Source organism: Oncorhynchus tshawytscha, linkage group LG01 (genome assembly GCF_018296145.1).
Source record: "Oncorhynchus tshawytscha isolate Ot180627B linkage group LG01, Otsh_v2.0, whole genome shotgun sequence".
Classification (NCBI taxonomy): Eukaryota; Metazoa; Chordata; class Actinopteri; order Salmoniformes; family Salmonidae; genus Oncorhynchus; species Oncorhynchus tshawytscha.
In genome coordinates this window covers 70,778,927-70,914,514 of record NC_056429.1, presented here as the reverse complement: position 1 = coordinate 70,914,514, position 135,588 = coordinate 70,778,927, and the positions used below count along the sequence as shown (strand labels likewise).

General features: G+C 42.9%; 1 protein-coding gene across 2 annotated transcripts; it reads left to right on the top strand.

Annotated features, from left to right (window-relative positions):
- The first annotated feature begins 39,154 nt into the window (after positions 1-39,154).
- Positions 39,155-116,769, top strand: spock2 (SPARC (osteonectin), cwcv and kazal like domains proteoglycan 2). 2 transcript variants are annotated; one of them, XM_024428890.2, is made up of 11 exons: positions 39,155-39,476; positions 73,047-73,055; positions 73,983-74,031; positions 99,991-100,105; positions 100,713-100,818; positions 101,292-101,403; positions 101,504-101,641; positions 102,094-102,312; positions 103,929-103,991; positions 113,624-113,761; positions 116,536-116,769. In XM_024428890.2, the coding sequence occupies exons 1-11, from the start codon at positions 39,288-39,290 to the stop codon at positions 116,661-116,663; spliced, it is 1,266 nt and encodes a 421-aa protein (XP_024284658.1). In that variant the 5' UTR covers positions 39,155-39,287; the 3' UTR covers positions 116,664-116,769. The 2 variants fall into 2 exon arrangements, with proteins under 2 accessions (XP_024284658.1, XP_024284667.1); XM_024428899.2 differs by lacking the exon at positions 73,047-73,055.
- The last annotated feature ends 18,819 nt before the right edge of the window (positions 116,770-135,588 follow it).

Below are 135,588 nucleotides of genomic sequence, written 5' to 3'. Positions count from 1 at the left end.
AAAAATAACAAAGCAGACATTGAATATCCCTTTGAGGATGGTGAGGTTATTAATTACACTTTGGATGGTGTATCAATACACCCAGTCACTACAAAGATACAGGTGACCTTCCTAACTCAGTTGCCGGAGAGGAAGGAAACTGCTCAGGGATTTCACCATGAAGCCAATGGTGACTTTAAAACAGTTACAGAGATTAATGGCTGTTTGCAACAAGGCACTAAAGTTATACTTAAAGAAATGTGGCAAAGCAATTAACTTTTTGTCCTGAATACAAAGTATTGTGTTTGGGGCAAATCCAATACAACACATTACTGAGTACGTAGAGGATAACCTAATTCAGTCTGCTTTCCATCAGCCACGGGGAGGTGAATTCACCTTTCTTAAGGACAATTACCTAAAACACAAGGCCAAATCTACACTGGAGTTTCTAGCCAAAAAGTCAGTTAATGTTCAAGTGGCCAAGTTTACAATTTTGGCCATAAATCTGTTTGAAAATCTATGGCAAGATGTGGAAATGGTTGTCTGACAATGATCAACAAACAATTTGACTGAGCTTGATGAATTTGAAACAATGATTCATGTGCAAATATTGTGCAATGGTGTGTAAAGCTCTTTAGAGACTTACCCAGAAAGACTCACAGCTGTAATCGCTGCCAAAGGTGATTCTAACATGTATTGCCTCAGGTGTGTGAACACTAGATTTCTATATTTAATTTTCAATAAATGTGCAAACATTTCTAAAAACATGTTTTCACTTTCATTATGGGTTACTGTGTGTAGATGGATGAGAAAATGTTTTTATTTAATCCATTTTGAATTCAGGTTGTAACACAAAATGTGGAACAAGTCAAGGGGTATGCATAGTTTCTGAAGGCACCGTATACTGTTAAAGCTGCTAAAATAAAGCTTCTTTCTTTTCCCTGTTATGTTTCATAAATATTTTGAAGAACCAACTCAAGGCCTTCTGTTATAGACATTTAAACCAATAATTCTTTATATATATAGTTCATACTTGTATATACTATACATCGTAATTTTTAACAACACAGTGTAGATGGCGTTAAGAAGCTAATGTCATTTACTATATCATTTAATGTACCCTGTGGATTTGCTTGTCTGTTGGATTATGGAGATGACTATTGAAAATGATTGCACAAATGAAAATCTGTATTTATTAAAATTAAACACAAATCGGCCTCTTCCTTTTATAGTCACAATTATGACAATGTGGTGCCACTGAAATATTACAGAGACAAATATTTGGTCCATTGACAAAGTACTTCATGTGGATATTTAATTTGAAAAATAATTTATTTTTAAAGTTCTTGAAGGAAAGTACAGAAAGCAGTACAGGTTAACAGGTGAATATTTGCGTATCAAAGAAATATGTCTAATCAAATGCATGGTTTAAAAACAGCAGTTTTGCATTGTAATGCCCATATCTTACATTTGATTGTCCCTACATGTCAATTGATGTGGAAAAGCTGCCATTAACAACATACAGTATGTTCCCTTAAACATTCAAATGTTTGGTTTATGAATAAAAAATAAACTACATTTGATGCATAGTAAACATTGTTGCACAATATTTTCTTGCCCCACCATGGGAATAAAAAGAGTATCCACTTCAGGGTTTGGCTATACAATGTCCTTCAACATCCTCAAAAGTGGAGTGAGTTCTCTTTCGGTACATTGGTGATCACATTGGTACAGTATTTCTGCTATCACACAGAGGAATACAAGGCTTATCTCACTGTAGTTGAGTCCTCAGTCCAGAGCTATAGCCAATACATATCAGACCAGAGTCAATCTATTGAGGTGTGCTTGATTTGCACTTTTTTTCACCATTACATCAGTTCCATTGTACCAGGCAAACCAAACAAAGCACAGCATATTAAGTATATCAACATATTATTAGACCCAAGTCTGATATATCTACTACACCTATAGCTCTGGCCATGTCAGCACTCTGATGAACTACACAGCTTTCTTTTGATAGCTCTGAGCCTGAGTGTGTGTGGGTGTCTCCCATTCTGCCTCTGGGGGGACCCAGGCCCTAAAGACCCTCTGCAACTTGGGCCACAACCCCCCACCACTACCTCTGGCTGTAACACCAGGGGGAGTTGGAAGGTAGAAACCAGGTTAGGGTCAACGATTTTCTTCTCCACACTGCACAGTCGTCCCCTGAATTCCCTTTGTTGGTCCCCCTGCTCCACACACAGGTCAATGAGCGCCCTCTTCAGGCCGCAAGGCTCATTAGCCACTAGATGGGGCAGCTCCTGGCTGATGTTGGGCAGGAGAAGATCTGGTAAGAACAGTGCAGGACAGCGTCTGTGGCATCAGAGAGACTCTCAACAATGGGCTGTAGAAGAGACTACTGTCAGATTCTGATATCACAGAGATGTCTGTGACTGATCCTGGAACAGAGAAGAAAACAATAGGGTTACTTTTAATTCATTGTGCAGTGCTGTTACAATCAAACTTGGGATCAATTTCAAAATTAGATTTCATATGAAGCCTGTGGATAAGCAACTGTTGGAAAACTACATGCAAATATTTTTGGCAAAAGTGTTATGCTTTTTAGATCTATTTTGAATCAATATTGGACTGACTATTGCTGCATAGCTTTTGTGTGATACAATATTTTGTAACTTCGTAGCAACCCTCCTAAATAAAGCAAAGACCGTACTCCTCACTCAGTGAGACAAAGGGCTGCAGCGCTACACACCAATTTCACTGTTGCTACCGCAATAATGGGGCCGGAGGAGATGGCTGCCATTTTACGGTCCCCTAACAAATTGTGCTATTGTGTGTGTTTTTTCATGTTATTTGTAACTTATTTTGGACATAATGTTTCTGCCACCGTCTCTTATGACCAAAAAGAGCTTCTAGATATCAGGACAGTGATTACTCACCCCGTACAGGAAGATTTATTTCTTTAACAAGTCAGACGCGAAGGATGTACTTCAGACGCCCGACAAGGCCCTGATCCTCGTAGGTCTGGGTGCCTTGTAAGGATCCGACGGCAAGTAGGTAATCTGCCTTTACCATCAGTCCTATTAGCCAACGTACAATCATTGGATAATAAAATAGATGAGCTACGAGCACGTATATCCTAACAACAGGACATTAAAAACTGTAATGTCTTATGTTTCACCGAGTCGTGGCTGAACAACGACATGAATAACATAGAGCTGGTGGGTTTTACGCTTTTTCGGCAGGACAGAACAGATGCCTCTTGTAAGACAAGGGGTGGCGGTCTGTGTATATTGGCAAACAACAGTTGGTGCACAAAATCTAAGGAAGTCTGAGGGTTTTGCTCCCCTGTGGTAGAGTATCTCATGATAGGCTGTAGACCACACTAATTACCAAGAGAGTTTTCATCTATATTTTTCGTAGCTGTCTATTTACCACCACAAACTGATGCTGGCACTAGGAGTGCACTCAATGAGCTGTATACGGCCATAAGCAAACAGGAAAATGCTCATCCAGATGCGGCGCTCCTAGTGGCCGGGGTCTTTAATGCAGGGAAACTTAAATCCGCTTGACCTCATTTCTACCAGCATGTTACATGGGAAAAAAGTCCAGACCACTTTTACTCCGCACACAGAGACGCGTACAAAGCTCTCCCTCGTCCTCCATTTGGTAAATCTGACCATAATTCTATCCTCTTGATTCCTGCTTACAAGCAAAAACTAAAGCAGGAAGCGCCAATGACTCGGTCAATAAAAACGTGGTCAGATGAAGCACATAATAAGCTACAGGAATGTTTTGCTAGCACAGACTGGAATATGTTCTGGGATTCTTCCGATGGCATTGAGGAGTACACCATATCAGTCACTGGCTTCATCAATAAGTGCATCAATGACGTTGTCCCCACAGTGACTGTATGGATTACAGGTGGTAGAGCTTCCGCTTTCAAGGTGCGGGACTCTAACCCGGAAGCTTATAAGAAATTCTGGTATGCCCTCCGACGAACCATCAAAGAGGCAAAGCGTCAATACGGGACTAAGATCACATTGTACGACACTGGCTCCGACGCTCGTCGGATGTGGCAGGGCTTGCAAACTATTACAGACGACAAAGGGAAGCACAGCCGCGAGCTGCCCAGTGACACAAGCCTGCCAGACGAGCTAAATAACTTCTATGCTCGCTTCGTGACAAGTAACACTGAAACATGCATGTGAGCATCAGCTGTTCCGGACGACTTTGTGATCACTCTCCACAGCCGATGTGAGTAAAACCTTTAAACAGGTCAACATTCATAAGGCCGCAGGGCCAGGCGGATTACCAGGACGTGTACTCCGAGCATGCCCTGACCAACTGGCAAGTGTCTTCACTGGCATTTTCAACCTCTCCCTGTCTGATTCTGTAATACCAACATATTTCAAGCAGACCACCATAGTCCCTGTGCCCAAGAACACTAAGGTAACCTGCCTAAATGACTACCGACCCGTAGCACTCACGTCTGTAGCCATGAAATGCTTTGAAAGGCTGGTCATGGCTCACATCAACACCATTATCCCAGAAACCCTAGACCCACTCCAATTTGCATACTGCATCAACAGATCCACAGATGATGCAATCTCTATTGCACTCCACACTGCCCTTTCCCACCTGGGCAAAAGGAACACCTACGTGAGAATGCTATTCATTGACTACAGCTCAGCTCACCACGCTCAACACCAAAGCTCATCACTAAGCTAAGGACCCTGGGACAAAACACCTCCCTCTGCAACTGGATCCTGGACTTCCTGACGGGCCACCCCCAGGTGGTAAGGGTAGGTAACAACACATCCGCCACACTGATCCTCAACACGGGGGACCCTCAGGGGTGTGTGCTCACTTCCCTCCTGTACTCCCTGTTCACTCATGACTGCACAGCCAGGCGTGACTCCAACACCATCAATAGGTTTGCAGATGACACAACAGTGATAGGCCTGATCACTGACGATAATGAGACAGCCTATAGGGAGGAGGTCTGAGACCTGACCGTATAGTGTAAGGACAAAGGAGATGATTGTGAACTAAAGGAAAAGGAGGACCGAGCACGCCCCCATTCTCATTGATGGGGCTGTAGTGGAGCAGGTTGAGAGCTTCATCATCTTGGTGTCCACACCATCAATAAAGTAACATGGTCCAAGCACACCAAGACAGTCGTGAAGAGGGCAAGACAAAACCTATTCCCCCTCAGGAGACTAAAAAGATTTGGCATGGGTCCTCAGATTCTCAAAAGGTTTAACAGCTGCACCATCGAGAGCATCCTGACGAGTTGCATCGCTGCCTGATATGGCAACTGCTCGGCCTCCGATCGCAAGGCACTAAAGAGGGTAGTGAGTACGGCACAGAACATCAACGGGACCAAGCTTCCTGCCATCCAGGACCTCTATACCAGGCAGTGTCAGAGGAAGGACCTAAAAATGGTCAAAGACTCCAGCCACCCTAGTCATAGACTGTTCTCTCTGCTACCACATGGCAAGCGGTGCAGGGCTCCAAGTCTAGATCCAAGAGGTTTCTAAACAGCTACTACCCCCCAAGCCATAAGACTCCTGAACATCTAATCAAATGGCTACCCAGACTATTGCATTGCACCCTCCCCTTCTACACTGCTGCTACTCTCTGTTAATATCTATAGTCACTTTAATAACTCTACCTACATGTGGCTGGGCTGGTACATATTACCTCAATTACCTCGACACCAGTGCCCAACACATTGCCTCTGTACCGATGCCCTTACTTTTTGTTGTTGTTGTTAAAACTGCTTTGTTGGTTAAGGGCTTGTCATGACAACAAGGGCAACAATGTGTTCTATGTTAAGTTGTAACCTCATGGGAGTCACAGATCATCTGACAAAAGAAGTAAGATCATTACATTTAATGACTGTTTCTGAAAATGATTTGGTTTGGGGAAAGTGTATAGGCTACAGTTTTTAAAAGAAGTTCTATTCACATATTCTCCTTCATTTGGTCCAGAGGGTCTTTGAATGGGGGATGTGTGTCCCTTCTATAGCACCAATGGTCTTTTGGTATAATCTGTGTTATGAATTAGGATATTTTTCATTTGTATTATGTTCCCTAGGTTTATTCATGTGAGATTAGTAAAGCATCGCTGACCGCAGTCAACTGACCGCAGCCTACCGTAGCTGCAATTCTGTAAAAGTCCTCCTTGATTATATGGACAGCATTATGACCAGGGAATGCAAAAAAATATCTGCAATACCAGACAGACTTATTATGTCTCTACACACAGTTGCCTTGTGCTTTCCTACCGCTCAACTATACACTGCTCCATGCTCACAGGGGAAAAAAACTGCTGCCCCAATTCGCTCCATTAATTAAAATCGCAATTTAACCAACACCCATCTAGTTTTGTGACTACCTGGACCTACCAATTGTTTTTTAAGTATTTAAACCAAACCATATGGATTTAAATGAAACGTATTTGAAAGAACATGAAAATGTGAATGTAAGAAGCGAACATCATTTCAAATAGGATATAAGTCATATTAAACAGCATATAAACACTCTAAATAGGTCAGGAGCCAAACAGGGAGCCTAGGAGGAACGACAATTAATTATTTAGGCTATATTATTTAAATGATTTCAAGGCTATAACCTACAAAGAAATACATTGTGAAGCATTTGCCAGTGCAACACAATAGGCTGGTAGGGACATAAAGTGCTCAGCGGTTAAACTACATTTTGTTGTATTAAATCATTAGTCTATAAATTGCGCATATAGGCCGTGACTTACTTATAATTAATTTACAAATTAAACGAAAAATGACTTATTAGTGCATTTGAATTCAATTTAGAATTCATTTTTAGAAACAAGATTTTGGCCAGCCTTGTGATGGTGCCTGGAGAGCCAGCCGGCAGCAGAGAATATCCTCTGCACACCTATAAAGCCACTGGGGATGCTAAACACCCCTTTGGCCACTCTTGCCAGGCTGGGCAGAGATGCAGAGTTGTTTATTTTTCTATAGGTAGGCATAAAGTGTTTTAGGCTAAATAACCCAATCAAAACGTACAGCTCCTTAAACGTGGGAATATGCCAGGCCTATTGGGCCAAAATGAATTATGTTCTATTCTATAGATAACAGAATGAAAATGAACAAAACCTTAAGAGATCAGATTTTTGGGTTTATAAATACTTTGCTACAATGACACAGTTTTCTACCCACCTCGTTCCTTTCTTTTAGCATGTGCACGTAGCATGCTTTTGGGATACATGGCTTTTCAGATTCCACAATGATTATTTATTTGTGAACACTACATCATCTTTGTAAATCGCCTTGATTTAGCACCTGTGTGTTTTATCAGTTTATTTATGAACATACTTCGTGACAGTAGCTAAAGCAAGGGGCTATCGCAGCACACAAGTAAATGCATGCTGGGGCGGGCATTCCCTGTGTCGGTGAAGTGAGCGCTACTGGAGCGAAATTGGAGCGGGCGAGAAGCCTTTGGGAATCTCCCTTCACGCTGCAGTCAGATCGGGAACCTTCCACTTCTCGCTCCGCTCTAGCACAGCTCTGCTCACATACTCTGGTTGGGTTACATTTCCTACTGTAGCTAGGTGGGACAACCACACCACAGTCATAGTAAGTCAATATTTTCTCAAAATAGCCATCAGCAAAGTCAGAACTAGTAAGCGCTGAAAAAAGTCAAGTGTGAGTGTTAGTTGACAAAAAATATTTTTATTGGGAGGGGTGAGGAGGAGAGGGTGGGTGCTGTGGGATTATTAATGATTTTATTTGAAGAGGTAGTGTTTCAGATGTTTTCAGGAAGAAGGGGCTGCTCTCATAGCTTCAGGGGGAAGCTGGTTCCACCATTAGGGTGCCAGGACAGAGAAGAGCTTGGACTGGGCTGAGCGGGAGCTGCCCTCTCATAGGGGTTAGAGGGAGACCAGAGGTGGCAGAGCGTAGTGCTCGGATTGGGGTGTAGGGTTGGAGCAGAGCCTGAAGGTAGGAAGGGGTAGTTCCTCTTGCTGCTCCGTAGGCAAGTACTATGGTCTTGTAGTGGATGCTTGCTTCGACTGGAAGCCAGTGGAGTGTGCGGAGGAGCGGGGCAACATGGGAGAACTTTGGAAGGATGAACACCAGGTGGGCTGCAGCCTTCTGGATAATTTGCAGGGGTTTGATGGCACAAGCGCTGAGCCCAGCCAACAGCTCGTTGCAATAGTCCAGACGGGAGTGCCTGGAGTGCCTGGATTAGGACCTGCATCGCTTCCTCTGTGAGGCAGCGTCATACTCTATGGATGTTGTAGAGCATGAACCTGCAGGAGTGAGTCACTGCTTTGATGTTTGCAGAGAATGACAGGTTGTTGTCTAGGGTCACGCCAAGGTTCTTTACACTCTGGGAGGGGGACACTGTGGGGTTGTCACCTGTGATGGAGAGGTCTTGGAGCGGACAGGCCTTCCCCGGGAAGAAGAGCAGCTCCATCTTGTTGTGCTTGAGGTGGTGGGACAACATCCACGCTGAGATAATCTGCCAGGCACAGACATGATTGTCGCCACCTGGGTGTCAAATGGGGGAAGGAGAGTTCAGTTCACCTTTTCCATTGACGTGTAAGCTAACGTTACTACTGTATGTCTGAATACTGTCATTTCTACTCAATGCAGTATAAATTGCAGCTGAGGATGATTTCATCAAAAGTGCATTGCAGTGGATTGGAAATACAATAATATCTCTAAAGGAGGCAAATAATTAGTAGGGAAAAAAATTATTCATCATTTTAATGTTGCCAGAAAGACTTTAGATGCAGTATAACGTTCACTAGATAGCTAAGATTGCGGGGAGACCACCAGATCTTAGATAGCTAACGTGAGCATTGCTAGATATTTTTGACGCCATCTGTCTACAGTAAATTTGACGACATGATAATGATGACAAAGTTGTTTCCTTCTAAATATTTGCCTACTTTAGCAATGTTATCATATTTACAGGCCACTATTGTGTAATTTAGACAAAACAACCATTAGCCCCCGTTCAGAATGACTGGGTTTATTACGACTTTTGGGCACCACTATGGCAGAGGGCGGCTTGAAAGCATTCATAACAATGACTTGACCAAGTGGCGGAGGTGCAACCTATGAATATATTTCCATCTGTATTTATTTGGACAGCCAAGTTAAATGTTTGTTTTTGGCACTATACTCTAGCATTTTGGATTTCAGATCAAATGTTTCATATGAAGCGACAGTACAGAAGGTTACCGTTTTATTTGAGAGTATTTTCATACATATTTGTTTTACCATTTAGAAATGAAAGCGCTTCATCTTTCTAGTCCCCCCATTTGAAGAAGTCATAAGTATTTGGACAAATTCACTTATAATGTAATAAAGTAGTCAGGAGTTAAATTTACTCAGACAGAGTTAAATTAACACCCATTGGTGTAAAATAACCCTTGTGTTGGTGTTAATAACCATTGTTTGAGTGAAACAGAGTGAAACAATCCCATCAAAACCACACCCATCATTATCATATTTCCCAGCATGCTATGAAGGTATATATTTTTTTCATGATTGTTTTTAATATCTGTGTTTTTGAATGTACATTGATTGGTTGATTTAATCTTATGCTACACAAAGATTAATAAAACAATTCTAAACGAATCCAATCAGTTAGTTAGATTTATTGCACCCGTTACTGAAATGGTTGTTCCCATTAAAATAGTTTAAGTATTCTCCTGTACTAAGAGATCTTAACCCTGGATGTAATTCTGAATGCAGGTTGCGGTTGAATAAAAATGACAATGGTTGGATATCCTAACTCTTACAGGATTTCAAAAGGAATTACCCGTCACTTTGCCAGCCAGTATAATAAGAATTGCAGGCCTGGTGTAGCCTGTAATTTGTAAACCAAGATTTTCCAAACACCACTGTGTTAGGGTAAAATGAGGCCACCAAAGAAAGGCCTTATGATTAATTGTCATAAAGTCATGAAAACATTTCCTTTGGTACTCATTTGGTGAAAGCCACAGGCCTTTAAAGGCAAATAATTCAACAATCATGTGTCATGCCCTGACCTTAGAGAGCCTTTAAATGTCTCTATTTGGTTTGGTTAGGGTGTGATTTGGGGTGGGCATTCTATGTTTTGTTATCTTTGAGTTTGTATTTCTATGTTTTGGCCAGGACAGCTATCTATCGTTGTCTCTGATTGGTAACCTGTTAACTTCACAGTTTGTTTGTAGTGTTTATTGTTTTTGTCATCTTAAATAAAGAATATGTAAACTCACCACGCTGCACCTTTATCCTCCTCCTTCAACAGCCGTGACATGTCTCTCTCACTAACAAAATACAGTCATGGGTGGTATAACTTCACAATTCACTCAAAGGCACCATGGGAAATATGCAAATTAGGCTTTACACCATAGTGTTAAAACAACACTCAAAATCACTTACTGAAAGTGTTTTTGCATGATACTAATAGCGATTAACTCTGGATTAAAGGGATACTTCGGGATTTTGGTCACACATACACAAATCTATGTATTTATCAAAGTTAGTCCACACAACACACTGCTTTTATTTTTATTTTGACTCCAGTGGGACACAATGATCACAGAGAAACAATCACAAAATTGCAACCAGATGGCCACCAGATTAATGCCATTGCCCAGTTTTTGAAATGTTTTCATCAGAATGATCAGGATTCTGTAATTTTTTAGTTGTTGAAAATAATCTGATAGGATCATTCTGATCCAGATACCACAATATCAAAATTCCATGATACAGATTTTCAGTGCTTTGAACAAGGCCTACACCATGCTATTGTTACGAGACAGATTATGGTACTATTTCTACACAGTCATAGGGAAACAGAAATTAGCAAACTACATGAATAAAGGTAGATGTTTCGTATTGCGTCAGATAACAATATTGATGAATACGCTGATTCGGTGTGCGAGTTCATTAGAATGTGCGTTGAATATGTCGTTCCCATAGCAATGATTAAAACATTCCCTAACCAGAAACCGTGGATTGATGGCAGCATTCGCGTGAAACTGAAAGCGCGAACCACTGCTTTTAATCAGGGCAAGGTGTCTGGTAACATGACCGAATACAAACAGTGCAGCTATTCCCTCCGCAAGGCTATCAAACAAGCTAAGCGTCAGTACAGAGACAAAGTAGAATCTCAATTCAACGGCTCAGACACAAGAGGCATGTGGCAGGATCTACAGTCAATCACGGACTACAGGAAGAAATCCAGCCCAGTCACGGACCAGGATGTCTTGCTCCCAGGCAGACTAAATAACTTTTTGCCCGCTTTGAGGACAATACAGTGCCACTGACATGGCCTGCAACGAAAACATGCGGTCTCTCCTTCACTGCAGCCGAGGTGAGTAAGACATTTAAACGTGTCAACCCTCGCAAGGCTGCAGGCCCAGACGGCATCCCCAGCCGCGCCCTCAGAGCATGCGCAGACCAGCTGGCCGGTGTGTTTACGGACATATTCAATCAATCCCTATACCAGTCTGCTGTTCCCACATGCTTCAAGAGGGTCACCATTGTTCCTGTTCCCAAGAAAGCTAAGGTAACTGAGCTAAACGACTACCGCCCCGTAGCACTCACTTCCGTCATCATGAAGTGCTTTGAGAGACTAGTCAAGGACCATATCACCTCCACCCTACCTAACACCCTAGACCCACTCCAATTTGCTTACCGCCCAAATAGGTCCACAGACGATGCAATCTCAATCACACTGCCCTAACCCATCTGGACAAGAGGAATACCTATGTGAGAATGCTGTTCATCGACTACAGCTCTGCATTCAACACCATAGTACCCTCCAAGCTCGTCATCAAGCTCGAGACCCTGGGTCTCGACCCCGCCCTGTGCAACTGGGTACTGGACTTCCTGACGGGCCGCCCCCAGGTGGTCAGGGTAGGCAACAACATCTCCCCGCTGATCCTCAACCCTGGGGCCCCACAAGGGTGCGTTCTGAGCCCTCTCCTGTACTCCCTGTTCACCCACGACTGCGTGGCCACGCACGCCTCCAACTCAATCATCAAGTTTGCGGACGACACAACAGTGGTAGGCTTGATTACCAATAACGACGAGACGGCCTACAGGGAGGAGGTGAGGGCCCTCGGAGTGTGGTGTCAGGAAAATAACCTCACACTCAACGTCAACAAAACTAAGGAGATGATTGTGGACTTCAGGAAACAGCAGAGGGAACACCCCCCTATCCACATCGATGGAACAGTAGCGGAGAGGGTAGCAAGTTTTAAGTTCCTCGGCATACACATCACAGACAAACTGAATTGGTCCACTCACACAGACAGCATCGTGAAGAAGGCGCAGCAGCGCCTCTTCAACCTCAGGAGGCTGAAGAAATTCGGCTTATCACCAAAAGCACTCACAAACTTCTACAGATGCACAATCGAGAGCATCCTGGCGGGCTGTATCACTGCCTGGTACGGCAACTGCTCCGCTCTCAACCGTAAGGCTCTCCAGAGGGTAGTGAGGTCTGCACAACGCATCACCGGGGGCAAACTACCTGCCCTCCAGGACACCTACACCACCCGATGTTACAGGAAGGCCATAAAGATCATCAAGGACATCAACCACCCGAGCCACTGCCTGTTCACCCCGCTATCATCCAGAAGGTGAGGTCAGTACAGGTGCATCAAAGCTGGGACCGAGAGACTGAAAAACAGCTTCTATCTCAAGGCCATCAGACTGTTAAACAGCCACCACTAACATTGAGTGGCTGCTGCCAACACACTGACACTGACACTGACTCAACTCCAGCCACTTTAATAATGGGAATTAATGGGAAAATGTAAATATATCACTAGCCACTTTAAACAATGCTACCTTATATAATGTTACTTACCCTACATTATTCATCTCATATGCATACGTATATACTGTACTCTATATCATCGACTGCATCCTTATGTAATACATGTATCACTAGCCACTTTAACTATGCCACTTTGTTTACATACTCATCTCATATGTATATACTGTACTCGATACCATCTACTGTATCTTGCCTAAGCTGCTCTGTACCATCACTCATTCATATATCCTTATGTACATATTCTTTATCCCCTTACACTGTGTATAAGACAGTAGTTTTGGAATTGTTAGTGAGATTACTTGTTGGTTATTACTGCATTGTCGGAACTAGAAGCACAAGCATTTCGCTACACTCGCATTAACATCTGCTAACCATGTGTATGTGACAAATAAAATTTGATTTGAAGGTACCTAAGATTTAAAAAAAATAATAGAGCCTGCATGTACAGTTGAAGTCAGAAGTTTACACTTTTGCCAAATACATTTAAACTCAGTTCATGACAATTCCTGAAATTTAATCGAAGTAAAAATTCCCTGTCTAATGTCAGTTACGATCCCCACTTTATTTTAAGAATGTGAAATGTCAGAATAATAGTAGTGATTTATTTCAGCTTTTATTTCTTTCTTCACATTCCCAGTGGGTCAGAAGTTTACATACACTCAATTAGTATTTGGTGGCATTGACTTTAAATAGCTTAACTTGGGTCAAACGTTTCGGGTAGCCTTCCACAAGCTTCCCACAATAAATTGGGTGAACTTTGGCCCATTCCTCCTGACAGAGCTGGTGTAACTGAGTCAGGTTTGTAGTCTTCCTTGCTCACACACGCTTTTTTAGTACTGCCCACAAATTTTCTATAGGATTGAGGTCAGGGCTTTGTGATGGCCTCTCCAATACCTTGACTTTGTTGTCCTTAGGCCATTTTGCCACAACTTTGGAAGTATGCTTGGGGTTGTTGTCCATTTGGAAGACACATTTGTGACCAAGCTTTAACTTCCTGACTGATGTCTTGAGATGTTGCTTCAATATATCCACCTAATTTTCCTCCCTAATGATGACATCTATTTTGTGAAGTGCACCAGTCCCTCCTGCAGCAAAGCACCCCCACAACATGATGCTGCCACCCACGTGCTTCACGGTTGGGATGGTGGTCTTCAGCTTGCAAGACTCACCCTTTTTCCTCCAAACATAGCAATGGCCAAACAGCTCTATTTTTGTTTCATCAGACCAGAGGACATTTCTCCAAAAAGTGCAATCTTTGTCCCCATGTGCAGTTGCAAACCGTAGTCTGGCTTTTTTTATGGCGGTTTTGGAGCAGTGGCTTCTTCCTTGATGAGCGGCCTTTTAGGTTATGTCGATATAGGACTCGTTTTTACTGTGGATATAGATACTTTTGTACCGGTTTCCTCCAGTATCTTCACAAGGTCCTTTGCTTTTGTTCTGGGATTGATTTGCATTTTTCGCACTAAAGTACGTTAATCTCTAGGAGACAGAACGTGTCTCCTTCCTGAGCGGTATGTCGGCTGCGTGGTCCCATGGTGTTTATACTTGCGTACTATTGTTTGTACAGATGAACGTGGTACCTTCAGGCGTTTGGAAATTGCTCCCAAGGATGAACTAGACTTGTGGAGGTCTACATTTTTTTCAGAGGTCTTTGCTGATTTCTTTCGATTTTCCAATGATGTCAAGCAAAGAGGCACTGGGTTTGAAGGTAGGCCTTGAAATACATCCACAAGTACACCTCCAATTGACTCAAATTATGTAAATTAGCCTATCAGAAGCTTCTAAAGCCATGACATAATTTTCTGGAATTTTCCAAGCTGTTTAAAGGCACAGTCAACTTAGTGTATGTAAACCTTTGACCCACGGGAATTGTGATAGGGTGAATTATAAGTGAAATAATCTGTCTGTAAACAATTGTTGAAAAAAATGTACTTGTGTCATGCACAAAGTAGATGTCCTAACCGACTTGCCAAAACTAGTTTGTTAAAAAGACATTTGTGGAGTGGTTGAAAAACTAGTTTTAATGACTCCAACCTAAGTGTATGTACGCTTCCGACTTCAACTTTAGCTTAAGTACATAAAAACTGACCACATACCTATACTTCAATTAATTTACCATAATGAACCTTTGGTTTTCAGATGTAATAACTTTTTTTAAACCTTACCTTAGTTACATGGACATTTCTTGTTTGTAGTGCCTTTCACATTTTTGAATTCACCCTTGCAGTGAACAAGATTATCCAGATTTTCGGCAACAAAACTATCCTAATCACTACTTTTGAATGAAATAACAAAAACAACGCTAAAGGTCAGATTGGATTACCAAATACGAATCCCTATCCGGAACGATCAGAAACTAATTTTCCAGTCCAGTACCAGATCAATGTGCAGGGTATCCCTTGATAATGACTCTCAGTTTCATAGGGTTAGGGTTCCCACACGGCTGTATTTCCATGTTACAGCGCTAGTTTACAGAAAACGGACGGAAGAAAGACTGGACTACCTTTGGTAATTAGCTATCTGCGTCTCTGAACACTTGGGTGTACACGCAAATCGGACGCCACAAACATGTTGTCACTGCAAAATACTGCCAGCTGCAATTATGTTAAAACAGGTTGAAACAGTTTACAGTAAGTGTGTATTTTGCGTTTGAGAAATTATTTTGATGTGATATGAAAGTAGAGTGATTTATGCTTCTAGAAACGTACCGCAATTGAGAATCGATTCACATTTAGATGGAGTATTTGGCGGTTTTGGCTTCTAGAACCAATTCGCCTTTATCAAATCAAATCAAATCAAATCAAATCAAATTTTATTTGTCACATACACATGGTTAGCAGATGTTAATGCGAGTGTAGCGAAATGCTTGTGCTTCTAGTTCCGACAATGCAGTAATAACGAGCAAGTAATCTAACTAACAATTCCAAAAAAAAAACTACTGTCTTATACACAGTGTAAGGGGATAAAGAATATGTACATAAGGATATATGAATGAGTGATGGTACAGAGCAGCATAGGCAAGATACAGTAGATGATATCGAGTACAGTATATACATATGAGATAAGTATGTAAACCAAGTGGCATAGTTAAAGTGGCTAGTGATACATGTATTACATAAGGATGCAGTCGATGATATAGAGTACAGTATCAACGTATGCATATGAGATGAAACAGAACTTTTAAACAGAACATGTAAGGTTTTAAGGAGTAGGCTCATTTAGTCCAATATTGGGCTATGTGCAGGGGTATGAGGTATTTGAGGAAGATATGTACATAAAGGCAGGGCAAAGTGACTAGGATATATAATAAGAGTGAAGTAAGAACAGAGTTGCAGCAGCATAGGATGAGTGTGAAAGTGTGTGTGTGTGTGTGTGTGCGCGCGCCAATGTAGTACATGTGAATGTGTAGTTTGAGTGTCAGATCCATCATGTAGACTAGCCTAGCCGCACTGTATCTGCGAGCTGTTGGCTAGAGCAACAGTTTTTGTACGCTACTGGTAGGCAAATGCTGCGTATTTCTTTATGCAAATGTTAGAATAGTCACACAAATCTGTCGCCAATTGGATGGGAAACCTATCTGACATTTGGAAGGGAGCTATAATCCAGTTATAATAAAAATAAACTGTGTGTCGTTATTGTTCGAAATCAAGTTTGGCTGCACTACTTGCCGTACCCCGCTCCTCGTCGCACCGGTACATTTAGTTGAAAACGGCAGTATCACTGCCATGTGGACCGATTTGTAGTGAAAGATGGCTGATAAATTAAGAGTTCACTCAGGCCTTTTGCCTCTGAAAATAATTAAGTTCCTGTCAATTAAGAGGGTGGCGCTCCCATGGACACCAATGCGATAGCAGCTGTGTCTAGTCTACTTAGTTCATTGACTTCAATTGAAACAGAAAAGATAGCGTGTTGGATGTCTATTCTTTTGTAACTTTTTTGAGTAATGTTTACTGTTAATTTCTGATGGTTTATTTCACTTTTGTTTATTATCTATTCCACTTGCTTTGGCAATGTAAACATGTTTCCCATGCCAATAAAGCCTTCTGAATTGAATTGTTTCCCTTCCTCTTCCATCTCTTTTGTGACAACCTGGGACAACATCAGAGATTGATGTTGACTGTAGAAAAACAGGAATCTCTGAAGTTGTCCCAGCTGAGGCAGGCATGCAACGGAGGTGCAACTGCAAAGACGCAGTGAATTGTTTTAAGCAAAGGAACAAGGCATTATTCTTGTGGGTTTTTCGGTTGCAATCAAATTTGCTTTGCGTGTAAATCTCCCATTCGTAGGGTTTTAAGAAATTCAAGCAGTAATGGCAAAGATGGTGGATAATGAAGATGTCGCATAAAGGTTGTTTACCATTGAGAAAATTGGTCAATGGTCTTGTCTGTAAGTGGGCGTTCCTTCTCTCGCATGAGCATGTGTTCAAACATCCCCAGAGGTGGTCACGCGAGAGAGGGAATACCCAGAGACAATGGGAAACTGTCCAATAACAGCTGGCGCTGCTCTTATTATTCCGTCTCTGGTAATGGCTATGTTCGATGGCATCAAATTTCTGATGCATTTTGGCTGAATAGTGACTGACTGAACGATCTACAAATAATAATGAGTCGTTATGATGCAAGGTGATTTGTAGAATAGTCCGCCTGCACTGTCGGCTGGAATGTCGAACAAGCCCATTGCATAGCACAGAGCTACATTGGTTGCACTTGGCCACTTACAGTATAGTATGTTCTACTTGGAAAGTCGACCATTTGCAGGTTTGCATGCCCCATGTAATACTGGATCTGTCCAGAGGATGGCCTCAGTTTATCACTGAACCACCTTTGCATTCAACCCAACTTAAACATCCTTACCTGGTTGGACTCTGCAGTTTCCAATGCCTTGATCCAGGACTAACTGTCAGTTTGTCAAATCCATTGAGATTCAACACTGATCAGTAATAAGGGCCAAATGTATTTCCCCTATGCTTGTCTTCACCTATTTTTGTTGCTATAGGCTACAACAACAATCCCATGTATAAATTAATCAGGGAAAAGAATGTATTTTGAAGCAGAAAGGGAATCAATCCTGGTCTAGTTCCTATCATTTGCCAGTGTGATGGTCTGCAGCTGACCCTGTGCCTCTCAACCCCTGTGTGTGTCTAGAAGTGTATTGATAAAGGCATAAGACTAAGAATTTCTGCTCTAACCAAATGGATGATGATTTTATTGTATATTATTCTATTGCATCCTATTCTATTCGGGTGTAGAGAGCCAGCAGTGTGGTAGTGGTTTGTACTGTTGGCGTATAGTGCCTGGGGTAGAGAGTTAACTGTAATGTTACGAAGGAGAGGAAATCAAGTGTGACAAGGCTTGTGTTGTTCTTACAGTCTGCTAGCAGGCCTGTGAGGGATGTTAGGCTGCTTTGAACTGCCCCAGGTTAGGCAAGCCATGAATAATACATGATTACACTGGCAAACAGATGGTTAAGTATGGAGAAGTAGTACTGAGAACTGTTCTACATCAAGGTACTGGGAGTGGTTAATTGTGGCACACTGACTTGAGCACTCCATGTGTACATTAATTACAATAGGCTATTCAGAACAGACATTGGCATTCAAACAATCTCTCTCACTCCGTCTCCTTTAGTTGATACAGTAACTGTTGAGCTCAGATGTACAGTATGTGCATTCATTTGCATCCCTGGTCTCCTAAAATCAAGACCTGTATTGATTTTATCAGCATCACAAGCAGGAAGTAGACTTATGGCCAATGATGTGCATAAACCCTGGATGACTGACCATATTTTAGCCTCCGCGAAGCTATGTTAATACTCCTTGTGAACAAATTTGTGCACAACATTTGAAAGAAATAAGCTTTTTGTGTGTATGGAAAATTTCAGGGATGTTTTATTTCAGCTCAGGACAAACACATTACATGTTGTGTTGATATTTTTGTTCAGTATAAAACTTTTTTTTGTAAGCTATAGAAATACATTTATTAATGTCTACATTCGATTTTGACACGTTTATTCTATTACAGAAACATTAATGCATACTTTTACATTATATGAGCTAAACACACATTTTTTTCCTTAAAGTATCTTTTTTAGAGTGCTAATGTTACTGTCCCCATTTCAACAAAAAATAATACTTAAATACATGTAATTTTGTCCTTGAATTGAAATACGGTAGAATTCCTTTCATTCCTATGGAGGACGGCTCATACTGGGAAGTGCCAATATGACTGACCGGTGGATTCAAAGCCCCTGATCTTCTTGGCCTTCCTGTGACATCGGGTTCTGTAGGTGTCCTGGAGGGCAGGTAGTTTGCCCCCAAGCGCCACATCTGGAGGAAACCTGGCACCATCCCTACAGTGAAGCAACATCATGCTGTGGGGATATTAATCAGCGGCAGGGACTGGGAGACTAGTCAGGATAGAGGCAAAGATGAACTGAGCAAAGTACAGAGAGATCCTTGATGAAAACCTGCTCCAGAGTGCTCAGGACCTCAGACTGGGGCGAAGGTTCACCTTCCAAAAGGACAGTGACCCTAAGCACACGGCCAAGACAACGCAGGAGTGGCTTCAGGACAAGTCTCTGAATGTCGTTGAGTGGCCCGGACTTGAACCCGATCGGACATTTCTGGAGAGACCTGACAATAGCTGTGCAGCAACACTCCCCATCCAACCTGACTGAGAAGAATGGGAGAAACTCCCCGAATACAGATGTGCCAAGCTTGTAGTATCATACCCAAGAAGACTCAATGCTGTAATCGCTGCCAAAGGTGCATCAACAAAGTACTAAGTAAAGGGTCTGAATACTTATGTAACTCTCATATTTCCATTTTTTTAGCAAACATTTCTAAAAACCTATTTTTGCTTTGTCAATATGGGCTATTGGTGTGTAGATTAGTGAGGGTTAAAAAAAAAAAAAATTCATCAATTTTAGGCTGTAACATATAACAAAATGTGGAAAAAGTCAAGGGGTCTGAATACTTTCCGAAGGCACTGTGCATCATTGTTTACAGCATGGTTGGCCATAACCATAGAAATGCCATACTTTTGTGGAGTGAGGGCCTCCAGGTAGGAGAAGGGCAATGGTTGGAAAATGATGACTGTGGATGTGTTTTAGAATTGGGGTGTGCCGTGTTGAATGGGAGTAATAAAATGTGTTGTTTTGTTTAAGCATGTTTTTAACAGAATCCCTCCTCCATTTGGACAGTGGCAGCAATACTTGTAAAGTCAGGGGTGTATTTAGCGTAGGCTGTCCCAATGCTGGCTAGCCTAACATTGCATAACGCTGCAGATAGAAACAGAGTTTACAGATTGGATATGGTTCTCTCCATGCTACTATATCTGTCTGTAGAACATTGCAGTGTTCAACCAATTAGTTTCCTCCCAAGTTCTCCTGAAAGAGTTTTCTCTTCACAGTAAAATACTTATGACAAAAGGATTATAACAGAACATGGATGCATTCCAAATGGCATCCTTAGGGCTCTGGTTAAAAGTAGCGCACTATATAGGGAATAGGGTGGTTTGAATTACACAGTATAAACGTATAAAATATTGCCATTGACTGCCCAGGGTTTCCCTTACGAAAATGTGGCGCTGGACAACGTGGCCGGCAAGATTTTAATTTACCAGACATTTGAGAAATTTACCGGTCATCCATACCCATTGGGTGCTTAACGCATTAGGGCGTCCACCTACGGTGCTGAAAATCACATTTAGATTATTCTAATTCATTTTAAAATAATAGAAATTAGCATGTAAAGTTGTAATAAAATAAAGTAGAACGATGTTCTTATATCAACATGAAAGGTTTTATTGAAAAGCAAAACATTGCCCGTTGCATCTTCATCATAAATTATAACTGAATATCATTTTTTACAAAAAATAAACATTTAGCCTAGAAGAACAAGTCACCTACACAGTAAAAAACACAACTTCAAAAATATAATATTTGTATAATATGATTTGCTGTTGGTATGGACATTTTGAATTAATAAGTAACAAAACACAACTGTTTTCTAGACATCTCTAATTGAATTTAGCCTAGGCATGGTCATTTTAATTAGTCCTAATAAATAACAAAACATGGCTGTCTACAAACACCAAAACCGGCCCGCCCCACTCCCCATTCCCGCTTTCGATTCAGCACCACAGCAGTGGAAAGAGGCCACTCTAGGCGGCCACAAAATGAAGAAATTGTAAAGGCTGGTGCATTGAGAGAGAGCTTATTTTACAATACTCCTGTGAAACGAGGCCCGCTCATGCATTTATGAAAGCACTTATTTCCAAAGCTCAAATTATTTATCACTCGTTGTACAGTTGTACTGGAAGATGTTAATAAATGTTCTGTTTATTGTAATTTGAACTATCGTGGGGTCGTGACTCGTGTCATGTGTGATATTAATAACTTATTGATAACTGGTTCCTGCAATAGGCAGTTGACTGCCTAGAGATTGCAACATTGTAACTCTCCAATGTGAATAGTTGGAAACGATGTTTCGTTTCCAAGTGCTACTGAATAAGCTCATCTGAAATGCACCAATTGCGCATGATTAACATCATTACTCTACTCTAGTTTATCAATCCATTCCTCCAAAATATGTTTTACTATATATAACACAGGCGGCATATGCTGATCTTGCCTAGGGCAGCAGCAGAACTGCTAGGACTGGGCCTGACGAACACAATGATTTGCCTCATATTTACTGCTCAAAGGGAGCCGCTGCTGTTGTGAAGTCTAAACTGTCCAACTCCTTGGAGCAACTTGTGACGCGCATCAGCCTCCTTTGTCTTCAAGAAGGTGTGATCTTTACACTGTTTTGGAGAAAGAATCCTCTCTCAGCAGGCACACTGGAAACGGGGATAATAAATACAATCATTGCCAATTTTGCCCAGTCGAGGACCTCGTAAAAATACAAACACTCGTTTCCAAGCAGCTTGAGGATGAAGTATATTTGCCTTTTAAGTTGGATAACATCGACTGATATCTCCATCAATCAATAAAAATCATTATTTTGTAATGGATTACATTTTTTCTGACAATTTAGCCTGCACAATTGTATTATAGACTTTTTTTTTAAATAAATAAATTCTGCCAGAAGCCTGCATTTACATGCTAAAGGAAACCCTGTAACTGCCATGCTTTCTTTACCAGATAAGATTGGTTTGATAAGTGTGGCAACAGTTCAAGATATTAACCCCTAAAACGAGTCCAGTCCAGAATGCCCAGATAGTCTCCAGTTACTATACATTGGGCTTAAAGCGCACCAAGGCTATATCTAAAGTTGCTGTGGGCAGTGTAACACAGTGTTGGTGTTGGGATAAAGAACAGTGGGTCTCAGCAAGATTCGCCAAACATCACAGTTTCTCCTGTCCCCCCAGGGAGAGCAAAGCAGATTTGTTTCTGCCTCCTCAAGCAATAAATCACACAACCCTAAATGGTGCATTGCCTCCACTCCAGTCGCAAAGGCAGAGTCAGACAGAGGCAGAGTCAGACAGAGGCAGACTAAGGCCGAAAGAGTGACTTTTGCTCTGCTCACAGCTACAATATTTTTAAATTGGGGATTGCCTCTGTTCCAAACTCCAGGTAATTCCAGAAGAAGAGACGGGGAGAAAGAGAGAAGCAGTGACAAAGACAGAGGCAGACAGAGATATTTTCATAGTATTACTACACAGACATCCCATGTCTGCATAATATATTCCCTTCAGAAGTTTTCTCCATACAATGTCTGTGTAATAATACCTGATCTGTCCCTTCAAGCCCTAGGCTTTATCTTATATAATTAGATGTCTCTTCAGTACTGAGTCATGCAACAGTAGCCCAGAGGATTGTCATGGACTGAATTGTCCTCATTATTAGACCTTGAGAGAGGGAGGCTTTGTCTGTTTGATCACATAACCACTGTCTCCTGCTTAGTTCCAGTTAATTTCGACCAGATATTTTTGACTATTTTCAGATCGAGGACTTTTCTATGGCCGTATATTCTTCATAGAAGCAGTAATACTGTATGTACAGTATGTGCTGAGAATGTAAATGTAAATTCAAGACAATTTGTAAAGGGTGTAATAGGTGCGAAGGGTGTGACAGTACCCTGTGTCTTGCATAGCTCCCATTCATAACGACAAGAAATGTATTTCAGACGTGGAACTTTTGAATTTAATAATACATTATATAAGCACATTTAATGACTAATGAGCTATGCATGTTTTATCATGTTTAATTTTTCTCATAATACATTTCTCACAAAATAAGTACGATGTGCCGACAAATACATGGGTATAAAATAGATCACTTCTGGACAACTTTCAGTGGAAATGGATCAAGACCTGGGTTCAAATACATGTGTATTGGCCTCTTGAGTGGAACGGTGGTCTAAGGCACTGCATTGCAGTGCTAGAGGCGTCACTACAGACCTGGGTTAATTCCCAGTCTGTGTCACAACTGGCTGTGATTGGGAGTCCCATAGGGCGGCGCACAATTGGTCCAGCATTGTCGCACTCTAGCGACTCCTTGTGGTGGGCTGGGCGCCTGCAGGCGTCAGTTGAATGGTGTTTCCTCTGACACATTGGTGTGGCTGGCTTCACGGTTATGCGGGCGGCTGTTAAGAAGAGTGGGTCATGTATCGGAGAACGCATGACTTGACCTTTGCCTCCCGAGCCTGTTGGGGAGTTGCAGTGTGTCTCATCACTCATTCATTAAATTGAAAAATGGGGTATATATATATATATATATATATATATATATATATATATATATATATATATATATATATATATATATATATATATATATATATATATATACTGCTCAAAAAAATAAAGGGAACACTAAAATAACACATCCTAGATCTGAATCTATGAAATATTCTTATATTCTTTTTCTTTACATAGTTGAATGTGCTGACAACAAAATCACACAAAAATTATCAATGGAAATCAAATTTATCAACCCATGGAGGTCTGGATTTGGAGTCACACTCAAAATTAAAGTGGAAAACCACACTACAGGCTGATCCAACTTTGATGTAATGTCCTTAAACAAGTCAAAATGAGGCTCAGTAGTGTGTGTGTGGCCTCCACGTGCCTGTGTGACCTCCCTACAACGGCTGGGCATGCTCCTGATGAGGTGGCGGATGGTCTCCTGAGGGATCTCCTCCCAGACCTGGACTAAAGCATCTGCCAACTCCTGGACAGTCTGTGGTGCAACGTGGCATTGGTGGATGGAGCGAGACATGATGTCCCAGATGTGCTCAATTGGATTCAGGTCTGGGGAACGGGCAGCTCGCATTGATGTGCCATCCTGGATGAGCTGCACTACCTGAGCCACTTGTGTGGGTTGTAGACTCTGTCTCATGCTACCACTAGAGTGAAAGCACCGCCAGCATTCAAAAGTGACCAAAACATCAGCCAGGAAGCATAGGAACTGAGAAGTGGTCTGTGGTCACCACCTGCAGAACCACTCCTTTATTGGGGGTGTCTTGCTAATTGCCTATAATTTCCACCTGTTGTCTATTCCATTTGCACAACAGCATGTGAAATGTATTGTCAATCAGTGTTGCTTCCTAAGTGGACAGTTTGATTTCACAGAAGTGTGATTGACTTGGAGTTACATTGTGTTGTTTAAGTGTTCCCTTTATTTTTTTTGAGCAGTATATATACACTGTACATGAGTATTTGTTATTTTAAATACACCATACTTTTATTTTAGTATTTTAATTGTTATTTGTAAAGAATAAAAATAAAATAGTCTTCGGAAGCATTTTCAAATGCTTTTCTCAAATACTATTTTCAAATATCTGGGTAAAATGTATGGGATTGTATTTGAGTCCTTTCAAATACTTTCCAAGTGTATTTCCAAGTACATTCTAATATTTAACTACTTGTTTTTTCAAATAAAGTTTATCTGAATACTTCGGAATGTATGTAAAAGTAATTTATTTTCACCATGGCTGAAAGGGATGTACAAGTATGTATTAGATCAAATCTTATCCTCGAGATAAGAAAATCAGACCATATCTGGTTGTGGCTGCCTGGCTCTCATTGATAAGAAGAACATTCCACATCCCAGAACCCTGTAATATCTGTGAAGTAAACAAACCAGTGGTGTGGTAGCCTAGTTATCAGATCAAGCACTGTAAAATTAATGTGTGGGAACTAGCTGGCAGGCTACTATACTCACTGCAGCATTTAACTGGTCTAGAAAAAAGTCACACGGAGGTCGGTTGGTGCAGTCCCTCAGAAGTGCTGAGAGTAGGGAAAAACACACACGCATGCACGCACACTGCCACGCACGACACACACAGCCCTTTCCCCCCTGCTTAGAAGAGAAGAGCTGTTAGGTTGGGTGAGTCATTGATATTGAATCAATGTCAGTAAAGAGGAAAAAGCTACTGTGGGTGTTAAGTGCGAGAGGGAGGAGGAGAGAGGAAGACACCCCACTGTACTGTAGCCTATGTAGCGAGCTCTGCTAGCAGCATGACATCAAGGCCAAGGACAGGAAGGAAAACGATGATCATCATAATTTATAAGCAGCTAGCCTTACCTTGACTTCTCTCTCGCTTCGAACAGCACAAGCTGTTCCATGAAGCCATCTCTCTATTCAGAACCACCTATACATTATTTAAAATATAGGATTGTCTCTATATTGCACTACTTTTGGATGCATTCATAATATATTCTCAGAGATAACTCAATCAATGCAAATGACTGCTGCTGTGACTGGCTGGGTGTCATGATGTAATCATTTTGTTATATAAGGTTATTCATCAGATGGACCCCATACCTTTACATTACTTTCTTTATGCTATTTTAGACCAGGAGGTGTAGTCATAGGTAGCAACCCCATAAATGTGTGTGTGTGTGTGTGTGTGCACTACCGTTCAAAAGTTTGGGGTCACTTAGAAATGTCCTTGTTTTGAAAGAAAAGTAAAGTTTTTTGTCCATTTAAAATGACATGAAATTGATCAGAAATACGGTGTAGAAACTGTTAATATTGTAAATGACTATTGTAGCTGGGAACAGATGATTTTTAATGGAATCTCTACATAGGTGTACAGAGGCCCATTATCAGCAACCTTCACTCTTGTGTTCCAATGGCATGTTGTATTAGCTAATCCAAGTTTATAATTTTAAAAGGCTAATTGATCATTAGAAAACAAGTCCTCAACTGGCAGCTTCATTAAATAGTACCCGCAAAACACCAGTCTCAATGTCAACAGTGAAGAGGCGACTCCGGGATGCTGGCCTTCTAGGTAGAGTTGCAAAGAAAAAGCCATATCTCAGACTGGCCAATACAAATAAAAGATTATGATGGCCAAAAGAACACCGACACTGGACAGAGGACCTCTGCCTAGAATGCCCACATCCCAGAGTCGCCTCTTTACTGTTGACGTTAAGACTGGTGTTTTGCAGGTACTATTTAATGAAGCTGCCAGTTGAGGACTTGTGAGGCATTTGTTTCTCAAAGTAGACACTCTAATGTACTTGTCCACTTGCTCATTTGTGCACCGGGACCTCCACCCCTCTTTCTATTCTGGTTAGGGCCAGTTTGCGCTGTTCTGTGAAGAGAGTAGTACACAGCGTTGTATGCGATCTTCAGTTTCTTAGCAATTTCTCGCATGGAATAGCTTTAATTTCTCAGAACATGTATATACTGATGTGTTTCAGAAGAAAGTCCTTTGTTTCTGGCCATTTTGAGCCTGTAATCGAACCCACAAATGCTGATGCTCCAAATACTCAACTAGTCTAAAGAAGGCCAGTTTTTATTGATTCTTTAATCAGACAACAGTTTTCAGCTGTGCTAACACAATAGCAAAAGGGTTTTCTAATGATCAATTACCCTTTTTAAAATTATAAACTTGGATTAGCTAACACAACGTGCCATTGGAACACAGGAGTGATGGTTGCTGATAATGGGAATCGGCACGCCTATGTAGATATTCCATCAAAATTACAATAGTAATTTACAACATTAACAATGTCTACACTGTATTTCGGATCAATTTGATGTTATTTTAATGGACAAAAATGTGCTTTTCTTTCAAAAACAAAGACATTTCTAAGTGACCCCAAACTGTGTGTGTATATGTGTATATATATATATATATATATATATATGTGTGTGTGTGTGTGTGTGTGTGTGTGTGTGTGTGTGTGTGTGTGTGTGTGTGTGTGTGTGTGTGTCGGAAGCATACATACACTTAGGTTGAAGTCATTAAAACTTGTTTTCAACCACTCCACAAATTTCTTGTTAACAAACTATAGTTTTGGCAAGTTGGTTAGGACATCTACTTTGTGCATGACAAAAGTAATTTTTCAAACAATTGTTTACAGACAGATTATTTCACTTATAATTCACTGTATCACAATTCCAGTGGGTCAGAAGTTACATACACTAAGTTGACTGTGCCTTTAAGCAGCTTGGAAAATTCCAGAAAATGATGTCATGGCTTTAGACTAATTGACATCATTTGAGTCAATTGGAGGTGTACTGGCTCATCCTTGGGAGCAATTTATAAATGCTTGAAGGTACCACGTTCATCTGTACAAATAATATGACGCAAGTACAAACACCATGGAACCACGCAGCCGTCATACAGCTCAGGAAGGAGATGCGTTCTGTCTCCTAGAGATGAATGTATTTTGGTGCGAAAAGTGCAAATCAATCCCAGAACAACAGTAAAGGACCTTGTGAAGATACTGGAGGAAACAGGTACAAAAGTATCTATATCCACAGTAAAACGAGTCCTATATGGACATAACCTGAAAGGCCGCTTAGCAAGGAAGAAGCCACTGCTCCAAAACCGCCATAAAAAAGCCAGACTACGGTTTGCAACTGCAGATGGGGACAAAGATCGTACTTTTTGGAGAAATGTCCTCTGCTCTGATGAAACAAAAATAGAACTGTTTGGCCATAATGACCATCATTATGTTTGGAGGAGAAAGGGGGATGCTTGCAAGCCAAAAAACACCATTCCAACTGTGAAGCAAAGGTGTCACGTTGTGGGGGTCCTTTGCTGCAGGAGGGACTGGTGCACTTCACAAAAAAGATGTCATCATGAGGAAGGAATATTATGTGGATATATTGAAGCAACAAGACATTAGTCAGGAAGTTAAAGTTTGGTCGCAAATGGGTCTTCCTAATGGAAAATGACCCCAAGCATACTTCTAAAGTTGTGGCAAAATGGCTTAAGGACAACAAAGTCAAGGTATTGGAGTGGCCATCACAAAGCCCGGACCTCAATCCTATAGAAAATATGAGGGCAGAACTGAATAAGCGTGTGCAAGCACAGAGGCCTACAAACCTGACTCAGTTACACCAGCTCTGTCAGGAGAAATGGGCCAAATTCACCCAACTTATTGTGGAAAGCTTGTGGAAGGCTACCTGAAACATTTGACCCAAGTTAAACAATTTAAAGGAAATGCTACAAAATACTAATTGAATGTATGTAAACTTCTGACCCACTGGGAATGTAATGAAAGAAATTAAAGCTGAAATAAATTATCTCTTCTATTACTCTGGCATTTCACATTCTTAAAATAAAGTGGTGATCCTAACTGATCTAAGACTGGGAATTTTTACTAAGATTAATTGTCGGGAATTGTGAAAAACTGAGTTTAAATGTATTTGGCTAAGGTGTATGTAAACCTCTGACTTCAACTGTATGTATATGTGTATATGTAGTACCAGTCAAAGGTTTGGACACACCTACACATTCAAGGATTTTTCTTAGTAAAAAAAATATATTTTCTACATTCTAGAACAATAATGAAGACATCAAAACTATGAAATAGCACATATGGAATCATGTAGTAACCGAAAAAGTGGTAAATAAATCCAAATTAATATTTTTATTTTAGATTCTTCAAAGTAGCCACCCTTTGCCTTGATGACAGTTTTTTGCACAATATTGGCATTCTCTCAACCAGCTTCATGAGGTAGTCACCTGGAATGCATTTCAATTAACAGGTTTGCCTTGTTAAAAGTGAATTTGAGGAATTTCTTTGTTGAGAGAATTGCCAAGAGTGTGTTCAACGCTGTCATCAAGGCAAAGGGTGGCTACTTTAAAGAATCTAAAATAAAAATATATATTTTTGATTTGTTTACCACTTTTTTGGTTACTAAATCAAAAATCAAATCAAATTTATTTATATAGCCCTTTGTACATCAGCTGATATCTCAAAGTGCTGTACAGAAACCCAGCCTAAAACCCCAAACAGCAAGCAATGCAGGTGTAGAAGCACGGTGGCTAGGAAAAACTCCCTAGAAAGGCCAAAACCTAGGAAGAAACCTAGAGAGGAACCAGGCTATGTGGGGTGGCCAGTCCTCTTCTGGCTGTGCCGGGTGGAGATTATAACAGAACATGGCCAAGATGTTCAAATGTTCATAAATGACCAGCATGGTCGAATAATAATAAGGCAGAACAGTTGAAACTGGAGCAGCAGCACGGTCAGGTGGACTGGGGACAGCAAGGAGTCATCATGTCAGGTAGTCCTGGGGCATGGTCCTAGGGCTCAGGTCCTCCGAGAGAGAGAAAGAAAGAGAGAAGGAGAGAATTAGAGAATGCACACTTAGATTCACACAGGACACCGAATAGGACAGGAGAAGTACTCCAGATATAACAAACTGTCCCTAGCCCCCCGACACATAAACTACTGCAGCATAAATACTGGAGGCTGAGACAGGAGGGGTCAGGAGACACTGTGGCCCCACCCCCGGACAGGGCCAAACAGGAAGGATATAACGTACTACATGATTCCATATGTGCTATTTCATAGTTTTGATGTCTTCACTATTATTCTACAATGTAGAAAATAGTCAAAACAAAGAAAAACCCTTGAATGAGTAGGTGTTCTAAAACTTTTGACCAGTAGTGTGTGTGTATATATGCATGTATGTGTGTGTGCGTGTGTGTATGTATGTATGTATATATATATATATTTATTACAGGATTCAAAAGTTGGAATTGTAAGAGTTGTTGCCCTGTCCCTTTCTCTGCGATTGTGATTCTAATGGAATCCAGAAAGAACAAAACCCTGTTCTCAAACATTTACATCAAAAGGTGCAAAGTTATTGACAAAAACACAAAACATACACATCAAAAAAATCTAATAACATGGAAAACAACCACTTTTTGTGCAGTATTAATTTCCAATCATTAAAAAGCACTTAATGTGCATTACTGTATTGTACATAGACTGGTCATCTAGGTTTGTAACTAGACTTTCCATCACCATGAAGAAAAACAATACACAATACAGTAATTGTCACGGTCGACGTAACAGACCTTCTAGCCATCGACGATCCACTTTTCATTTTCCATTGGTTTTGTCTTGTCTTCCATCACACCTGGTTCCAATTCCATCATTTACATGTTGTGTATTTAACCCTCTGTTCCTCCCAATGTCCTTGTCCGTAATTGTTTCTTGTAGTGCTTATGCACGGTATGCTGGTGATTACCGGATTTTGTTTGACCCATTTCATGTATTGTTCTGTTAACGGTGGTTTATGTTTATTAAACGACACCGTTGTAAATCCGTTTTCGCTCTCCTGGGCCTGACTTCTCTGCCGCCAGGACGCACCGCATTACAGTAATTGAGTACATTGAGACATCAAGTGTTATGTGATGATGTGGCTCAGTTGGTAGAGCATTGCGTTTGCAATGCTAGGGTTGTGGGTTCGATTACAAATAAGTACAGTACAAATAAGTATTAAAATATATCCACTCACTACTGTAAGTTGCTCTCTGGATAAGTGTGTCTACTGAAGAGGAATGATGTATAAACCATTTCAGTTTTCACATAGAAATAAGTATTTTTTTAAAACTGGAAAACGCATAGTATTTTTATATTCCACAAGTGTTATCAGATTAACTGTTTTGTACAGATAATTATCAGACTCAAGTTACAAATACTGGTAAACAATACAAATACATTTAGTTTAAATTGCTTCACAAAAGTAGTGCACTGGGCCTTTCCTAGTCTTGTATTAGCAGACTGATATACTGATATAGACTTCTTCAATGCAGGCAATAACTTTTTTTTTGCATTCCCTGTCTGCAAAAAAAAAAATCACAGCAACCCTACTTCCTGCAGCTATGGTAGAAGCTATAGAGTTAGAGATCACATCCTTACCTTTGGGGGAGCATTTAACCTACTTCAAGTACAGTCTGTTAACATAAAATGAGTTGTCTGTTAATGACTTTTTGAGGTCAACGTAACTGGGCCTAATGCATTAACTGTCTTACCTTACCTTTGGGACTGCTTCCTCTAATGGCTTACATGGTTCCTTTAACACACACACACACATTGCTAATTCACATGTATTCATTTGTTTATTTCTCAGAAACCAAGTGTATGTTCCAAATGGCAGCCTATTCCCGATATAGTGCCCTTGGGACCTGATCGAAAGTAGTGTACTACATAGGGAATAGAATGTCATTTAGGATAGCGGCATTGTAATGGGGACTCACTGAATATACCTAAATATACCTAAACTAATGAAAAACACAATGAAAGAACCACTTAAGTGTCAACAATCACTCTTTGAGAACTCTCTGCATTCATTTCTGATACTGATTCCATTGGTTGCCCATGGCTACAGTTTCAGTACCGACCATAACTCATATTTTCATAGGAGGCATGTTGAAGGTCTTGTTCATCATGAAGTACATCCAGGCATGTTTTTTTAATAAGCCTCATTGGATCTCCGGATTTTACATCTCTCGACCCTGGAGCCGAGCAGCATTCCAGTTATTCTCCCTCTCCTTGAGAAAGAATGGGACTCGAGGAAACTGGAATTGCAGGGATTGTCATCATGATCGCAGCCATTGAGAGACAATATTTAGTCCCATCTGCTGTAAGGAGGGTATACTTGATCTCCCATCTCCCCACCCTGGAGCCAAGCATTCCCCCGCCACCATCAGTTTCTCTATCTCTCCTTGAGAAAGAATGGGACCCAAGGAAACTGGGATCACACAATTGGCCATGTTTATTATTCACAGCTGATGTACTAAGGAGGGTACCTGAAACTGAAACCAGGATTACTCAGCCTTTTCTTCTGGCTGACTCCTCTATTAAATAAGAAGATCATTCCTGGCCTATCAGTCACCTAGGACATAGAAATATAATTACTAGAATAGACGATGGTGCCGGTCCACCCATCATGAATTGAATGGGGATATCCGTTCTAGTAATTAATTTCTATGGTATACGCCTCTTCTTCTGTTCCTACTTCCTATTCTCTCTGTCTGTGACACCTATCTCTAGGCCTCTGTCATATCCTCTACCTGTTGCATTTAATCAGTCCAGAGTCCTTGAATGCAGTACAGAGTGGTTACAGGAGGCTAAGCCTGTTTTCGAACCATGTGTGTTGGGTACAAGGACCATACAGCAGTGAGTAAGTAGGTGGTGGATGCAATTTAGAGAATTCTAATATTCTACATTGATGTATACTGAACAAAAATATAAACTCAACATACAGCCATTTTTAAGATTTTGCTTAGTTACAGTTCGTATAAGAAAATCAGTCAAATGAAATAACTAAATTAGGCCCTAATCTATGGATTTCACATTACTGGGCAGGAGTGCAGCCATAGGTGGGCCTGGGAGCGCACAGGCCCACCCACTTGGGAGCCAGGCCGACCCACTAGGGAGCCAGGCCCAGCTGATCAGAAAGAGTCCCCCCAGACGATCTCACAGGTGAAGAAGCCGGATGTGGAGGTCCTAGGCTGGCGTGGTTACACGTGGTGTGCGGTTCTGAGGCTGGTTGGATGTACTGCCAAATTCTCTAAAATGATGTTAGAGGTGGCTTATGGTAGAGAAATTAACATTCAATTCTCTGGCAACAGCTCTGGTGGATCGTCCTGCAGTCAGCATGCCAATTGCACACTCCCTCAAAACATGAGACATCTGTGGCATTTTGTTATGTGTGGCCTTTTATTGTCCCCAGCACAAGGTGCACCTGTGTAATTATCATGCTGTTTAATCAGCTTCTTGATATGCCACACCCATCAGGTGGATGGATTTTCTTGACAAAGGATAACATCCACACTAACAGGGATGTAAACACATTTGTGCACAAAATCTGAGAGAAATAAGCTTTTTGTGCATATAGTATGGAACATTTCTGGGATCTTTTATTTCAGCTTATGAAACATGGGACCAGCACTTTACACATGTTTAGTGTATTGCATTAGATGCTTCCTTAAAACCTAGAAGTACTGTAGCCCTAGATCCAGAAATGCCTTGCCTTTTTACACCTCACTCATTTTGTGACTTGTTGGTCTAGTATCCTTAAGTAGGCAACCTTATTACCAGTAGATGTATCCTTATCATTCTGTATATTTGAGGTACTGTTGCTAAGATTCAGTTACTTGTTTGATTGATGCATGGTGTTGATCACTCTATACCAGTAGCAGTGTGTGGGTAAAATCACTGTGGAAGCCAAGCCCCCCCAATAAGAAGACATAGTGGTAGAATAATTTCTACCACACCTTTTGTTATTATCACAAAACCGGATAGCAACCTCTGTCCAGTGGAGTCCACAAAGCTTATTGCATGTACAGTAAAATACAGTTACATGACCTACAGCATGGTCAAGCAAGGTAATGTTTATGACATTTTTGGACCACTTAACAACTATTGATTTAGAACCACCAAGGGTTACCGCAAGTCGCAAAGAAAACAGGATCTGCCATCACTATTCCAGCACAATTTCAACTTCAACATTTCAACATCCTCAATTCACCTAATTCATCTAATACAGTGACAACTAAAAGATCGCAAAAACAATTTTGTCCAATAAACGTAAGCTAAATATGATGTGGCAGTCCATTGGTCTGATTTCTTTGTGCGTGTGTGCGTGTGCTCGTGCAAGTAGAGAAACATGTTAACTCACCCTACTTGTAAAGAAACGTCAATGCCATCCTTTCTCTCTTTCATGTTTCCCGAAACGGTCTATCACTCTGTCATACAGTACAAGCTTTTATTTGTTGTTGTCCTAGGCTACCTGGCTAAAATGCTTGCTTGCTAGCCTAACTTCCATTCATGGGGAACCATTCAACGCTGGTCTGACCAATTGGAATCCACACTTCAAGATTGTTTTGATCACGCGGACTGGGAAATGTTCCGGGCAGCCTCAGAGAATAACATCGATTTATATGCTGATTCGGTGAGTGAGTTTATAAGGAAGTGCATTGGAGATGTGGTACCCACTGTGACTATTAAAACCTACGTTTAACCAGAATCTGTGGATAGATGGCAGAATTCACGCAAAATTGAAAGCGCGAACCACCGCATTTAACCATGGAAAGATGACTGAGAATATGGGGTGAATATAAACAGTGTAGTTATACCCTTCGCAAGGCAATCAAACAAGCGTAATGTCGGTTTGGGGACAAAGTAGCTCCGACACAAGACGTACTGTATGTGTCAGGGTCTACAGGCAATTACAGACTACAAAGAGAAAACCAGCCACGTCATGGACACTGACGTCTTGCTTCCAGACAAACTAAACACCTTCTTTGCCCTCTTCGAGGATAATAGAGTGCCACCGACACAGCCCACTACCAAGGACTGTGGGCCCCCCCATTGTAATGGGGACTCACTGAATATACCTAAATATACCTAAACTAATGAAAAACACAATGAAAGAACCACTTAAGTGTCAACAATCACTCTTTGAGAACTCTCTGCATTCATTTCTGATACTGATTCCATTGGTTGCCCATGGCTACAGTTTCAGTACCGACCATAACTCATATTTTCATAGGAGGCATGTTGAAGGTCTTGTTCATCATGAAGTACATCCAGGCATGTTTTTTTAATATGTCTTGCTTCCAGACAAACTAAACACCTTCTTTGCCCTCTTCGAGGATAATAGAGTGCCACCGACACAGCCCACTACCAAGGACTGTGGGCCCCCCCTCTCCTTCTCCGTGGCCGATGTGAGTAAGACATTTAAACGTGTTAACCCTCGCTTTGCTGCTGGCCACGACGGCATCCCTAGCCGCATCCTCAGAGCATGCGCAGACCAGCTGGCTGGTGTGTCTACAGACATTCAATCACTCCCTATCCCAGTTGGCTGTCCCCCACATGCTTCAAGATGGCCACCATTGATCCTGTACCCAAGAAGGCATAGATAACTGAACTAAATGACTATCTAGTGCTTTGAGAGACGAGTCAAGGATCATATCACCTCCACCTTACCTGCCACCCTAGACCCACTTCAGTTTGCATACCGCCCCAACAGGTTCACAGATGATACAATCGCCATCACACTGCCCTATCCCATCTGGACAAGAGGAATACCTATGTAAGAATGCCGTTAATTGACTACAGCTCAGCATTCAACACCATAGTACCCTCCAAGCTTATCATTAAGCTTGAGGCCCTGGGTCTCAACCCCACACTGTGCAATTGGGTCCTGGCGGGTTGCCACTTTCTGACGGGCCGGCCCCAGGTGGTAAAGGTAGGAAACAACATCTCCACTTCGCTGATCTTCAACACTGGGGCCCCACAAGGGTGCATGCTAAGCCCCCTCCTGTACTCACTGTTCACCCACGAGTGGGTGGCTATGCACGCCTCCAACTCAATCATCAAGTTTGCAGACGTCACAACAGCAGTGGGCTTGATTACCAACAACGAGACAGCCTACAGGGAGGAGGTGAGGGCCCTCTGAGTGTGGTGTCAGGAAATCAACCTCTCGCTTAACGTCAACAAAACAAAGGAGACGATTGTGGACTTCAGGAAACAGCAGAGGGAGCACTCCCCATCCACATCGATGGGACAGCAGTGGAGAAAGTGGAAAGTTGTAAGTTCCTCAGCGTACACATCACAGACAAACTGAAATGGTCCACCCACACAGACAGTGTGGTGAAGAAGATGTAGCAATACCTCTTCAACCTCAGTAGGCTGAAGAAATTCAGCTTGTCACCTAAAACCCTCACAAACCTTTACAGATGCACAATTGAGAGCATCCTGTGGGGCTATATCACCGCCTGGTACAGCAACTGCACCACCCTCAACCGCAAGGCTCTCCAGAGGGTGGTGCAGTCTGCACAACACATCACCGGGGGCAAACTACCTGCCCTCCAGGACACCTACAGCGCCTGATGTCACAAAATATCATCAAGGACAACAACCACCTGAGCCACTGCCTGTTCACCCCACTACCATCCAGAAGGCAAGGTCAGTACAGCTGCATCAAAGCTGGTACCGAGAGACTGAAAAACAACTTCTATCTCAATGCCATCAGACTGTTAAACAGCCATCACTAACACAGAGAGGTTGCTGCCTACATACAGACTCGATTCATTGGCCACTGTAATAAATGGATCACTAGTCACTTTAAATAATGCCACTTTAAGAGTGTTTACATATCTTACATTACTCATTGCATATGTATATACTGTATTTCATACCATCTATTGTATCTTGGCTATCCCGCTCGGTCATCGCTTATCCATATATTTACATGTACATTCTTATTCCATCCGTTTAGATCTGTGTGTATTAGGTAGTTGTTGTGGAATTGTTAGATATTACTGCATTGTCGGAACTAGAAACACAAGCATTTCGCGATACTCGCATTAACATCTGCTAACCATGTGTATGTGACCAATAAAATTTGATTTGATTTGATACCCCTTTTTTCCACCTTTTGTTACAGCCTTCATTTAAAATAGATACAATTGATATGTTTTTGTCATTGGCCTACTCACAATACCCAATAATGTGGAATTATGGTTTTTTTGTACAAATTCTATTCAAAATGAAAAGCTGAAATGTCTTGAGTCAATAAGTATTCAGTGTTTTTGTTATGGCAAGCCTACATACTGTAAATTCAGTAGTAAAGATTTGCTTAACAAGTCACATAAATTGAACATCCCTTTGAGCATGGTAAAGTTATTCATTATACTTTGGATGGTGTATCGATACACCCAATCACTACAAAGATACAGGTGTTCTTCCTAACTCAGTTGAGAGGAATGTTGTTGATCCATTCTCAGGGATTTCACCATGAGGCCAATGGTGACATTAAAACAGGTAGAGTTTAAAGCTACAATATTCACATAGAAAAGTGAGTTATAGATCTGTCATTCTCATTGAAAGCAAGTCTAAGAAGAGGTGGATATGTTCTATGTGCACTTTTTCTATGATTCCAGTTAAATTTAGTTTTTGCATCTTGTACTTTCGGTTTTGTACACCAGCTTAAAACGGCTGAAAATACGATGTTTTTGGATATGAAAAATATATTTTACAGCGGTTTAGATGGTACAATGATTCTCTACACTATACTTGCTTGTTTTGTCACATAAACTGAAATTAGGCGAAGTATTAGAATTTTAGCAGCCAGATGTTGGAGCAATTTCTGCATAGTGCACCTTTAATGGCTGTAATAGGAGAAAACTGAGGATGGATCAACAACATTGTAGTTGCTCTATAATACTAACCTAAATAACAGGGTGAAAAGAAGAAAGCTTGTACAGAATAAAATATTCCAGAATATGCATCCTGTTTGCAATGAGGAACCAAAGTAAAACTGCAAAGAAATTGACAAAGAACGTTTTGTCCGAAATACACAGCGTTATGTTTATGGCAAATCCAACACAACACATCACCGAGCACCACTCTTCATAATTTCAAGTATGGTGGTGGCTGCATCATGTTATGCATATGCTTGTCATTGGCAAGGACTAGGGAGTTTTTTAGGATAAAAATAAACGGAATATACCTAAGCACAGGCAAACTCCTAGAGGAAACCCTGGTTTAGTCTGCATTCCAACAGACACTGGGAGAACAAATTCACCTGTCAGCAGGACGATAACCTAAAACAAAAATATACACTGGAGTTGCTTACCAAGATGACATTGAATGTTCCTGAGTGGCCTAGTTCCAGTTTTGACTTAAACCGGCTTGAAATTCTATGGCAAGACTTGAAAATGACTGTCTAACAATGATCAACAACCAATTTGCCAGAGCTTGAAAAATGTGCAGATATTGTACAATCCAGGTGTGCAATTGTTTTTTAGAGACAACCCAGAAAGTCTCACAGCTGAGTTTAACATGTATTGACACAGGGGGTTGAACACTTATCTAATCAAGATATATTAGTGTTTTATTATTTTTATTTTTATTTTTAATTATTCTAATAATTTGAATTATTGTTATTTTTTACAGATGATAGAACTTTTCTTCCACTTTTTCCACATTGACAACACAAATTACAATTAAATCAATTTTAATCCCACTTTGTAACACAATAAAATGTGAAAAAAGTAAAGGGGTGTGAATACTTTCTGAAGGCACCTTAAGTACTTTCCCTCCACTTGCAGTTTGTGATGAACGTGAGACATGCAAAGTCTTAACAATAAAGAAAAACCCGCGATATGTAGGCCTACTAGACAGTCACAATTCCCATCTGAATTCAATTTAGCTCTGTGTACTCGTGTGTGCGTTTTCAATCTAAACGATTTTCACCCCCTCGCTCATTTGCTGGAAAACTGATTGCTTTCTGTGGAGAGATTAGATTATCCCCTTCGAATACTGGCTTTAGAGAGAGGAGCAATAAAATGGTATATTCAGTGAAGGAATAGTAAAGACGGCATCCGTTAATCCTGTATTATAATTACAGCGCGTCTACAACAGAACTCCCCTGGGGCTGGCTTGTCCCACCTAGCTCAGCGATATGCAGGTAGGAAAGTGATAGAGGAAATTAAATAGGCACGATAGTAATAGATAGGAGACTGATATAAAGTGATAGGCGATTCCCAGCTGTGAATTATTTGCACAGACTCATGATCTCTGTTACATCTGAACATGACCAAACGGGTATTGGGTTGTCCGTGTACCTCGAGAGTGACTGTGTTATCCCACTGAGCTAAAGCAAATGGCAGTGGCACCGACTTTGCTGATAACTTCTTTATTGAGGAAAAATGTACTTACTACGACTGTGATGTGGTTATCTTCAGATGAATGCACCAACTGTAAATCGCTCTGGATAAGAGCATCTGCTAAATAACTAAAATGTAAAAAGAGTGGTCACAAGAGGACGTTTTAACTGAATGATGTATTGCTTTCTTTAAGACAAGTGGTATATTCAGATCATAGGCTACAATTAGTTAGTTAAACGAGGTAAGATATGATTCCACCATCCACCATTTATCAATTGATGCATGTGTAATGTCCTTATATACGTCATATTCAATGGGAGCAATGAGAGGGAATGTCATAATAGTAGACACTATTGTACCTTTAATGCGTAACCTCGCCAGGTGCTATACATTTCGTAACACATGAGAGCGTCACCCCCCCCCCTCTCTCTCTTTCTCCCTCTACTTCTTTCTCTCTCCCCTCTCCTTTTCGCGGCAGCAGTAGTAGGAAGGCGCATCTCCGCAAACAGGTCACATTTCACTCTCGTCGCATCCTCGTCTTTTTCTCCAGAAGAGAAGCTATATCGAGTGCCGCGCGCCTTTTCTAAGCGCTTACCATGGTGATAATGACCGAATTGGGGGTCCTTCTCGTCCCGGTGATGATGCTGGTGGGATCCACCTTGCAGGCGGATATTAAGAACGGGAAAGAGGCAGAAAAAACAGGGAATTTCATGGAAGACGAGCATTGGCTGTCCACCATTTCACAGTACAGCCGCAAGATCAAGCACTGGAATCGCTTCAGAGACGTGAGTCGCTGTTTTGGTTGATTGAGAGATCCGCGGTAATGCGGTAGGCTGTGTTGATAGGGCAACGGATGCGAGCGGTAGGATTCCGCCCGAGGCACTTCTTTATAATAACCATGTAGCTATTAAAAATATCGCATAGTCAGACCATTATTACTGTTCCAGCTGGCTGATATGCTTTATTATAGGTAATGTTAAAGGGATTCATCGGGATTTTGGCAATGAGGCTTTTTATCTACTTCCTCAGAGTCAGATGAACTCGTGGATACCATTTTTTATGTATCTGTGTCCAGTATGAAGGAAGTTAGAGGTAGTTTCGCGAGCGAATGCTAACTAGCATTAGCGCAATGACTAGTTGATGGGTATCTGCTTACGTGCTTATTTGCAAACAGGGGACAGTTTCGTTGCACACAATACACACTGATTTGGCATTGGATAAATGATAAGATTAACACAGGCATATATCTCTTTCCATTCTTAGACTGTAATTTCAGTAATTTGTGTGGTATAAAAATATTCTGCTAGTAAAATTATGTAGAATTGCATGAAATTTTTAAAAAGGCAATTGTTTTCTCCGATAGGCAAATACGATGATAGATGCTATGATTTTTACTATAAAGGAGATCTATCCACGCCTACTCTTGTCCATGGTGGTCTGTGAACCCGCAACCTTCTGGCCCGTAGCCCTGTACGATATAAAAATTCCTGCGTTCACATGTAATGCTGACAGGACGAAGAACAATTTCTTAAACTGCATATCTAAGGCTTTAGTCTGTCCAGTAAATGGTAGACGTTCCCTGCTATCCACTTTTTTACATTATTATTTTGGTTATAGGGGAGCATCACTTGTTTTGTTTTTCAAGCGTTCAGGGAGGGTTTAGGATAACTATTTCCCTGAAGGGAGCGCCATCCATTTTCATTTTTGAGAGGTCAGATTTTCTCCAGGTAACCTTTTATTATAAATAACGTTCACTCCCCAACCTTGAATTAGCATACTTCTTCAATTCCCGACTTGGAAGACAACAGGTCTTCTAAACTTCCACACAGAATTCGGCACAGAATCTGCAATTCTCTTGTTGTGTGATATGTGCAACGACAAGTTTTGAGAACGGTGATTGGTCAGCAATACCCAACGACAGTTCAGGAATGGCCAATGAGAGCCAGTGAATAAAATAATAATAATGTCTATTTTTTGGGGAACTCAGTCAGAGTCTGAACATAAGTCAGAATAGTATTCTGAACTAAAATATAAACGCATGTTGCAACAATTTCAATAATGTGTCTGAGTTTTTATTTATTTAACCTTTATTTAACCAGGAAGGGCTCATTGAGATTAAAATCTCTTTTTCAAGAGCGCCCTGGCCAAAATAGGCAGCACCAAGTCATTACAAAAAAATTACAGACAGACAACATGAAAAACTACAAGTAATCTAGTAAAAACCATTGAATTCACAAGAGTATAAAACAGCAAATTAAAAACATTGACAGGTCAGGGAATCAGCCTCAAAATCCTTCATCAGTGATTTAAAAACACCAACCGGGACAAGTTCTTCCAGTTTAAAAGTATTTTGTAAGGTGTTCCAAGACGATGGCGCAGAGTACATAAAAGCCCTTTTACCAAATTCAGTTTGGACATTTGGAACAGTTAGCAGGATAAAGTCCAGCGAACGAAGAGAGTACCCACCACATTTCTGAACAATAAAAATGCACAAATAAAAAGGTAGTAAACCCAACATGGCTTTGTAAATAAAAGTATACCAGTGACTGAGCCTACGAGTGACTAGAGAAGGCCAGCCAACCCTGGTAAACAAAGTGCAGTGGTGCGTAAGGGTTTTGCAGTTTAAAATAAATCTCAAAGTGCCATGGTAAAGAGTGTCAATTGATCTCAAACACTGAGCGGAAGCATTCATATATAAAATATCTCCATAGTCTAGTAAAGGCATAAATATAGCTGATCCTTCTGGTTTCAAAAGAAAAACAGGCCTTATTCCTAAAATAAAATCCCAATTTCAGCTTCAATTTTTTTGTAAGTTGTTGAATATGCAATTTAAAAGAGAGGCCGTCATCAATTAAAATTCCAAGATATTTATATGAGGTTACAACCTCAATCTCCTTGCCCTGACAGGTAGTAATAGGTGAAAGGTTCAGAGGTCTATTTCTTGCATTAGAAAACACCATTAGTTTAGTTTTGTCAGTATTGAGGATAAGCATCAATTGACACAAGGTATGTTGAACAGTATAAAAAGCAGTTTGCAAGTTCTGGAAAGCTTTTCTAAGAGATGAGGCACAACAGTAAATAAAGTATCATCAGGATAAAAATAAAGTTGTGTATTTTGGACATTTTTGTCTAAATCATTTATATAAATAGTGAATAAGAGAGGACCAAGTACAGAGCCTTGGGGCACACCATTCAAGACAGACAATTTAACAGATATAAGCCCATCAAATTGAGTGCACTGAGTTTGATCAGACAGATAGTTAGCAAACCATGCAACTGCATGCTCCGAAAGACCTACACTCGACAATCTCTGCCTTAGTATAGCATGACCAACTGTATCAAAAGCCTTAGAGAGATCAATAAAAAGTGAGACACAGTGTTGTTTTTTGTCAATGGCTTCAGTGATATCATTTAAAACCTTCATGGCTGCTGTAATTGTGCTATGCTTCTTCGTGAAGCCCGATTGGTACATTGATAAAATAGAGTTAGTAAATAAAAACTATTTTAGCTGTTCACTTACAAGGGTTTCAAGTATTTTCACCAGGGGTGACAGCTTTGTGATTGGCCTATAATTATTTAAAAGAGTTGGATCTCCCCCTTTTAAAAGTGGTAGGACAAATGCTGATTTCCAGGTATTTGGAATTTCATTACATTCCAGGGTTAGATTGAACAGAGATATAAGTGGTTCAGCTATGAAATCAGCTGCCAGATTTAAAAAGCAGGGATCCAAAAGATCAGGAACTGCAGGCTTTCTCTGATCTAAGGATTTCAGGGCTTTATGTACCACCTGCACTGAGAATGGCAAAAAGCTAAAAGTTTGACCAGCTCTCACTGGTTCATCCACACAGGGTTGTACAGAGACAGAGGACACTGAATAAAACAGCCTACCAGATGATACAAAGTGCTCATTGAAACAATTCAGCATTTCAGTTTTGTCATATATAGCAACAGAGTCCTTCAAAACACAGTTCATGTAAGGAAATCAGTCAATTGAAATAAATGTATTAGGCCCTAATATATGGATTTCTCATGACTGGGAATACAGATATGCATCTGTTGGTCACATATAAAAAGGTAGGGACATGGGTCAGAAAAACAGGCAGTATCTGGTGTGACCACCATTAGCCTCATTCAGCGTGACACATCTCCTTCGCATAGAGTTGATCAAGCTGTTGATTGTGGCCTGTGGAATGATGTCCCACTCCTCTTCAATAGCTGTGTGAAGGTGCTGGATATTATCGAGAACTGGAACACGGTGTCGTACACGTCGTTCTAGAGCATCCCAAACATGCTCAATGGGTGACATGTCTGGTGAGTATGCAGGCCATGGAAGAACTGTGACATTTTCAACTTCCAGGAATTGTGTACAGATCCTTGCAACATGGGGCCGTGCATTATCATGCTGAAACTTGAGGTGATGGCGGCGGACAAATGGCACGACAATGGGCCTCAGGATCTCGGTGTCTCTGCATTCAAATTGCCATCGATAAAATGCAATTGTGTTCATTGTCCATAGCTTATGCCTGCCCATACCATAAACCGCCACCATGGGACACTCTGTTCACAACGTTGACATCAGCAAACCGCTCGCCCACACAACGCCATACATGCTGTCTGCCATCTGCCCGGTACAGTTGAAGTCGGGATTCATCCGTGAAGAGCACACTTCTCCAGCATGCCAGTGGCCATTGAAGATGAGAATTTGCCCATTGAAGTCAGTTACGACACCGAACTGCAGTCAGGTAAAGACCCTGGTGAGGACGACAAGCACACAGATGAGCTTCCCTGAGACAGGTTCTGTTGTCTGACAAAACTGCACATTTTAGAGTGGCCTTTTATTGTCCCCAGCACAAGATGCACCTGTGTAATGGAGAAATGCTCACTAACAGGGATGTAAACAAATTTGTGCACAACATATGAGAGAAATAAGCTTTTTGTGCGTATGAATAATGTCTGGGATCTTTTATTTCAGCTCATGAAACATGGGACCAACACTTTAGAAGTTGAGTTTATGTTTTTGTTCAGAGTAGAATACACCAGGTGCAATTTTGTAATGTGGTTGTGCAGCAGCAGTTTTTCTCTTGTTATGTCAGGTACTGATAGTCAGCTAACAATTTTTTTGATCGCAATTTGTTCTCCTTCAAAGCACTGCACCCACATTCACCCCTTATACGGTTTGCCACGTCCACTTTCTCACAATATGCATTCTGGCCTGCTGTCATCCTGCTATTGACTCAGCCAAGTGTTTGCAAATGACATGTTACAAACAGAATAGGCATAATGCAATTATAATACAAGTTCTGATCATTGATTACCAAGGTAATGCAGTTAGCTTCAAACTGAATCTGGCTTTTAGCCTAAATGGCATCTAGATATTGCTTTGTCATCGAATATTGTGTGTGTGTGTGTGTGTGTGTGTGAAATCCTGCCTCTATCCTGCCACAATATGATTACTAACGATCACAACATGACTTGGACAAGAGGCCTGTTGGATTATACAATGAGTGTAGAAAACATTATGAAACCCTGCTCTTTCCATAACATAGATTGACCAGGTGAATCCAGGTGAAAGCTACAGTGTGGTCAACTCAATATTATGAATGTGTTCTTAATGTTTTGTAAACTCATATTATTTTCAATAATTATATTCCTGTTGTTTTAATTGATCCCATATCTAGGTTGAGGGATTATGTCTTAATTGGAGCATACAACACAATACCAGCTTTTTTTTCCTCTGAGTTAATTATTGCAAGGAAATGTGTGGAAATAGTCCTTATTTCTGTATTGAGGTGATGGTTGGCCCCCTCCATGTCCAAAATAATTCAATAATGTGTCATTGTAAAGGGCAATTCGACATGAATGGAATTACGCTTTGACTCAGATGTTCCACTTTAAAATCTCTTAGATGTAAAGTCCCCTGTTTAGGGTACCTGCGTGGTTATGGTACCGATTCCGACTGACATTTTTGCTTATAAATCGACCTGTGGAAACCATAGATAAAAATGGCTTGGTTTGAGCGATGTCCGCGGGAACCAGGCCTATCAAAGAAAGCACCAGAACCACTGCAAAATCAATGTGATCTCGCATTTTGCACCACACGGTTGAAAAAAGCATGTGATCAAACAAAGTTTTGGACATCATTGATGACGACCTTCTGATAAGGTGATACAAGCATCGGCACACTGCTCCAAAGTTAGCTGCTTAGGCTTCGATCACACCGACAGCGTCCTTGTGCAAAATAGTATGCAGCATCATCTGGATATGCATGCAACAAAACTTCAAAATTCACCTTCTGCTACCATTTCTGTCAAGCAGTTTATGCATACAGTTTAACACATACGTTGGATAAATACAACGTATGCACCGAGCGCACTGCAACTGCCTCTGCATCGCAATGCTGCAAGGCAAATGCAGCGTTTCATTGGAAATGAATGTAATTCTGGTGTACCGAAATGCCATAACGATGTTGGTGTGATCGAAGCTTTAAATCAAATCAAATCAAATTTATTTATATAGCCCTTCGTACATCAGCTGATATCTCAAAGTGCTGTACAGAAACCCAGCCTAAAACCCCAAACAGCAAGCAATGCAGGTGTAGAAGCACGGTGGCTAGGAAAAACTCCCTAGAAAGGCCAAAACCTAGGAAGAAACCTAGAGAGGAACCAGGCTATGTGGGGTGGCCAGTCCTCTTCTGGCTGTGCCGGGTGGAGATTATAACAGAACATGGCCAAGATGTTCAAATGTTCATAAATGACCAGCATGGTCGAATAATAATAAGGCAGAACAGTCAGGTGGAAGTTGAAACTGGAGCAGCAGCATGGCCAGGTGGACTGGGGACAGCAAGGAGTCATCATGTCAGGTAGTCCTGGGGCATGGTCCTAGGGCTCAGGTCAGTTGAAACTGGAACAGCAGCATGGCCAGGTGGACTGGGGACAGCAAGGAGTCATCATGTCAGGTAGTCCTGGAGCTCAGGTCCTAGGGCTCAGGTCCTCCGAGAGAGAGAAAGAAAGAGAGGAGAGAATTAGAGAACGCACACTTAGATTCACACAGGACACCGAATAGGACAGGAGAAGTACTCCAGATATAACAAACTGACCCCAACCCCCCGACACATAAACTACTGCAGCATAAATACTGGAGGCTGAGACAGGAGGGGTCAGGAGACACTGTGGCCCCATCCGAGGTCACCCCCGGACAGGGCCAAACAGGAAGGATATAACCCCACCCACTTTGCCAAAGCACAGCCCCCACACCACTAGAGGGATATCTTCAACCACCAACTTACCATCCTGAGACAAGGCTGAGTATAGCCCACAAAGATCTCCGCCACGGCACAACCCAAGGGGGGCGCCAACCCAGACAGGATGACCACAACAGTGAATCAACCCACTCAGGTGACACACCCCCTCCAGGGACGGCATGAGAGAGCCCCAGTAAGCCAGTGACCCAGCCCCTGTAATAGGGTTAGAGGCAGAGAATCCCAGTGGAAAGAGGGGAACCGGCCAGGCAGAGACAGCAAGGGCGGTTCGTTGCTCCAGAGCCTTTCCGTTCACCTTCCCACTCCTGGGCCAGACTACACTCAATCATATGACCCACTGAAGAGATGAGTCTTCAGTAAAGACTTAAAGGTTGAGACCGAGTTTGCGTCTCTGACATGGGTAGGCAGACCGTTCCATAAAAATGGAGCTCTATAGGAGAAAGCCCTGCCTCCAGCTGTTTGCTTAGAAATTCTAGGGACAATTAGGAGGCCTGCGTCTTGTGACCGTAGCGTACGTGTAGGTATGTACGGCAGGACCAAATCAGAGAGATAGGTAGGAGCAAGCCCATGTAATGCTTTGTAGGTTAGCAGTAAAACCTTGAAATCAGCCCTTGCTTTGACAGGAAGCCAGTGTAGAGAGGCTAGCACTGGAGTAATATGATCAAATTTTTTGGTTCTAGTCAGGATTCTAGCAGCCGTATTTAGCACTAACTGAAGTTTATTTAGTGCTTTATCCGGGTAGCCGGAAAATAGAGCATTGCAGTAGTCTAACCTAGAAGTGACAAAAGCATGGATTAATTTTTCTGCATCATTTTTGGACAGAAAGTTTCTGATTTTTGCAATGTTACGTAGATGGAAAAAAGATGTCCTTGAAATGGTCTTGATATGTTCTTCAAAAGAGAGATCAGGGTCCAGAGTAACGCCGAGGTCCTTCACAGTTTTATTTGAGACGACTGTACAACCATTAAGATTAATTGTCAGATTCAACAGAAGATCTCTTTGTTTCTTGGCACCTAGAACAAGCATCTCTGTTTTGTCCGAGTTTAATAGTAGAAAGTTTGCAGCCATCCACTTCCTTATGCCTGAAACACATGCTTCTAGCGAGGGCAATTTTGGGGCTTCACCATGTTTCATTGAAATGTACAGCTGTGTGTCATCCGCATAGCAGTGAAAGTTTACATTATGTTTTCGAATAACATCCCCAAGAGGTAAAATATATAGTGAGAACAATAGTGGTCCTAAAACGGAACCTTGAGGAACACCGAAATTTACAGTTGATTTGTCAGAGGACAAACCATTCACAGAGACAAACTGATATCTTTCCGACAGATAAGATCTAAACCAGGCCAGAACTTGTCCGTGTAGGCCAATTTGGGTTTCCAATCTCTCCAAAAGAATGTGGTGATCGATGGTATCAAAAGCGGCACTAAGGTCTAGGAGCACGAGGACAGATGCAGAGCCTCGGTCCGATGCCATTAAAATGTCATTTACCACCTTCACAAGTGCCGTCTCAGTACTATGATGGGGTCTAAAACCAGACTGAAGCATTTCGTATACATTGTTTGTCTTCAGGAAGGCAGTGAGTTGCTGAGCAACAGCCTTCTCTAAAATTTTTGAGAGGAATGGAAGATTCGATATAGGCCGATAGTTTTTATATTTTCTGGGTCAAGGTTTGGCTTTTTCAAGAGGGGCTTTATTACTGCCACCTTTAGTGAGTTTGGTACACATCCAGTGGATAGAGAGCCGTTTATTATGTTCAACATAGGAGGGCCAAGCACAGGAAGCAGCTCTTTCAGTAGTTTAGTTGGAATAGGGTCCAGTATGCAGCTTGAAGGTTTAGAGGCCATGATTATTTTCATCATTGTGTCAAGAGATATAGTACTAAAACACTTGAGCGTCTCTCTTGATCCTAGGTCCTGGCAGAGTTGTGCAGACTCAGGACAACTGAGGTTTGGAGGAATACGCAGGTTTAAAGAAGAGTCCGTAATTTGCTTTCTAATAATCATAATCTTTTCCTCAAAGAAGTTCATGAATTTATCACTGCTAAAGTGAAAGTCATCCTCTCTTGGGGAATGCTGCTTTTTAGTTAGCTTTGCGACAGTATCAAAAAGGAATTTCGGATTGTTCTTATTTTCCTCAATTAAGTTAGAAAAATAGGATGATCGAGCAGCAGTAAGGGCTCTTCGGTACTGCACGGTACTGTCTTTCCAAGCTAGTCGGAAGACTTCCAGTTTGGTGTGGCGCCATTTCTGTTCCAATTTTCTGGAAGCTTGCTTCAGAGCTCGGGTATTTTCTGTGTACCAGGGAGCTAGTTTCTTATGAGAATTTCTTTTAGTTTTTAGGGGTGCAACTGCATCTAGGGTATTGCGCAAGGTTAAATTGAGATCCTCAGTTAGGTGGTTAACTGATTTTTGTCCTCTAGCGTCCTTGGGTAGGCAGAGGGAGTCTGGAAGGGCATCAAGGAATCTTTGTGATGTCTGTGAATTTATAGCACGACTTTTGATGTTCCTTGGTTGGGGTCTGAGCAGATTATTTGTTGCAATTGCAAACGTAATAAAATGGTGGTCCGATAGTCCAGGATTATGAGGAAAAACATTAAGATCCACCACATTTATTCCATGGGACAAAACTAGGTCCAGCGTATGACTGTGACAGTGAGTGGGTCCAGAGACATGTTGGACAAAACCCACTGAGTCGATGATGGCTCTGAAAGCCTTTTGGAGTGGGTCTGTGGACTTTTCCATGTGAATATTAAAGTCACCAAAGATTAGAATATTATCTGCTATGACTACAAGGTCCGATAGGAATTCAGGGAACTCAGTGAGAAACGCTGTATATGGCCCAGGAGGCCTGTAAACAGTAGCTATAAAAAGTGATTGAGTAGGCTGCATAGATTTCATGACTAGAAGCTCAAAAGACGAAAACGTCATTTTTTTTTTTTGTAAATTGAAATTTGCTATCGTAAATGTTAGCAACCCCTCTGCCTTTGCGGGATGCACGGGGATATGGTCACTAGTGTAGCCAGGAGGTGAGGCCTCATTTAAAACAGTAAATTCATCAGGCTTAAGCCATGTTTCAGTCAGGCCAATCACATCAAGATTATGATCAGTGATTAGTTCATTGACTATAATTGCCTTTGAAGTAAGGGATCTAACATTAAGTAGCCCTATTTTGAGATGTGAGGTATCATGATCTCTTTCAGTAATAACAGGAATGGAGGTGGTCTTTATCCTAGTGAGATTGCTAAGGCGAACACCGCCATGTTTAGTTTTGCCCAACCTAGGTCGAGGCACAGACACGGGCTTTAGTGATTTGATGCCTGCCTTGGAGCTCCGGTATCAAACGTAACATCACTAGCCAGCATCCCATATGCCTAATGTTTGAAGCTATCTCTGCCACGGGATAAGATAGTATCTTCCCCAGTTATATAAGTTGAAGTTATTGCCTTAAAGGTTGACTTAGTGAAATGACGTTGCCACGAGCAGCACCGCAGATGTTGAGATGAGCGAGATGCAAGACTTCGCTCTCACACATAAACACACTATCTGCGCTTGTGCACAAGTTCGCTTCAAGCTGTTCACAGTGTGTTAGCCAGGCCACTAAAACAGCAGAGAAGTTGAACCTTGCGCTTCAACACTTAGTTGTTGCTGAAATTGACCCACTATGACAGGGGTGTCAAACTCATTCCATGGCAAGGCCTAGTGTCTGCAGGTTTTTGGGTTTTCCTTTCAATTAAGACAGGCAACCAGGTGAGGGGAGTTCCTTACTAATTAGTGACCTTATTTCATCAAATCAAGTACAAGGGAGGAGCAACTAATGTGCAGATACTCGACCCTTTGTGGAAAGAGTTTGACACATGCATTATGCCGTTTACTTTCTGCATCTAGGTCATATCGCTGAGTATACCTTTAAAAGGGCCAGTAGTTGATTTGGAAGGTTACCCATGTTTCTTTGAGTAAAAACATCTTTTGTGACCTGAAGGTTCCCCTAGCTACCTGTCAAGCCTTTTGAGTTAAATAAATCCCCATTTGAGAACGGAATTGCCTTGTCTGACTCTTGGTTTTGCACTACCACACATGTGACAGTCCTCCACCTATGGAGTGGTGACACATCTTTGAACAGAAATAAATGGAAAATGCAAACAATTGGAAAATGAGTTAAACGGCAGTTTTTCAGGAAATGACTTGGTTATTCTATGAAGGATCACCCATGACATTGTTAAATAAGCCAAATTTACTCAAATTATCGCTGACGAAGTTTAATATTAATGCAACAATGGAAAACAATAATTATAAGCAGATCATAAGAACATGCACACAATTATGCTTCGCACACACAGTATATACACACACAACCACAAAAACATACATGAATATTAAATATGTATTCTATTTGAAAATGAAGACCGACGGTATGCAGAGCTTGCATTGGATTGTTTGAGGCCGATGGCTGTTTCGCTTTTGATAAAATCTCATCCCCCAACTCTAAATAGACTTGATTCTTGTTCTTTCTATATTCCTGGTATAGTCAGTATCTTCTGTACCCTAGCGTGATTCACGGTTGAGCCAACATGCTTTATCCCCTGGCCTCCTCTTCAAATGGCCATTGTGATGATCAAAGAGTCATTTTGCACTCAATTAGTAGTCCATGTTCAATATGAACTCTTAACACAAAGCAAATGGACACCGAAAGAGGCTGTTGATCCAGCAAAGGAAATTGTATTGGTCGCATACACATATTTTGCAGATGTAATCGCAGGTACAGCGAAACGCTTATGTTTCCTCTTTGTCTCAAACTCCATTAAAAGTCTCAAACTCTCCTTTTCCACCCAGGTTTCACAGTCACACAAACTGGTCAAAATGTTAATATGTTAATAAGATGTTCAATGAGACTCCATTATAGGGGTGATGAGCTATGATTGCTGATATTACTCTATCAACCTGGATCAAATTTAGATAGACTCATCCGATGAGTCCGGCTATGTCTTAAATTGCACCCTATTCCCCTATGTAGTGCACTACTTTTGACCAGGATATATAGCACTATATAGAAAATAGGGTACTATTTGGGATTCAGCCTCCATCATTGTGTAGCAGCTTACCAGTCAAGCCACCATCTTATCCATTCTTGTTATAAAAATAAATTAGATGACACTGCATTATTGAAATTGCAGTCACTCTGCACGTTATGCATAATTTATCAGATTTAGTCTCTCTGATTGCAGAAGCCAAATCAACAGTGAATACAATTTTATGCTCAACTAACTTTCCCCTATTAACGTCACATTGTGAAGTCATACTTTCGAATCAGTCTGATCAGCATTGGAGACAGTGGGCTTGTCCCAAATGGCACCCTATTTCCTACATAGAGCACTACTTTTGGTCAGAGCCCTATGGTGTTTTCTATCGTTGATGATGACACAGAATAGATCAGTTTAGAATGTTCATCAGACTGCTAATGAGACGCACCTGTGGGAGAGGATCACACACACTCCTTATTTTTAGGAGAGTGTGTAGTGGTGCTGAAACACAAATGCACTCACACAGTAGCACACTGTTGGAATAAAAACAAGCAGAGCTGACCTATCCTTAGGTCTCTCTCTCTCTCTCTCTCTCTTGCTCTCTCTCTCTCTTGCTCTCTCTCTCTCTCTCTCTCTCTTGCTCTCTCGCTCTCTCTCTCTCTCTTTCTCATCGAATCGGTTCAATCTGCATTCCCCCTCCAACAATTCTTCCCCCTTTCTCTTTTTATATCCTACTCCTCATCACCCCTCTCTCCCTCTCTCTCTGTGCTGGTTAGAAGTAGCAGTAGCACTAGAGAGCACAGCTCTCTTCCACAGCAGTGGGCCAGGGCTGTGCCACTAAGTCCCTGCCTGCACCTGTTCTTCTCCTCCACTTCATTTTTAATGAACAGAAAACGTTCTGTGCATTCACACAAACCTCAGTCCCCCATGCAGTCGATGCCAGTCAAATAAAAAATTCAGGATGGCTGGGCACGCAGGTAGGTGGGGGGGGTGTAGACAGTTTGGTTGTCGAAGCGAAGCTCATTATGAAGATTCAGTGATTCAGGCCCGGATGTGGTCATGATGGTGTTGGGTTCAGTGTGTGTCTGTTGTTTGCCAGCTTGATCATCAAATCATGTGGATGTAATTTTGCTTGTGTTTGTGAACCGTTAAAGCTAGAAAGCAATGCAAGCAGTTGGCTTGGTGGCTAAAGCAATATAACCTGCCACATGGAGCCTAGCGTTCACCTGGGCTCCGAGACAATGATCTTTATGTCAGGGTGGTTGCATTACATATATAGGTTGCTCCCAAATGGCACCCTATTCCATATATAGTGCACTACTTTTGACTAGAGCCCAAGTACGGAATAGGATGCAATTTGGGACTCTCTTGGACTTAGCTAAACACACACAAAACAAAGGTTGTTTGATAAACGCCAACCATGGCACCTGTTCCTCATCTTGTCTGATGTTGGCACAACAAACACCCGCCCCTTCAGTCCCCCAAACAGAAATTGTTAAGACCACACTGTAAAATGGAAACAGAACCCATTGGCCTTATTCAAATACTTCAGAAATGCATCCTTCCTTGAGGAAGATTGTGTTTGTCACCAATCCAACCAAATGAGGTCTGTGATTACTTCAAGGAAGGATGCATTTCTGAAGTATTTGAATAAGGCCAATGGGTTCTGTTTCCATTTTACAGTGTGGTCTTAACAATTTCTGTTTGGGGGACTGAAGGGGCGGGTGTTTGTTGGTGACAGTGCAGCCAAATACTCAATTTAAGATGATTCAGGAGATTACTGTGTGGGTGATGTCAGGGAATTATTACTGTAGTTTACTGTACCAGTCCTGGATATTGCCCTTGTTCAGAATGTGAAACTCTATGCATGCTTTCCCTTTAACAGCTGTTTATTTAATTATTATTTATTTAAAGTATGTTTATGTTTTTAGATTGAGATATTTCATGTACTTTCCTCATTTGGTTAGTATTTATAGCTTTGTCAAGAAAGATCCCCTCACCAACACTTTGTTGTCTTGTGAACATAGATCAGCAGGCATGGCGTAGTAGATAGTGTGCCTAGATCAGCAGCTATATAGCGCTGTTGGGTGTCTTGGCCCAGCTCCAGAAGATGTGGGCTCTTGGGAAGTCTGCGTAGATAGACTGTGCCTAGATCAGCAGGCATGGCGTAGATTGAGTGCACCTAGATCAGCACTGACAGAGAGAGGGGTTGAGAGCATCATGCTGCTCTGTGGGGTGTTTAGGCTCCGCATCAGAGGTTGAGAGCACAGTGCTACACTGTGGGGTGTCTTGGCCCAGCACGAGAGAGATGGGTGGGATGGAATTGAATGAGAACAAAACAAAATATCCTTTCATCATCCTCCACTATGCACTCCCAGACAGCATTCCAAATGACAACCTATTCCCTGTATAGTGCACTACTTTTGACCAAGGCCCATAGGGAAAGAAACAATAATTATTGTGAATTGCTGTAATTTCCTGGAAAGACACAATCATTCATAATAAGTGTCCTAGTCGGTCTCTGAAATGCCACTGAAGTTGTTGTGTTGTTTTGCCTTGAGGCACTTGGGCCCTGGTCAAAAGTAGTGCACTACATAGGGTACAGAGTACCACTTGGGAGACTGCCTGTGTTTCAGTGCAGGCTGTTGTGTTGTATGAAATGTAGACCTTTCTGTTCCTCTTCCTCCCACTGTGTGTGTTGTGGAAGACAACTGCGCTGTATGTGTGAAATAATTCAATAGTATTGAAATATTCGCAATACTCAATATTTCACAACTGGATCAAGTGTTCTTGTTTGTTCTACTTTAATCTCACTATACTACGCTCTGTCACTATTGTAGCATTAATGCAGTGACGGGTCATACACTCATGTGAAATGGTATCAGGCCTGATTAGATGTGAATCACTTTAATTCCCTTGCTGAGTCCAGAAAGGGTTCTAAATTCAGCTGTATTTAGGATGGCCTGCCGGCCGAGGCTGCAAGCAGCAGCAGCAAGACACGCAATCTATAATCAATTACAGCTGGATACTGTGACAGTACTGTGTGTGTGTGTTTGACATCACTAGGGGACATTAATAACACAGCATGGGGGGAAATGGAAACACTTAGAGGATTTAAAATGTTCAATCGCTTTCTGCACTTTTCTTTTTTTCTTGTTTTTCTCTGGTTCTCCTCTCTCTTGCTCTACCACTCTCTCTCATCCCTCTTTCTCTCTCTGCCCCTTTCTCTCTCACATGCTCCCTGTCACTCATTCACCCTCTTTCTCTCTTCATATCTCCTTTTCCCACTCTCCCTCTGTATTCTCTAAGTCCGACTCCCCCAGAGGTACTGAACACCTCTCACCTCGCCGCTCTGACAGCTCTCATATTGCCCTCCCTAGCCTCTACTCTCTACCTCCCTACCCTCCCTAGCCTCTACTCTCTACCTCCCTACCCTCCCTAGCCTCTACTCTCTACCTCCCTACCCTCCCTAGCCTCTACTCTCTACCTCCCTACCCTCCCTAGCCTCTACTCTCTACCTCCCTACCCTCCCGAGTCTCTACTCTCTACCTCCCTACCCTCCCAGCCATCCCTAGCCTATACTCTCTACCTCCCTACCCTCCCTAGCCTCTACTCTCTACCTCCCTACCCTCCCTAGCCTCTACTCTCTACCTCCCTAGCCTCTACTCTCTACCTCCCTACCCTCCCAGCCCTCCCTAGCCTCTACTCTCGACCTCCCTACCCTCCCAGCCCTCTAAGCGCTCCCATGATCAGCAGCTTCTGAGCTGGATCCCCCCACACAAGACCTGACCCTGCCTCCCTACAGCTCCCTACACTTCCCTACAGCCAGAGGGAGGTGTATAGATATATATATTCTTAATTCCATTCCTCTACTTAGATGTGTATATTGGATATATGTTGTGAAATTGTTAGATATTACTTGTTAGATATTACTATACTGTTGGAGCTAGAAGCACAAGCATTTCACTACACCCGCAATAACATCTGTTAAACACGTGTATGTGACCAATAACATTTGATTTTGATTTGATTTGAGGAGTGGGCTGGTGCTGCTGCTGCTGCTACTGCAGTGTGTGATCTGCCTCCATTCACTCCACACTTTTAATCTGGAAACCCCTGGTTGGAAACGAGGGAGACCCCTGTGTCCATATATACACACACCCATGCATATCGGCCAATTAGTAGGCTCTAGTGATCTTTTTTTATTAAAAAAAAAAATGTATTGGTTTTAGATCACAACAGAATCACAACAAAATATATATACATTTACATTTAGGCTCTAGGGAGCAAATCCGTGCTTCACAGCTCCAGTGAAGCAACACACTGCTGACATAGTATAACACTGCTGACATAGTATAACACTGCTGACATAGCAACACACTGCTGACATAGCGACACACTGCTGACATAGCAACACCCTGCTGACATAGCAACACCCTGCTGACATAGCAACACCCTGCTGACATAGCAACACCCTGCTGACATAGCAACACCCTGCTGACATAGAAACACACTGCTGACATAGCAACACACTGCTGACATAGCAACACACTGCTGACATAGCAACACACTGCTGACATAGCAACACCCTGCAGACATAGCAACACCCTGCTGACATAGCAACACACTGCTGACATAACAACACACTGCTGACATAGCAACACACTGCTGACATAGCAACACACTGCTGACATAGTATAACACTGCTGACATAGCGACACACTGCTGACATAGCGACACACTGCTGACATAGCGACACACTGCTGACATAGCAACACACTGCTGACATAGCAACACACTGCTGACATAGCAACACACTGCTGACATAGGAACACCCTGCTGACATAGCAACACACTGCTGACATAGCAACACCCTGCTGACATAGCAACACCCTGCAGACATAGCAACACACTGCTGACATAGAAACACACTGCTGACATAGCAACACACTGCTGACATAGCAACACACTGCTGACATAGCAACACACTGCTGACATAGCATAACACGTTGGAGGAGAGAAGAAAGTATACAATGTTCTGGAGTCCAGAGAGGATGTCCCATGTGTTCTCCTCTTAGACCATGACTGATTAGATCTACAATCAAAGGGAGGAGTCTGTGTCTGGTTCTCAGGAGACTAGAATATAAGAACATGATGTAGCACAAAGCCTGTACATATGTAGCAAAGCAGTACTGCAGTAGAGGCTCCTACGGATGGAACTGAAGGTTTGGTTCTAAACTTCGCTCTATTATTAAATCAAGCATTTATTGGTCCCATACACATGGTTAGCAGATGTTAATGCGAGTGTAGCGAAATGCTTGTGCTTTTAGTTCCGACTATGCAGTAATATCTAATAATTATTTGAACAAATTCACAACAACTACCTTGTTGTACACACAAATACACACAAATGTAAAGGGATGAATAGAATATGTACATATAAATATATGGATGAGCGATGGCGTGCGGCATAGGCAAGATGCAGTAGATTGTATAGAATACAGTATATACAGTTGAAGTCTGAAGTTTACATACACTTTAGCCAAATCAAATCAAATGTATTTATATAGCCCTTCGTACATCAGCTGATATCTCAAAGTGCTGTACAGAAACCCAGCCTACAACCCCAAGCAGCAAGCAATGCAGGTGTAGAAGCACGGTGGCTAGGAAAAACTCCCTAGAAAGGCCAAAACCTAGGGAGAAACCTAGGGAGGAACCAGACTATGAGGGGTGGCCAGTCCTCTTCTGGCTGTGCCGGGTGGAGATTATAACAGAACCAAGATGTTCAAATGTTCATAAATGACCAACATGGTCAAATAATAATAATTACAGTAGTTGTCGAGGGTGCAGCAAGTCAGCACCTCAGGAGTAAATGTCAGTTGGTTTTTCATAGCCGATCATTAGGAGTATCTCTACCGCTTCTGCTGTCTCTAGAGAGTTGAAAACAGCAGGTCTGGGACAGGTACCACGTCCGGTGAACAGGTCAGGGTTCCATAGCCGCAGGCAGAACAGTTGAAACTGGAGCAGGTGGACTGGGGACAGCAAGGAGTTATCATACAGGTCCTCAGGTCCTCCGAGAGAGAGAAAGAAAGAGAGAAAGAGAGAATTAGAGAGAGCACACTTAAATTCACACAGGACACTGGATAAGACAGGAGAAGAACTCCAGATATAACAGACTGACCCTAGCCCCCCGACACATAAACGACAGCAGCATAAATACTGGAGGCTGAGACAGGAGGGGTCAGGAGACACTGTGGCCCCATCCGATGATATCCCCGGACAGGGCCAAACAGGAAGGATATAACCCCACCCACTTTGCCAAAGCACAGCCCCCACACCACAAAGAGGGATATCTTCAACCACCAACTTACCATCCTGAGACAAGGCCGAGTATAGCCCACAAAGATCTCCGCCACGGATGCCAACCCAGACAGGAAGATCACGTCAGTGGACGTCAATACATTTAAACTTCAAAAATCACTTTCACAATTTCTGACATTTAATCCTAGTAACAATTCCCTCTCTCACCACTTTATTTTAAGAATGTGAAATGTCAGACTAATAGTAGAGAGGTTGATTTATTTATTTCAGATTTTATATCTTCCATCACATTCCCAGTGGGTCAGAAATGTACATGCACTCAATTAGTATTTGGTAGCATTGCCTTTAAATTGTTTAAGTTGGGTCAAACATTTCGGGTAGCCTTCCACAAGCTTCCCACAATAAGTTGGGTGAATTTTGGCCCATTCCTCCTGACAGAGCTGGTGTAACTGAGTCAGGTGGGTAGGCGTCCTTGCGCACACACGCTTTTTCAGTTCTGCCTACACATTTTCTATAGCATTGAGGTCAGGGCTTTGTGATGGCCACTCCAATACCTTGACTTTGTTGTCTTTAAGCCATTTTGCCACAATTTTGGAAGTATGCTTGGGGTCATTGTCGATTTGGAAGACCCATTTGTGATCAAGCTTTAACTTCCTGACTGATGTCTTGAGATGTTGCTTCAATATATCCACATAATATTCCTCCCTCAAGATGTCATCTATTCGGTGAAGTGCACCAGTCCCTCCTGCAGCAAAGCACCCCCACAACATGATGCTGCCACCCCTGTGCTTCAAGGTTGGGATGGTGTTCTTCGGCTTGCAAGCGTCTCCCTTTTTCCTCCAAACATAACGACGGTCATCATGGCCAAACAGTTCTATTTTTGTTTCATCAGACCAGAGGACATTTCTCCAAAAAGTGCATTCTTTGTCCCCATGTGCAGTTGCAAACCGTAGTCTGTCTTTTTTATGGCGGTTTTGGAGCAGTGGCTTCTTCCTTGCTGAGCGGCCTTTCAGGTTATGTCGTTATAGGACTCATTTTACTGTGGATATAGATACTTTTGTACCTGTTTCCTCCAGCATCGTCACAAGGTCCTTTGCTGTTGTTCTGGGTTTGATTTGCACTTTTCACACCAAAGTATGTTAATCTCTAGGAGACAGAACACGTCTCCTTCCTGAGTGATATGACAACTGCGTGGTCCCATGGAGTTCATATTTGCGTACTATTGTTTGTACAGATGAATGTGGTACCTTCAGGCGTATGAAAGTTGCTCCCAAGGATGAACCAGACTTGTGGAGGTCTACAATTTTGGAGGACTTGGCTGATTTCTTTTGATTTTCCCATGATGTCAAGCAAAGAGGCACTGAGTTTGAAGTTAGGCCTTGAAATACATCCACAGTTACACCTCCATTTGACTCAAATGATGTCAGTTAGCCTATCAGAAGCTTCTAACACCATGACATCATTTTCTGGAATTTTCCAAGCTGTTTAAAGGCACAGTCAGTTTAGTGTATGTAAACTTCTGACCCACTGGAATTGTGATACAGTGAATTATAAGTGAAATAATCTGTCTGCAAACAATTGTTGGAAAAAATACTTGTGTCATGCACAAAGTAGATGTCCTAACCAACTTGCCAAAACTATAGTTTGTTAACAAGAAATTTGTGGAGTGGTTGAAAAACAAGTTTTAATGACTCCAACCTAAGTGTATGTAAACTTCTGACTTCAACTGTACATATGAGATGAGTAATGTAAGATATGTAAACATTATTAAAGTGGCGTTATTTAAAATGACCAGTGATTCTTTTATTAAGTCCATTTATTTAAGTGGCCAGAGATTTGAGTCTGTATGTTTGCAGCAGCCTCTCTATTAGAGGTCGACCGATTAATCGGAATGGCTGATTAATTAGGGCCGATTTCAAGTTTTCATATCAATCGAAAATCGGTATTTTTTGGACACCGATTTGGCCAATTTAAAAAACAATTGTATTTATTTTTACACCTTTATTTATTTAGGCAAGTCAGTTAAGAACACATTCTTATTTTCAATGACGGCCTAGGAACGGTGGGTTAGCTGCCTTGTTCAGGGGAAGAACGACAGATTTTTACCTTGTCAGCTCGGGGATTCAATCTTGCAACCTTACAGTTAACTAGTCCAACGCTCTAACCACCTGCTTTACATTGCACTCCGCGAGGAGCCTGCCTGTTTCGCGAATGCAATAAGAAGCCAAGGTAAGTTGCTAGCTAGCATTAAACTTATCTAATAAAACAACAATCAATCATAATCACTAGTTAACTATACATGGTTAGGGCCTCCCGGGTGGCGCAGTGGCGCAGAGTCGTGGGGTGACGCACAATTGGCCTAGCGTCGTCCGGGTTAGGGAGAGATATCCTTGTCTCATCGCGCACCAGCGACTCCTGTGGAGGGCTGGGTGCAGTGCACGCTAACCAAGGTTGCCAGGTGCACAGTGTTTCCTCCGACACATTGGGTTGGATGCGCGCTGTGTTAAGAAGCAGTGCGGCTTGGTTGGGTTGTGTATCGGAGCACGCATGACTTTCAACCTTCGTCTCTCCCGAGCCCGTACGGGAGTTGTAGTGATGAGACAAGATCGTAGCTACTAACACTTCTCTTGCGTTCATTGCACGCAGAGTCAGGGTATATGCAGCAGTTTGGGCCGCCTGGCTCGTTGCGAACTATTTTGCCAGAATTTTACGTAATTATGACATAACATTGAAGGTTGTGCAATGTAACAGGAATATTTAGACTTATGGATGCCACCCATTAGATAAAATACAGAACGGTTCCGTATTCCACTGAAAGAATAAACGTTTTGTTTTCGAGATGATCATTTCCAGATTCGACCATATTAATGACCTAAGGCTCGTATTTCTGTGTGTTATTATGTTATAATTAAGTCTATGATTCGATAGAGCAGTCTGACTGAGCGACGGTAGGCAGCAGCAGGCTCGTAAGCATTCATTCAAACAGCACTTTTGTGCGTTTTGCCAGCAGCTCTTCGCAATGCTTCAAGCATTGAGCTGTTTATGACTTCAAGCCTATCAACTCCTGAGATTAGGCTGGTGTAACTGATGTGAAATGGCTAGCTAGTTAGCGTAGTGCGCGCTAATAGCGTTTAAAACATCACTCGCTCTGAGACTTGGAGTAGTTGTTCCCCTTGCTCTGCATGGGTAACGCTGCTTCGAGGGTGGCTGTTGTCGATGTGTTCCTGGTTCGAGCCCAGGTATGGGGTGAGGAGAGGGATGGAAGCTATACTGTTACACTGGCAATACTAAAGTGCCTATAAGAACATCCAATAGTCAAAGGTATATGAAATACAAATCGTATAGAGAGAAATAGTCCTATAATTCCTATAATAACTACAACCTAAAACTTCTTACCTGGGAATATTGAAGGCTCATGTTAAAAGGAACCACCAGCTTTCATATGTTCTCATGTTCTGAGCAAGGAACCTAAATGTTAGCTTTGTTACATGGCACATATTCCACTTTTACTTTCTTCTCCAACACTTTGTTTTTGCATTATTTAAACGAAATTGAACATGTTTCATTATTTATTTGAGGATACACTGATTTTATTGATGTATTATATTAAGTTAAAATAAGTGTTCAATTCAGTATTGTTGTAATTGTCATTATTACAAATAAATAAATAAAAATTGGCCGATTAATCGGCATCAGCTTTTTTTTTGGTCCTCCAATAATCTGTATCGGTATCGGCGCTGAAAAAAATCATAATCGGTCGACCTCTACTCTCTATGTTAGTGATGGCTGTTTAACAGTCTGATGGCCTTGAGATAGAATCTGTTTTTCAGTCTCTCGGTCCCAGCTTTGATGCACCTGTACTGACCTCGCCTTCTGGATGATTGCGGGGTGAACAGGCAGTGGCTCGGGTGGTTGTTGTCCTTGATGATCTTTTTGGCCTTCCTGTAACATCGGGTGCTGTAGGTGTCCTGGAGGGCAGGTAGTTTGCCCCCGGTGATGCGTTGTGCAGACCGCACTACTCTCCGGAAAGCCTTGTGGTTGAGGGTGGTGCAATTGCCGCAGCAGGCGGTGATACATATTTAAAAGTTTGTGTGTTTTTGGTGACAAGCCAAATTTCTTCAGCCTCCTAAGGTTGAAGAGGGGCTGTTGCACCTTCACCACGCTGTCTGTGCGGGTGAACCATTTCAGTTTGTCCGTGATGTGTACGCCAAGGAACTTAAAACTTTCCACCTTCTCCACTACTGTCCCCTTGATGTGGATGGGGGTGTGCTCCCTCTGCTGTTTCCTGTAGTCCACGATCATCTCCTTTGTTTAGTTGACATTGAGAGAGGTTATTTTTATGACACCACACCCCGAGGGCCCTCACCTCTTCCCTGTAGGCCATCTCGTCATTGTTGGTAATCAGGCCTACCGTTGTAGTGTCGTTTGCAAACTTGATGATTTGATTTGGAAGCGTGCATGGCCACGCAGTCGTGGGTGAACAGGGAGTGCAGGAAAGGGCTGAGAACGCACCCAGGGTCTCGAGCTTAATGACGAGTTTGGAGGGTACCATGGTGTTAAATGCTGAGCTGTAGTCAGTGAACAGCATTCTTACATAAGTATTCCTCTTGTCCAGATGGGATAGGGCAGTGTGATGGCGATTGCATCGTCAGTGGACCTATTGGGGCGGTAAACAAATTGGAGTGGGTCTAGGGTATCAGGTAGGGTGGATGTGATATGATCCTTGACTAGCCTCTCAAAGCACTTCATGATGACAGAAGTGAGTGCAATGGAAGCTGAACTAAGGGGTACGGTTACAACCTCTTACGGTTACAACCTCTACTCAACGGCTGGATCAGTGTTAAACTGGGACTGTATGTTGTCATCAGTGATAGAACATGAGAGAGGGAATGAAAGAGGGGAAGATTAGTTTGAGATGCAGAGGAAGGAAGATGGGAATTAAGAAAGAGGAGAGGGGGGTGGAAGAGAGGTGAAAGGGGATGAGATAAAAGAGAGTGAGAGAGAGAAACAGAAGGAAAGAGAAGACAGAGAGCATCACATATGGAGAATAAAACCGAGACGGTGAGAGGAATGGAAATGAGGAAAGTGCAGACTGCAGAGTCTTACATGGTCTAAAATCATTTTTGGGCCGGCGGTCGGGTGCCAGGCGAAATGAGAGCTGCCCAGCAGGTAGTGTGAAGCAGCAGGGTGGAACTGAATTTAGTCCGACGCAGAGAAGCAAAGCAGAACTCACTTTATTTTCCTCTCTCTGTCATCTCAAAGGGTAATAGCTTCTATAAAGAAAAAACCTCCATTTACCTCAATGATGAGCGGTTGTACACTCAGTTGGTAAGAGTGTGGTTCTGGCATCCCCATGGTTGTGGGTTCACTTCCTGCAGAGAATGAATACACATGCTCTGATACTGCAGTCCGTCATTGAGTAATGTTAGAAAGGAAGGTGTTGAGAAGGTCATTCCCTATGAGATTAGTGTTGCTAATTGCTCATGTTTTAAATGCCTCCTCTGATAAATTACTGATGTTTTCTCCTTCCTCGTCTAGACATGATGGAAGACCTTTTGGATCACCAATAGTGTATGGATAGTCATGCATACATAGATTATCAGCGGAGGTGCATGTCCCACTACCTTCTGTTTTGGTATTGTGATCCAACCCATCCTCAGTACTTTCTTTGGGACAACTGAACAGGATGTGACAGCTGACATCTACTTAGAAATACCTGTCATTCACAGACAAACATGTGCACGTGAGCACATCCACACACACACAGGCTGAGTCTCGCCCCAGTGATATGAGGGATTATAACCTGTCAATCAGGGTGAGGATACACAGCAAGGGGTGGAGCTGTCTGCCATGTCAGATACTGAGACATCCAAAGTTAAGTAGAAACCTGTCATATACATGTAGCTACCCCCCACACACGCACACACACACACAGACACACACACACAGAGAGAGAGTAGACATCACTGAGGGCTTCTTACATGACATCAGGTGTTCGGCCCATTCATTTAAAATGACTCAAACATGCTTGAATATGCATCCTTGAAGAATGGCAGGCATTTGCATACCAAAATTATTTGTGATATCGTGGTCCTCTTTCACCCTTTTTTATTTTATTTATTTTTATTTCACCTTTATTTAACCAGGTAGGCAAGTTAAGAACAAGTTCTCATTTACAATTGTGACCTGGCCAAGATAAAGCAAAGCAGTTCGACACATACAACGACACAGAGTTACACATGGAGTAAAACAAACATACAGTCAATAATAGAGTAGAAACAAGTCTATATACGATGTGAGCAAATGAGGTGAGATAAGGGAGGTAAAGGCAAAAAAAGGCCATGGTGGCAAAGTAAATACAATATAGCAAGTAAAACACTGGAATGGTAGATTTGCAGTGGAAAAATGTGCAAGTAGAAATAAAAATAATGGTGTGCAAAGGAGCAAAATAAATAAATTAAATACAGTAGGGAAAGAGGTAGTGGTTTGGGCTAAATTATAGGTGGGCTATGTACAGGTGCAGTAATCTGAGCTGCTCTGACAGTTGGTGCTTAAAGCTAGTGAGGGAGATAAGTGTTTCCAGTTTCAGAGATTTTTGTAGTTCGTTCCAGTCATTGGCAGCAGAGAACTGGAAGGAGAGGCGGCCAAAGAAAGAATTGGTTTTGAGGGTGACTGCTGCTGGAGTGCGTGCTACAGGTGAGTGATGCTATGGTGACCAGCGAGCTGAGATAAGGGGGGACTTTACCTAGCAGGGTCTTGTAGATGACATGGAGCCAGTGGGTTTGGCGACGAGAATGAAGCGAGGGCCAGCCAACGAGAGCGTACAGGTCGCAATGGTGGGTAGTATATGGGGCTTTGGTGACAAAAAGGATGGCACTGTGATAGACTGCATACAATTTGTTGAGTAGGGTATTGGAGGCTATTTTGTAAATGACATCGCCGAAGTCGAGGATTGGTAGGATGGTCAGTTTTACAAGGGTATGTTTGGCAGCATGAGTGAAGGATGCTTTGTTGCGAAATAGGAAGCCAATTCTTGATTTAACTTTGGATTGGAGATGTTTGATGTGGGTCTGGAAGGAGAGTTTACAGTCTAACCAGACACCTAGGTATTTGTAGTTGTCCACATATTCTAAGTCAGAGCCGTCCAGAGTAGTGATTTCCCCAAATGATAATGTCACCTTGCTACCGTGTGCACTTTAGCCACTATATGTGTTTCGCAGTCGATGTCCATGATACATCTACACAAAATAATACATTCTCCCTGAATAAATGTTTTGTAGCCTTCTCTGCATAAAAGCATTGATTTCCACTTCTTGACAGAAGGACACCTATTACACTGGGCCTGGCAGAATACCAAACACACACACACACACACACACTTTAAATAATGCACGAGCTGCAGCATCTATAACAATAACATCAGAGGTGTCCGATTTAATGGTTGGGTCATAAACTCTGTGACACACACAAGGCCCAGCTAATGTATGACTCCGTAAGGTTAAACTACGAGAGCCAAAAATTCACAGAGCCAAACAGCAAAGGTAGATTTAAAGGCAATGTACTGTCAAAATCAGGTTTTTCATGAAATTGGATGACATTTAGATGAAACCAGATCAAAGTATGATGACCAAAGTCAGAAAAATGACTATTGCTTCTACATTGATAAAGTTTGTTCATAAAGTTACTGGTCCGATCCCCCGTGTCAAACACTTGGATTCAGGAGGCGGGATTGTTAAGAGGATAGGATGAAATCACCTTAACGCTCTCATTTTAATACACCAATTGTAACATGCGTGTTTGCAAAGGGGTGTGGTTTAAATAGCTAGATACAGTGCATTCAGAAAGTATTCAGACCCTTTGACTTTTTCCACATTTTGTTACATTACAGCCTTATTAAAACATGTATTACATTGTTTTCCCCCCTCAATCTAAACACAATACCACATAATGACAAAGCAAAAACAGGTTTTTAGAAAAAAAAAAAAGATATCAAATCAAATTTTATTTGTCACATGCGCCAAATAGACCTTACACTGAAATGTTTAGTTACACGCCTTTAACCAACAATGCAGTTCAAGAAATAGAGCTAAGGAAATATTTACTAAATAAACTACAGTAAAACATTTTTGTAACACAATAAAATAACAATAATGGGGCTATATACAGGGGTACCGGTACCGAGTCAATGTACGGGGTACAGGTTAGTCGAGAGGGAGGGGGGGTGTCAATGAAAATAGTCTGGGTGGCCATTTGATTAATTTTGCAGCAGTCTTATGGCTTGAGGGTAGACGCTGTTAAGGAGCCCTTTTGGTTCTAGACTTGGCACTTCGGTACCGATGGCGTGCAGTAGCGGAGACAACAGTCAATGACTTGGGTGACTGGAGTATTTGACCATTTTCTTGGGCTTTCCTCTGACACCGCCTAGTATATAGGTCCTGGATGGCAGGAAGCTTGGCCCCAGTGATGTATTGGGCCATACGCACTACCCTCTGTAGCGCCTTATGGTCAGATGTCGAGCAGTTGCCATACCAGGCGGTGATGCAACCGGTCAGGATGCTCTCGATTGTGCAGCTGTAGAACTTTTTGAGGATCTGGGGACCCATGCCAAATCTTTTCAGTTTATTTTCATAAGTATTCAGACCCTTTACTCAGTAATTTGTTGAAGCACATTTGGCAGCGATTACAGCCTCGATTCTTCATGGGTATGATGCTACAAGCTTGGCACACCTTTGGGTAGTTTCTCCCATACTTCTCTGCAGATCCTCTCAAGCTCTGTCAGGTTGGATGGGGAGCGTCGCTGCACAGCTATTTTCAGGTCTCTCCAGAGATGTTCAGTCGGGTTCAAGTCCGGGCTGCGGCTGGGCCACTCAAGGACATTCTATCAGGCTTGAAGGTAAGACCCAGATGTAGACTGTGTCGGAGTAACAATGTGTATTACAGGCAGCAGGGCAGGCCAACGACAGGTCAAGGCAGGCAGGGGTCGATAACCAGAGTAGTGGGGTAAAGGTACAGGACGGCAGGCAGGCAGGCAGGCAGGCTCAGGGTCAGGTCAGGCAGAGGTCGGTAATCCAGAGGTGGGGAAAAGGTACAGGATGGTAGGCAGGCTCAGGGTCAGGGGCAGGCAGAGTGGTCAGGCAGGCAGGCTCAGAGACGGGACAGGCAAGGGACAAAACCAGGAGGTGCGAGCAAAAGAGAGACTGGGGAAAAGCTGGAGCTGAGACGAAAAGCGCTGGTTGACCTGACAAACAAGATGAACTGGCAATACCCCCCCCCCACCCCCCACCACCTGGCATCCTACCTGGGTGCATACCTGGTTGATCGGGGTGCCAGCAGTGGAAGTCGGCAATGAGGACCGGGTCCAGGATGTCTCTAGCGGGGACCCAACACCTCTCCTCCAGGCCATAACCCTCCCAGTCAACCAGGTACTTGAAAACCCCTACCCCACAGTCGCACAATCAGGAGGCGTCTCACAGTGTAAGCCTGTTGGCTGTTGATGAGACGGGGGAGAGGAGTGGGCCTGGAAACAGAAGACAAAGGGTTGTGAGGCATGGGTTTAACTCGGGACACATGAAAGGTGGGGTGTATACGAAGGGTACGGGGCAACAGAAGACGAACAGCAGAGGGACTAATCATTTTAGAGATGGGAAATGGCCAATAAACCGGGGGGAGAGTTTGCGGGATTTCACCCGGAGGGGCAGATCCTGGGTGGATAGCCATACCTTCTGCCCGAGACGATACCAGGGAGCCAGGGTCCGATGGCAATCCCGCTTGTCGTCGATACCTGGAGGTGGTCTTGAGGAGGGCCGACCGGGCTCTCCTCCAGGTACGACGACAGCGGTGGATAAACATCTGGGCAGAAGGTACACCGTACTCTTCCTTCTGCTGAGGGAAGAGCTGGGGCTGATACCCCAGGGAACATTCAAAGGGTGATAGGCCCGTGGCAGAGCAGGGAAGGGTGTTGCGTAAATATTCCACCCACACAAGCTGCTGGCTCCAGGTGGTGGGGTTGGCGGAGACCAGGCAGCACAGAGTTGTCTCAAGGTCCTGGTTGGCCCCCATTGGACTGGTGGTGGAACCCAGAGGACAGGCTGGCCGACGACCCAATGAGGGTGCAGAACGCCTTCCAGAACTGGGACGAGAACTGAGGACCCCAGTCGGAGACCATGTCCACGGTCGGTCCATGAATCTGGAAGACGTGCTGCACCATGAGCTGGGCCATCTCCTTGGCCAAGGGTAGTTTGGGGAGAGGAAAACCGGTCGACCACAGTCAAGACGGCAGTGTTGCCCTCAGACGGGGGGAGACCCGTGACGGAATTCAGGGATATGTGGGACCAGGGACGGTGAGGGACAGGCAGAGGTTGCAAAAGGCCAGCCGGAGCTTGCCGAGGAGTCTTGTTCTAAGCACACACTGCAATCGGTGACGAATGCGGAGACGTCAAGGACCATGGTGGGCCACCAAAAGTGTCGTTTCACAAATGCCAGGGTCCGGCGGGAACCCGGGTGGCAGGCCAGTCTGGAGGAGTGGGCCCGCTCCAGGACCGCGGAGCGGACTGTGTCAGGCATGAACATCCGGTTATCAGGACCCCCGTCCCCCGGGGGTATGGCTGGGAACACTGTGCCTCCCCGACCTGTTTCTCTATACCCCAGTTGAGTGCCCTTGCCAGGCACTCAACTGGGATGGTCTCGGGCTCCGGGGTAATAGCCGTGGGGGTATAACTGCTGTGATATTTAAATTAAAATGCCTTCACAAATATTTTGCAACCTTTATGGCGCCACTATCAACATTTTGGTGCTCAAGTAAAACGGATATATATTTTTTATTTACTACCTTTTTTTTGCCAAATTTGGTCTTTAATAAAGAGTAGACAAACAAGTTCCCTACCTTCTTCCACTTGCCTCCTCCATTTTTGCGGTAATGCTGCAATCATATATTTTGGTTAACTGTACATGTGACATTACTCCACCTTTCCTATTCATAATATACAAACAAAGAGTTTTTTAATTTTTTTATGTTCCCATAAATAATGTATTTTTTTCATCAATTAGTATATTTGAATTTAATATTTATTTTCTGAAGGATGAAACTGGAATTGCAACCAGCTTTGTATGACTTGTTTTACAAATGGCGATAATTAAAATATTTTCAGATAACTGAAAGTGAGAGGTTGTAATCTGGATAAAGAGAAAAATACTGTATTTGAACAAGGGGTGAGCCATTCTTACTAATCTACTGGAGAACCAGTTTGGGTTTAAGTATAACTTTGGTATGCTTTTAGTGAAAGGCTTAATGCTTTAATATTTAATCACTTTATCCCCACAAACTTATTATCAGTATATAAATAAGCATGTTTAATTTTGTCTTGCTTTCCATTCCAAGTTTTTTTTTTTTCAAATAATTTAAATTGATAAAAATCTGTCGTAGATAGGTAAACTGGGATATAAGTAATTAATCAGTGTGATTTTTCCATAAATAGACAAGTATTTACCTTTCCATGGTAGCAAGATCTTAACTATTAACTTCCTATTAAAATGAGTTGTAGTACACTGGTTTATTTCTTTAAGGATATGAATAACTGTGTCTGGTGTTAGCTAGTTACAGGCTAGATGGGTCTTCAGCCAGCATGGAACAAAAGGGGGGGAAGGGTCGTTCAAAACTCAGACACAGTTGTCAAGTCAACACATCCATCAGTGCTGCTGTGAACCGCATCACATTTTGTACATAATTAGCTAGGTTTCCATCCAATTGATGACAGATTTTCATGAGAAAATCTGCATAAAGAAAATATGTGCATTTTCCCACCCAACAAACTTGTTGTGGATAACAGTCAGTGCATGATGACTTGGTGCACACAAAATGTACCTTTTCTCTTAAGTTTTCATGTACCGAATACATTTTTTGAGTTCAATGTGTTTCCAGTGCATTTTCAACTCAACCTACAGTATTTTCACAAAACCTGTTGTATTAAATAGTCGTTTCCACCCCCATTTCTCGCATAATACATTTTACAGACACAAAAAGATCCCACCATGTAGAATTAACAAATGATCTGTCAGCATTTATAAAATTGTACCGAAACAACATGTTTTTTGTACAATTTTATTTACAATTTATATATTTTTTATACAAAACATCCACATACAAACTACAACATACAGACATACACAAACATTCACAACATCACCCCTGTCTAGATTCACCTGCTCACACCCCCATCTCCATCGCCCGTATCACTCTCTGCCACATGGCCTCAAACTGCGCCATGTTGTTTCTCTCCGTCGCGCTTGCACTTTCAACATTTAGATAATAAAACCTTGACCTTTCCATTGTGTTAACGGTGGAGGATTGGTTGATTTCCAGTTTTTAAATATACTTTTTATTTTTTAAAGTAAATTTACATCGTACTACTTCTGTCAGCCAACTTTCTAACTTTTGAACTTTCTAGCATTCCTAGAAGGCATGGCTTATTGAGTCAGTGAATTTTTTGTTTTATACGGTATGACTTTACTCACATATAAACTGTGGATGGAAACGTGGTTAGTGATGCAATTTCAATGTTGATTGAGTAGCTTTGTGTACCATCAAATTAGCTTGAGATGATTTTACTGCAACATTGCTCACTGCAATCCAAGTTACTTGGCATTTCAAAGATCTGTCAGTCAAGGGAAGCTCATGAATATAATCTCCCTGCCCACTCAGCCAGTCTTTTCAAACTTTCTGGTACTTAGCCATGAGAGAAAAATAAACATTTCTTAAATTTTGAGCACTTCTATCCAAAACAAATATTATTTATGTTTTAGTCACTCAAAAGGCTATTTTACATGTGCATCAGAATGACTGTTTTAAGACTTTTGAATTCAGTTCCTCTCCTTGTCAGAGACACCACCCAGTTTACTGTAAGTACTCTGGCTGGGACTGAGGAGGAGAGAGGGATGGGGACAGATAGGGGAAGTGGAGAGAAATGGGTTCAGGGAAATTAGCTCATTCCCAGAGAAGGGAGAGAGAACATCAGTGTTGTGGTCTGGGAGGTTCTAAATGGCAGAGTTGAGTCTCTGCCATGAGCTAGGTTAACAGATTTTCATACCAATATTCTCAAATCTGCATAAAATAATATATGAGCATTTTCCCACCAGAGATGTGATGCCATTCAATTGACTTGTTGCAGATAAAAGCCTGTGCGGGATGACGTAGTTCACATTACATTTGCGGTTAAATTCCCATGTACCAAAAAAAGAAACTTAAGCGGGTTTCCATCGCATTTTCAAATCTGCTGATGGTTTTGTTACAAAATGTTTTGCATTATATAGTGAAGGTTCCCACTCTGGTATTGACACGTGCGGTATAGCCAACAGCTGGCAGATACAGTGCGGCTAGGCTCTACAGGCAGTGTTGCCAACTTAGCGACTTAGTCGCTATATTTAGCGAGTATTCAGACCCCTCTAGCGACACATTTTCAAAAAATCAACTAGTGACAAATCTAGCGACCTTTTCTGGTGTTATTGGAGACTTTTGGAGACCCTGACATGAAAGCACGTTCGTTCTTACTCTTCTCAACGAGCAGCGGGTGCTGCGGTGCGTGGGCCTCACCCCCGTCCCAAAGCACTCACAGGCGGCTCAGTCCTCGCGCCCCACCGCATCCAGACTGCAAATGAATCGCACATGCGGGAAGCCCCCGCTGGCTGATCCAGGGCGGGATGTAAAATGTTCTTTGCCTAAAATCAATCACTGCACAAAAATCAATCACTGCATTTGACTCACACCGCCTCAGTCACTTACTGACCTTGTCCACTGTGTGTGTGCCTCTGTGACATAAGCTAAACATCTAGCTGGCTAGCTCATCATGTCTCAGTCTAAACTGTACACTCAAAAATACAGAAAGGAGTGGGAATCAAACCCTGAATTCAAAAGCTGGTTGAAGCCGTTTATTGGAGATGATACACTAGCATCCTGCCTGTATTGTAAGGCTGATTTCTACCCCATACTTAGTGATGTAAAAAAACACATGACAACTAAAAACATACTCAAAAGGCAAAGCTTTATAACAGTTCCACCCAAAACAAGCTGCCATTTATGGTTAAAAAATTGACTCTGCAAAAAAGGCTGAGGCCACCATGGCGTTAGCTATCGCTGAACACTGTTCCATGCTGACATGTGATCACATTGGAGAAGCATGTAGAGCTGCTTTCTCAGACTCCACTGCTGCTACCCACATTAAAGTGCACAGAAATGATTCATGGTGTTCTAGCACCATACTTTCTGAAAAAGTTGGTTGCAGATGTGGGTGACCAGCGTTTCAGCCTCCTCCTCGATGAGTCCACAGATGTGGGTGACCAGCGTTTCAGCCTCCTCCTCGATGAGTCCACAGATGTGGCTGACCAGCAGAGGGAGGAGATGCCAAATATTTTTTATTTTATTTTACTAGGCAAGTCAGTTAAGAACAAATTCTTATTTTCAATAGTTCTAAACATATTTAGTTTTTTACTCACTTTTTGTCTCTCCCAAGACATTATTCCTCTCTCCTACAGCGTCCATCACAGTTACATGCACATGGCCAATTATGCAAATTAGGTGATGATGTCATTTAGAGACTTCTAGAGACTTTTAGGACAGCCAATAGCTACTTTCCTTACTGATGAGTTGGCAACACTGTCTACAGGTAGGCTAGTCTACTTGATGAGATTATTATCGATAAGAGCTAAATACTTTTTTTGTCAAACGGCAACCAAGCATCGATCATCATGTCACCAGAATAAGACCCTTAATATTTATTGAAATCAGCATCAAGCTCATCACCCTGTGAAGTTCATCATAACTTATTTAATCTGTAGCCTAATAAACTGTGTGCTTTCCCGAATCGTCGTGGGAGGACCACACACCATATCATCGCGTGACTCCAATTTTACTTTGATATGATGGTTAATATATCAATATTTGTTCATAAAAGGAATTCCACTGCCATTTCTCACATATTTAATTTTACAGACACAAAAAGATCCCACTTTGTATAGCATATTTTGTTTTGCTGTTTCCATCAGACCTGTCCTGTCATTTGTTATCCGACATGTACTTTACTCTCATAAAAAGGTTGTATGGAAACCTGGTTATAGATGGAAAATATTTACCTCCATGAAAACAGCCCCAAGGAGCAGAGAGGGGAGACCCCAGTACGCCTTTATGAGGGTGTCACGCTTTATTGCTTCCATTGGGAGCTTTTTGGCACCTATTCTTCCGGTACAGTAAATGTTTATGGTGATGTATTTCCTACCGAGTATACCATCGCTAAGGAGGGAGACCGTATATTTCACCAAATGGCTGCTATTTACTGTTCTGAGGCCAAGAGATAGGCCTAAGCCAATATGCTTAATTTCTTTGCTGTTTGCTATAGAGCATATTCACAACCAAATAGATACAGGGAGGATATCACAATGTACATGTGTGTATATTTATTGATACCGAGGAAATATGCTTGTTCTTTATTTTACTTCTGTTGTGCATTCAGTTTAATGAGGATACAAATGCTTTGAACAATATTGTTTTTTCTCTGCCTGTTGCAGAAGCAATTATATGTGAATTCACTGCTAACAAAAGCTGGTTGTTATGTATTGTGTCTTTGTGGAAACCTTAGCAATAATCAAGAGACACTGTATACTGAAGATGGTGATGAATGTTGATTAATACACTTCGATATATTTGATGTTACACTTCTTATCCTCAAACTCTCCCTCTGTTTTCTTCTCTTTTGCATCTCGTTCTACCAGGAAGTAGAGGTCAGTTTCTTTTTAATCTATATTCTACTCTTCCCTTTTTCTTTTGTCTGATGTCTTTAAAAAAATACTTGTAACTCATTTTCATTGTGTCTCTGTCTCTCTCTTTATTGCAATTTCCTCACTCTCCCGCCCGCCCTAGACACTTTCTCTCTCCTTCAATTTGTCCATTTTAATGAGGATGGTTACTGTTGTAATGAAAGGAAAAATCACTCCACAACTATCTTTTGGCATTTTTTTCATTAGTCCACTGTTGATACAGTCCCAACATGTTTTGCATGTCAGCAATGACGTTTTCAAGATACAGGACTTTCAAAAAGCAAATGGTCATTTGCCGCATCATCATGATGATGCAAGTGACTTCATATGATGCAAAACGCATCACTATGATGATGTGGCAAATGATAATTTGTTTTTTGAAAGTCCTGTATCTTGAAAACGTCATTGCTGACATGCAAAACATGTTGGGACTGTATCAACAGTGGACTAATGAAAAAAATACCAAAAGATAGTTGTGGAGTGATTTTTCCTTTAAGTATAAAAAGTAAGGATTACAATTCAAAGCTCGCTTCCCCCTGAAGCCATATATTCCACAGCCATTGGATGCATACCAAATGCATCCAGACTCCATTCCCTATATTGTGCACTACTTTTGACTTTACACCAGAGCCCCATGGGATAAGTAGTGCGTTATATAGGGAATAGGGTGCCATTTGGGTCACACAGTGTGTGCAAGACTATTCTGGTGAATTACTACAGGCTGCCCTGCTGCTCCTTAAATCCCCATGCAGACCCATAGGGCTCTGGTCAAAAATAGTGCACTATATACCGAATAGGGTGCCATTTGGGAAGCAACCATTGACTCACTCACTCAGTTAATCATGATGCTTATTTTACTGTGGGTTAACTTGGAACTCTCTGTCTCTACAGGATGACTATGTGCGGACCTTGGATGAGAATCAGGGAGGCTCTAATGAAAGTATGTTTCACCTAAGTTCTTTCAAGTACCCTTTTATCTATTACAGTGCCTTCAGAAAATATTCACACCCAAAGTTTGTTGTGTTTCATGCTCAATTTAAATGGATTACACAATACCCCATAATGTCAAAGTGGAATTATTTTTGGGGAAATGTTACAAATGAATTAAAAATGAAAAGCTGAAATGTTTTGAGTCAATAAGTATTCAACCCCTTTGTTATGGCAAGCCTAAATAAGTTCAGGAGTAAACATTTGTTTAACAAGTCACATAATACTGTCATGACGTTGGCCTCTTTGGGTATAGCAACCCCATCCCCCTCTCCCTGCCTCCCCCTTGCCTCCTTCAACTAGGCTGCTGTGGTCAGAGGTCGTAAATTCCTGAGAAGACCCTGCCACATGGCCACATAGTAGTAGAGAGAGTAAATTTTCATAGAGCACAAGGGAAATTCTTCCACCTCACAGGACTTGAGGTACAAACAAATTTCATGTTCCGGAGAAAGTATAAAAGATCAGTGAAGAATCCAGCTACAAACTGGTCCGTTTGGTACAACTTGGGGAAGCTCATGGGAGATGGTGTGGCCACATTACCATAATGCTGTTTATATAATAGCCTCAGATATGAGGTTTACATCTAATTGTTGTATAAGATGAATGAGTGAGTATGATACTGTTTGTATAATTGTGTAATATGATTTTGGACTGTTTAATGACGAAAAATACAATTCCCTTTTGATTTGAACTAAATCAGAGGACCGCCCCTGAACCCAGTTAGGGTCAGACATCCTGGGACAGCCCTCTTCGGCCCTTCCGAATAAAACCCCCACTCGGGTTTTTGATCAGCAGACTGAGCTTGCCTCAATTATGAGATGGCTAAAGGTTGCAGACCATGTTTTCCTCCATTAGGAGGACAAAGGTTGTAGACCATTGCTGAATCTTTTAACCGTACCACGTGGTTAAACTCTTAGACCATCGATACCAACAGAATAAGAACAAGTCTTTTATATTAATTACTAGTCTGAAGCTAGGAATTCGGTATCATTGAACGCGAAGAACGACAACCGCCGAAACATCCATTCTATAACGAATGTCACCCTGAACAATCCCCTCTAACCACAACTGAGAGAGAGAGGGACAATTCTACAAAATAAATGTACTTTTCACCAGCGATCAAGACGACACACTGAGCGTAAATATATATGTTGATTGCAATTGTTCCTGAATGAGTGAGCGTTCATGTGCAAAGAATTAGCATTTAAATGGTTATAATTATCACTTTGTAGTGACTTCTCGACCCCCACTTCACCTTTTGTCTAACAAGCCACCATGCCGGTTTAGCCCACTAGGGCACATTCTCCTATTATTACTTTTACCTCGGTTGTTTGTTTGTTTATGCATTTCTGTGAATTACTTAGTTAGTAATAAATAAATGATTTAAGACAATTGATGTATGGATGACTCATAGTGAAGACTGGGTTCGTGCAGATAACCAACAATTTACGACGTTTGGAATGAGACTAACGTGAGGTAAAGTACTAATTGATCAGATAAAATATCTGAAAAGTTATTTTAGGAAATGATAACTTTGTAATCTGAATATTTTTCCTTGGTGCCCCGACTTCCTAGTTAATTAGTTACGTGATTAATCAGTTGATCACGTAGTAACTAATTACAGAGAATCTTTGATAAAAACTATCAGTTTTCAGTTAATGATAGTAAAGACACGACAATACGTTGCATGCGCTCACTCTGTGTGCAATAATAGTGCTTAACATGATTTTTGAATGACTACCTCATCTCTGTAGCCCACACATACAATTATCTGTACACAGATTCAACCACAAAGACCAGGGAGGTTTTCCAATGGCTCACCTATTGGTAGATGGGTAAAAATATAAAAGCAGACATTGAATATCCCTTTGAGCATCGTGGTTACTAATGTGCGGGAGCACAGCCAATGTGCGGGAGCACTGCGGGAGCACTGGTTGGTCGGACCAATTGAGGTAGTATGTACCTGTACATGAATGTAAAGTTAAAGTGACTATGCATATAAGATAAACAGAGAGTAGCAGCAGCGTAAAAGAGGGGTGGGGGCGCACACAATGCAAATTGTCCAGGTAACTATTTGTTTACCTGTTCAGGAGTCTTATGGCTTGGGTATAAAAACTGTTGAGAAGCCTTTTTGTCCTATACTTGGCACTCCGGCACCGCTTGCCATGCGGTAATAGAGTCTATGACTGGGGTGGCTGGGGTCTTTGACAATTTTTAGGGCCTTCCTCTGACACCGCCTGGTCTAGAGGTCCTGGATGGCAGGCAGCTTTGCCCCAGTGATGTACTGGGCCGTACACACTACCCTCTGAAGTGCCTCGCTGTCGGAGGCCTAGCAATTGCCGTACCAGGCAGTGATGCAACCAGTCAGGATGCTCTCGATGTTGCAGCTGTAGAACCTTTTGAGGATCTCAGGACCCATGCCAAATCTTTTTAGTTTCCTGAGGGGGAATAGGCTTTGTTGTGCCCTCTTCACGACTGTCTTGGTGTGTTTAGACCATTCTAGTTTGTTGTTGATGTGGACACCAAGGAATTTGAAGCTCTCAACCTGCTCCACTACAGCCCCATCGATGAGAATGGGGGCATGCTCGATCCTCCTTTTCCTGTAGTCCACAATCATCTCCTTAGTCTTGGTTACGTTGAGGGATAGGTTGTTATTCTGGCACCACCCGGCCAGGTCTCCTCCCTATAGGCTGTCTGATCATTGTCGATGATCAGGCCTACCACTGTTGTGTCGTCTGCAAACTTAATGATGGTGTTGGAGTCGTGCCTGACCATGCAGTCGTGGGTGATCAGGGAGCACAGGAGGGGACTGAGCATGAACCCCTGGAGAGCTCCAGCGTTGAGGATCAGATGTGTTGCTACCAACCCTCACCACCTGGGGGCGGCCTGTCAGGTTGTTCAGGATCCAGTTGCAGAGGGAGGTGTTTTGTCTCAGGATACTTAGCTTAGTGATGAGGTTTGAGGTTACTATGGTGTTGAACGCTGAGCTGTATTCAATGAATAGCATTCTCACGTAGGTGTTCCTTTTCTCCAGGTGCGAAAGGGCAGTGTGTGTGCAATAGAGATGGCATCATCTGTGGATCTGTTTGGGCGGTATGCAAATTGGAGTGGGTCTAGGGTGGTGTATCAATACACCCAGTCACTACAAAAATGCAGGCTTCCTTCCTAACTCAGTTGCCGGAGAAGAAGGAAACCGCTCAGGGATTTCACCTGAGACCAATGGTGACTTTAAATCAGTTACCGAGTTTGTCTGTGATAGGAGAAAGCTGAAGATGTATCAGCAACATTGTAGTTACTCCACAATACTAACCTAAATGACACTGAAAAGAAGGAAGCCTGTTTGCAATAAGACACTAAAGTAAAACTGCAATAAATGTGGCAAAGAAATTCACTTTATGTCCTGAATACAAAGCGTTATGTTTGGTGCAGATCTAACACAACACATCAATGAGTACTATTTTCAAGCAGGCTGGTGGCTGCATCATGTTATGGCTACACTTAGTCCATTGGCAAGGACTAGGGGATTTATTTAGGATAAAAATAAACAGAATGTAGCTAAACAGAGGCAAAATCGTAAAGAAAAACCTGGTTCAGTCTGATTTCCAACAGACACTGGGGGGAAAAAAATCACCTTTCAGCAGGACAATAACTTAACACCTATGGCTAAATTGACACTGGAGTTGCTTACCAAGACAACATTGCATGTTCAGGAGTGGTATAGTTACAGTTTTGGACTTAAATCAGCTTGAAAATCTATGGCAAGACTTGAAAATGGTTGTCTAGCAATGATCAACAACCAACTTGACAGAGCTTGAATAATTTTTTAAAGAATAATGTGCAAATATTGTACAATCCAGGTGTGCAAAGCTCTCAGAGACTTACCTAGAAAGACTCACAGCTGTAATCGCTGTGAATACTTATGTAAATGAGATATTTCTGTATTTCATTTTCAATCAATTTGAAAACATTACAAACAACATGTTTTCACTTTGTCATTAAGGGGTATTCTGTGAAGATTGGTGAAAAAAATCAAATGTAATCAGTTTTGAAATCAGGCTGTAACACAACATAATGTGAAATAAGTCAAGTGGTATGAATACTTTCTGAAGGCACTATATGTTTGTGTGCTGTCCATGTAATTTACTATGAACTTTATTTAGGATGATGCACCGTCCAATCAGGTTTTTTTTTCTGAATCAAAAAGGGTCTTCGGTGGTGGGCATGGCAGGGGGGGTCAGTGCAGTTACATTATTTAGAAAATGTTTGAATCCCCCATCTGGGCAGTGTAGAGACATTTTTGCATGTACAAGCCAGTTTCCTGTAATTCTATACATTTTGCCGTTTTAAAGCAAATTTCCTATGATTCTACATATTCTGCATATTCTGCCATTTAGCAGTTGTAAAGCTATTTTCCTGAAATCCGATGCATTGTACCATGGCTAATGCTGTGTTCTATTGATCAAACATAATAACATAATTTATACTGGTAAATGCATTTATTTTGTTATTTTCCCTGACTGCCTATCTTTTTATTTTGGTGGTTGTTTGTCCTCAAAGATTATATTACAAAAATATATATATAGGTCCATAATCTTTTCTACATCCATACATATCTGTTTTTAGTTGTTTAAGTTAACACTGAAAGCGTTTTCCATCCCCAAAAAGAATTTCAACCCCCCCCCAATAAATATATATAGTACATTCGGAAAGTATTCAGACCACTTGACTTTTTCATTCCATATTTTGTTACGTTACTGCCTTATTCTAAAATAGATGACATTAGTTTTTCCCTCATCAATCTACACACAATACCCCATAATGAAAAAGAAAAGAATGATTTTTAGAAAACTTATTGTACATTTACATAAGTATTCAGACCCTTTACTCAGTATTTTGTTGAAGCACCTTTGACAGTGATTACAGCCTGAAGTCTTCTTGGGTATGACGCTACAAGCTAGGTACACCTGTATTTGGGGAGTTTCTCCCACTCTTCTCTGCAGATCCTCTCAAGCTGTTTCAGGTTGGATGGGGTGTGTTGCTGTACAGCTATTTTCAGGTCTCTCCAGAGATGCTCAATCTGGTTCAAGTCTGGGATCTCGCTGGGCCACTCAAGGACATTCAGAGACTTGTCCCGAAGCCACTCCTGCATTGTCTTGGCTGTGTGCTTAGGGTCGTTGTCCTGTTAGAAGGTGAAGCTTTACCCCAGTCTGAGGTTCTGAGGGCTCTGTAGCAGGTTTCATCAAGGATCTCTCTGTACTTTGGTCCATTCATCTTTCCCTCGACCCTGACTAGTCTCCCAGTCCCTGCCGCTGAAAAACATCCCCACAGCATGATGCTGCCACCACTATGCTTCACTGTAGGGATGGTGCCAGGTTTCCTTCAGACGAGACACTTGGCATTCAGGCCAAAGAGTTCAATATTGGTTTCATCAGACCAGAGAATCTTGTTTCTCATGGTCTGAGAGTCTTTTAGGTGCCTTTTGGCAAACTCCAAGCAGGCCGTCATATGCCTTTTACTGCCTTTTTACTGTCAGTGACCATCGGGTTCTTGGTAGAGGTCGACCGATTATGATTTTTTCAATGCCGATACCGATTATTAGAGGACCAAAAATTTTTGATTTTTTTTAACGTTTATTTGTAATAATGACAATTACAACAATATTGAATGAACACTTATTTTACCTTAATATAATACATCAATAAAATCAACTTAGCCTCAAATAAATAATGAATCATGTTCAATTTGGTTTAAATAATTCAAAAACTGTAACGAACCTCTTCCTCCTCTTCTGAGGAGGAGAAGCGAGAAGGATCGGAGGACCAAAACGCAGCATGGTAAGTGTCCATAATGTTTATTTTAAAACATAATCTGAACACTACGAAATACAAAACAATAAACGTGAAATGAACGAAACAGTCCCGTGTGTCGACAAACACTGACACGGAAGACAGACAAACACCCACAACCCAAAAGTGAAACCCAGGCTACCTAAGTATGATTCTCAATCGGGGACAACAATTGACAGCTGCCTCTGATTGAGAACCATACTAGGCCGAACTCAAAAACCAACATAGAAAAACAAACAGACTGCCCACCCAACTCACGCCCTGACCATACTAAAACAAAGATAAAATAACAGAACTATGGTCAGAACGTGACAAAAACAAAGTGTTGGAGAAGTAAAAGTGCAATATGTGCCATGTAAAAAAGCTGACGTTTGAGTTTCTTGCTCAGAACATGAGAACATATGAAACTTCAATATTCCAAGGTAAGAGGTTTTAGGTTGTAGTTATTATAGTATTTATAGGACTATTTCTCTCTATACCATTTGTATTTCATATACCTTTGACTATTGGATGTTCTTATAGGCACTATAGTATTGCCAGTGTAACAGTATAGCTTCGGTCCCTCTCCTCGCCCCTATCTGGGCTTGAACCAGGAACCCATCGACAACAGCCACAGTTGAAGCAGCGTTACCCATTGCTCCACAAAAGCCGCGGCCCTTGCAGAGCAAGGGGAATAACTACTCCAAGTCTCAGAGCGAGTGACGTTTGAAACGCTATTAGCGCACACCCAGCTAACTAGCTAGCCATTTCACATCGGTTACACCAGCCTTTAGGCTGATAGGCTTGAAGTCATAAACAGCGCTGTGCTTGCGAAAATGCTGTTTGAATTAATGCTTACGAGCCTGCTGCTGCCTACCATCACTCAGTCAGACTGCTCTATCAAATCACAGACTTAATGATAACATAATAACACACAGAAATACAAGCCGTTGGTCATTAATATGGTCCAATCCGGAAACTATCATTTCGAAAACAAAACGTTTATTATTTCAGTGAAATACGGAACCGTTCGGTATTTTATCTAATGGGTGTCATCCCTAAGTCTAAATATTCTTGTTACATTGCACAACCTTCCATGTTATGTCATAATTACATACAATTTGGGCAAAGTAGTTCGCAATGATCCAGGCTGCCCTAACTGTTGCATATACCCTGACTCTGCGTGCAATGAACGCAAGAGAAATGGCATAATTTCACCTGGTTAATATTGCCTGCTAACCTGTATTTTTAGCTAAATTTAGCTAAATATACATTTTTAAAAATATATACTTCTGTGTATTGATTTTAAGAAAGGCATTGGTGTTTATGGTTAGGTACAGTCGTCCAACGATTTTGCTTTTTTTCACAAATGCGCTTTTGTTAAATCATCCCCCAGCGTTGCATCGATTATATGCAATGCAGGACACGCTAGATAAACTAGTAATATCATCAACCATGTGTAGTTATAACTAGTGATTATGATTGATTGTTTTTTATAAGATAAGTTTAATGCTAGCTAGCAACTTACCTTGGCTTCTACCTCATTCGCGTAACAGGCAGGCTCCTCGTGGAGTGCAATGAGAGGCAGGTGGTTAGAGCGTTGGACTAGTTAACTGTAAGTTTGCAAGATTGGATCCCCCGAGCTGACAAGGTGAAAATCTGTCGTTCTGCCCCTGAACCCACCGTTCCTAGGCCGTCATTGAAAATAAGAATGTGTTCTTAACTGATTTGCCTAGTTATTAAATAAATCGGCAAAATCGGCTCCCAAAAATACCGATTTCCGATTGTTATGAAAACTTGAAATCGGCCCTAATTAAATCTGCCATTCCGATTAATCGGTCGACCTCTAGTTCTTGGTCACCTCCCTGACCAAGGCCCTTCTCCCCCGATTGCTCAGTTTGGCCGGGTGGCCAGTTCTAGGAAGAGTCTCGGTGGTTCAAACTTCTTCCATTTAAGAATGATGGAGGCCACTGTGTTGTTCTTGGACTTTCAATGCTGCAGACATGTTTTGGTACCTCGACACAATCCTGTCTCGGAGCTCTACGGACAATTCCTTCGACCTCATGTTTTGGTTTTTCTCTGACATGCAATGTCAACTGTTGGACCTTATATAGATAGACAGGTGTGGGCCTTTCTAAATCATGTCCAATTAATTTAATTGACCACAGGTGGACTCATCTCAAGGATGATCAATGGAAACAGGATGCACCTGAGCTCAATGTCCAGTCTCACAGCAAAGGGTCTGAATACTTATGTAAATAAGGTATTTCTGTTTTTTATTTTTTATACATTTGCAAATAGTTCTACAAACCAGTTTTTGCTTTGTCATAATGGGGTATTGTGTGTAGATCGATGAGTAAAACATTGATTTAATCAATTTTAGAATAAGCCTTTAATGTAAGAAAATGTGGAAGAAGAGAAGGGGTCTGAATACTTTCCAAATTCACTGTATTTACACCGTTTGGACTTATGCGACCCCAAACAATGTTTAAGTGGCCTGACAAAGGATTTAAATGGCAGGAAAAAATCCTGTCAACCACTCTTGAGAGCTGACTAAATCAGTTTAGGCTAGCTAGCTAACCATCTGAGAGACCGGTCCGCAACATCACAATGACCAGTGCTGGGCAAGAAACTGGGGGTTGAAGATCACTGTGTTTATCAGACACGACACGGTACATAGGAATGAGAATCAATGCACCAAGACGCGCTCAAGCCCAGGTTGAATAAAAGGGAGCAAAAAGGTGCTCAACTGAGGAACGAAACGCTGCTCTGGTGTATTAGACACAACAGGGTGAATGTTTGTTTACAATCCCATTTGTATTCTCGGGTCAGATGTTGTCCACACGTGTAGTGGCCTCTCAGTGAAAAGTTCAAGTGATGTTAGAGATGTAAACTCACTGAAGCAGTAGCCGTCTGACTGTCTCTGTCTCTCTGTGGAGGTTCTGAGCTCTGCTGTCGACCACCTACCAATCAACATTGAGTACCCTGTGTTCTCTACTCCTCTGTCTTTAATTCAGCCACAGGCAGATAAAGTCATGACATCCAGGGTTGCATCCCAAATGACACCCCATTCCCTATATGGTGCACTACTATGAGCCCTGGTCAAACATAGTACGCGATATAGGGAATAGGGTGCCATTTGGAACATAGACTGAAATCATGTCCATGACCATTGTCTTGATTTGCAGCTCAAATAAAGTAGTGAGAATTAAATGGCTGAGTCCATTAGTACTGCTATATCTCTCCGAGTTTAATTAGTGGGTAATTATGACTTCCTGTAGAGGGCTGGAGAGAGAGGGAGAGGAGGGAGAGTGTAGGAGGTAGAGGGGGAGAGAGAGATTGTCTTGCTGGAGTCCATTTTGTGTCCGTTGTATTTTATTATAATCAATAATTGAAATATCAAACGATGCTGTAGAAATTGTTGGAGCTCTCATCTTAATAATCTATTGATAGGCATTCCTCTAAGGCTGGCTTAATGAGGCAATGGAGAGAAGGATAGAGGGGGGGGGAGAGAGAGAGAGAGGGAGGTAGAGAGAGAGAGGGGAAGAGAGATTGAGATACAGAAAGAGTTAGAGAAATGGAGAGGGAGAGAGATTTTGTCCCTCAGACATCTCTAGAGTCAGTGTGATGTCTCACTGTAGAGCCAGGCTGATCAGACACCATTTCAGGCCTCATTAGTCTAAACCCAGAGAGGATAGACAACCAATCCCACTCAATACTGTCACACACAATGGCTGTGTTTACACAGATTTTTCTTCCGTAGACCTATCCTATCTTTTTTACTGACTGTCCACACAGAGTTTTACATTTGACCTATTACAGATATGCTCACTCAAAGGATGTAGCATCTGAAATAGCATACAGATGCTATGCCCATTTCTGGTCACTGTTCCTTTAAATGTTGAGGGGGTTGTCTTGGTAACGGTAGGTTATGTGCAAAAACAAATATGCTTCATAGCAAAAAAGATCTGATCTGAGAATCCAGACAGAAGTTACATGTGGAGGATCAGGTTTGTATCCGGATTTAAATCCACATATAGAGGTGCTATAAATTGTAAGTAAAAAGATCAGATTCCGTGTGTTGTTTTGCTGTTTACACATTAGGGAAAAGATCCGATAGGTATCAGATATGCAAGTAATTGGCAAAATAATTTGGCTGACTGTGTAAACACAGCCATATGAATGTAGTATAAATCGCAAGTCAAAAGATCATGGAATAATTGTTATTTAGTAGACTCAATAGACACAACTATTGTAGAGAATGCAACACTGTCACAAAAGCAGGAAGGTACTGCCAGGTCACAAATAACATAGTCTACATATAGGCTAAAGTTATACACATAAATAATATCACCCCAATACATCCCTCCATGCAACAAATACCATACCTATGGCTTTTTCATCAGTGTTTTCGTGATCATGTGTAGGGCTTTAAAAGCTGGAGGATTCGTCCAGTCCTCTAGGTTCCTGATAGCAATTTGCTCAGCAACTGGTCTGACCCAGAGAGGACAGGTGAGCGGACATTCACTCTCTGACTAATCAATTACCTTGAATCAATTTCCTCAAATCAGTGACAGTGAAACAATTATGTACTCTAAGGAGGTAGGGAAACTAGCTGACTCTGCAGCCCCCAGGTCTATAGTTTAATACCCCTGCTACAGGGACTGTAGGGTATCGATATGTTAGCAGTTTAATACCCCTGCTATAAGGACTGTAGGGTATCGATATGTTAGCAGTTTAATACCCCTGCTATAAGGACTGTAGGGTATCGATATGTTAGCAGTTTAATACCCCTGCTACAGGGACTGTAGGGTATCGATATGTTAGCAGTTTAATACCCCTGCTATAAGGACTGTAGGGTATCGATATGTTAGCAGTTTAATACCCCTGCTATAAGGACTGTAGGGTATCGATATGTTAGCAGTTTAATACCCCTGCTATAAGGACTGTAGGGTATCGATATGTTAGCAGTTTAATACCCCTGCTATAAGGACTGTAGGGTATCGATATGTTAGCAGTTTAATACCCCTGCTATAAGGACTGTAGGGTATCGTAGGGTATCGATATGTTAGCAGTTTAATACCCCTGCTACAGGGACTGTAGGGTATCGATATGTTAGCAGTTTAATACCCCTGCTATAAGGACTGTAGGGTATCGATATGTTAGCAGTTTAATACCCCTGCTATAAGGACTGTAGGGTATCGATATGTTAGCAGTTTAATACCCCTGCTATAAGGACTGTAGGGTATCGATATGTTAGCAGTTTAATACCCCTGCTACAGGGACTGTAGGGTATCGATATGTTAGCAGTTTAATACCCCTGCTATAAGGACTGTAGGGTATCGATATGTTAGCAGTTTAATACCCCTGCTATAAGGACTGTAGGGTATTGATAAGGAGGCAGGTCATGGTGTATGTGAAGGCTGCTTAGAAACACACAACCATGGTTGAGTGCTGTGTGTGTGTGTGTGCTTGTGTGTGTGTGCTCGTGTGTGTGTGTGTGTGTGTGGTTCTGTGTATGTTCATTTATACACACACGTGAGTGAGCACACTGTGTGTGTTCATAAACTAAAGATGTCTGAGTAATAGCTCCGTTTATCTATTTCCAGGAAAAAGCTATATGCAGTAGCTGATGACATTAGTAGCAGAGAGTTTGTAAACAGAGGATGAGAGATGATGATGAGGCAGTGGACTGAGCTGAGCTCCCCATTCTCCAGCCCCAATATGCAGGGATTAGCCTGATGATAATCTGTATTTGGATGGATATCCACATACAGGGCCTAATTTGGAGAGTTTATAGCAGCACACTCTTATGGCATAACAAGGATAGAGATGGAGAGCGATGATGGGAAGAGGAGTGAGAGATGATGTGAGGACAATACAGAGGGAGAAGGGTGTAGAGTGTGAGACCCGGGATGTAAAAGAGACTGTTGAGAGAGACCATGATAAAGAGAGAGTAGATGTGGAGACAGAGAGACAAAGGGAGATGGTTGTTTAAAGAGAGGGAGCGTGGGAGGAAGAGGAAGGGGGGGACAGGGGGTACGGAGAGGGAGAGAGTGAAAAAGAGAGAAAGTTCTCAGTAATATAGCAGATTGAGCTGCAAATCACAGTCAGTCCAAAAACAAGACCCCCATCAGACCGCAGTGCACAGAGCCTGTTGCTATGGAGATGTCATCGTTGTGGTGCAGGCACTACTTTAATCCATGGAAGCCTGTTAAATTATCACTGGGCTAAGGCAACCACCTTATGCTATTGTACAACACACAACGCAACTCCAAGCCTGCCAGCGCTGGTATTGTGGCGGCTGCTATACCAACAAGATTTATTTACAAATGTTTTCTATAAACATTAAGAGGATTGTCTTTTCTATTTGCATGTATTTTCTTATTTCTTTAGCTAAGGTTAAGTCCTCGGGAGAGAGAGAGAGAGAGAGGGAGAGAGAGAGGGAGAGAGGGAGAGAGGGAGGGAGGGAGACGATCAATGCCAGCAGCAGAGGAGAATGACCAGTTGATGATAGACTGAAAGGGTGATGATCTTGGTCATTTTGTAAATATTTATTGTTTTCTGGAACTACTGCAACTCATTGTTATTAGATTATTAGAGAAACACATTGTTTTTGCACCCACTATGCGTCATTTCCGCAATGGTCATGTGAGGTGAAATGTGGATATTTTGGGATGTGAGCACTCAGTTGGTTTGTTTGATCTGACGGAGAGCCGTTTTGTCAATAAAGCGGTGAATTGGGAGCTTCAACAGTGTGCGGGCATTCTTGTTCTTCACAGGCTGGATCTTCACCATGACTCTTCTGTGGCTCTGACGTCTGCACATGCATGCAAGTGTGAGGCACAACAGGCCCGTGGTGGACGAATAGGGGGTGTATTGTTTTGGATTTGCTTTTCCAATCTGATCTGTGGGTTTGCTCTGATAATCTGCTATGATAATCTCCTATGATAATCTGCTGCAGAACTCTTTTTTACTGATTTAGTCTTCTTCATCCTACAATGCCATAACATGAGATGATACCGGTCACCACAGGCATAGATATAAGATGACTATGTGTACAGTATGCCTCTGTGCATCACAATATCTGCTCCAATTGTGCCATAAGAGCTGATTTAGAAGAGAAGAGAGAACAGCAATTCTGTTATGAGAATGCTTGAGATGTGAGAATGAATAGAAATGTCAAGGGATTTAAGTCTTGCTAATTGATAAAGCACTAAGTGGTATTGTGTTGTAAGGACCCAGTTGCCTGCAGTAGCCTAAGGTATTGATGGATATGTAACCAAATATAGTGTTGCTTTATGGAGGTGGGGGAGGGAGAGAATGTGTCATCCGGTTCAGGATTTGGTGGGCTTGGTAGTTGCATACAGTGGTAACGTGTGTGCGTCTGTGTGCGCGTCACCAGGTTCAGCATCGGTGGGCCTGTTAGGAAGACGTGTGTGTGTGTGTGTGTGTGTGGTGCCGACACACAGCCACTGGCGTACCGGACCCTCCCTCAAGAGAGGGTTGACCTTTACTGGTACATAATAGCAAGTACACATTCTTGTTCCCTGGCCCCAGTATGCCCACATGTGTTCAGAGAAAACAGTGCTCTGCTCACTGGTGCCTCTGATGACTGCTCTGCTGTCTCTCTGATCAATATGATGCACACTCGGGTGAGTTTGGTTACATACACTGCATTTGAGACGTTTTTTGCAGTCTCTTGTGCCCACTTGACAAGCAACCAAAACAAATTCCCTTTTCCTTCCTTTAGGAAACCAATCTTCTCCCTGTGGCTCCTTTTCCTAAGTTGTGGACACAGCTCCAATTTGTGACGGCCGTTACACAACAGACGTGTGATGTGTTGGGTTTTGGGGGGGTTGCTCTGGTGATGAAATGCTGGTAGAAAATCTGCCCCCTGTGTATTTGTGAATATACATGTGAATGAGCCTCGACGTATGGCCTTTGAGTCTTGCTTTTGGATTGTATAGGATCTATTCTCACCTGTTTTTCCATGAACAGGATGAGATCAAGTAGTCTTGCACGCCTGCTCCTGTAACTCACAAGCAGCTGACCTTCACCTCTCCCTGACTTTGTAGGGTAATTACAGGATGATGTTCTTTAAGCTGGAGGCCAGATCCATCTTGCCCATGTCTTCCATATCTACCATTCCATTACAACAACCTCTGGGCATTTCGCTACACTGGCCATAACATCTGCTAAATATGTGTATGTGACCAATACAATTTGATTTGATTTGAGGTATAATGCATAGGCCTGTAATGCCTTGTGGTCTTCAGATTTGATGCTAGGCCAGCTAAAAGCCTTCTCCATGCATTGGCAATCTTGTATTAATTACCGTAGTTCTCCTTTAATCAGCACTTGGCTTTCTGATAGCCTTATCTGGAGCCATATGTTGGCAGCTCCTAACCAGCTCTCGAGGCTGCCCTCTGGTTTACTGTTCGAGGAAGTGCCGTTTGTGTTGACTAGTTTGGCCTATATACCATGTTCTAATGACTGAATGAAGGACCTGTACTGTAAAATGTCACCATCAAAAAGAGTCATTTCTCTGGATGGCAGAAAGGAATGATGTTGCTGTTTGACTAGCATAGCAGTAACCTCATTCTGCCTTTGGAGAATGGTGATGAGAGGGTTTTCTATGTTTTCCTGTGAAGTGTCCTGAGCACCGTCCTGTGAATTGGAAAGTCTTGCCTGTTCTCCCCGTGGCCCTTTGTGTGAGTTGGTCAGCACAGAGGGGCCTTGTCCTGTATAGGCCTGCAGACTTGGGTTAGAGTCTTGTGCAGCAGTGTGCTCTCCGTGAGCTGCTGTCTGAATCACACTGTGTCCTGACTGTTCTGATTGAGCTGAAACACTGTGAGCCTGGGCTGTTTGAAGGTCAATGTGCTCAATGAATTGGGGTCCTTCTTTGGGACGCATACTTGGTGCATGCCTGGCAGAAGTGTCCCTCTGCCCTGTGTGAAATTCAAGGTCAGAGAACTTGTATCTCTCTGCTGTTTCCTCAAAGTAGTCATTCATGCCATCTATTATTGAGTTGGCCTTTCTCTCCCTACAGATGTCTAGACTATGAGCTTTGCTGAGGCAGCTGCTATTTCAGTTTGCAGCTCAAGAGTCTCCCTTCTTTTCCTCAGTTCCATCTTTTGTTGGTTTAATTCCTCCTCCCTATCCTCTAGAAGGTGTTTGAACTTGAGAGCAGCAGCCTTTGTTATTAATGCTGCTCTGTCGGCCTCTGGTCGGATGCAGACTGAGGATGTGGAGGATTCACCTGAGCGTGAACTCCTGTTAGGCCTGCGACTGAAGGTTTGGCTGGAGGTTTGGGACACACTGTCAGTAGGTTTAACATCTTTCTCATCAGTGCATTCATCAGGTTTCTCTGGTGCTGGGGCTGCACCTGCAATACATTTCAAATCAAATCTAATTGTATTGGCCACATACACATATTTAGCAGATGTTATTTTGGGTGTAGCAAAATGCTTATATGTTGGACACAGAACTAGAAATGTGTGAATATGCTGCCATTTGGGTTCATACCAATTCAGCATATCATTTTTTCTTTCATCCTCAGGTATCATGTGATGATAAGAATGAATAAAATCTTTGAATCCATTCAACAGTTCATTGAACTGAATCATGTTTTTTTATTTTTACAATTCAGTCATCAGATCAGTAACAATGTTCATTTTTCTAGTCAGCATGGCCAGTTTACCCCTTTTGGATTTGCACATTTGGGAAACGTTCTCCTACAAGGCCTTTTCTGATAAAGGCTCCTCCACTAGCGCCGTATCGCCCCCATACACAATTCTATCTGCAGTGGTAGAATTCAGCCATATTCCATCAATAGCCTATCACAGTAATATCTATATCAACAGATGCATATCTGTATTCCCAGTCATGTGAAATCCATAGATTAGGGCCTTATTAATTTATTTCAATTGACTGATTTCCTTATATGAACTGTAACTCCTTAAAATCTTTGAAATTGTTGCATGTTATGTATATATTTTTGTATTTCCCCTATAATGTTATCATCCTACCTCCTCTTTCTCTCTCTAGTGTGGCTTCATTCCTTCCTCACTTTCAGCAGTTAAATGAAATACATTTCCTTGTCCTTATTTTCATAATTCTAATGACATCCTTGAATAATATGGGACTAGAATTAGATGCAGAAGGCTTTCACTTCTCTTCAAGAAGAATGGTTATGGGTCTGAATAAGTAACTGCTATAGCCTACCGCCATCACGCGTTCGCTCTCCTTTCAAACTACCTGTGAGTTCTATTGGCTGCTGTATTTAACATTCAGCAAACAAGAGCTAGCGTCCCTCTTCGAATAGTCTGTTGGTAGAAGAAACGCTAAACAAAAATAAAGTCCAGCAAGCTATTCTAGTCTAGCTTTTCCTGTATTGGACTTGCTGTGTTGTGTTCATCACTGATTGTCTAGTATAGCATCCATGATTTGTATCATTGATTGGACAGTCTATTTTGTTTATATGTTTTTTTTTATCTGAAATGACTGTGATTTGGTGATCCTATTTACGTAGTTTTTTTTTTAGATGCTACTCATTGAGATAAACATCAGCTTCAACTGAGAACAAGTGTTTATTATTTTATTATTTTTATACATGACATTTGGCAAACGTGGATGTCTGAAAGTATTTCTACTATATCCTCCACCGGAGCAGTCCTTTCCTCACCTGGGTGAACCAACAATCCCATGGGACAGATGGAAGTTGTCGTTTGATACGTACACGCTACCTACTGGACTGGATGTGGTTAGCCCTGAGAGGAAAGGGGGCATTCTTCTCCGCTGTCTCGGCGCCGAGGGCCTGCACATCTTCCAAATGCTCAGGGAAGCACACACATATGGTGCAGCTGTTGAACTTTTGGATGGACATTTAGCAAAGAAACAGAGTGTTCTTCATTTTTGGTAGTGCGCACAGCGTTTGGGTGAGACTGTGACCTTAAAGGGCAAGCGCAGTCATGTCAGTTTGTTTATCTTAAAGATGAAATGATCAGGGACCAGTTTATTGAAAGAACCTCCAGCTCACTCGTGCGGGAGAGGCTTCTCCTTGAAGATGATGATCTGACTTTAGTAAAAGTTGTAGCCATAGCTTCCCAAGTGGAATCAGCAGCTCACTGTGCAACTAAGATCTCTGAGGCACAGGCACGTGCTTCCATGGTCAAGCTGTGCAGTAGTCTCAGTGCTCAGACTGTGGATGTCACTCAGACATGAGTGCCTCAGTGCAGTTGATGAGTACCCAAGGGCGTCAACCGTCTGCCAACTGTGGTTCCAATAGACACAATTCACGTGCCCCTGACTGCCCTGCTCGTGGACAGACTTGTAGACGATGTCAAAAACCAAACCAATTTTGCAAAGTGGTGTAGGTCAGCTCCAACGCTCACGCTCCATGGACACACCACCTGCTGTCAGTCATACTGTTGGCTCAAACCCAGCTGGGTTTTCCACCTGTGCTGTATACCTGGGTGACTCCTGCATTCCTCTCGTGCTAGACACAGGAGCAAAGGTGTCGCTCTTCAACATGGTTACCTATGAGCGGTTCTTGTCCCAGCTACCACTCCAGCCACCCAGCCTTAGCCTGTACGGATATGGGTGCTCTGTGGTTGATGTTATCGGCTTTATATACTCACCTGTGCAGTATGGCAACAAGGCCTTCACAGTTCCCCTTCCACATCGCATGGCACTAACATCTTAAATTTACACCTGTTCACCAGCCTGGGGTTCTCTCTGTTGGCAAGAGCAATGACCCACCCTCTTCAATGGCGTAGGTGCCCTGACAGCATTCACACATAAGCCCTTTCTTGACCCTACGGTGACTCCAGTCATTCAACCTCTACGCCATATTCCACTGGCTGTATATATGAGGAGGTCACTAAGGATCTACAGAAGCAGCTGGAGGGTGGATTCATCGAGCCGGTGGATGCCTCCCCATGGGTGTCTAACTTGGTCAATGCTGGAGAGCTGCGGGTCTGCTTGGATCTGGCCAACAAGGCCATCATTCCTGATCGGTACCCACTGCTGACTATGGAGGAACTGACCACTCACTTCTACGGGTTGACGGTCTTCACAAAGCTGGACCTTCGCAAGGGCTACCTCCAAGTTCACCTACACCCAGAGTAGGCACCTGACAGCCTTCGTTACTCATAACGGGGTGTTCCCCGACACCCAGAGAGTAGGAACCTGACAGCCTTCGTCACTCATAATGGGCTGTACCCCGACACCCAGAGAGTAGGAACCTGACAGCCTTCGTCACTCATAATGGGCTGTACCCCGACACCCAGAGAGTAGGAACCTGACAGCCTTCGTCACTCATAATGGGCTGTTCCCCGACACCCAGAGAGTAGGCACCTGACAGCCTTTGTCACTCATAACGGGGTGTTCCCCGACACCCAGAGGGTAGGAACATGACAGCCTTCGTCATTCATATCGGGGTGTTCCGCTACACAAGGATAACTTTTGGTCTCAGTTTGTCCCCCAGCTGTTTCCAGAAGATAATGACCACCATCCTTGCCGGAATCTCTGGAGTGGCTGTCTACTTGGACAACATCGTCGTCCATGGTAAACATCTGCAAGCAGCCTTCGCAGCACTCAGTCAACACAACCTCACACTCAACACTGAGAAATGCCTGTTCCGAGTGCCAGAGATCGACTTCGTCGGGTTCCGCGTGTCAGCCTGAGGTCTCTCGTCGCTGCAGTCAAACGTGGAAGCCATCCATCGTGTCCCAGAACATACATCTGCTACACAACTTGTCTCATTTCTGTGAATGACGGGTTCCTATATGCGCTTCCTGCCCCAGTACTTGGCAATCACTTCCCCTCTGCGTCAGCTGTTGAAGAAGGAGGTGTACTGGGCCTGGACACCCAACTGTGCACAGGCTGTCCACTCTCTCAAAGAACTGCTGACCACCTTCTGTCCTGGCCCACTTTAACCTCACCAGCCCAACTCTGGTCACCTGTGACGCGTCAGCTGCAGCAGTGAGATTGGTTCTTTCTCAGCTTCAGAAACCAGTGGCTTGTGCATCTCGCCCCACCGAACAGAAGTACTTTGTTCAAATCAAATCAAAGTTTATTTGTCACTTGCGCCGAATACAACAGATGTAGACCTTACAGTGAAATGCTACTTACAGGCTCTGACCAACAGTGCAACTTCTAAGTAAAAAAAGGTATTAGGTGAACAACAGAAAAGTAAATGAATAAAAACAACAGTAAAAAGACAGTGAAAAATAACAGTAGCGGGGCTATATACAGTAGCGAGGCTATAACAGTAGCGAGGCTATGTACAGGCACCGGTTAGTCGGGCTGACTGAGGTAGTATGTACATATATGATAAACAGAGAGTAGAGGGGGTGGTGGGTTGCGGGACACAATGCAGATAGTCCGGGTAGCCAATGTGAGGGGGAACCAGTTGGTCGGGCTAATTGAGGTAGTATGACATGAATGTATAATTAAAGTGACTATGCATATATGATAAACAGAGAGTAACAGCAGCGTAAAAAGAGGGGTTGGGGGGGGGGAACACAATGCAAATAAGTCCGGGTAGCCATTTGATTACCTGTTCAGGAGTCTTATGGTTTGGGGATAAAAACTGTTGAGAAGCCTTTTTGTCCTATACATGGCACTCCGGCACCGCTTGCCATGCGGTAGTAGAGAGAACAGTCTATGACTGGGGTGTCTGGGGTCTTTGACAATTTTTAGGGCCTTCCTCTGACAACGCCTGGTGTAGAGGTCCTAGATGGCAGGCAGCTTAGCCCCAGTGATGTACTGTGCCGTACGCACTACCCTCTGAAGTGCCTTGCGGTCGGAGGCTGAGCAGTTGCCGTACCAGGCAGTGATGCAACCAGTCAAGATGCTCTCAATGTTGTAGCTGTAGAACCTTTTGAGCATCTGAGGACCCATGCCAAATAATTTTTGTTTCCTGAGGGGGAATAGGCTTTGTTGTGCCCTCTTCACGACTGTCTTGGTGTGTTTAGACCATTCTAGTTTGTTGTTGATGTGGACACTAAGGAACTTGAAGCTCTCAACCTGCTCCACTACAGCCCTGTGAGAGAATGGGGGCATGCTCGGTCCTCCTTTTCCTGTAGTCCACAATCATCTCCTTAGTCTTGGTTGCGTTGAGGGATAGGTTGTTATTCTGGCACTACCCGGCCAGGTCTCTGACTAACTCCCTATAGGCTTTCTCGTTGTTGTCGGTGATCAGGTCTACCACTGTTGTGTCGTCTGCAAACTTAATGATTGTGTTGGAGTTGTGCCTGGCCATGCCATCGTGGGTGAACAGGGAGTACAGGAGGGGACTGAGCACGTACCACTGAGGGGCTCCAGTGGTGAGGATCAACGTGGCTGATGTGTTGCTGCTTACCCTCACCACATGGGGGCGGCCCATCAGGTTGTCCAGGATCCAATTGCAGAGGGAGGTGTTTTGTCTCAGGATACTTAGCTTAGTGATGAGGTTTGAGGGTACTATGGTGTTGAACGCTGAGCTGTAGTCAATGAATAGCATTCTCACGTAGGTGTTCCTTTTGTGGGAAAGGGCAGTGTGAAGTGCAATAGAGATGGCATCATCTGTGGATCTGTTTGGGCAGTATGCAAATTGGAGTGGGTCTAGGGTTTCTGGGATAATGGTGTTGATGTGAGCCATTACCAGCCTTTCAAAGCACTTCATGGCTACGGACGTGAGTGCTACGGGCCTGTAGTCATTTAGGCAGGTTGCCTTTGTGTTCTTGTGCACAGGGACTATGGTGGTCTGCTTGAAACATGTTGGTATTACAGACTCAATCAGGGACATGTTGAAAATGTCAGTGAAGACACCTGCCAGTTGGTCAGCACATGCCCGGAGCACACATGGTAATCCATCTGGCCCCGCAGCCTTGTGTATGTTGACCTGTTTAAAGGTCTTACACATGTCGGCTACGGAGAGCGTGATCACACAGTCGTCCGGAACAGCTGATGCTCTCATGTATGCCTCAGTGTTGCTTGCCTCGAAGCGAGCATAGAAGTGATTTAGCTCTTCTGGTAGGCTCGTGTCACTGGGCAGCTCACGGCTGTGCTTCCCTTTGTAGTCTGTAATAGTTTGCAAGCCCTGCCACATCTGACGAACGTCGGAGCCGGTGTAGTATGATTCAATCTTAGCCCTGTATTGACGCTTTGCCCTTTTTGATGGTTCATCGCAGGGCACAGCGGGATTTCTTGTAAGCTTCCGGGTTAGAGTCCTGCACCTTGAAAGCGGCAGCTCTACCCTTTAGCTCAGTGCGAATGTTGTCTGTAATCCATGGCTTCTGGTTGGGGTATGTACGTACAGTCACTGAGGGGATGACGTCCTCAATGCACTTATTGATAAAGCCAGTGACTGATGTGATGTACTCCTCAATGCCATCGGAAGAATCCCGGAACTTGTTCCAGTCTGTGATAGCAAAACAGTCCTGTAGTTTAGCATCTGCTTCATCTGACCACTTTTTTATAGCCCGAGTCACTGGTGCTTCCTGCTTTAATTGTCGCTTGTATGCAGGAATCAGGATGATGGAATTGTGGTTGGATTTACCAAATGGAGGGCAAGGGAGAGCTTTGTACGCGTCTCTGTGTGTGGAGTATAGGTGATCTATATTTTTTTCCCTCTGGTTGCACATTTAACATGTTGATAGAAATTAGAAATAGAAATCCACTCTGTTGGAGAGAGGGAGGCACTAGCATGTGTCTGGGCCTGCTAGCGGTGGCACATTTACCTCTACGGACGTTCTTTCACCCTTACACACCGGCCACCAGGCCCTCACAGCTTTGATGTTTACTTCAGGGTCGGGTCACAAGCCCCTCCGCATGTACCACTGGTCAGACCGCCTCCAGCAGTATAACTTTAATCTGCAGTTTACGCCGGGCAGGGACAATGTGGTGGCCGACCCCCTTTCGTGCTCAGTCGAATCAGACTCTGCCCAGGTTAACTCCGAGGAGGACCTAATCCAGCTCCTACACTCACCTCTCCAAGATAGTGTTGCTCAAGGAGCTGACCCAAGAATCAACCAACGACCCCACCTTCATGATCTTACAGGAATACGTATCCAATGGCTGGCCTGCACAGCTCCCGTCGGAACTCCAACCATATGCCAAGTTCGAACATGAGCTGTCATGCTGAAATGACATATGTCTGGGTCACGGAAACTGCACTGTCATACCAAGCAGCCTCAGAGGATGAGTATTGGCCACGGCTCATGAGGGCCACCTTTTCACTGAGAAGCTAAAGCAGCGCTACCGGGACCTGGTATGGTGGCCTGGCATCGATCATGATATCAAAGGGCTAGTACGTGACTGTGCTCCATGCCTTGTCAGTGGAAAGACAGGCCCACCTCTGCCACCACCACTGCAGACACTGGCCTGGCCCTCCCGTCCATGGGAACATATCCAACTGGACATCTGCAGTGATCTCTACAATGTGCCACATCGCCAATGCTTCCTGGTGGTTGCATATGACCTACATTCAAAATGGCCAGAGGTCACACCCATGGGTCCTGTCACAATAGGGGCCGTTATAAACTTCCTGGATATGCTCTTTTCTATCTGGAGACTGCCTGCAACTCTGAACACGGACACTGACCCCTCAGCTGGTCACGGTCGAGGTCAGCAACAACATCCAAAGCAAGGGGATCAAGCACATCAGAACAGCCTACTACCTTCCCCAGGAAGAGGTTCAATCAAACCCTGAAAAATGGACTGAGGGCTCACCTAGCTCAGGGTTGCTCCTTCACTGAGTCCTTGTCGCAAACTCTGCTGCACTATAGAGCTGCTCTGCACCTTCTTGTCAACACCATGTCATGTTTGACGTCAGCTGGGCCCAGCAACATTTCAACTGACTGACGGCTCTCGCTGGCATGCCAGCCGACTGAGGAAGGTGCCACCTCCTGCATGTCCCCACTCTGCCATTGATGCCACCTTGAGTGGTTCACTACCGGTGGCAGACGTTCCCTTGGCCCTAGCTGAAGTACAAGTGCCGTCCCCACAGGCATCTGTTGCTGTTGCTGCAGCACCCGCTCTGAACCCTCTAAGTGTGCGCTCTAGACCTGATCACCTTCACTTTATCACCTCCTTTCATGCCTAGTTTAAAAGGGGTGGGGATCACTGATTGTCTATTATAGCATCCATGATTCCTATCATCAATTGGACAGTCTATTTTGTTTATATGTTTTTTATCGGAAATGACTAAGTGAGTTGGTGGTACTATTTCTGTTGTTTTATGAGATGCTACTCGTTGAGATAAACGTCAGCTTCAACTGAGAACAAGTGTTTGTTTGTTAAAAAAAAAAACATAACAGGACTCGCTAAGGAGCGTTTTCTAAGGAGAGAGGCCAGCGTGTGTATTGTGCAAGAGACATAGGCTGTACATTAGAAGCTTATTATGCATTATATTACTGTAGAATAGGCTATGCTGCAGCAAATGTAGGCCTACCTGTCACAAGGAAAAAGGTTACCATGATGAGATAGCTCTACATGCATTGTGAACTGCGCTCCATACTGAGATGGGCTGTCTGTCCGCACCCTGAGCGTTGATGATTCATCATGCAGAGAGAAGGCCGTAGAGGAGCCAGATGTAGACATCACATATAATGTAACAGTTCCCTTTCATGTCATGCTGTTCATATAAATAATTTATTATAATTTACCGGTTTCTCACAATTATTTATCCCGGGAAAAGGGAGTGGTTTTGGGCGGTAAATCTCGGTAACCAGGTTCAAGCTATTCAACCCTAGTCTGGTATGGTCAAAATACTGTGTGCTGCCATTCCAAACACTCCCAGTAGGCCTTGGAGCATTTTTATTTTTTATTTCACCTTTATTTAACCAGGTAGAACAGTTGAGAACAAGTTCTCATTTACAACTGCTACCTGGCCAAGATAAAGCAAAGCATTGCGACACAAACAAACACAGAGTTACACATGGAATAAACAAACGTACAGTCAATAACACAATATAAAAGTCTATGTACAGTGTGTGCAAATGAAGTAAGATTAGAGAGGTAAGGTAATAAATAGGCCATAGTGGCGAAATAATTACAATTGATCAATTAAACACTGGAGTGATAGATGTGCAGGCCTTGGTGCATGTATTCTTTTTAACAGTTTTCTCCATTGACCTGTAGAGGGGTCACACACGCTTGACAGGGGATTAGTGGCAAACACACATACAACTGAAATTCATCATGAACTGGAATAATTGGACCAATTTAACTTATTTGGCTCCTACACCGTTCACTGCACAAACAAATGGTGCACTCATACGTTTAATGCAACAGCAGTAATGGAGTTTATAGAAATGGAAATGTTTATACTTGGCAGGCATGAATGGAGAAGGGTGGTTCAACGTGATTAGAGAGCTCGTATCATCACACAAGCCGTTGTTTCTAGAGATTATATCTGTCTCATAATTGGCCTGGACTATTGTTTGCATTCAAGACCAGGTCGTTTTTATTGCTCTGCTTGTCACTGTCAGAGTAGCCACTCATTTCTGTTAGTTGTGTGGTATTAAAAATGATTATGCTAATGTCATCTATCCATCATGTAAAAAAAAATTGAAAAAATCCAGACCCTGCACATTTGTTTAAAATGTGGAAATCCTAGAAACTTGTCTGCTCAACTGTATTCCACTACGCAAATTCAATTATAGATGCATGCAATGCTTTATTATGGGCCTTTATTACACCCCTCTGGCAGCACCACCCAACTCAAAATGTCTTCCCTCAGCCATGCCAGGGGACTTTCCTCTTTTGTTTTCTTTTGCTCCTCTGTTGTTCCTCAAGCAGGGGGGATCACGGATTCCCATCAGACCAACTCCTTGAATGCCCTACTCCTTGAAGTTTGAAGTTGTGTTTAGAAACACTATTTTGCTTAAAACATTTTTTTTTACCCTTTATTGTGTGTACTTTACTGTATTTATTCTTGGGATATCGCTTTTCAACAGAAAAAGTATAAAAATCGCTGGAGGAAGTCTTTTAATCCATGAGATTCAGCTGGGTTCCGTCACAAGCCAGCTGGCACGCTGCTTTCTGATTTACTTCTAGCTTCAGGTGCAGGTGAGGGCGTGGATATGAAGTTGCTATCCCTCACAGCACCACAGCTAGAAGAAATACAATTCTAGACCATCTACAAAATCCATCTAGGCCCCTTGAAGAAAAAACATAATTGCGCCTAGGTCTTCCTCTACATAACATACTGTATAGTCTCTATACATGCAATGCTCAACTACAGAGGAAGTGTTAAATGCATGGTTTTAGCATTGAACCACATGCTAATTGACACGTCAGAACACAAGAGCAACACCACCTGGAACAGACCCATTGAAAGAGCACAGTCCCTTGAAGGTCCTCCCCCTAGACCTAAGAACAGAGGGGGCCTATAATTGACAGCATCTGGACCTGGAAGGCCTGTTGATTGGCTTTATCTACTGGGTAGTGAAGTTGATGTCCATGTCACTGTAATGGCTATGTGAGGAAGGGTGGACTTCCACCTTCAGACATGTAAATATTGCCATTATTTGCCAAATGAATGAGTAGTCATGTTGAACAGCACTTTTAGACTAACACCATCCGACATGCAAACGCTTACATTGTTTTGCAACTAGTAAGTTAATGGAAGGAAAGTAACTTAGAAAATAGAGATGGGGAGGAGGGTCGGCAGGGTAGCCTAGTGGTTAGAGCGTTGGACTAGTAACCGGAAGGTTGCAAGTTCAAACCCCCGAGCTGACAAGGTACAAATCTGTCATCCTGCCCCTGAACAAGACAGTTCCTAGGCTGTCATTGAAAATAAGAATTTGTTCTTAACTGACTTGCCTAGTTAAATAAAGGTCAAATAAATAAGAAAGTGGTCACAGCAGAAGGTTTACGTCAAGCATGGAAAGAGGCAAGCAAAGAGCAAAAGAGAACCGGATAGTCACAGGAAGAGAGAGCTGGTGAGAAACACACGTACGGAAGAAAGGAAGGAAGAAAGATTGCTCTTCTCGTTTCCTCAGAAAAGGGCACGGAAAATGAGATGGATATAGGGGAGGGAGAAGGCGAGAAACACCAAGAGATTTCTATCGTCTAATCTCCTTGTCTGTCCATAGATGTTGACACCACCAAGGACCCCTGTCAGAAGGTGAAGTGTAGCCGACACAAGGTGTGTATCGCCCAGGGATACCAAAGGGCTGTGTGTGTCAACCGCAAAAAGCTTGAGCACAGGTGAGTGTGTCTAGCCCTCAAGAAAGATGGTTGATGAATTTGACTTGCCATGCACTCAAAGAGACAAATGTGTGAGTGCACACACACATACTAACGCAAGCACACACTGTGGCCTTCAAGGACTAGATACAGTATGCTGTCACAGAATGGTTGTCACAGCTATGGTTAGCGCCCTAAAAGTGCTTTTCCCTCATTACAGCCTGAGGTTGAAGGATTCTGCTGCTGTGCTGTAGACAGATGATTAAACACCTCTAGGCATTCTGTACTGCACAGTTACGTTCCCAGGTTTAACTCTAGCTCTATAAATACCCTGTGGTTGTTATGATACGAGGAAGGATCCTCAGGACATGTCTGTGGATGTGTTACCGGGTAGAAAACAGCACAAGCTTTCACTAAATGCAATATAAATATATAGTATTATTATGAGGTGGAATTCATTCAAAACAAACTGATGTATACAACTCAGTTTACTGTAATGTTTCAACGGGGGAAGTACTTTATTGTAGCCACCAAGCCATGGTAAGCATTATAGAACCTCTGTTCCCTCTGTGTACTGGGTGAAGCATCCTGCTCAACTACTGTGTGTGTGTGTGTGTGTGCTCTGTAGACTGAAGCAGCCTTCCCTGAGGTCTCCTGAGGGAGGATGCCGGCCCTGCCCCATCTCCTCCTCTGTTCCTGTGTGTGGCTCTGACGGACACAACTACGCGTCACAGGTATAGCAACACACATAGTGACGGGGGAATTTATTTCAATCCCAGATACAGATTAAATATTCATAAAGGTAACTGTCGACTGACTGTACACCTTAATTTGAATCTCTCTCCGAAACAAGCCTTTAGATGAATAGAGCATAGTCTTTTCATTTCCTGTTTTCCTCTTCAACATATCATTTCTCAACAAGGTCAGAGACAGTCCCAGAAGACAAAGCATAAATCACTAAAAACACATGCGAGAGATGCCTCACCACAACAACCCTCTGGACCTCCTGTTCCTCTGAGGCTATTTATCAAGACCCTTTGGCATTGTGTTGTATATCTTTGGACACTGTTCACCTCTAACAGTATCTATACCATTATGTACATGTTCTAGATTCAGGAGAGACAACACAACAGCCGTGTTTTAATTCACTGATAATCACCACAAAACACAGAGAAACATAGCCTGGTAAGAAATGTGTGTGTTGCAGTGTAAACTGGAGCAGCAGGGGTGCCTCACAGGGAAGGAGCTGACTATGAAGTGTTCAGGTCTTTGTCCCTGTCCAACCACAGCGCCCATCACAGAGACAGAGGTTAAGCATGGTAAGTACGCACATGCAAACACACAAATGTGCACACACGCCCAAATGCACACACATGCTCACACACACAAAACTGCAATCTTTCTCTCTCTCCTTCTCAGATAGTTGTACAGGGCAGGACCTCTCTGATCTGGGGGAGAGGCTGAGGGACTGGTTCCAGCTACTGCAGGGCAATGCCAAGCTGAACAACAACAGCAAGACTGGAGGCAGCAACCCAGCAGTGGCTAAGACTGGATCAGGTAAGAGATAGATCCGATGCAGAGCCTGGGGTCTAGAGGTAACGTAATCTCCTCTCCCCACCAGAGATGGTGGTTCAAATTCCGCTCCAACCCTTTCATCTCCTTATCCCACCTGTCTGTCTCACCCTATGTCATTGCATAAATGTCTCAATAAAGTAAACAAATACAGTAGACGAGAAGAAGAAAAAATGAGACAGCTAAGTTATTATAGGGCCAGCACTGCATCAGGTCAGATTAAAATAGGACCAGCAACATACTGTATCAGATGCAACAGTGAAGACATTCTCCTTTCTTTTGCAATCTAGTGACATTTTACTCACTGTAATCCTGACGTCTACCACTGTTATAAATATTTGATCTGTATATGAAGATTATAACTCATTCCCCCTCCCCCTTTTCACTGTGTGTGTGTGTGTCTCTCTCTAATATGTGTCTCATATCTCTGTCTGTAGTCATGGACAGGAACGTGGTGGCCAGCTGTAAGGACTCTATAGGTTGGATGTTCTCAAAACTGGACACCAACAGTGATCTGTATCTGGACCAGGCCGAGCTGGCAGCCATTAACCTGGACAAGTATGAGGTCTGCATCCGACCCTTCTTTAACTCCTGCGATTCCTACAGGGATGGGAAGGTTTCTACAGCCGAGTGGTGCCTCTGCTTCTGGAGACAGAGTGAGTGTACTGTGGGGAGAGGAGTGTGTGTCACTGTGGGGAGAGGAGTGTGTGTCACTGTGGGGAGAGGAGTGTGTGTCACTGTGGGGAGAGGAGTGTGTGTCTGTGGGGAGAGGAGTGTGTGTCTGTGAGGGAGTGAGTATACTGTGGGGAGAGGAGTGTGTGTCTGTGAGGGAGTGAGTATACTGTGGGGAGAGGAGTGTGTGTCTGAGGGAGTGAGTATACTGTGGGGGGAGTGTGTGTCTGTGAGGGAGTGTGTGTCTGTGGGGAGAGGAGTGTGTGTCTGTGAGGGAGTGAGTATACTGTGGGGAGAGGAGTGTGTGTCTGTGAGGGAGTGAGTATACTGTGGGGAGAGGAGTGTGTGTCTGTGAGGGAGTGAGTATACTGTGGGGAGAGGTGTGTGTGTCTGTGAGGGAGTGTGTCTGTGAGTATACTGTGGGGAGAGGAGTGTGTGTCTGTGAGGGAGTGAGTATACTGTGGGGAGAGGAGTGTGTGTCTGTGAGGGAGTGACAGAGTGTGTGTCACTGTGGGTGTGTGAGAGAGTGAGTATACTGTGGGGAGAGGAGTGTGTGTCTGTGAGGGAGTGAGTATACTGTGGGGAGAGGAGTGTGTGTCTGTGAGAGAGTGAGTATACTGTGGGGAGAGGGGTGTGTGTGTGTGTGTGTGTGTGTGTGTGTGTGTGTGTGTGTGTGTGTGTGTGTGTGTGTGTGAGAGTGAGTATACTGCGGGGAGAGGGGTGTGTGTCTGTGAGGGAGTGACAGAGTGTGTGTCACTGTGGGTGGGTGTGTGTGAGAGAGAGTGAGACGCTAAGGTCTGCACCGTTGCCTGGTAACTCTGTTTCCAGAGAGTGAATATGGGGGATATTGTGTGTGTAGATGGGGGGTGGAATGTGTGTGTGTCCGTGTGCAGTTATGTGTGTTTTTCATGTAACCTGGCATTCAGAGTTCCCTACTGTGGCCATGGCTACACAACATACAGGTATAGAAAACTCTGTGTCCTCTCCCTTCTCTCTCGCCCCTCACCCTTTTTGCCCCTCTCACAGTCCGTCACAGTTTGTCTCCCCCATTGTTGTTTTGGGGGAATGACCACCATTGTGCAGTAACAACATGACTGTAGCTTGTTGACAGGCTGGTCCTCCCAGAACTCTCACAGACTGTATGTGTGTCAGCCAAGCAGCCGAGCAGAAACCAGACGAGACCTGTGTTTACCACTGGACCTGGCTGGAGCCACTGACTCTGTTCCAAATGGCACCTTATTCCCTGTCTAGTGCACTACTTTTTGCCAGAGCCCATTAAAGTAGTGCACTATGTAGGGGATAGGGTGTCATTTTGGGCACGGCTTCTGTGGAGTCCAAGTCCACTGCATAGCCTACAGAGGGGGGAACCTGAGAAACACAGTAGTTCAAAGTAGCATTTAAATCATGCATAATAATGGGAGATTTGTGTGAATGTTTGACTTCTCAATTATTTTCTACAGATTTCCTACGCCTTGATTTCAAAGTTTACCGTTGACTGACCAATTAAAGCTCAACCCAATGTGTACACACGCACACGTGTGCTTTAGTGTTTGTGTGTATTGGAGTGATGAACTGAAGCATTGATGTGTTTCCCTCTCAGAGCCCCCCTGCCTGGCTGAGCTGGAGAGGATCCAAGTCCAGGAGGGAGGCAAGAACAAACTGGGTATGCATTATGTTCCTGCATGATTCACGTTTCCCAGATGAACATGTGTGCTTTGTGCTTGAGTGAACATTTGTGTGCCAGTGTGTGCCACACGTTAGTGTATGTATGCGCACAATGTGTGTGTGTGTGTGTGAATCACTGAGGAGTTTCATTAAACAGATGCCAAGCAGAAGGCAGGGATAATCCCCTGATCAGCCCGGTGGATTATAGCTCCATACAGACAAACGGCTAGGGTCTGCAGGAACCAGGGTGTGTGTGTGCAGTGGTGGAAAAAGTACTCAATTGTCATACTTGAGTAAAAGTAAAGCTACCTTAATAGAAAATGACTCAAGTGAAAGTCACCCAGTAAAACATTTTTTTGAGTAAAAGTCTAAAAGTATTTGGTTTTAAATATGCTTAAGTATCAAAAGTAAATGTAATTGCTAAAATATACTTAAGTATCAAAAGTACAAGTGAAAATATATGTTTGTTATTCCTTATATTAAGCCAACCAGACAGACAAATGATCCTGTTTTTATTTATTTATGGATAGCTAGGGATATACTCCAACACTCAGACAAAATTGACAAATAAAGCATTTGTGTTTAGTGAGTCTGCCAGATTAGAGGCCGTAGTGATGTCCAGGGATTTTCTCTTGATAAGTGTGTGAATTGGACTATTTTCCTGTGCTGCTAGGCATTGAGTACTTTGAGTACTTTTGTGTGTCAGGGAAAATGTATGGAGTAAAAAGTACATAATTTTCTTTAGGAATGTAGTGAAGTCAAAAATATAAATAGTGAAGTAAAGTACAGATACTCAAGAACGGTACTTAAGTAGTACTTCAAAGTATTTTTACTTAAGTACTTTACACCACTGTGTGTGTGATGCTAACCACATGGCAGTGTGTGTCTGTGACACAATGTGGACTGTGCGTGTGTGTGTGATGCCCTCCTGTCTCAGCCTCCAGTATTTATGCTGCAGTAGTTTATGTGTCGGGGGGCTAGGGTCAGTTTGTTATATCTGGAGTACTTCTCCTGTCCTATTCGGTGTCCTGTGTGAATCTAAGTGTGCGTTCTCTAATTCTCTCCTTCTCTCTCTCGGAGGACCTGTCCCCAGTCCACCTGGCCGTGCTGCTGCTCCAGTTTCAACTGTTCTGCCTTCATATTAATCGAACATGCTGATCATTTATGAACATTTGAACATCTTGGCCATGTTCTGTTATAATCTCCACCCGGCACAGCCAGAAGAGGACTGGCCACCCCACATATGCTCTCTCTAATTCTCTCTTTTTTTCCCTCTCTCGGAGGACCTGAGCCCTAGGACCATGCCCCAGGACTACCTGACATGATGACTCCTTGCTGTCCCCAGTCCATCTGACCGTGCTGCTGCTCCAGTTTCAACTGTTCTGCCTTATGCTGCCATGCTGGTCATTTATGAACATTTGAACATCTTGGCCATGTTCTGTTATAATCTCCACCCGGCACAGCCAGAAGAGGACTGGCCACCCCACATAGCCTGGTTCCTCTCCAGGTTTCTTCCTAGGTTTTGGCCTTTCTAGGGAGTTTTTCCTAGCCACCGTGCTTCTACACCTGCATTGCTTGCTGTTTGGGGTTTTAGGCTGGGTTTCTGTACAGCACTTTGAGATATCAGCTGATGTACAAAGGGCTATATAAATACATTTGATTTGATGCAATACACTGTACAAAACATTAGGAACATGACATAGACTGACCAGGTGAATCCAGGTGAAAGCTGTTATCCCTTATTGATGTCACCTGTTAAATCCACTTCAATCAGTGTAGATGAAGGGGAGGAGCCAGGTTAAAGAAGGATTTTTAAGCCCTGAGACAATTAAGACATAGATTGTGTATGTGTCCCATTCAGAGGGTGAATGGGCAATACAAAAGATTTAAGTGCCTTTGAACGTGGTATGATAGTAGGTGACAGGCGCACCGGTTTGAGTGTGTCAAGAACTGCAACACTGATGTTTTTCATGCCCAACTGTTTCCGGTGTGTATCAAGAATGGTCCACCACCCAAAGGACATCCAGCCAACTTGACACAACTGTGGGAAGCATTGGAGTCAACTTGGGCCAGCCTATCTGTGGAATGCTTTCGGCACCTTGTCGTCCATGCCCCGACGAATTGAGGCTGTTCTGAGGTCAAACGGGGATGCAGTTCAGTATTAGAATGGTGTTCCTTGTTAGTAGACTCGGTGTATATCGTGTGTGAGGTTTTCGTGTTTGTGTGTGTTTGCATGTTTGTGCGTGCTTGTGCATGCATGCATATCGTGGGTACTGTGTGTGTGTGTGTGTATACTGTATGTGTGTGTGTTGCTGACTTGGCTAAGCTGTGTATCAAGGCTCCTCAAGGACACGGAGTGGAGCAGAGAGGAGGCTGGGAATATTCTGCCAGTGATACTCAGACACAGTTCCCTTGAAAGCCAATCACTCAGGGACTAGAGGGCTGCCTCAGCTGATAAGAACACAACCCAATGCAATGTTATGTCATTTATTTACATGAACACATTTTTCAACTTATTCTGCACTTACATTATAGAAGTCTTATGACATCCTATCCCAATGTCATTCCTTTTTGGGGAGCAAATTCTGACCCTCTGTAGGAGGCTGTTTAAATAGTAATGCATATATTATATTATTATAACATACAGTAGATGCTGATATATTCCAAAGTATCTCAGCAGTCTTGTAAAGGTTAACTAGTCCAGATTCAGAGCATGTCTGTCCTTGTTCTCTTGTATTAGCCAGCCCCTTGGTGCAGCAGTAGTATGCTCACCATAGAGTATTAGAATTAGATAGAATGACAATCTCTATGGTACTGACAGTAATTCACCTCCATCTCCTGACTCCTTAATGAATGGATATGTGTTCATGAAATGTGAAATATGGCTGATGGTTTGCCAGAATGTATAGCTTACTGGCCTACAGACGGAGGATCTTTAATCACCCTGTTACAGGGGAACTTTCCTGCAATGCATGACATTTCTAACTTGTATTGTGTTTAAGGTTTAAAAAGGCCTTTAAGTTTAACTTTTTCCTTGAATTATTTTCCTGCTGTAGCAAACTGTCTCAAATTAAGATCTGCCATCTGTATGCAGGTCTAACTGTAGATGTTAACCTGCACACATCAGCAAGTCAAATGCTTTTTGAACATGGATCTCTTGAGTCAACAGAATAAATGAAGAAAAATAAAACTCACAATTAACATTTTATTTACAAATAGCCTGGTTCTCCAACAGTGATAAAAAATAAGCACCAAAGACCGAAAATAACAAACCAAAAAAGAATGAACAATGCAGTAAGGTGTCATGAACAGGTGTGCCAGTTGAGAGTTGCTCTCTGTTCTCATAAGTGTTGCAGGGCAGTCATTTTCCTGTGTGGTTGAAGGTGGCGATGCCTCTCGGGTACACAGCCAGTGGTTTATTCTGGCAGTCCTCCACGAGCTGCTTCAATTCCTGCTCGCTGCTGTGCAGAAGTTGCAACTTTAGTAGCGGTTGACTACCAGCGAGGTACTGCTCCTTCTGCAGTGTCATCCTATGCTGTTGTAGTTGCAAGGCATCGAAGAACTAACAAATTGTGGGTTTTGTCACTGTGGAATAGGTAATATGCCCCACAAACGACAGACAACAGCCCTTTGTGATGTTATTGGCCTTCCCCATGTCCTTCAGGACAGCATCTTAGTAGTTCCACATTTCTGAAGTCCAAAGATCGAAACATGTTAAACACCCATTTGCCATTGTCTTTAACCTTGTTGCAATAGCCTATTATACATGTTATACTCACATTACTATTAGTATATAATTATTAGCCTATTAGTAGGGCCTATTTTGTTAGATTATTTAGTGTTATTAGTAGTATAATAACATTGCATGTACTAATGAAATGACTGGCCTACAGACATCTAGACAAGTACATACCCATGGAAAATTCCGGTGCTCTTCTGCGTTGTTTTTTACCCTTGCCCGTCGGGCGCCCAATCCATGTGTCTTCAAAGTTGGCCACAAATGTAGACAGCGCTGGATCCTGAAAGAACAGATTTAGCTTAATCTCCTTGAAACATCTCACCACTTTAGCGGGCGGGGACAAATGTTAGCCTGTGAAGCATCTTGATGTGGAGGGCGAAGTCGGGGTCTCTCCAGGACTTTGATGCCACTTCAGGACAGCGGGGTAGTTGCTGCCTAAAAAGTGGACCCAGATGGAAGAAGCATCACTGGTTGTGGATTCCCGGAAACACCTTCTTGAAGGCCTTTATGGGAGCTGCTGGCTTGAAGTCAGTCATGACGGATTCTGGTTTCAGATCCAGGTTCAAGTTCTTCAGTGCAAGGAAGGCACAAGTGTATGTCCGCAAAAAAATACAAAATAGTAGGCTGTTGTATGTTGATGTTTACCCCCCATTCAAAACCATATTTTATGGTTTTGAATGCATCACTAACTGAAACTACCCATTTCCACTAGCGTTGCTACGTTCTCCAAAAATCTAGCCAGATTCGTATTCTTATTCTCAACCTTGCTTAATAACCAGCTAACAAATATTTTAAAGGTTTGGAGGAAACAACCACAGCCCAGGGATGTCGTAAACAAGCAACAACAAAAAAAGAGTCAACTATCCCTTTAAAACAACTTCAATAGGCTAGTGAAGGATGATGCCTACCTCAGAAATATTGGGCAACATAATAATGGCTGCTGCAATCACGTGCTCCTGTCGCATCAGGTCGTCTTCATTTGGTGAATATGTGGGAAATCCATGGATGGTATTCACCTGCTGGAACAGACGTGGGACCTTCTCGAATGTTCAGTTGGCAAGCCAGGGATCGCAGTTGCACAGGAATTCCAAGTTGTCTTTGGTTGTTAAGATCAGAAGCCCGTCTGGGCCTGGCCCACTGTTGTGTTGGAGGAACAGGTCTCCACAATGCGTGGTTTAATAGAGCTCAGATATTACGAGGTTGGAGAGGGTTGCAGGTCTAACCTGGCCTCCACCCACTGCCGTACCATTGCCCCCAGGAACGGGAGTCAGTACCGGTGACATCTGCTTGTCTTTGTTCTTCTGCCAGTGCCTCTGTATACACCTTTTCAAGTTATTTTCTGAGGGCAAATAATGCCTTACAACACCTGTCACGGCCCGATGTAGCAGTGTGTAGCAGCAAAACATGCAGCGTGCTTTCCTCAGTCTCCAAACTCCTCTTCTTCAAGTTGTTCAGTACCTGTCGGACTTCAATCTGCTTTCCATCCGGGATGTGGTTGTGGTCTCCAGATACCTTGGAGATAACCCTGTCAATGAGGACAATGCAACCTCGGCACGAGTATGAATGGCACTCAGTGCATTTCCAGATGGATTTGTTGGCCATGATCTCGTTTCTTTCTATAGGTGTATCCGCCCCAGGATTCTGCTTCCACGCACAGAGAGGACAAACTTGAGTTCTGTAGTTCCAAAGTTGGGTCTCATTGTAGCTCCATTGGACCTCCTCAGAAATTAAAGACAGATTTTTTTTGTAAAACAATCTTAGGGTTATTAGCATTCTAGTGATTTGCTGGTCTATTGTTGGACTATCAAGGTCCCTCCACACAATGGGTCTATTCAGTGTGCATTATGTTCCTATTCAGATGCATTTCAGAAGTGTTAATGTTGGGAAAGAATCAAATCAAATCCAATTTTATTTGTCACATACACATGGTTAGCAGATGTTAATGCGAGTGTAGCGAAATGCTTGTGCTTCTAGTTCCGACAATGCAGTAATAATCCAACAAGTAATCTAACTAACAATTCCCCAAAAAACCTACTGTCTTATACACAGTGTAAGGGGATAAAGAATATGTACATAAAGATATATGAATGAGTGATGGTACAGAGCAACTTAGGCAAGATACAGTAGATGGTATCGAGTACAGTATATACATATGAGATGAGTATGTAAACAAAGTGGCATAGTTAAAGTGGCTAGTGATACATGTATTACATAAGGATGCAGTAGATGATATAGAGTACAGTATATATGTATACATATGAGATGAATAATGTAGGGTATGTAAACATTATATTAGGTAGCATTGTTTAAAGTGGCTAGTGATATATTTTACATAATTTCCCATCAATTCCCATTATTAAAGTGGCTGGAGTTGAGTCGGTGTGTTGGCAGCAGCCACTCAATGTTAGTGGTGGCTGTTTAACAGTCTGATGGCCTTGAGATAGAAGCTGTTTTTCAGTCTCTCGGTCCCAGCTTTGATGCACCTGTACTGACCTCGCCTTCTGGATGATAGCGGGGTGAACAGGCAGTGGCTCGGGTGGTTGTTGTTCTTGATGATCTTTATGGCCTTCCTGTAACATCGGGTGGTGTAGGTGTCCTGGAGGGCAGGTAGTTTGCCCCCGGTGATGCGTTGTGCAGACCACACTACCCTCTGGAGAGCCTTACGGTTGTGGGCGGAGCAGTTGCCGTACCAGGCGGTGATACAGCCCGCCAGGATGCTCTCGATTGTGCATCTGTAGAAGTTTGTGAGTGCTTTTGGTGACAAGCCGAATTTCTTCAGCCTCCTGAGGTTGAAGAGGCGCTGCTGTGCCTTTTCACAATGCTGTCTGTGTGAGTGGACCAATTCAGTTTGTCTGTGATGTGTATGCCAAGGAACTTAAAACTTACTACCCTCTCCACTACTGTTCCATCGATGTGGATAGGGGGGTGTTCCCTCTGCTGTTTCCTGAAGTCCACAATCATCTCCTTAGTTTTGTTGACGTTGAGTGTGAGGTTATTTTCCCTCACCTCCTCCCTGTAGGCCGTCTCGTCGTTGTTGGTAATCAAGCCTACCACTGTTGTGTCGTCCGCAAGCTTGATGATTGAGTTGGAGGCGTGCGTGGCCACGCAGTCGTGGGTGAACAGGGAGTACAGGAGAGGGCTCAGAACGCTCCCTTGTCGGGCCCCAGTGTTGAGGATCAGCGGGGAGGAGATGTTGTTGCCTACCCTCACCACCTGGGGGCGGCCCGTCAGGAAGTCCAGTACCCAGCTGCACAGGGCGGGGTCGAGACCCAGGGTCTCGAGCTTGATGACGAGCTTGGAGGGTACTATGGTGTTGAATGCCGAGCTGTAGTCGATGAACAGCATTCTCACATAGGTATTCCTCTTGTCCAGATGGGTTAGGGCAGTGTGCAGTGTGGTTGAGATTGCATCATCTGTGGACCTATTTGGGCGGTAAGCAAATTGGAGTGGGTCTAGGGTGTCAGGTAGGGTGGAGGTGATATGGTCCTTGACTAGTCTCTCAAAGCACTTCATGATGACGGAAGTGAGTGCTACGGGGCGGTAGTCGTTTAGCTCAGTTACCTTAGCTTTCTTGGGAACAGGAACAATGGTGGCCCTCTTGAAGCATGTGGGAACAGCAGACTGGTATAGGATTTGATTGAATATGTCCGTGAACACACCGGCCAGCTGGTCTGCGCATGCTCTGAGGGCGCGGCTGGGGATGCCGTCTGGGCCTGCAGCCTTGCGAGGGTTAACGCGTTTAAATCACCTTCACCTCGGCTGCAGTGAAGGAGAGTCCGCATGTTTTCGTTGCAGGCCGTGTCAGTGGCACTGTATTGTCCTCAAAGCGGGCAAAAAAGTTATTTAGTCTGCCTGGGAGCAAGACATCCTGGTCCGTGACTGGGCTGGTTTTCTTCTTGTAGTCCGTGATTGACTGTAGACCCTGCCACATACCTCTTGCGTCTGAGCCGTTGAATTGAGATTGTACTTTGTCTCTATACTGACGCTTAGCTTGTTTGATAGCCTTGCGGAGGGAATAGCTGCACTGTTTGTATTCGGTCATGTTACCAGTCACCTTGCCCTGATTAAAAGCAGTGGTTCACGCTTTCAGTTTCATGAGAATGCTGCCATCAATCCACGGTTTCTGGTTAGGGAATGTTTTAATCGTTGCTATGGGAACGACATCTTCAACGCACGTTCTAATGAACTCGCACAACGAATCAGCGAATTCGACAATGTTGTTATCTGACGCAATACGAAACATATCCCAGTCCACGTGATGGAAGCAGTCTTGGAGTGTGGAATCAGCTTGGTCGGACCAGCGTTGGACAGACCTCAGCGTGGGAGCTTCTTGTTTTAGTTTCTGTCTGTAGGCAGGGATCAGCAAAATGGAGTCGTGGTCAGCTTTTCCGAAAGGAGGGCGGGGCAGGGCCTTATATGCGTCGCAGAAGTTAGAGTAACAATGATCCAAGGTTTTTTCAGCCCTAGTTGCGCAATCGATATGCTGATACAATTTAGGGATTCTTGTTTTCAGATTAGCCTTGTTAAAATCCCCAGCTACAATGAATGCAGCCTCAGGATCTATAGATTCCAGTTTGCAAAGAGTCAAATAAAGTTTGTTCAGAGCTATCGATGTGTCTGCTTGGGGGGGAATATATACGGCTGTGATTATAATCGAAGAGAATTCTCTTGGTAGATAATGCGGTCTACATTTGATTGTGAGGAATTCTAAATCAGGTGAACAGAAGGATTTGACTTCCTGTATATTTCTGTGATCACACCACGTCTCGTTAGCCATAAGGCATACGCCCCCGCCCCTCTTCTTACCAGAAAATGTTTGTTTCTGTCGGCGCGATGCGTGGAGAAACCCGCTGGCTGCACCGCCTCCGATAGCGTCTCTCCAGTGAGCCATGTTTCCGTGAAGCAAAGAACGTTACAGTCTCGGATGTCCCTCTGGAATGCTACCCTTGCTCGGATTTCATCAACCTTGTTGTCAAGAGACTGGACATTGGCGAGAAGAATGCTAGGGAGTGGTGCACGATGTGCCCGTCTCCGGAGTCTGACCAGAAGACCGCCTTGTTTCCCTCTTTTACGGAGTCGTTTTTTGGTTCGCCGGCTGGGATCCATTCCGTTGTCCTGGTTGAAAGGCAGAACACAGGATCCGCTTCGTGAAAGTCATATTCTTGGTCGTACTGATGGTGAGTTGACGCTGATCTTATATTCAGTAGTTCTTCTCGACTGTATGTAATGAAACCTAAGATGACCTGGGGTACTAATGTAAGAAATAACACGTAAAAAAACAAAAAACGGCATAGTTTCCTAGCAACGCAAAGCGAGGCGGCCATCCATCTCTGTCGGCGCCGGAAGTAGAAGAATGTGCACCTATAGCTGCACCCACAGCAGTTAGGCCTATTATAGGCCACAGGTGTTCATGTTTGGATCACCTTCATGACTATATATATTACTTTCTACAATCATGTGAAAACGAGCCTTTTTGTCATGTGAAACGACCAAGCTGTCTTCTAATGCAAACCACAAAATGTATAATTAAATATATAAAATCATAGGATAATGAATAGTCAATAATAGACTTGGAATCACAAGTGATTAGGCAAGTCAGTTAAGAACAAATACTTATATAGAATAACAGCCTAGGGACAGTGGGTTAACTGCCTTGTTCAGGGGCAGAACGTCAGATTTTTACCTTGTCAGCTCGGGGATTTGATCTCGAAACGATTCGGTTACTAGTCCAACGCTCGAACCACTAGGCTACCTGCCGCCCCATATATGTAATGGAGTAGGCTAATGGAAATGTAACATCACATACACCGCAATGCAAATATAGATTTATTCGCTCTAAAAAAGCATGTGTGCCTCCATATGTAACTTCCCTTTGTTTGTGTGTGTCTTAGGCCTGTTCATCCCTAGCTGTGATGAGGATGGATACTATAGAAAGCTACAGTGTGATCAGGCCAGGGGAGAGTGCTGGTGTGTCGACCAACACGGTGGGGAACTAGCCAGCTCCAGAATCCATGGCAACCCTGACTGTGGTAAGACCCCCATCAGTGTTCAATTGCTCTCAAATCTCAAACTGATGGTGAAAACCCTGGCACACACTCCATATAGAACCTCACGCACATACTTGGGTTGGCTACAGACCATCACACACAAGCGTTACGCCAAAACACACACACCCTCGCACCCTCAGTATTGATACCCATACACTGTCGAATGATCAGTATTGACCCGTCACACACACTCTGTACCCCAACACATGCTCAAACACTCGTTGCAGAACCTCGACACACACCGTCTATATTGATTGTCATACACACTCGATACAAATCCCTACACACACTCAGTACAATGCACCCTTTATGCGTCAGCTAGGGCTCAGGTCCACAGCACCACTAGCAGTCAGGCACAGTGCCACATTCAAACCATGTTGTCAGGGATCATTTGCATTCTAAAGGGTCGCTTGTCGCTGAGAGAAAAGTCTTTCAAGATAAATGGTTGTCTGGCTGTACGGAACCTGCTCCTGATAAGAATGGCTCCCCTGGCAGGGTCCAGAAATAGCCATTAAAACCCAGACAAAGTCAAACACATGCCCTTTACCTCACCACTGTCAAATTCACTCATTGTTTTTTTAAGCAAATGTATTTCTCGGATTAAATAGATGGAATTGATCAAAGCCAGGAAGTATACATGCAGGGAACAGAAGTCAACTCGAATGAAATGTCATATTTGGATACAGGTACATTGATTAATTCAATCCCTGTCTTCCTTCTCCCATCCTTCTGTCTGTCTTCCTCTTCTCCCATCCCTCTGTCTCTCTGTCTGTCTTCCTCTTCTCCCATCCCTCTGTCTGTCTTCCTCTTCTCCCATCCCACTGTCTCTCTTCCTCTTCTCCCATCCCACTGTCTCTCTTCCTCTTCTCCCATCCCACTGTCTCTCTTCCTCTTCTCCCATCCCACTCTCTCTTCCTCTTCTCCCATCCCACTGTCTCTCTTCCTCTTCTCCCATCCCACTGTCTCTCTTCCTCTTCTCCCATCCCACTGTCTCTCTTCCTCTTCTCCCATCCCACTGTCTCTCTTCCTCTTCTCCCATCCCACTGTCTCTCTTCCTCTTCTCCCATCCCACTGTCTCTCTTCCTCTTCTCCCATCCCACTGTCTCTCTTCCTCTTCTCCCATCCCACTGTCTCTCTTCCTCTTCTCCCATCCCACTGTCTCTCTTCCTCTTCTCCCATCCCACTGTCTCTCTTCCTCTTCTCCCATCCCACTGTCTCTCTTCCTCTTCTCCCATCCCACTGTCTCTCTTCCTCTTCTCCCATCCCACTGTCTCTCTTCCTCTTCTCCCATCCCACTGTCTCTCTTCCTCTTCTCCCATCCCACTGTCTCTCTTCCTCTTCTCCCATCCCACTGTCTCTCTTCCTCTTCTCCCATCCCACTGTCTCTCTTCCTCTTCTCACATCCCTCTCTCTCTTCCTCTTCCCATCCCTCTGTCTGTCTCTGTCTTCTTCCTTCTCCCATCCTCTGTCTGTCTCTCTTCCCCTTCTCCCATCCCTCTGTCTGTCTCTCTTCCTCTTCTCCCATCCCACTGTCTCTCTTCCTCTTCTCCCATCCCACTGTCTCTCTTCCTCTTCTCCCATCCCACTGTCTCTCTTCCTCTTCTCACATCCCTCTCTCTCTTCCTCTTCTCACATCCCTCTGTCTGTCTCTGTCTCTCTTCCTTCTCCCATCCCTCTGTGTCTTCCTCTTCTCCCATCCTTCTGTCTCTCTGTCTCTCTGTCTGTCTTCCTTCTCCCATCCCTCTGTCTGCCTCTGTCTCTCTTCCTCTTCTCCCATCCCACTGTCTCTCTTCCTCTTCTCCCATCCCTCTCTCTCTTCCTTCTCCCATCCCTCTGTCTGTCTCTGTCTCTCTTCCTTCTCCCATCCCTCTGTCTGTCTCTCTTCCTCTTCCTCATCCCTCTGTCTGTCTTCTTCCTTCTCCCTTCTGTCTGTCTTCCTCTTCTCCCATCCCTCTGTCTGTCTCTGTCTCTCTTCCTTCTCCCATCCCTCTGTCTGTCTCTCTTCCTCTTCTCCCATCCCACTGTCTCTCTTCCTCTTCTCCCATCCCACTGTCTCTCTTCCTCTTCTCCCATCCCACTGTCTCTCTTCCTCTTCTCACATCCCTCTTCCTTCCTCTTCTCACATCCCTCTGTCTGTCTCTGTCTCTCTTCCTTCTCCCATCCCTCTGTGTCTTCCTCTTCTCCCATCCTTCTGTCTCTCTGTCTCTCTGTCTGTCTTCCTTCTCCCATCCCTCTGTCTGCCTCTGTCTCTCTTCCTCTTCTCCCATCCCACTGTCTCTCTTCCTCTTCTCCCATCCCTCTCTCTCTTCCTTCTCCCATCCCTCTGTCTGTCTCTGTCTCTCTTCCTTCTCCCATCCCTCTGTCTGTCTCTCTTCCTCTTCTCTCATCCCTCTGTCTGTCTCTCTTCCTTCTCCCTTCTGTCTGTCTTCCTCTTCTCCCATCCCTCTGTCTGTCTCTGTCTCTCTTCCTTCTCCCATCCCTCTGTCTGTCTCTCTTCCTCTTCTCCCATCCCTGTCTCTCTTCCTCTTCTCTCATCCCTCTGCCTGTCTCTCTTCCTTCTCCCTTCTGTCTGTCTTCCTCTTCTCCCATCCTTCTGTCTGTCTTCCTCTTCTCCCATCCTTCTGTCTGTCTTCCTCTTCTCCCATCCTTCTGTCTGTCTTCCTCTTCTCCCATCCCTCTGTCTGTCTCTGTCTCTCTTCCTCTTCTCCCATCCTTCTGTCTGTCTCTGTCTCTTTGTCGCTCTTCCTCTTCTCCAGATGAGGCGCTGACATATTCAGGTGATTTTGGCAGTGGGGTAGGATGGGAGGATGAGGAAGAGAAAGAAGCGGAGGAGAATGAAGAGGAAGAGGAAGGAGAGGCGGATGACGGAGGATATATTTGGTAGAGGTGAAGAAATAATGGAGTCTAGCTGGTCCAACATTACTACCGGAGCATCTCAACTTCTCTTGCTTCTCTGTCTCTTACATACATACACACACACACACACACACCCCCACACACACACACACACAAAAAATAATGATCCCGAAAACACACTCTGAACAACACTGAATCAGTCCTGGACTAAGGGAGGGGGTTGGAGGGACAGATGGGGGGTGGGTGTAGTGGCGTGACAATGTGTGATATCAATAGCTAGCAACTGTGGTCTGACAAGTCAGGAGATGTGTCCTAAATACCTGGGAATATCTTGGCTCTTTTTTCTGTTGTATGTACAAGACAACTTTCTCATGGAGCAGTTTTTAGCAGCTTAAAATGTTTTATTAAAGGCAGAAAGCAACTGGAGGTTATGTGCTCATGTTAGGAACTGGAGACGCAATTGGATGCATCTCAGTAGTCAAAAGTGGCATCCTCCCCTTGCTTCCGTTCCTTCATTTCCTCCTTTCTCTGCACTGATGTGAACAAACTGGACAGGCAATTATAGTCAGGCTTTCACCTTACTGTTTTCACCAACCCGGGGCTTTCAGTTCAGGGCAGATGGAGAGGAGACAAAGAGAGGAGTCCACTTTAGACTAATTGCATATTCCTATTGCATCCTTTGACTTTCCCCATTCCATCCCGTATGCTTCACCTCATATGACAGTAGTGCTCTGTCTCATCAAGTCTAATAGAATAAAGTTTCTCACGCTACACTCCTAAATGTGAATAAACTGTGTATCTGAAGACAGCCATTATTATTATTAGTCCTGTATTGCTAATGCCTTGAGAGACTGGCAGACTGTACTGCTTGATTGACAAGTTTCCATTGTATTATCTGCAGATCAACATTGTGTTTAATAATAAAAAAAATAATTGGTTCTATGTGGCCCAACAAGGCCACCATATTCCTCTGTCATACTGTTCTTCCCTTGGCTAAAAACCGACACTGGAGATGAAAAGCAGGTACGGGAAGTTGAACATTTAATGTAGTACAGACATGGAACAGGACAAGAACAGCATCAGAACCAGGTAACAAAATGACATATGAATATTAATGCAGCTGTGGGGAACAGAGCTGGGGAACTGACAAATACAGGGGAGGTAATAAACAGGTGATTGAGTCCAATACATCGCTGATGCGCGTGACGAGATGAGGGAAGGCAGGTGTGCATAATGATGGTGGCACGAGTACATAATGCAGGGCAGCCTGGCGCCCTACATTTCGCATAACCTTTTTCTGCAGTTTCTGAGGCTTACATCTATAGGAGGCTAGAAAACATATTACATTGTATGTAAATAATGTACATTGTGTGTACACTTTTTAGCTGAAACATGATCTAGGTCGTATATTGCACATCTGCAATTCTAGAAAAAACAATACCATAGATGCCCCTTCTACCCAGCATCCTGAAGACATTTCTCAGCTCCTTTACCTGTAAGCTACTGCCATGTAAACTAGTAACCGTGGCGCTTTATGTTGTCATATGTAAGTATGAGCCTTCAGCTTTCCCAGTCCCTCGTAGCTCTACTGCCTGGTATTGTGCTATTTGAAATGGACAAGTAATCAATCATTTTAAATCATGTTTCTCGGCATCATAGTTCTGCCATGATGGAATCTGGTAATGGCCCGGTGGGGTCAAGAGTCTACAACAGATTTGGAGTCAAATGCTATTTAAAATCTTTCAAAAACGTTTGAGTATTCATGAAGTGCAAGTTGGGTGATGTTTTCAGTTTTGTGACTATTCTATTGGTCCTTTGCATCAGGCAAGATAAATCAAGCCTAGCTAAAGTATTTTCAATTACTTCAAATGGTAAGGTTTGGCATCTATGCCTTTTTTCTGACGCTCCTCTCCGAGTGCAGGGGAGAGAATAACAGATGTGTGACAGCTTTTATATCTGAGCTACCCAAAGATGCCAATCAGTCTGTGCAACATGTCAGATAATCAGATTTCTCGTCCCATCCTGCCTGGCTGGATGCGAGCCACATGTAACGTTACCAGGTGTAAATCTCACACTTGAGAGGTCGATGCGATGGTTTTAGTTTTACATCCAGACTAAAGTGTACGGTACAGTATGAAAGTAGAGAAGATGAGATGGTGGAAACCACTGAAAGTGTTAGATACACATTCTCTGCTTCAGATTAGTATCTGAAGCTTTATGTGTGCTCTCATGCTGTGAATACTCACTACAGCTAGTTTTAAAAGCCCTTATAAGCTAGGCACCTGTGTGTATAGTCTGTTACATATGAAGATAGTGTCAGTGGAACAGAAAGCAGAGAGTAATATGAATGAACCATGTATGCACTAAAATCAGACCCATTTGGAATACCAGAATTTCAGCTCTGGGACCAGTTTCCTAAAAACATCTTTAGTCTACTTTTAAGCTATTTTGGAAATAATTAGCATGTTAGCTGACCCTAATCCTAACCCTTTTAGCTATCCCTTCACTTAATCCTAACCTTAACCATTTTAGCTAACCCTTCCCCTAACCTTAACCCTTTAACCTAACTCCTAAACTTAACCCTAACCCTTAGCCACCTAGCTAGAATTCGTAACATATCACACTTTTTGCAAATTCGTGACGTGGTACTTTTTGCAAATTCGTAACATATATTAATTGTAATTAGTTACATATCGAAGAGGTGATGGACATCCACATATTAATACATACCATACAAAACGTAACATACAGTGAGGGAAAAAAGTATTTGATCCCCTGCTGATTTTGTACGTTTGCCCACTGACAAAGAAATAATCCGTCTATAATTTTAATGGTAGGTTTATTTGAACAGTGAGAGACAGAATAACAAACAAAAAATCCAGAAAAACGCATGTCAAAAATGTTATTAATTGATTTGCATTTTAATGAGGGAAATAAGTATTCAACCCCCTCTCAATCAGAAAGATTTCTGGCTCCGAAGTGTCTTTTATACAGGTAATGAGCTGAGATTAGGAGCACAGTCTTATTTTTTAAATTATTATTGTTATTATTATTATTTTTACATTTTACCCCCTTTTCTCCCCAATTGTTAGTAGTTACTATCTTGTCTCATCGCTACAACTCCCGTACGGGCTCGGAAGAGACGAAGGTCGAAAGCCATGCATCCTCCGAAACACAACCCAACCAACACTGTGCAACACAGAGTCTCTGGGTTCGAGCAATGCCCTAGACCAATGCGCCACACGGGAGACCAGGAACACACTCTTAAAGGGAGTGCTCCTAATCTCAGCTTGTTACCTGTATAAAAGACACCTGTCCACAGAAGCAATCAATCAATCATATTCCAAACTCTCCACCATGGCCAAGACCAACTAGCTCTCCAAGGATGTCAGGGACAAGATTGTAGACCTACAAAATGGTGGAATGGGCTACAAGACCATCGCCAAGCAGCTTGGTGAGAAGGTGACAACAGTTGATGTGGTTATTCGCAAATGGAAGAAACACAAAAGAACTGTCAATCTCCCTCTGCCTGGGGCTCCATGCAAGATCTCACCTAGTGGAGTTGCAATGATCATGAGAACGGTGAGGAATCAGCCCAGAACTACACGGAAGGATCTTGTCAATGATCTCAAGGCAGCTGGGACCATAGTCACCAAGAAAACAATTGGTAACACACTACGCCGTGAAGGACTGAAATCCTGCAGTGCCCGCAAGGTCCCCCTGCTCAAGAAAGCACATATACATGCCCGTCTGAAGTTTGCCAATGAACATCAGAATGATTCAGAGGACAACTGGGTGAAAGTGTTGTGGTCAGATGAGACCAAAATGGAGCTCTTTGGCATCAACTCAACTCGCCATGTTTGGAGGAGGAGGAATGCTGCCTATGACCCCAAGAACACCATCCCCACCGTCAAACATGGAGGTGGAAACATTATGCTTTGGGGGTGTTTTTCTGCTAAGGGGAGAGGACAACTTCACCGCATCAAAGGGACGATGGACGGGGCCATGTACCGTCAAATCTTGGGTGAGAACCTCCTTCCCTCAGCCCAGGGCATTGAAAATGGGTCGTGGATGGGTATTCCAGCATGACAATGACCCAAAACACACGGCCAAGGCAACAAAGGAGTGGCTCAAGAAGAAGCACATTTAGGTCCTGGAGTGGCCTAGCCACTCTCCAGACCTTAATCCCATAGTAAATCTGTGGAGGGAGCTGAAGGTTCGAGTTGCCAAACGTTAGCCGCGAAACCTTAATGACTTGGAGAAGATCTGGAAAGAGGAGTGGGACAAAATCCCTCCTGAGATGTGTGCAAACCTGGTGGCCAACTACAAGAAACGTCTGACCTCTGTGATTGCCAACAAGGGTTTTGCCACCAAGTACTAAGTAATGTTTTGCAGAGGGATCAAATACTTATTTCCCTCATTAAAATGCAAATCAATTTATAACATTTCTGACATGCGTTATTCAGGATTTTTTGTTTGTTATTCTGTCTCTCACTGTTCAAATAAACCTACCATTAAAATTATAGACTGATCTTTTCTTTGTCAGTGGGCAAACGTACAAAATCAGCAGGGGATCAAATACTTTTTTCCCTCACTGTATCATACTAAATGGAGTTTCCAGGATTTCTGTAAAAACTAATACAAAATGGTCTGAGACCAGGTTGCCCAAAACCATTGCTATTAACATTGCACTTAAAAATGCTAGTAATCTAACGCCTACCTCTGACCACTCGTACAACAGCTAAGTGCATCGTTAGATGCTTTTTTCCCTTTATTAACAGAAGATCTCAGAGAAAATAAAATCACATTATCAGTCTCTCTGTGAACACTGATACCTTCAGAACAAAGTTGACCAGAAATGCAAAGTTGCCAATATCTTTGCAATTGATACAAACAAGCGACATGAGCTATAAAACAATGCTTCAAATGAAAACCAAGATGACTGCATTCAAATATAAACAGTTGGCTATCGACCTATTTCAATCATATTGAAAAAATAAAAATGTAACATGCAGCAATTTCAAAGATTTTACAATTGTGATTGTTGTCCGTAGCTCATGCCTGCCCATAGCATAACCCCACTGCCACCATGGGGCACTCTGTTCACAATGTTAACATCAGCAACTGCCATCTGCCCGGTACAGTTGAAACCGTGTTTAATCCGTGAAGAGCACACTTCTCCAGTGTGCCAGTGGCCATTGAAGGTGAGCATTTACCCACTGAAGTCGGTTACAATGCCGAACAGCAGTCAAGTCCAGACCCTGGTGAGGAGGAAGACGAGCACGCAGATGAACTTCCCTGAGACGGTTTCTGACAGTTTGTGCAGAAATTCTTTGGTTGTGCAAACACACAGTTTCATCAGCTGTCTGGGTGGCTGATCTCAGACAATCCCGCGGGTGAAGAAACCGGATGTGAAGGTCCTGGGCTGGTATGGTTACATGTGGTCTGTGGTTTAACATACTGTCAAATTCTCAAAAATGACGTTGGAGGCTGCTTATGGTAGAGAAATGAACATTCAATTCTCTAGCAACAGCTCTGGTGGACATTCCTGCAGTCAGCATGTCAATTGGACACTCCCTAACAACTTGAGACACGAGTGGCATTGTGTGGCAAAACTGCACATTTTAGAGTGGCCTTTTATTGTCCCCAGCACAAGGTGCACCAGTGTAATGATCATGATGTTTAATCAGCTTCTTGATATGCTCACTAACAGGGATATAAACACATTTGTGCACACAATTTGAATGAAATAAGCTTTTTGTGGAAACATTTATGATATTTTATTTAAGCTAGGCTTTGTATTAAAGTCAATGTACCCACTGGAGGATGGAAGTTAGTTGTCCTCTGGCTACACCATGGTGCTCCCCTACAGTGCTGTTGAGGCTACTATAGACCTTCATTGCAAAACAGTGTGTTTAAATGCATTATTTGGTGACATCTGAATATATTTAGTATAGTTTTATCTAAAAAGGCTAACTTTTGACATGTTTTACAATTCTTATTTTGATGAAATTCACTGAAGAGGATGGTCCTCCCCTTCCTCCTCTGAGGGGTCTCCAACGGTTTCAAAACATTAGAAACACCTTCCTAATATTGAGTTGCACCCCTTTTGCCCTCAGAACAGCCTCAATTTGCCTCCCGAGTGGCGCAGTGGTCTAAAACACAGCATCGCAGTGCGCGCTATGCCACTAGAGATTCTGAGTTCGAGTCCAGGCTCTGTGCAGCCGGCTGTGACCGGAAGACCCATGGAGCGATGCACAATTGGCCCAGCGTCGTCCGGGTTAGGGGAAGGTTTTGCCGGCAGGGATATCCTTGTCCCATTGCGCACTAAGTGTACTGTGTTTCCTCCGACACATTGGTGTGGCTGGCTTCATGGTTAAGTGGGCATTGTGTCAAGAAACAGTGTGGTTGGGTTGTGTTTCGGAGGACGGCTCTTGACCTTTGCCTCTCTCGAGTCCGTACAAGAGTTGCAGCGATGAGACAAGACTATAACTACCAATTGGACACCACAAAACTACCAATCGGACACCGAGAAAAGGAATTAAGAAAAAGAAAAAAAAAACAGCCTCAATTAGTCGGCGCATGGACTCGAAAACCTTCTACAAGCATGCTGGCCCATTTTGACTCAAATGCTTCCCACAGTTGTATCAAGTCCTTTGGGAGGTGGACCATTCTTGATACACACGGGAAACTGTTGAGCGTGAAAGCGTTGCAGTTCTTTTGACATACTCAAACCGATGCACCTGCCATCTACTACCAAACCCTGTTCAAAGGCACAAATCTTTTCTTGCCCATTCATCCTCTGAATGGCACACAATCCATGTCTCAAGGCTTAAAATCCTTCTTTAACCTGTCTCCTCCCCTTTATAAACACAAATTGAAGTGGACTTCACAAGGGATCATAGCTTTCACCTGGTCAGTCTATGTTATGGAAAGAGCAGTCAAGATAATGTTTTGTACACTCAGTGTATTTTCTATGGTCAACAAGTGCCCCCCCAATGTTCAAAAAGGGTATAACTCTTTCCAAATCAATGGTTGCCACCATCCCACCTTGAGGATTTTGACTAGGTGGTAAACAGCTACGGCCGGTAGCAGGTTAGGAGAGTTAACATAGCAGGTTTGCCTCCTAACTTGTTACAAAAAGTTTATTCCGGTCATAGCTGTACTCCATCTAGTCACTAACCTCACACTCAATGTCAACAAAACCAAGGAGATGATTGTGGACTTCAGGAAACAGCAGAGGGAACACCCCCCTATCCACATCGATGGAACAGTAGTGGAGAGGGTAGTAAGTTTTAAGTTCCTCGGCATACACATCACAGACAAACTGAATTGGTCCACTCACACAGACAGCATCGTGAAGAAGGCGCAGCAGCGCCTCTTCAACCTCAGGAGGCTGAAAAAATTTGGCTTGTCACCAAAAGCACTCACAAACTTCTACAGATGCACAATCGAGAGCATCCTGGCGGGCTGTATCACCGCCTGGTACGGCAACTGCTCCGCCCACAACCGTAAGGCTCTCCAGAGGTTAGTGAGGTCTGCACAACGCATCACCGGGGGAAAACTACCTGCCCTCCAGGACACCTACACCACCCGATGTTACAGGAAGGCCATAAAGATCATCAAGGACAACAACCACCCGAGCCACTGCCTGTTCACCCCGCTATCATCCAGAAGACGAGGTCAGTACAGGTGCATCAAAGCTGGGACCGAGAGACTGAAAAACAGCTTCTATCTCAAGGCCATCAGACTGTTAAACAGCAACCACTAACACTGAGTGGCCGCTGCCAACACACTGACTTAACTCCAGCCACTTTAATAATGGGAATTGATGGGAAATTATGTAAAATATATCACTAGCCACTTTAAACAATGCTACCTAATATAATGTTTACATGCCCTACATTATTCATCTCATATGTATACGTATATACTGTACTCTATATCATCTACTGCATCCTTATGTAATTACATGTATCACTAGCCACTTTAACTATGCCACTTTGTTTACATACTCATCTCATATGTATATACTGTACTCGATACCATCTACTGTATCTTGCCTATGCTGCTCTGTACCATCACTCATTCATATATCTCTATGTACATATTCTTATCCCCTTACACTTAACCCTGAATCAGGTGTTTTAGAGCAGGGCTGGAACAAAAGCCTACAAACCCAATAGCTCTCCCAAGAGTAGGGTGGCCTTACCTAGCGGCTCTCCTGATTCTGCACGCACCACAACTCCCCCGCTGGTGCCTGTCTGCACTGCAATGGTGGTTTGCAGCATGATGGCCGTGACAGCTGAAGGCCCTAGACAGGATGTCACTGGCCAGAGAGGGAAAGCAGCGCTGGCCGAAGGATCCGTAACCCACCCCCACCACATCCTCACCAGACAGACCCAGGTAGATATTTTCAGATCATTTCAATCTCTCAATCACCTTTTGTTTATAAAGCACTTTTTACATCAAAGTGCTTTAAAGTAATTCGGCTTAGTAGACCTACAGACCCTAAAGAGAGATCAGAAAAACAATGGCAAGGAAAAACTGCCTGGAAGGAGGAAACCGTGAGAAGATCCTGACATGGCAGAAAGGCCCATCCTCCTCTGGCTGTCCTCTTGTGCAGAGAACAAAAATTGCCCGCCCTGAAGACGTCTATATCTGTCCGCTAATGCAGGACTAGTAAAGCCCCAGTGCAATACTTTTGTGAAAATATATACAGTGGGGCAAAAAAGTATTTAGTCAGCCACCAATTGTGCAAGTTCTCCCACTTAAAAAGATGAGAGAGGCCTGTAATTTTCATCATAGGTACACTTCAACTATGACAGATAAAATGAGAAGAAAAAAAAATCCAGAAAATCACATTGTAGGATTTTTAATGGATTTATTTGCAAATTATTGTGGAAAATAAGTATTTGGTCAATAACAAACGTTTATCTCAATACTTTGTTATATACCTTTTGTTGGCAATGACAGAGGTGAAACATTTTCTGTAAGTATTCACAAGGTTTTCACACACTGTTGCTGGTATTTTGGCCCATTCCTCCTCTAGAGCAGTGATGTTTTGGGGCTGTTGCTGGGAAACACAGATTTTCAACTCCCTCCAAAGATTTTCTATGGGGTTGAGATCTGGAGACTGGCTAGGCCACTCCAGGACCTTGAAATGCTTTTTACGAAGCCACTCCTTCGTTGCCCGGGCGGTGTGTTTGGGATCATTGTCATGCTGAAAGACCCAGCCACGTTTCATCTTCAATGCCCTTGCTGATGGAAGGAGGTCTTCACTCAAAATCTCACGATACGATTCTTTCCTTTACACGGATCAGTCGTCCTGGTCCCTTTGCAGAAAAACAGCCCCAAAGCATGATGTTTCCACCCCCATGCTTCACAGTAGGTATGGTGTTCTTTGGATACAACTCAGCATTCTTTGTCCTCCAAACACGACCAGTTGAGTTTTTACCAAAAAGTTATATTTTGGTTTCATCTGACCATGTGACATTCTGCCAATCTTATTCTGGATCATCCAAATGCTCTGTAACAAACTTCAGACGGGCCTGGACATGTACTGGCTTAAGCAGGGGGACACGTCTGGCACTAAACTTGGGTCGTTCCACGAAATGAGTGCCTTTTGCGTCCCTTTGATATTTTAAGTAGAAATTGTCCACAAATATTGAATTTTAAAAGCCTGTTAAATGAAACGAAGTGCCATTTAATATAGATCACGTGGACAATTCAATAAATCAGATTTTGTTATATGAATAAAGTTGCTAAAGTGCACAGACGGCATTACAGGGTGCGTTCTCCGAGCATGCGTAGAACAGCTGGCAGGCATATTTACGGTCCTTTTCAACAACTCCTTGTCCCAGTTGGTAATTCCCATGTCTTAAACTGACCACCATCATTCCTGTTCCAAAGAACTATAAGGCTTCATGCCACAATGACTACTGGCCTGTAGCACTCATTTCTGTAATCATGAAGTGTTTTGAGAGGCTGGTTATGACACATAACTCCATCATCCCAGACACCCTAGACCCACTCCAATTTGCATACCGACAGTGGTGGAAAAAGTACACAATTGTTATACTTCAGTAAAAGTAAAGATACCTTTTTAATAGAAAATGAATAGAAAAGTCACCCAGTAAAATACTACCAAAAGTAATTTTCCTGTCCTGCTAAGCATTCGAAATATAACGAGTACTTCTGGGTGTCAGCGAAATTGTATGGAGTAAGAAGTACATTATTTTCTTAAGGAATGTAATGAAGTAAAAGTTGTCAAAAATATAAATTGTAAAGTACAGATACCCCAAAAAACTGCTTAAGTAGTACTTTAAAGTATTTTTACTTAAGTATTTTACACAACTACATACTGCCCCAACAGATCCATCGATGACGCAATCACAATTGCACGCCACACTGCCCTCACCCACCTATATAAGAGAGAAACTCCCCAGTCCTTGCCGACGACAAGCATACCCATACCATAATGCAGCCACTGCTATGCTTGAAAATATGAAAAGTGATACTCAGTGATGTGTTATGTTGGATTTGCCTCAAAAATAACACTTAGTATTCAGGACAAAAGGTTTCTTCATTTGACACTTTGTTTGCAGTATTACTTTAGTGCCTTGTTGGAAACAGGATGCATGTTTTGGAATAGTTGTTTTATTCTGTACGGGCTTCCTTCTTTTCACTCTGTTATTTAGGTTAGTATTGTGGAGTAACTACAATGTTGTTGATACATGCTCAGTTTCTCCTATTATTACAGCCATTAAACTCTGTTTTAAAATCACCATTGGCCTCATGGTGAAACCCCTGAGCGGTTTTCTTTGTCTTCGGCAACTGAGTTCGGAAGGACATCTGTATCTTTGTAGTGACTGGGTGTATTGATACACCATCCAAAGTGTAATTAATAACTTCAGCATGCTCAAATTAATATTCAATGTCGGCTTTGTGGTTGAATCTGTGCTTGAAATTCACTACTTAACTGAGGGACCTTACAGATAATTGTATACAGTTGAAGTCGGAAGTTTACATACACTTAGGTTGGAGTCATTAAAACTCGTTCTTCAACCACTCCACAAATTTCTTGTTAAACTATAGTTTTGGCAAGTCGGTTAGGACAACTACCTTGTGCATGACACAAGCCATTTTTCCAACAATTGTTTACAGGCAGATTATTTCATGTATAATTCACTGTATCACAATTCCAGTGGGTCAAGATTTTGCATACACTAAGTTGACTGGGCCTTTAATCAGCTTGGAAAATTCCAGAAAATGATTTCATGGCTTTATAAGGTTCTGTTAGGCTAATTGACATAATTTGAGTCAATTGGAGGTGTACCTGTGGATGTATTTCAAGGCCTACCTTCAAACTCAGTGTCTTTTTGCTTGACATCATGGGAACATCTAAAGAAATCAGCCAAGACTGAAAAAAATTGGAGACCTCCACAAGTCTGGTTCATCCTTGGGAGCATTTTCCAAATGCCTGAAGGTACCACATTCACCTGTACAAACAATAGTACGCAAGTATAAACACCATGGTTTCACACAGCCGTCATACCGCTCAGGAAGGAGACGCGTTCTGTCTCCTAGAGATGAACGAACTTTGATGCGAACAGTGCAAATCAATCCCAGAACAGCAGCAAAGGACCTTGTGAGCAAAGGATGCTGGAGGAAACGGGTACAAAAAAATCTATATCCACTGTAAAATGAGTCTTATATGGACATAACCGGAAAGGCCGCTCAGCAAGAAATAAGCCACTGCTCCAAAACCACCATTAAAAAGTCAGACTATGGTTTGCAACTGCACATGGGGAGGACAAATATCGTACTTTTTGGAGAAATGTCCTCTGGTCTGATGAAACAAAAATAGAACTGTTTGGCCATAATGACGATCGTTATGTTTGGGGGAGGCTTGCAAGGGGAGGCTTGCAAGCTGAAGACCACCATCCCAACCGTGAAGCATGGGGGTGGCAGCATCATATTGAGGGGGTGCTTTGCTGGAGGAGGCATTGTTGGTGCACTTCACAAAATAGATGGCATCATGAGGGAGGAAAATTATGTGGATATATTGAAGCAACATCTCAAGACATCAGTCAGGAAGTTAAAGCTTGGTCACAAATGGATCTTCCAAATGGACAATGACTTAAGGACAACAAAATCAAGGTATTGGAGTGGCCATCACAAAGCCCTGACCTCAATCCAGTAGAAAATTTGTGGGCAGAACTGAAAAAGCGTGTGTGAGCAAGGAGGCCAAGAAACCTGACTCCGTTACACCAGCTTTGTCAGGAAGAATCGGCCAAAATTCACCCAACTTATTGTGGGAAGCTTGTGGAAGGCTACACGAAACGTTTGACCCAAGTTAAACAATTTAAAGGCAATGCTACCAAATACTAATTGAGTGTACAGTCGTGGCCAAAAGTTTTGAGAACGACACAATATTTTCACAAAGTCTGCTGCCTCAGTTTGTATGATGGCAATTTGCATATACTCCAGAATGTTATGAAGAGTGATCACATGAATTGCAATTAATTACAAAGTCCCTCTTTGCCAGGCAAATGAACTGAATCCCCCAAAAACATTTCCACTGCATTTCAGCCCTGGCACAAAAGGACCAGCTGACGTCATGTCAGTGGTTCTCTCGTTAACACAGGTGTGAGTGTTGACGAGGACAAGGCTGGAGATCACTATGTCATGCTGATTGAGTTCGAATAACAGGCTGGATGCTTCAAAAGGAGGGTGGTGCTTGGAATCATTGTTCTTCCTCTGTCAACCATGGTTTTCTGCAAGGAAACACGTGCCGTCATCATTGCTTTGCAAAAAAAGGGCTCCACAGGCAAGGATATTGCTGCCAGTAAGATTGCACCTAAATCAACCATTTATCGGATCATGAAGAACTTCAAGGAGAGCAGTTCAATTGTTGTGAAGAAGGCTTCAGGCTGCCCAAGAAAGTCCAGCAAGTGCCAGGACCGTCTACTAAAGTTGATTCAGCTGCGGGGTCGGGGCACCACCATTACAGAGCTTGCTCAGGAATGGCAGCAGGCAGGTGTGAGTGCATCTGCATGCACAGGGAGGCGAAGACTTTGAGGATGGCCTGGTGTCAAGAAGGACAGCAAAGAAACCACTTCTCTCCAGGAAAAACATCAGGGACAGACTGATATTCTGCAAAAGGTACAGGGATTGGACTGCTGAGGACTGGGGTAAAGTCATTTTCTCTGATGAATCCCCTTTCCGATTGTTTGGGGCATCCGGAAAAAAGCTTGTCCGGAGAAGACAAGGTGAGCGCTACCATCAGTCCTGTGTCATGCCAACAGTAAAGCATCCTGAGAACATTCATGTGTGGGGTTGCTTCTCAGCCAAGGGAGTGGGCTCACTCACAATTTTGCTTAAGAGCACAGCCATGAACAAAGAATGGTACCAACACATCCTCCGAGAGTAACTTCTCCCAACCCTGGAGGAACAATTTGGTGACGAACAATGCCTTTTCCAGCATGATGGAACACCTTGCCATAAGGCAAAACTGATAACTAATTGGCTCAGGGAACAAAACATCAATATTTTGGGTCCATGGCCAGGAAACTTCCCAGACCTTAATCCCATTGAGAACTTGTGGTTAATCCTCAAGAGGCGGGTGGAAAAATAAAAACCCACATTCTGACAAACTCCAAGCACTGATTATGTAATAATGGGCTGCGATCAGGATGTGGCCCAGAAGTTAATTGACAGCATGCCAGGGCGGATTGCAGAGATCTTGAAAAATAAGGGTCAACACTGCAAATATTGCCTCTTCGCATCAACTTCATGTAATTGTCAATAAAAGCCTTTGACACTTATGAAATGCTTGTAATTATACTTCAGTATTCAATAGTAACATCAGACAATAATATCTAAAGACACTGAGGCAGCAGACTTTGAAAATTAATATTTGTGTCATTCTCAAAACTTTTGGTCATGACTGTTTGTAAACTTCTGACCCACTGGGAATGTGATGAAAGAAATAAAAGCTGAAATAAATAATTCTCTCAACTATTATTCTGACATTTCACATTCTTAAAATAAAGTGGTGATCCTAACTGACCTAAGACAGGGAATTTTTACTAGGATTAAATGTCAGGAATTGTGAAAAAAAGGGTGGCAGGTTAAGTGTTAAGAGCGTTGGACTAGTAACCAAAAGGTTGCAAGATCGAATCCCTGAGCTGACAAGGTAAAAACCTGTTTTTCTGCCCCTGAACAAGGCAGTTAACCCACTGATCCAAGGCCATCATTGAAAATAAGAATTTGTTCTCAACTAATCTGCGTAGTTAAATAAAGGTAAAAAAACAGAGTTTAAATGTATTTGGCTAAGGTGTATGTAAACTTCTGACTTCAACTGTATGTTGGGTACAGAGATGAGGTAGTCATTAAAAAAAATCATGATAACCACTATTATTGCATACAGAGTGAGTCAATGCAACTTGTGATTTGTTAAGCAAATATTTACTCCCAAACTTATTTAGGCTTTCCATAACAAAGGAGGTTGAATACTTATTGACTCAAGACATTTCAGCTTTTCATTCATTTGTAAAATGTTCTAAAAACAACATTTGACATTATGGGGTATTAAGTGTAGATAAGTGACACATCTCAATTTAATCCATTTTAAAATCAGGCTGTAACAACAAAATGTTGAAATCACATTCCTTACTATAGGAAAGTAATAACTTAGAGTGGGCCATTAGACCACCATTTCTCTCTATGGGTATTTAGTGATCTAGATCAAACTTGAGGCAATTCAAATATCATAGATTGCAGTCTCATATCCATTGCCATTTTAAGACAACCAACCATAAATGTGTTATAGCATTTAAGAACATAAAATTCAAATAAAAAAATGATTATAGCAAAACAGATTGTCCAAAATATTTATTTAGATACTGATCTAAACCAAAGGGGAAAAAAATCTAAATCAATAAATGACTGTAAGAGGTCATGCAGAATAATTTCAGATTATTTACAAAAAGGATAAAAGTGTGCCCTCTTATCTACTGCATTCTCAGATATTGTGAGTCTGTCCTACAAAGCCTATTATCTTTAGTACCACAAGTACTCTCATAAACTCAGCAAAAAAAGAAACATCCACTCACTGTCAACTGCGTTTATTTTCAGCAAACTTAACATGTGTAAATATTTGAACATAACGAAATTCAACAACTGAGACATGAACTGAACAAGTTCCACAGACATGTGACTAACAGAAATGGAATAATGTGTCCCCGAACAAAATGGGGGGGCGGGGGTTAAAATCAAAGGTAACAGTCAGTATCTGGTGTGGCCACCAGCTGCATTAAGTACTGCAGTGCATCTCCTCCTCATGGACTGCACCAGATTTGACAGTTCTTGCTGTGAAATGTTACCCCACTCTTCCACCAAGGCACCTGCAAGTTCCCAGACATTTCTGGGGGGAATGGCCCTAGCCCTCACCCTCCAGTCCAACAGGACCCAGACGTGCTCAATGGGATTGAGATCCGGGCTCTTCGCTGGCCATGGCAGATCACTGACATTCCGGTCTTGCAGGAAATCACGCACTGAACGAGCAGTATAGCTGGTGGCATTGTCATGCTGGAGGGCCATGTCAGGATGAGCCGGCAGGAAGGGTACCACATGAGGGAGGAGGATGTCTTCCCTGTAACACACAGCGTTGAGATTGCCTGCAATGACAAGCAGCTCAGTCCGATGATGCTGTGACACACCACCCCAGACCCTGACGGACCCTCCACCTCGATCCCGCTCCAGAGTACAGGCCTTGGTGTAACGCTCATTCCGTCGAAGATCAACGCGAATCCGACCATCACCCCTGGTGAGACAAAACCGTGACTCGTCAGCGAAGAGCACTTTGCCAGTCCTGCATGGTCCAGCGATGGTGGATTTGTGCCCATAGGCGACGTTGTTGCCGATGATGTCTGGTGAGGACCTGCCTTACAACAGGCCTACAAGCCCTCAGTCCAGCCTCTCTCAGCCTATTGCGGACAGTCTGAGCACTGATTGTGCATTCCTGGTGTAACTCAGGCAGTTGTTGTTGCCATCCTGTACCTGTCCCGCAGGTGTGATGTTCGGATGTACCGATCCTGTGCAGGTGTTGTTACACATGGTCTGCCACTGCGAGGACGATCAACTGTCCGTCCTGTCTCCCTGTACCGCTGTCTTAGACATCTCACAGTATGGACATTGCAATTTATTGCCCTGACCACATCTGAAGTCCTCATCCCTCGTTGCAGCATGCCTAAGGCAAGTTCACGCAGATGAGCAGGGACCCTGGGCATCTTTCTTGAGGTGTTTTTCAGAGTCAGTAGAAAGGCCTCTTTAGTGTCCTAAGTTTCCATAACAGTGACCTTAATTGCCTACTGTCTATAAGCTGTTAGTGTCTTAATGACCGTTCCACAGGTGCATGTTCATTAATGGTTCATTGAACAAGCATGGGAAACAGTGTTTAAACCCTTTACAATGAAGATCTGTGAAGTTATTTGGATTTTTACAAATTATTTTTGAAAGACGGTCCTGAAAAAGGGACATTTCTTTTTATTATGTTTATTATAGCTTATTATAGTTTATTATAGCTATGAGCAGCCAATAGTCACCAAGTACTTATTTTACAGTAACAAAAACCATTTATACAGTTGGTAGACTATAGGAAATTGCATACATTATCTGTAACCTACAACGTTGTGATAAAACCCTGGTATTACAAAATACTGCACTTTTGTATTAAACAATTTATAAATAAAAAGTGTTTATGCACTTCATGTCATTGGTTGGTAGTGAAACTGGAATTTATCAATACAAAAACAGTCATTTATGAGAAAACAACAACTTTGTCCTCGTTGGTAAAACCTGTCTGGTATGTAACTATTTCTAATGGTCAAATAACCTGTAAAAGCATGTCTTGAGGGGTGCTGCTATATTAAGGAGTGAGACCATAGTATTACATATAGAACAGAATAATAGGATATCAATATTCTTGAATGAAGCGGAATTCTACTGGAATAACCATGTAATAAAACATCAATTATCATCTGCATAGATTCCATGTTTTGTACAGTAAAATACATTTAGGGCACCATTGCTTTCCTTTTATGATATGCATTTGAAGAGAAATGAGAAATGCTTAGAATAAATGTAAGGGTGTAGGCCTATATGCTTTGGCAGTTCTAGAAAAAAAGTATTTGGCCTGGTTGGTATAGCAGACCTAGCTCAATTACAATTTGAAATCATTTAAAATACTTCCACTGTGCTTGATTGAGCTTGTATGTTGCAATAGAACCAACAGAAAATTCCCAGAAGTACAAACCTGGCAATCCAGGCAGGCTAAAGAAAAAGCTCAAAGTATTTGAAAGATTTCTAAAAGTATGTGAATCCAGGCCTGCTATGTAGTACAGTTGAAGTCGGAAGTTTACAGACATCTAAGCCAAATACATTTAAACTCAGTTTTTCACAATTCCTGACATTTAATTCAAGTAAAATGTCCCCGTCTTAGGTCAGGTAGGGTTACCACTTTATTTTAAGAATGTGAAATGTCAGAATAATAGGAGAGAGAGAACGATTTTATTTATTTCCTCACATTCCCAGTGGGTCAGAAGTTTACATACACTCAATTAGTATTTGGTAGCATTGCCTTTAAATTGTTTAACTTGGGTCAAACGTTTCAGGTAGCCCTCCACAAGCTTTCCACAATAAGTTGGGTGAATTTTGGCCCATTCCTCCTGACAGAGCTGGTGTAACTGAGTCAGGTTTGTTGGCCTCCTGGCTCGCACACGGTTTTCAGTTCTGCCCACAAATGTTCTATAGGTTGAGGTCAGGGCTTTGTGATGACCACTCCAATACCTTGACTTTGTTGTCCTTAAGCCATAACTTTGGAAGTATGCTTGGGGTCATTGTCCATTTGGAAGATCCATTCGTGACCAAGCTTTAACTTCCTGGAAGACCCATTTGTGACCAAGCTTTAACCCCTGTGCTTCATGGTTGGGATGGTGTTCTTCAGCTTGCAAGCCTCCCCCTTTTCCCCCCAAACATAACAATGGTCATTATGGCCAAACAGTACGATCTTTGTCCCCATGTGCAGTTGCAAACCGTAGCCAGGCTTTTTTATGGCAGTTTTGGAGCAGTGGCTTCTTCCTTGCTGAGCGGAAGTTGATATAGGTGTCGTTTTACAGTGGATATAGATACTTTTGTACCGGTTTCCACAAGCATCTTCACAAGGTCCTTTGCTGTTGTTCTGGGATTGAAATTGTACTTTGACACCAAAGTACATTTATCTCTAGGAGACGGAATGCATCTCCTTCCTGAGCGGTATGACGGCTGCATGGGGTTTAATTAAACTTGCATACTATTGTTTGTACAGATGAACGTGGTACCTTCGGGCGTTTGGAAATTTCTCCCAAGGATGAACAAGACTTGGAGGTCTACATTTTCTTTTCTGAGGTCTTGGCTGATTTATTTTGATTTTCCAATGATGTCAAGCAAAGAGGCACTGAGTTTGAAGGTAGGACTTGAAATACATCCACAGGTTCACCTCCAATTGACTCAAATGATGTCAAGTTGCCTATCAGAAGCTTGTAAAGCCATGACACCATTTTCTGGAATTTTCCAAGCTTTTTAAGGGAACAGTACACTTAGTGCATGTAAAATCTTGACCCACTGGAATTGTGATACAGTGAATTAGAAGTGAAACAATCTGTCTGTAAACAATTGTTGGAAAAATTACTTGTGTCATGCACAAAGTAGATGTCCTAAACGACTTGCCAAAACTATAGGTTGTTAACAATACATTTGTGGAGTGGTTGAAGAACGAGTTTTGATGACTCCAACCTTAAGTGTATGTAAACTTCCAACTTCAAATGTTTGTGGAAGGAGAGAGCAGCAATGTCGAAAAGACACAAACGCGGAACTGTTACACCAATAACCCTCTGAAATCCAATGCCAGC

What these genes read in the sequence shown, in the direction of transcription:
- spock2 (XM_024428890.2), top strand. Translation starts at nt 39,288, where the DNA reads ATGGTGATAATGACCGAATTGGGGGTCCTTCTCGTCCCGGTGATGATG. An exon ending in CCTCTGCTTCTGGAGACAGA is followed by an intron (nt 102,313 to 103,928) that starts GTGAGTGTACTG and finishes TTTCCCTCTCAG; the next exon opens with AGCCCCCCTGCCTGGCTGAG. An exon ending in GGGAGGCAAGAACAAACTGG is followed by an intron (nt 103,992 to 113,623) that starts GTATGCATTATG and finishes TGTGTGTCTTAG; the next exon opens with GCCTGTTCATCCCTAGCTGT.